We start from the raw sequence: 118,971 nt of genomic DNA on the forward strand, positions 1-118,971 counted from the left end.
TTCCAAAGAAGTAGAATTAATTAAAAAGTGCACCAGTCCAAGCCTTGCATCTATTATACTAGATCCACTTAAATCCTTAAGATTCCATCTGGCTTGCATTTTTTGACATTATTTTGCTTTTTTTCCACAGAAGCTTAGTTCCAAATTTTATCTGGATGGCCATGCTTCCTCAACTGCTCATGGCGTAGTTTAAGTGCTTGAGAAGTTATCACATAATGCTGGATCATTGTTTTACTGCAAATCTCTTTGTAATGCTAATAATACCAGTCTTTTCCACCATATGTTCCCATCAGATGTGTAAAATTCAACTCTTAAGGATTCTCTTCCATGATCACACTGGCAAGTAGTTCTGAGAATTGAAGTCCATACAACTGAAGCACATCTAGATTGGTAAAAGTAACTTCAGAGCATAATTTGGTTTTCTGCAATGCTGCATCAGATGCTCACACATCCATCTTAAAGGCAGTGGGGCTTCCTCTTGTGTCATGAGATATACTGCTTCTAAAGATGGAGGTTTCATAAAATCATCATGACTTTAAATAGATCTGCCCTATATCTTGAAGGAACATGCATTCACTGACATTATCAATGCAATGGTGCTACTCAGACATGGACATACAATAATGAAATCTCAGGAACTCCTCATCAGCTAACTGGAGGAATGAATATTGTCCTAGCTAGGAACAAATCAAGAAGATATATATGAGTCATGAATTTTGCCTCTTATTTTAATCCAAGAGAATGTTGCACCTTAGGTTCCAAAACCTGGGTACCAAATCAAGAAAAATACCTAGATATTGACTTTTAGTGGTTCCTGAAAGCTATAGTGGCTTCTGGAACTTAAGGGTTGCCTCTGATAGGTACTTCGTTAATTCCTCTATTACTTTTACCCAGCACTGTCCCATAGAGAAAGATTTCCAATAAGGAATACTGCATCTTATGTTGCACTAACAATCTAAATTTTTAATCCTACAACAGGATTATAGTCAAGAAAAGAATCAACCCATTCAGTACTACAATATTGGGAAAACACATGGACCCCCCCAGTGGTACTGAACATCAACCTCCCACAACCTTGATTTATATGGCCCCGCTCACCAAATCAACACTGGGTGGCAAACAGAATTTAAAAAGAAAATAATATAAATAACTGAAAACATAATATATAATCAAAGAGAAAGAGAAATGACAGGCCTTCCTAGGTTCATGATCTTCATGGCTAGACAAATAGCCAAGTCTTAAGTGAAACCCAGCCAGCAGGGTTGGGGCCAATCTGATAAAATAAAATCTGAGCCCAAAGAAAGAATGTAATCTGAATAAGTGTATTAGAATTGGCCCTCCCTAGTTCTCTGGAACATAAAGGCAGAGAAGGGAGAGCAACATACAGACTTGCAAGACTATTACTGGAACCTTATAATAAAGTATGGTTTTGGTTTTGTATCTGGACTACCCGGAAGTGCTGACAAAAAGGCAGATTGAGAAATGTCCATAATTACACAGCATTGTGCAAGTTATCTACAAGATCTTAAGAACAAAAAATATCTCACACTTTAATATGGACAATAGCAGGGATAATTTGGTCCTTCCACAAAGAGGAAATAATGTGTTTTAATGCAAGTGAAGTGTTACGGTGAATGCTCCAACACTGGAAGTTTTTAAGAAGAGACTAGACAGCCATTTGTCTGAAATAGTATAGGGTTTCCTGCCTGAGCAGGGGGGTGGACTAGATGATCTCCAAGGTCCCTTCCAACTACTACTACTTATATTATTATTATTATTATTATTATTATTATTATTATTATTATTATTATTATTATTATTATTATTATTATTATTTTATTATTATTATTCATTGAATCAATTTAGCTTTCTTTTTACCTCTTGATGAATATTTATTAAACAAATGTGTATATTAATTTTCCTGAAGAAGTGAGGTGAGTTTTGATGGTATCTCCCATTTCACAGCTGCTCAGCTCACAAACAAATTGCAAAAACAACAGGAATCACTGTCTGCAGTACACGTTGGTAATCTCACAATTCTCTGACCAGCAATTTCAGCTGAAATGTCATCTCTACTTTTTTAGGGAAGTCTTCAGTTCACCATGTACTCGTTAGAAGCTAATAGGCATAATGTAGACTTTAAGAACTTAAGGTTTAGCCAATTCTCATTCCTTAATCACTTTGGAATTAATTTTTTTATTGCTCTTTAAATAATGAGAGCCTCCAGCAATGGCAAGCTTCATGGCATTCACTGGGTGAGTTTCCTTCTGTCGTTTGTGAAATAAATTTTAACTAAAAATTTAAGGGATTTTTTAGAATTAACAGTTAAAAGAGTAATCGAACGTTGATGTTGTTTATTGGACCCGTGCCCTTCCTGGCTGGCTTATGCAGCTAGGGAGAGGACACGAGGCTGGTTCCAGGCAGTTATATCTGCTTCTTTGGGTGAGGGTAATTTCCCCGCCGTCTTGAAGGAGGCGGTGGTGAGACCTCTCCTCAAGAAGCCTGCCTTGGACCCAGCTGTGTTAAACAACTTTCGTCCAGTCTCCAACCTTCGCTTTCTTGCGAAGGTTGTTGAGAGTGTGGTGGCGCATCAACTTCCTCTGGTTCTGGATGAAGCGGATTATCTCGACCCGTCCCAATTGGGCTTCAGGCCCGGGTACAGCACGGAGACGGCATTGGTCGCGCTGGTGAATGATCTCTGGAGGGCCCGGGACAGAGGACATTCCTCTGTCCTAGTCCTATTAGACCTCTCGGCGGCTTTCGATACCATCGACCATGGTATCCTGCTGCGGCGTCTCAGGGGATTGGGAGTGGGAGGCACAGTTTTTCAGTGGTTCTCCTCCTATCTCCTGGGACGCTCGCAGTCGGTGTTGGCAGGAGGACAGAGGTCGACCCCAAGGGCTCTCGCTTGTGGAGTTCCTCAGGGATCGGTCCTCTCGCCCCTCCTGTTTATCATCTACATGAAACCGCTGGGTGAGATCATTCGTGGTTTTGGAGTTGGGTATCATCAATATGCTGATGATACCCAACTTTTCATTTCTACCCCAAACCACCCCAGTGATGCCCTCACTGTGATGTCCCGTTGCCTGGAGGCGGTTCGGGTCTGGATGGGGAGGAACAGACTTCAGCTCAATCCTGACAAGACTGAGTGGCTGTGCATTCCGGCATCCCGGGACATTCAAAATGTTCCATCTCTTTCTATGGGGGGTGAGTTCTTACCCCCCGTGGATAGGGCTCGCAACTTGGGAGTCCTCCTAGACTCACGGCTTAATCTAGAAGATCATATAGTAGCCATGACTAGGGGGGCTTTCGCCCAGGTTCGCATGGTGCGTCAGTTGCGGCCCTATCTGGACCGGGATGCCCTGTGCACGGTCACTCATGCGCTCGTGACCTCTCGTCTGGACTACTGCAATGCTCTCTACATGGGGCTTCCCTTGAAGACCACTCGGAGGCTCCAACTGGTACAGAATGCGGCCGCAAGAGTTGTCTTGGGAGTTTCCCGGTACTCCCATGTTACACCTTTGCTCCGCGAGCTGCATTGGCTACCAGTTGTCTTCCGGGTGAGGTTCAAGGTTTTGGTGATGGTTTTTAAGTCCTTACATGGCATGGGTCCGGAATACCTCGGGGACCACCTGCTGCCGGTGTCGACTCCCCTCCGCCCTGTGCGTTCCCACAGAGAGGGCCTCCTCAGGGTGCCTCCGGTCAGAGAATGTCAGCTGGCGGCCCCCAGGGGGAGGGCCTTCTCTGTGGGCGCCCCGGCTTTATGGAACCAACTGCCGGTGGAGCTCCGGATGGCACCGGATCTCCGCTCCTTCCGGCGCGGGTTAAAGACCCATTTATTCGAACAAGCTGGCCTGGCCTGATGGGGGGAATGTCTGGGTTTTTATGGGTTTTTATATTTGACTGTTTTAATTGGGCAACTTATTTAATCTTTTTTTAACTTTTGTATCTCTATTTATATGCCCTGTTCACCGCCCTGAGTCCTTCGGGAGAAGGGCGGTATAAAAATCCAATAAATGAAATGAAATGAAAATGTCATAACGGTATAAACAGACTAAGGGACCAAATTGATTTTAATAAGATTCTGAAATTAAATATAAGATTTTAAAAACATGAATTATTCATGTTTTTGCATTCATAAGGACAACATGCTAACAGAAGCAAATAAAGATTATAATTAGAGGGGGAGAACACTTAATAATACAGAATGGAGTGAAATCTTTTAACAATGGATGCATTGAGAGATATTTGTGAACAATGGGCTCAGAAGTTAGTTTTAAATGTCTCTGCCATTATTGGCTAATGCTACGGAAGAGGAACAAGTACTGTATTTATTGGACAAGACTGAAGTTAACTCAAATGTGGATTTAAAAATGACAGACTACAAGAAGGATGTGGGAAAAGATGAAATATTGGATATACAAATGAAACCAGGGAATGATTTGATAACTAAAAAGAACATACAAATAATAAACCAGAAAAGTGTCTTGGATAACTTTTCTAAATTGGATTTACAAAAGGGATTTTTTGTCTTTTAAATTTATCTGATTAGGGTTAAAACAGTTATGTTGTTCAGTAAACTTTTATTGGATCTTTACTGATTAAATTTGAAGGATAATGTTAGGGAGATTTATTTAATGATAGAAAAGGAGATATAAATGTAAAAGGAAAGAAATCAAGTGGGTTTATAGGATGGCATTTTTAAACTATAGGTTATTTTTGGTAACCCTTAATGGATCTTTGCTGATTAAGTATTTATAAACAATGTGGTGACATATGGAATGAAGATTATTTGTTATATTTTAAGATATAGTGATCAGTTGTTAAAGTTGTTTATATTTGCTGGAACGAACAGGAAAACCCTTTCCTTTCCATTATACCTTGTATCAATTTTCTCTGTGCAATTAATGTTTAATAAAATATTATTATAAAAAGTTAGTTGTACTTCAGAAGGCAGTAAGAATTATGAACAATTAATTATGGAAAAGAATGTAAGGACCACTAATAATGAAGGACTAATCCTAAGAATGGAAAATACAGACAACAGATATATTCAAGAAACAAATATTAAGCAACAAATAATAATCTCTGAAGATCATTTCTTTTTCCACATGAAATATAACCTGGAAATCAGTTTAATCTCGAATGAAAATATAATTTTTGTCTAGCTTATAGTTTCAGAACATACACAAATCTCAATTTCACTTATTTCTGAGTTATGAGGTATTTGGGATACAGTACTCAAAAGGTCTCCTTGTTCTGGCTCCAGAAACCTCTCCCCCCATTGTTTTTGCCTTTTTTACTAGATTGAGTCATGCTTTAGTTCACTTGTAAAATTAATCACAAGTAAATTAAAATTAATGGGAACTAAAAAAAACTATACCAGCTCCCTAGATGGAAGTAATTTATATGCAAAAATGGGAGCTGTTCACACCATTTACAGAGACCAAATTAATCTCCAAAAGACAAGGCCTCACAATGAGAACAGATCATTCATCCAGGTTATTAGCATGAACTGCATTGTATTGAACAAAGCTGGATTGGGTGTTTCTTTTCTTGTCAGCAAGTACAGATGCTCATTTATTTAAGTCTGTTTCCCACATTACCAGATTGATAGCAAATGAGGCAGGGGCAGTAAAGGCCAAACCAAAGCTCTGGATTGTTTTGGTTAAGCTTCTGGTCTGAATCCAGCTGTTAAAGCACATCCTCTGGATTCCCTGTACAAGTCAGGAAGACATTCAGTAAAAAGCCTTGAAGGAAAGCCTTTTAATGCCTCCCTAAGTTTTAGATGGAGCAAAAATGTGTAAGGGTTGTAAAAGGGAACAACTACCAGGTAAGCAGAAAGCCCCTCTCCTCCTCCTAAGGAATATTTGGCTGGGGGTGATTTAGCCAGACTTTGTGGGAAGGTGCATTTGTTGGGAACAGCCATTTGCTTCAGCAAAGACTCCTCTGGGTCCCGTAAACCCTGCTTCACGGACTTCAGATTGTTTTTCAGCCTTGTGGACTTTGGATCATGCTTTGTGGACTCTGAAAATCATTTGTGGACTTCAGGCTTCCTCCTTGACTTGTGAGTTGGCACCTGTGATTGTTGGACCTAGTTTGTGGGACCAGGTTACACTGACTCTGGAGGATTGTCTTAGGGGAAAATTGGTACCGTTGGAAGGCTGTCTTGTCACAGTAACTGTGCAATAAACAGACTTTATTGACCCAGGTCAGAACATCCTTTGTAGATGCCCTTTTCTCCAAACTTTTCTAATACAACAGAAAATAATTCCATTTGGGTGTACAATATTCTCTGTTAGGCTCATTTCAGCAAATCAGCTTCTGCTTTCTGAACCAGAGGTTACAGCCCTCCTGTGGTCATGGGTTTCTTTTCTAGGGAATTAGCAAACTTCTTCTTGCTTCCATCTATAACTTTCAGTTCTGCTGTCTGATCAGATGTGGCCTTAGCTGGTAGCTGACTAGCTTCATAATAGAAAACAGACAACATTTTGAAGCACACACCCAATTTTGTGGCTGCATCTTTTCATCAATTGCATAGCAGGAATAGTATGGAACAGATGCACTAGGGAATGCCAACTGATTCTCATTTGACTGACTCATAGCTGTCAGGAACATGTGAGTGAACAAGACCTAGATTTTTAACTTTTTAATCATCGGCAAGAAACAGAGAAGCCAGAGTGTGCAACTTTTGTTTCTATGGCAACTAGACAAATAAGACTCATTTCAGATAAATGTTCTGTTTGCAAAGGGACAATGCTTACATCCCTAGAGATTAGCTAGCCCTGAGTTAGCCCCCCCTCCCCAATCTTATCTTTATTACTTTGCAATCAAAGTGAGTTGGGCCATTTTGATATAGTACAATTATTTTGCCAAAATGTATCAAAAAGTCTTGCTTTCAGATGTCCCTTTCTCATCAGATGCTTTTATTTAGGATGCTCCCTGACAAGAATCTCACATCTATTTAATTCACTTTTAGAAACTTAATTTTTAGATGCCAGACATTAAATTAGCAAATGCCATTTCTCTTATGGTTGACAATTTTACTTTAGGGAATCTCTTCTTGCTGTTGCAATACTGCTGACACATTGACTTGTGAACTGTGAGAAGAGTCATTAAAAAACTGAACAGATTAACGGTCAGATTGCTCCGCAAGAAACTTTTGTGCCCCAGGTGGACATCACAAAAACATTGGTCCTTATGCCTCCCATTTTCTCTCCAGTAGCAACCCTGTGAGGTGAGTTGGGCTGAGACAGACTGGCTGACCCAGGGTCACCCAGCCAGCTTTTCATGCCTAAGGCAGGACTAGAATGTACTGTACATCTCTTGGCTTCTAGGTCAGCATCTTAACCACTACACCAAACTGGGTTAGTTTAAGAATGCAGCAGCTAGGCAATTAAGGGCTAAAAGATACATTTTGGTTGTTGTCAATTTGCAGTCTTGATTTAAGGTACTGGTTTTAATGGCTAAAGATCAAGTGTCTCCCTACTCCAGTATGCACTTACCTGATTTTGCCAAGATAACAGTGATGAAGAAAAATCATTTTATTCTGTCCAAGCTCACCAGTCTTTTCATTCCTCCCCCTACTCTAGAGGGAGATTCTACCACAGCATGAGACATTTTAAAAAGAACCCTGATAATGGAAATTTGAAAACAAATAGTACTTATTTGGGAATACACTGAATATAACAGTCAAGTCTTCAATGATTTATAACATATCTGCAGATGTGTCTGGAGGAATTAGACTCTCCCTCCTCCATTGCAAGTTGGGGTTTGGACTGCAATGGCAGGAGCAAAACAATCTTGCAATGCTAATGATTGGTTTCATTGCTATAGTGTAAGGCAGGTGGAGAAAATAGAAGGCAGGCTAGTGATTATACTCAGTGCGGATTGGATTACTATGCTATAAAGAAGAGTTAATTACAGAGACTTGCAATAGAATCCATTGATAAACTTATTAGGCAACAGCAATGCTGAGATCAGTTTTAATTCCCAATAAAAGTCACTTGTCCCTTCCTGCCCCACTTAGCAAAGCAAATGGTCCTTAGATGTCCTCTTAGCCAAAATGAGCTGTAATTACTTGTATAAAGATTGATTGCATTTATAAGTCCCCAATCTCTCTCTCTCATTTTCATCACCATCACTGCCTCTCCCTAGGGCAGGGGTAGGCAACCTTGGCTCTTTTATGACTCTTGGACGTCAACTCCCAGAATTCCTGAGCCAGCAAGAATTGAAGTCCATGAGAGCCAAGTTTGCCTACCGCTGCCCTAGGCATATCTACCCTTCCGATCAGATCAGAAAGAATGGGCACGCTCCTAGTTCCTTCCCTTAAACATCGCCACCTCATAGGATCGATGCAGGTCAGCAGATCTCCATCTTTTTAGCCTTTTGAAAAGCATTTTAAGACCTGGCTTTTCCTCAGTCTCTAGAATATGTTGAAGTGGATCAGAGGATTTGATAAGAAAGTTGGAAGTTTAACTTCTGTGCCAGCTTATTAATGTTTATGGCTTTAATAGATTTATATTATGTTGTTTTTACTGATATTGTCTTAAACGATTGGGAGCTACCCAGAATTTGACCTATGATGGGCAACTATATAAATGTTTTAAATAAACTCACAAGCGTAGCAAAAATGTGAACCTTTTTTTTCTTGTGTTACACTTTTTCCACAGACACACCTTCACACAAATACATAGCTGTTAGGGAGATATACTGCAACTTTTTGTTTGTAAGGCTCCACTTCCTGCCTTCCATTTTAAGAAAGTGACTAAAGGCAGACTGTGTTTTTAGTATCAAGTCTTTCCTGTAACCCTCACTTGATGTTTTTTGTGTCTGTGGGTAGTTATCTTGACTTCCTGTGCAATTACATTTCCTAAGTCTTAATAGTAGAGACTTGCAGAGGCTAACACCAGACTGGAACTTAAAAAATGCCTTGCTGAGACAGCATATTTACTTTTGTTGAGTAACTAGGGGGTGCCACAAAGAAGAGGGAGTCAAGTTATTTCCCAAAGCACCTGAAGGCAGGATAAGAAGCAATGGACAGAAACTAATCAAAAAGAGAAGCAACCTGGAACTAAGGAAAAATGTCCTGACAGTTAGAACAATTAATCAGTGGAACAACCTACCACCAGAAGTTGTGAATGCTCCAACAATGGAAGCTTTTAAAAAGAGACCCGACAAACATTTGTCTGAAATGGTATAAGGTTTCCTGCCTGAGCAGGGGGTTAGACTAGAACACCTCCAAGGTCCCTTCCAACTACTACTACTACTACTATATTGTTACTACTACTACCACTACTACTATAGGGTTCTTGAAACATTGTAGTAATGGCTTTCCACAGCCTGACACCTTCCAGATACACTAGACTACAGTTCCCATAAATGCAACTGCAGAGTATCAGTTCTAAAATTTTCTTTTAAATTCTACTGAGCTACTAAATTCTACTGGGGGGACGGGTTTGGGATTTTATTGTTGTTTTTTAATATATATATTTACTGTTTTAGTTTGGGCATTGTATTTAATTCTTTTTTAACTTTTGTATTTTTGTATTTTTATATACTTGCCCTGTTCACCGCCCTGAGTCCTTCAGGAGAAGGGCGGTATATAAATAAAATTATTATTATTATCATTACTGGGGTCATTCAACATGTCAAATTTATAAAACCCTCATGGTTTTAGCCTCCAAGTAATTGAAAGGGGAGTGATCTTACTATTAACCAACATGTGGATGACATCTATTAGGAAGGTTCTGCTGCTTGTAGATATGACCTGCAGATTATCTTGGTAATGGCATTCCTTCTGAGTTGTATTGAAATACACAGGACCACTTATTAATACTTGAGCACTTTATATTTAATTTTAAATATAAATCTAGCCTTTTGAGTGTTTTATTTTTCCGTTTTTATTTGCATGCTGCCTTAGAGCTCTTCTGAAAAAAAAGTCAGCAAGTCTTAAAAATAAACTAACCAAATTAACTGTGCATCTGTTATTCTTTATAATTTCATCATTCATCTTTCAGCAGATTTTTCTATTCATGATAACCACCAGTGTATATGAATTTTTTCTATTTCTGCACCTGAGAGACACCGTGTGGCCACTAAGGTCATTACAATTTTGTGGAGCTAGTCTTGCTGTTCAGATAGGTATAAATTCCAGAGTTACTATATTACTTTGGTTATGCCTTTTACAAGAACTCTTAAAAATGATCCTGCTGTCATCCTTCCACATGAATAGGATTCTTAAAAAGCTCATGTGAACAGATTGATCATACCATTCATTTGTAAAAGTCTTCAGTATCTTTTTTGGGCCCATCCTCTCCCTGCCTCCAGGTTAATAGCTGGGATTTTAAGGACTTATTATTGTCCCTTCAGTCAATTTACCCTATTTACCCTGAATTTAAAAACATTTATTTTTAAATCAAGGAGCAAAGGGTTTACTGTTATTCATAGACACAAGAGATATTATAAAAGGATACATCTTTTTAAAAATATCTTGTCAAAAATACTCCAGCCTGTTCTACATAAGCTTCTGGAAAAACACAATATGTGAGTGGAATCCTTGATGCTTGCTAAGCTTGCTAAGCTTTTCTTGACAACTTTCATTACCACACTAGTTATTATCAGTGCAAGTAATAATCAGTGAAATGTCTACTGGCAAACAATGAAGCTCAGAGAGCACTAAGGACTCCATACTTCAACCCTGAGCTACTTATATTCTCTTCTATTGGTACAATACACAAGACCTGCTGAAAAGGAATTAGAGTAGCTTCTACCAAGAAAGCAATGAACATGAAGACTAAGTAGTAATTAAGTAGATGCTACAACATAAATGTAAAATTTCCCAATTCATGTGTTGAGACATGGATCACTGACTGCAAATGTGCTAGTTCTGCATGTAAATGGACCCATCCAGCCACTCAGCTTCCCACATGAATTTGGGAATGAGTAGTGATGTAACCAAATCATTGAAGGACACCTTTTTAAAAAGACAAAATCCAAAACTGACTTTGAAGAAAGAAACCTAGAATTGTAAGGTACAGGTTTACAAGAAAATTCAATTTTTACTTAAGCATTATGATACCTAGGGACAACTTTCAGTATTCAGGTGTTTTGGATTATTTGCATAAGGCTTTCATTAGCCTTAACACTAGGAGATGGGTATTTTAATTTAGGAAGATATTGGGTTTTTGCATTCATTTCAGCATTCTAGTGCTATGATTGCATAAAAAACAAATACATTGGCATATTCAATATACTGTTCAAAATACTACAATAGTCATAAAGGTAAAGGTTCCCCCGCACATGCGTGCTAGTCGTTTCCAACTCTAGGGGCCGGTGCTCATCTCCGTTTCAAAGCTGAAGACCCAGCGCTTGTCCGAGGATGTCTCCGTGGTCATGTGGCCGGTATGACTAGACACCAAAGGCACACGGAACGCTGTTACCATCCCACCGTACTGTAGTGGTCCCTATTTCTTACGTGCTTTCGAACTGCTAGGTTGGCAGAAGCTGGGACGAGTAACTCGGGATTCGACCCGCCAAACTGCCGACCATCTGATCGATAAGCTCAGCGTCCTAACCCACTGAGCCACCGTGTCCCTTATAGCATCTGATAAAAATAAAATTGTGAGAGCCAGCATTTCAGAATGCCAGCACTTAATTTGCTGTTTTTATATCTGCCACTAAATTTTATACAACTGATTGACTACTATAGAAAACAGGTACTAAACTAGGTAAGTTTCTTGAAAGGAATACCTCAGAGCTTTTCATACTTTTATAGGAAACAATACTTATATAGCTACAGTATAAAGTTAAAGCAGAAAGTGTAGGAAATGTTTGGCTTAGTGTAATTATTTGTTTCAAGCAATATTATCTCATTCTTCAACAAAATTATATATCCCAAGCAGTATCAGGTACTGGATCAACTAAACATAGGCATTGATCACATTCTTAAAGAGCAAATTGGAAATGACATTATTAACATTTGAACCACACTTACAATTCAATTGGAAACAAGAAGTCCAGAAAAAGAAAGTATAATGGTGGTGTAAGCAGGATTTTGAGTTTCTCTGGCAATAATAGCATTTCCAAAAATCTGCATCTTAAGAATGGATAGCAAGAATGCTATTACTACAGGCAGAAGCCATTTTCCTTTCCAATGTCTACGTATATAAGATGACTGCATCATACTGCTAAGATAAGCATCCCAATGTGTCCCCTGGTAGAATAAACAGCAGCAAACGAATTGGGTAAATTATGAAGTAGACAATTGAATCTTTAGTTAAATAGGTGCTTTAAAATTCTAAACCTTTGAATGAATTCAAAATTAAGATGAGTAAAATATAGGTTACTGACAAATAGAAACAAGTTATGGCAGGTGACAAATTTATTAGAAAACCTATAGCATCACCGGAAGGTTTGTATTGCAGAAGACCTTTAGCACAGAAATTATGAACATGGTAAAATCTCATTCAGCAAGTCTGCAGACTCTAAAGAATATATATTATCATCTTGAAACATCCTTTTTATTTCTCACGTTTGGCCTGGCTCTCTTCAGAACCATATAAAAACGGGCAATTTTTATGCATTAAAAAGTTCAATTAGCTTAAAAAAATTTAAACAGGAAAGATAACAGGACAGATGGCTACTCACCTGAAGTTTTAAATAATTGCCCTGAAATGTTATTTATTGCTTTGACAAAATGGAAAATCAGTACTTGCTACAGCCACTGTTGAACAATTGTTATATCTCTATACAGAATACTGTTCTTTTTTAAAAAAAAAAACAGAAGTCAGTCACTTTGTGCTGTACTACAGCAATGCAGGATTAATATAACATCTTTACAAAGTTTCACGGGAGAATTACACATAGATGAAAAATGTCTGAAACATTCAGTATTCTGTACTACCATTCTGGATTGAATTTATTTGGGTGCCTCCAAATGAAATATTATAATTCAATTCACTGCATTTTAAATGAAGTTTTTTGCTAGACCATATATCTAATACATGATAATTTAAGCTCCTGCCAAATTTGAATCAAAAGGCATTGATTCAGTCAGCAGAAAATATATCATCCTATGATTTGATTTAGAAAAATCATACCTAGTTTAGTAAGGACCAGCAGAGGAGATAGCAGTTTGAAAAAGGCAGATAGTTGCAGCAAATTCATGTAGAGTACACCCTAAAAATTGCTTCGTATCAGCAAGCCTTCTTAAAAAGTGTTTTAGTCATCATAATTACACTGAATGTCTGAAGCTTTGTCATAAGCTTAGAAAATAGAAGTTTAGATTAAAGGTCCAGGGACTGGATTTATGCATCCAGCATAACAACAAAGCCATTTACAAGATTTCCAAATGGAAATTATGATCTATCATGTCACTGGCAGGCAATCCTCTCCATCTCCACCTCCCCATCCTCCCCCCACTTCCGTTTTCCACAACTTTTTGTCTCTAAGGGCAGACTTTGCTATACAGTATTGATGTAATTAATGATAAAGGAAGACTGGACCAGCAACAAGGCTTTAAGGAAGTTTAAGCCTCTTAACAAAATCAAAACACCATAAGATAGACTTAGAATAGCTTTCCTCAATCCTCTATTCTCCCTAATATTTTTTTACCATTCCCATAATTCCCAGCCTGCATAACCAATTTTAAAATCTGGACAGCAAACAATTGTGAAAGACCAAGCAAAACATAAATCTTGACAGGACAGATCATACTTTCTCACTTTTATAAACTATCCTGATAGTGTTCTGTTTATGATTAACATTATCAATCATTGTACAATACCTACAAGAAAGTTAAATTACTGGAATTCAAGAATTCTCTCTCTTGATCATTTTTTGCTGATCCGGCCCAGTTATTTTGCCACAGGAATTTCTTTCACACTAGAAATGTCTGAATAGAAATGCATTATTATAAGGTAGCTTAAATGCAAAATTTCTATCAATTGTCCAGGCTGTTTCTATAGGATTTCATTACCAACAAGTTTTCCCTGCACCAGCCTCACTGAAATGAATGGGAGTTGAGAACAAACTTTTCAAGTAAAAATTTTAAAATTATAATGCGTGCTAGAAAAAAACAAAATGAGGATAAAATACTCAACCAGCTTAGCAAAGAAAAAAAAGAAACCTTGAAGCATTTCCCCCACAATTTTAATTATCATAATTAAGTAATTTAAACTGATTTCAGACTTAAATAATAATAAATAGAAGAAAAGAAAGAATGATTTGGGGGGAAAATTTAAATGTCATGAAAATTAATTTTTTAAAAAACAGGAATAACGTTCACACCCATAAACCCAAACCTTCATAATCTTAAACACAACAGTGAACTGTGAAACTTGTGTTTACCGATTACTTAGTATTTTTAAGGGCTTTCACCTTGGCCATTTCAATTTTAGCACCAAAATTAACCTGGAAGAGGTACTGGTACAGTTCTGATGCTATAAATGGTTTACATATAATACTTTTATATTATAATTGTACACACATACTGTACATTCACACATCCACACAACAGGAGGAATATCCAGATGTATACATGGTGTGTTTTAGATTGTTTGTCAAGACTCAAAAGCATTGGAAATAAAGCAGAAGGGAATATTTTACATAGGCAACTTTAATGCTGTAGTGCACTTATAAAAAAAGTCCAACTTCCCTCCCAGCTCAGCAGCTTGTCTGAACTGTTTTAATATCATGATCCAGAAGATGCAGAAGTTATTGCCCTAAGTATTCTATACATGACCATCGGTGTCCTCAAAAACAACAACAAAAAAACACCACTTGAATTTGCTACTTAATTTACAAACTTGATTGCTCTTCTCATTACAGCTTTAATTCATTGGCAATTTTGGAAGCAATGTTTTTAAAAGCTATGGATGTTCCCGAAATCCGTTTAAAGCGAACTCCATTCAGAGACAGTCTGGGTAGCTTACACACCTCCATCTCCCATTGCACGAGGTTTTCTGCATGGCCATCCCCATGGACACAGAAAAGCAAGAAACGTTCCCTCTGTTCATAGTCACAATTATTGGCATCCAGGACTTTGCGAATTTCCCTCATCATATCATTTGGATCCATTGAACTGGTAGTTTTCATACTCCAAGTAAATCGTAGTGAACGGGGTTTGGCTTCTTTGTTGTCATCCTTCTGATCAACAGCCACGTTACGACTGAAATGAAATCAAGTTTCAGTATTCACGGATGAACCTGGAAGTTGCTGTTAGTAAAAGCTATTGTCTTTTGAAGCATGCATTATTAAAAGCATTCTTCTATCAGTATTAAAAGCTTAGGTTAGTGTTTAGCAACACATGAATTAGACACAGGCCTATAAAGCTAAAAAAGGCCACAGTTACTTCCTCCTGAAAACAGATGTTATGGGGGTGGGGTGAGGGCTGCAAATGGAAGTGTGACTATAGTATTGCATATTACTTTGCTGCAACTTCTCTGCTCCAAATGTTTCTCCCTTATTGATCATATTCCTATCCTCACAGAATACCAAATAAATAGGCTTGCCTCTGCCAAATTTTACAGATATATTGAAGGAAATTTACAACATTGGCAATTGGGGGTTTTAAGGAACAACTTACACTACTAAGACTCTTTAGGGAAAGCACAATAAATTGGTGCTGCACTTCAAACAGGTGCAGAAGACCTATTAGAACAGACTGTTTAAACGATTATAATTGTTAGAAGATGACTTCAGACTTAAAATTTTCTATTTTCTTTAAAAAAATAAACAGATTATAATTTTTCATGTTTTACATTAATAATATGAGTTCACCAAATTCTTTTATAAATTGTCATTCATAATTTGTATGGGTGAAAAAATGTCATTTATGTTTTCCTCCAGGAAAAACAGCAAAATTAACATACTTATTCCAAAACTGTTATACTGTAAAGGTAAAGGTAAAGGTTCCCCCGCACATGCGTGCTAGTCGTTTCCGACTCTAGGGGCCGGTGCTTATCTCCATTTCAAAGCCGAAGAGCCAGCGCTTGTCCGAGGACGTCTCCGTGGTCATGTGGCTGGCATGACTAGACGCCAAAGGCATATATAGGTAAATTAGAATTAAAATTATAAACTGCAATCTGGTTCAATTTACACCAGTAGCTGTTAAGATTTTTGTTTATTGTTTATTGGATTACAGTCTTCTGGGTGAAAATTCAAATTCATTTGATTCTATATGACAAATGGGCCTCATTCCTTTCCCAACCCAATTTCCTTACTCTCTGGGGATAAGCTAAGAGAAAATGAGGTCACAGGAATTTTTAGAAGTTCATACTCTTCTGCTGCTTGATCCTGTGAAAACTGCCATGCCCTTCTGAAAAGCATTAATCACCTAAATTCTAAAAATTCATTTAATTTCCCAGCATGTGGTATTTTCTAACAGGATCCTAGAGATGGTGGTGGTTGGGGTTTTTTAGGCTAATAAAATCTAGGAATTTATGTAAAAAATATTAGCTCATCATTCAGACGTTACAGACATTTCTGTGATTAAGTCCTAGTCACATGAAACTGCTCCTAGGGTAGGATGTTTTCCCATCGTAGAATCTGAACTGGCAATTTCAGCATGTAGCTCCTTTATCTGGAAATGAAAGTAGCTTCCTTTCAAGACAATCTGAAGCTAAACAGAGAGCATTCTTTAGCAGCAAACTACCTGCTGGATCTCTCAGAGCTGATTTATTACACTGCAGCTGAGATCACAGATTTTTTATAAGGATATGGAAGTAGGTCTAGACCTGCATGAGAAATCAGAATCATGTACTTTGAATGACTTAATCACAGTTTCGCAGGTAGGAGGCATTTTGGGTTTGATATTGAAGTCACCAGCACCACACCACCAACACCCTTACATATTTTGAAGGAGGGGAGAACGAGACATACTAATCTAAGTTAAAATTTTAAGCAAAAAACATTTTTCCCTCACCTTGAGCCCTCATATCTCCCATTCCTCTCATATTCAGTCGGGAGCCTCAATGAAAACAATGCCGAAGCACAAAGAAAGCAGGAAAGAGAAGACAAATCTTACACTAGCACAAATAATGATGGCAGAACACTGCACACTGACATCTCATTCAATTTAATTGCAATTCACTGCTTGGGTTTAAACACATGAGTACATTCAGGATATCAAGCATGCCTTTTTCTATATCAAATATATAGGTATTTGCTATTTGAGATATTCTAGAGATATTAGAAAAAAATTGGTCGTGAAAGATTCAATTACTTGTAGAAGATGCTAGATAGGAAGGAAAAAAATTAAAGCAATAGAAATTCATTTCAGCTTAAGATAAAACTAATAGAAGCACCTTCTATTTGTGTTTTATTCTTCCCAGAATTTTGGAAGCATTTTTTTGATACATAAATTTCCTAATTTTATAGCCAAATTGATAATTGCTGTTCACAGTATCCACATTTTCAGTTAGAAATGTTATTATTCTGTAACTTCATGTACTTAGCATACTTCTACCTTACCTGTTAACAATAAATCTTTAAAGAAAATAGAAATAATACAAGACAAATATGTCTTAACTCTTTCAGGAAGAAATGAAAATAAAACTTGCATAAACTGTATGTGAAACAAGAATCTCAACTAGCCTTCTATATTTTCTAATTAATATATGGTTTTAAAAAGATATATATATATAAAAAACTCTCTTTAAAATAAATTTCTGCCTATGACAAAATTACTGTCAATGGATAGATAAATAGCTAATAGAGTAATAAGGAAGAAATCCTTTCTTGGCACTATATGTTCAGAGCTATCTATATTATTTTTAGAAGATTGAGATACTGAACTGAAATATGCTCTTATCCGAATCCCTAATTGCAGAATTGTCACAGTTTTGTGTGGAATTCTGTATCAGGGCTTTTCAACCAGTGGTACATTGACACCTGGCAGGTGGTACGCGACCATCCTAGAAAAGAGGTAGCGGGGGAGGGGAATGAGCTGAACCGGTGGCAGCACTGCACAAGCCTGGGCGAGAGATGGCTGGAGCTGCAGGGCTGTCAGGGCTCAGTGGAAGCGCATGGATCAGGGCCAGGCTCCAGCTGTAGCTCGGCACTGATCCTGGCGCTTCTGAGGCCAGAAGAAGCGCCGATCAGCTGGAATGTTGCAGCATCTCCAGGGTCTTGTGATTTACATTCAGATGCTTGGCAACTGATTCATATTTATGACGGTCACAGTGTCCCAGGGTCATGTGAAGTGACCAAAACCTTCTGCAACCATCCAGCAGACGGGGTGAATAAAAACCAAACACCCCACCCCCACCCCACCCCTGCTGCCAATCCTCAACACAAATGCTCACAACCATGAAAACCTTGGACAGGAGGAAGAGTGCTGCCAGGCGGGCAGGCAGGTGTCTTGCTCGGCTATGGCTTGGGGGGCACTTTTCAGTGCCATTGTAACTTCGAACAGTCACTAAGTGAACTGTTGTAAGTCAAGGACTCTGTACTTTATCACTTTTTTTTTGGTCAAGTTTTTGACACCTTGCTAGGCGACTGGTGGTATTTGGATGTTGCCATATCCTAAAAGTGGTACAATGGGTGAAAAGGTTGAAAAGCCCTGTTCTATATCACACTGATATAGAAAGTTTTACCTCAAAAGTCGAGATAAAATATAGTAACAATAAAAATGTATTTGATTGGCTCAACATATTCAGGTGAAATTCTACATCTATTCTGTACAGGAAACAAGGCAGTAAGGCAATGGCTAAATATATTCTAAAGAGGCTGGCTGGTTGCTGTATGAAAATGAAGCTGGTTTATATGAATGTCTGAATTATTTCACAAATTTGTGAAAACTAAACTTATTTCTTTTTGCAGTTCAGTGCACTTTGATTTAAATCTATTAAGGATTTATAATTATGTAATCTAGAGCTCCATACAAATGTGAAGTCCAATTCTGCAGAGCTATAAAATTTGACAGTAGCATTATACACAACAATTCAAATGCTAATTAATGTTATATTAGAAATACTGGTCTCTAACATAACATAAAAATATAATATAACTTCTGTTAATTTGCATTGTGACTTAGAAAAGCAAAATATAATGGAAGATAGCAAAAGATAAATAAGAAATGTAATCTTTGGCTATAATTTATTGTTTTGGCACTGTGTTATGCAAGGGAACTTGTACGGGTAAATTTTTTTAGTTTGTTAATAAAGTGCTGCAAGATATATGCTAAACATTATAAATCAAGCAGTTAACTCAGTTAAGCCGATAAGAAAAACCTAATAGGAATTTATAATTGGAATACTGGTGTATGGCTGCAACAAAACCAGATGGCTTTTATACTGTCAATTAAGCTGTAATTGACAACAATATAAGCAGAATGCGCTAAAATTAAAGTTATAAATATCAATACGGAATCAAAAGTGCTTTTTAGACAGTCTTCTCTTAGTGATTTCAGTGCCTGAATCGTTTCTACTGCTGTTCTGTTGCTTCTTTTAAAAATATGTTTTAATACATTTTTATATTTTAAATTACTTGATTGGCGGGGGGGGGGCTCGGACAAGAGTGTTAAAAAGTTATAAATAAACAAAACTAAAATAGTCACTGGTTTTATAACTCTATTAAGAAGTAAAATGTATTAGTTTTAACTCAAAACAAGGATACCTCTATTTGCTACTACCAGAAGAGCTGTATAAAACTACACAAAAAGCAAGACAAAGCTGCTATGATGCAAACACCACTGGGGAAATATATGGAAGACTACACATAACTGTATTTGAAATGGTTCTGTCACTGGGGAGAGGTTTTAAGTAATTTTACAGGAAGTAGTAGCAGTTTTTATGTGTAAGATTGTAACATAACATTTGTATATTTTTGTCTCAAAAACTGAAATGAAATGTCTCAAAGATTATATACTTTCATTCAAGATTATTCCGAAAATCCAGTGGCCTAATTAACCAAGGTGCTCTCATAGAAAAATAAAAGGAGGCAATGTCTACAGAAAACATGCTTTCATTTAATTTTGAATAGAACTGAAAATAGTGGGGAATAGTGTTCTTACTGAGGACTTGTGCATTTCATTTGTGTGAAATATGCTTCCTGGGATGCCCACTGACAACAGCTTTAATTATGTAAGCCTTACAACATATTTTGGCCTGCAAGAATCAACAGCTGAACTCAATCTATAGGTGGTCCTCAACTTATAACAATTGGGACCAGAAAATTTGTTGTTAAGTACGGTTGTTAAGTGAGGCATCATGTGATAGCACTCAATGTTACATTTTTTGCCAGTCATGAAGTGAATCACTGTGATCGTTAAATGAGACATTACATGACTGGCATGCAACCTTGCCACTGGCTTCCTTGTAGGTTTTGATTGTTGGAAGGTGGCTAGGAAGGTCGAAAATGGCAGCCGCTTGATCCGAGGACACCGCAACTGCCACAAATATGAGGTGGTTGTCAAGTGCTTGGATTGCTATCACTTGACTGCAGGGATGCTGTGATAGTTGTAAGTACGATGACCTGTTGTTAAGGTACTTTTTTTCAGCACCGTTGTAAACTTTGAATAGTCACTAAACTACCTCTATTTAGCTCAAAGCCATTGCAAGCTGACAACTATACATGCAAAATAGCTCTAACAGTCTTAACTATTATACTATCAAACGTTGAACAGTATTTGCCAATAGAACAGATTCTCCCTTCTTCCTACTCAGAACTGGGAAACTATCTAGCAGCCAGGAGACGGGAAATAAAGCAAAGGCAACTCCTATTGCATAAGAAAACTCTGCTTATAATGCATATGGACTGGATGCAGTCCATATGAAAGTGGAGAAGCTCTCTGTGGGAAGAAGATGAAGCCAAGTGTATGAAGAGAGGCTGAAGAGAATGAAGACAGTAACAAAAAATACAAGTACACACTAACTGATGACTAATTTTGCAAATAGCAAAGACAGTGACGCAACCAGCTCTAATTACACATATATGCAACAAGCTACATTCCACTTTTTCGTAAACCAAGGAGTATGAAAAATTCTTCTCAAACTTGCAGATTATTTAGGCAAGCTCCAACAAGCTCTTCCTGGCTGCAGACTGACAAGGGAGAAGTAGGAAGCAACGGCTTCTTTGTTTCTCCTTCTTTTCTGATTAACATATTCATCAATATCAAGCAAAAATACCACCTTCCATTTTTACCAACACACGCACACTTTCTGAAAAACTTGAAGATATTTAACACTCATCAATATTTTATAGTTTATTTGCAAAGCATAAATCACTTCTGAATGTATTATTAGTGGAAATTTACAAGGTACTGAAACTAAAATGTGAATGATAAAGCAAGTTCTGAGTTACTTACCTGTTTCGTGTACATTACTCGTTTAAATCAGTATCACCAAACATCAATCTCCAATCACAAGCATGCTAAGTGTATTAGTATAAAGAATAAAATTATTTTTGGTACTATTGTAGTAAGTAAAGCGCACAAGGCATGCTTTGCATCTCATTATTCAGGGGTCCACAGGGATTATCATTAGTTAATATGAAGTTTTTTATTTTACTTTCTTGGGTTCATGAAAAGTATTTAGTTCTCAGCAGAAGGTTTAGTGTTGTTTCATTTTAAAAAAGAAAAATCAAGGCTAGAAAGCCAAATTCAGTGTTAATTGCAAGAGCTGGTTCTTAAAATATGAATAAAATCCTACCTTTTGATAAACCTGAATGACATGTTTCTAAAAGAAATTAAAGTCAAAATAATAATTAACAAATGGGTTATTATGAAATAAACTGAAAAGCTATTCATTGTGTAAGACACAGATTAAGTCTAGCTGAGTGAAATATGAAAACACTTCAAATTCATTAATTAAATTAAAAATAGTTATTGAAAAGGATGGCCTTTCAGTATTAAAAGGAATTCAACATTTTTCTTCTCTGTGTGCTCCTAGTACTTATCAATACTTGATCTAGAACCTCTTCTGAGTAGCACAGAATCCTTTCATGTCACTTCTGCTTTCCACATTTTATCATTAACCAAAGACAGTTAAATTAGCACAGTGTATTACTGTACACTACTGTAATAGAGAGTAGACAGTATGCACATGTTGTTGAAGACAATTTGAAAACAAGGGATATCAGTCCTCAGAGGAGGCAGGTGGAAGATGACTTGCTTCGCCAACCCACAAATGCTCATTCTCTCTACAATATTATTACAATAGAAAATCTCACTAGGCATTCAAGAAAAAGGTCATCAAAAACTGGATGGAAAAAAAAATGACATGTAGTTTTGCCAGTTTCCTCTACATTCCCTGAGCATGAGAGAAATAATGAGGTGATTTAAATAGGAGTGATTGAATAATTTCTGCCTGCTTCTCCCTATAAGTGAATACCTACATTTAAAGAAGTATATTTTAAAGCACTGGGGACTTGAAAAAATGTACTTTTCCAATTTATTTCCTCATTATATGATCTAAATCTACTACTTTTTTCTATTTTCTAAGGACAGAATCACAAATATTTCAAATAAGATAAACACCCATATTTTGTTTAATGCTTTAAATGCCTAAAACAACATTGTTGTAGGATATAAATACACAAAGGATGATGGTTTGGCAAATATGTACGAATCATTCCAAACATAAAATTACTACATTTTGGAGTTAAAGTTAAATGTTTGGTCAGTTGTATACATAGCTCTGATCACTTGCAGAAATAATGCACATATTACATCCTTGGTAACAAGGTATGAAAAGTACTACTTTCTGAATGTACATATTTTAGGAATCTGTTCTGAATCTTATAAACAAGTTTCTACAAATATGATTAACTATTCAAAAGGACTTTGCTTAAAAAGTATGCCGATAAATTATAGAACTATTTATGTATGATTCAAGATTGTAGCTGTGGATTGAAAAACTGAACAGATAGGTAAGTACCATGCACATTTCAGGTTGTTTACAGACATTGTTTGAAAAATTCAGATACAATGGGAACTCACATTGTAAGTATTTGAATATTTTGGGCTAGGGATGTGCAATATTTGCCTACTCCGGAAGAAAATATTCCATTCCCAAATTGTTGAATTTTGCACATCCCAGTTTTGGACTAAAATGACTTTTAAAAAGTAAAAACTCTGTTATTCAGCAAAAGAATTAACTAGTTGGCCCAAAATATTCTCCACAGAGCTCTTAACCTTTGTTAACAGCACTTCCAATATTCTCCTTTATTCATACTTCATGTCCAAGTTCCCTGCTACCAAATGAATAGGAGGATTCTTTGCTTTTTCATCAGTCAAAAAATCTGTATTGGATACCCAATGCATCGGTACAGACAAGGATTAATATTGCATGTGTGGTTTACACCCTAATCAGGCATCATTAAAATGATCTAAGCAATGGTGGCACAGCAAAACTCTCTTATAGAAAACAGCTGAGCATTCAAGAGATTTTTCGGTGAAAAAAACAACACAAGAATTTCAGTTAACCAATATATACGAACTACCGCAAGCATCCAAATTTACATGGACATATTGAAGAGAGAACCTAGTATCTTCTGCTTGCAAAACATCTTCTACAACTAAGGAATGGACTTAATTAGTTGGGATCTCTGAAGTGGGATCTCTGAAGCATGGGAGTTTTGGATGTGCAGCTCCTAGTAATCAATATTTCCAAACAAAGATAAATGCCCACAAAAACCATCTTCTTTCTCACATTACTTGTAAAATTTGCAGCTGTAACATTAATTATTTGAAAGTAGGCAAAAAGGTGTAAAAGATGTGTTTGAAACTATTACATTCTCAAATTTTCATTGTGAGGCTATACTGTCCATCTACAAGTCTAAAGCATTGAACATTAACATGGTATGTCCTTTATGTGATACATTTTGAGAAAAGTTCTTATAAAGAATGCTTCCCCTTTTTCAGGATATGCAACAGAGCTGAATCACAATAAAACAGCAAAGAGGCAAGGTTCCAGAAATGTTAGCCAAAGAAAGGTTCTGTTGATAAGTTTTCCTAAGTTAAAACTTGGCCCAATATTTCCCCCGCCTGTCTGCCTCCCAGTCTTTCCAGGGATTCATTCCTTTCAGCCAATACAAATATCACCACTTGGTATGTCTCCCTGGCCTACCATCCCCCAATCTTCTCAGGACTTTCTCCTGCCTTCCTTTAGCGAACTGTATTCTCCTCATTCACTCTAAACAGTTCCATCCCGATGCATGAACCAAAGTATCGGAAACGTGCATGTTTCAGTTCAGTCAAAGCTAATCCTGAATCCAACTGATCCAGGCACATGGAACATTTCTTATGCTCCTGTTTATTACAATATGCTGCATTACAGCAGATGTTCTACATTATATTTCACACTTTTTAAGAGTCATTTTAATTGACTTCCACAACTACAAATCTTTTTGCAGGATGAAAACCTACTGTTTTATCCATTTTAGGGTAACATTTGATTGAGAGAAAATGCAGGCAGCTCATCAGGATGTAATGCTCCTGAACTTGATCTATAATTTCCACACTTTTATAAGTCAATATTTAACTTTTAAAATAGTTACAGAAAATAAATCACTGACACATAAAAGTGCAACACTTATATAGGTGTAGCTGCTCAGTGCTGCAAATTCCTGTAGTAATCACAACTTAGTTTGTGATTCTTTAAAAAATACGTACCTTCTAGTCAGCTTTGAAGTCAATTTACTGAACAAATTAGTGGAGCCCCTACTTCGTGTCTGTGAAAGTGGTGTTGCTTCATGAGATAAACTAGGTGATGCAGGGGGTCCATTATAGGTGGCAGTGCGCCTTTCTCTAAGCTGACCATGGAAAGTACTACGACTGGCAGTTCCTCTTGGGAATCGGATACGATCGGGTGTTGTTGCACTGCTGATACTGTGAGTTGAAGCAACTGGTGTCCTCTGATCAGGAATGGTACTAGAATAAAGCCAAAGGGACCTTAAACTTTTCAACTCTATAACCTCAACTGTTTACAAAGCTATCTTTACAAACAGCATGACATACGACTATAGCATATAGAAAAAGATTTGTGGATTACAATCTAGATTTTTTTCTATATTGTTCTATACTGTACATTTTACAACACAAACATATTGAAAAATGGTAATTAAGAATCTGTATATAGAGGAAAAAAGGTTTTGTATAGATTAAACTGTTTTCACACACAGAAAAAAGGTTAACGTTGACAATGACTTGTGATGTCACAGTCAAACATAGGGATATTGGAGCATTTCAATCAGCTTGTGAGAGCTGGATTCGGTGACAGCCAGAAAGAATACAATTAACTAGTGATAAACATGCAAGCTACTGAGCTTACCTAAGATTCCTACTATATTTTCCTTATAAAGACTTTCGATACATTTTCAGATTTTAACTAAATGTCCTACACTAACACTTGCTTCTCTAGTCCATTATTTAATATTTTTATTATTTATATTTCATATTTTTGCCCATATTAGATAGCGATACATAGCTAAAAGGCAGCAGATTTTTCTAGTATTACCAGCAGAAAAGAAAGGTTATTTAAAAGTTTTTTAAATATTAAGCAGGCTTATTATCAATGTGCAGAAAAATAACACAATTATAATCAGCAATAAATATTAGGGGAAAAAGTATATATTATGCTCCTCCAAAAACACATTATATACCCTTTTATTTATTATCTTTGCTTAAAAAAAACACATGCAATTTCCCAGAATATTCAATCTGTTTCTCTTGGAGATTCAATTTCTCCAAAGAGTGATTGCAAAAATCACAGAAAGAGATATTACATCAAACAAAAGGATCTTGCCCTGCCCTCCTGCTTTCTTATTCTTCCTGCCTAAATATGTTTGGTCATCATTCTAGACCAGGGATAGGCAACCTCGGCTCTTTTATGACTCGTGAACTTCAACTCCTAGAATTCCTGAGCCAGCCGAGGTTGCCTACCCCTGTTCTAGACAAGATGCTAAGAAAGGAAGAAAGGGGAGACTACTTGCTACCTGTTTTTACACTTTAGAATTTACAATCATATAAATATTAAAATGTTTCCTTATGTTCTAAATTTAAGTAGAGATCAAAAACAGTATGTTGTATCAATACATAACAGAATGTGAGCATACATAGAAAACAATTATCAAGTTTTGAAAGTTAAGAAGTGAGTGAAAACAAATATATGGTGGGATATAATATGCACGTTAGTCTTCAGAGAGAGACATTTTTGAACATATTTAAATTTTACTGTCCTATAATAATACTTCTTTTTAACTTATGTACAATAATACGATATCTTATTTTCCATGATGACAAATCAGCATATACTAAAGTATATAATCACAAAATTAAATAATTCAGCTATTGATTAATTTTATGCAAAACTGCATTCCAAGCACGAAATATTCTAAAGTTCTCAACAATATTTTGTTCTTCCCCTGGAATCGCCCAATCTGGCACATTCCAGGAGAAAAACAGAATGTTCTGGGAAACACCAGAACATTCCATGCCTAGGATAGAACTTTTCACATCTCTGTATTGTTTGCTTTTATCATGCTTATCTTCTTCACTAAAAAGCACCTTTTTACTGATATGCTTCCAATAATCCTGAAACAGGTGCCTAATCCTCCTTTCAGAAACTCTTACCTGCTTTCCTTGCCGTTTTGAATTACCGAGTGTCTGTCTGCAGCAGTTCGTTCACTACAAACATAAGTGTTTCGCCGTGTCATGGCTCCAGGTGTAGTGTTGCTCTGAGAAAAGAAAAACTACATTTATACTGATTACCTAAGGAAGGGATCATTGTAGAATATTAGTATAAAATGTAACTTAGATTAAAATACAAATATAATGTCTATTTTTAACAGCTGCAAAGAAAGTCTGGTTAAATAGAAAAGTAAGTAAAAACAGAAAGGATATAGGCAAAAATACTGGACAATACATTATGAAATATGGATACAAATTTACAGAATGAAAAAATAACCACAAGCCCATTTAAAATACCGTATATACTTGAGTATAAGCCGACTCGAGTATAAGCCGAGACCCCCAATTTCACCCCCAAAAACTGGAAAAAGTTATTGACTCGAGTATAAGCCGATCCGCCGTTCTGTAAGCCTCTGCCGCCGGCAGAGGCTCGATCCGCCATTTTGCAAGCCTGAATACACAGGAATACCCTGTGTGGCCGCGGCTCTCGGGGAAGCCCTGGCTGTCCGCTTCCTCGCTCCACGCTGCCATTCGGGGCCCGCGCGTTCCCCGGGCAAATCGCGGCGCCCAGCAGGCGAGGAAACACGCCCGCTCCAGTGGCCCCCCCTTCCCTCAGGAGACGCGAAGCAAGTGACCGCCCGGAGCTTACCGAGGACTTGCGCGCGGCCGAGGCTTCGGTGCTTCCAGGATCGCGCGCACCTCTCCCAAGCCGCCGCCGTCCGGAGACCTGCCGAAGTTTGGGGAGGTGCGCGCGCACCTCCCCAAACTTCGGCAGGTCTCCGGACGGCGGTGGCTTGGGAGAGGTGCGCGCGATCCTGGAAGCACCAAAGCCTCGGCCGCGCACAAGTCCTCGGTAAGTTTTTTGTTAACTGGAGTATAAGCCGAAGTGGAATTTTTCAGCCCAAAAAGTGGGCTGAAAAATTCGGCTTATACTCAAGTATATACGGTATTTTGTTTAGGGACAACAGTACAAAAACAAAAGTTAAATAATTATTTGCTTCTTACTTTCCAAAGAAACAATGCACCCAAGTCATGAATAGTTTTCCATCAATGAGCATGGAATTATCAGATATAAGACTGTTTAAAAAGAGATATGCAGCAAAAACAACAACAATGGGCTTATTTATCAGAAATCAACATGCACCTATTGGGACTTAATAAGAAACAATAGCTGGAAAGTTTTGATTTTTCTCCCTCTGAGTAATCCCATTATCTAAGAATGTGGGCCAGAAATGTCACATAATCATTCTATTATGATTACCTTTATCTGTTTAAATTTCAAGAAATTATGAGAAATTCTGAAGTCATAAATGCAATGGTTTGCAATGGCTGTTTTCACTAAGAATCTGCTTAAGCTATATACTAATTAATGTCTAGATATAATCTACTGTAGGACTTTTAACAGATTACAGAAACTGCAATTTTCATTCAACTGTGGGAGATTTTTTTTAATATTGTTGTTGAGACAAGGGAAATTAGCACATTAGAAGTACAATACAGCACACTGAAAGCATCTGTCTAGGTCTTTTTTATGAGATAGTGTAGGGGAGAGACTAGCCCAGTCAAGGGAAAGAGGTCAAATGGGGAATTGTCGGAATCCCTACATGGGCATAAGAGAAAAAAGTCAGACACCCCTCCCCCCAACTGCCCTTGAACTCAGGTAAGAGGCTTTAGCAATAAAGCAACTAACTGAACTCTTCAATTGTGGGCCTGGTTGTTTGTACCTGACAGATGGGTAGCTATGTAAATAGAATAAATTAAATTTTAGAACAGATTTTGTTTAAATAAGGAAGAACTTCAGGACAGTAAGATCTATAGTGTAAAACAAACTATTTATGGACTTCCTGAATTCTCCATCTCTGGAGGTTTTTAAGAAGAATTTGGACTACATGATCCTCTTCCAATTTCATAATTCTATGTTTGCCTAGTAGGCTTGGATAAGCTAAGCAGTGCAAAACACTGACACAATACTCAGTATCTTGCATTATGTATTATTTGAACAATATTACTACTGAATGAAATGAAAAATCTCAAGGCAGTTTATAACTGGACAAAGATGGAGAGAAAATGTCAGGGGTTGTAACAGACAGGTATTCTACATGGAACTGATGAAAGCTTACTAATTTAATGGATTTCATTTATTATTAGTATTTTTATATAGCCTTTCTATAAAAGTTACTAAAATGAATAGATAACAAAAGAAAATGCCATACTGACAACAACAAAATGATCATGATAGCAGAAGAAAACAAATGCATTTTAAAAGTACGTTAAAAAGATGGGTCTTAATTGCCATTTTATAATAGTGAGTGTTATAAATAACATTTTGTTTTGTTGTTTAGTTTGATTTTTATGTAAAATGATAATGTTACTCTGTATTTTTTCAGAAGCTTAGATACTATGTTCCAGCATTTTCAAGAATCACCCCAAGTAAAGTCAAGATGAAATAATCTAAATGCACACTAAATGAGCTTGAAGGATTGTTGATGACTACTTCTTGTTAATCAGGGAGAATTTAGATGTGGAAGATCCATACGTTAGGGATGTTTTGTGTTCTTAATTATTCTAATATTTATTGAAAAATAAAATCTGTAAAGCATGACCTTTCAAGAATTCTTGACTAATTTTGCTGACAACTTTCTCTTTCAGAAGGTGGAGGAAACTACAAGATCATCTATCCCTTACTGGATATTAATACATAGGACATTTTTTGTTGAGTACGGTAATATGAAAAGCAAGAATACTAGGGAAAAATGAGCATGCTAATTCTGTTGTTCTTGTTTTTAAGGGATATTCAAGCTGAATCATATCTAAATCTTGTAATTCAAAACAGTGGATTTTAATGAAAACATTATTCAAATATGTGCCATTTTTTTTAAAATGTACAGCTACTCACTGAAAATGGTAAAACATTAAGAATACAAAGAAAAGGCACAGCTACTCAATTCTTATTTTGACTTGGTTTCTTCAAATAAAATGGTATGCAACTCTCCAGGAGTGAAGCTTAAGAATGGATACACACACACACACACACGTCTGATTCTCAAGGAGTGCCTGGACAAGTCCCTGCAGTATTCTTAGCAGTATTTTTCAGAACTGGTTTCCCATTGCATCCTTTAGCTTTGTGCCTAAGGCAGCACTAGCCTAATATCTTAACCACTACAACAAACTGGTTCTCTTTATTAACTTTAAATGAGTTTACGTTAATGGGACTAAATGTACTGCATCTCAGAGTGGAAATTTGCTGATGGTCAGACTGATTATGTTCGAGAAAGCTGGGAGAACTGAGAAAAAAGATCAACTCAGAGACAGTGTAGATGATTTTGTGAGGAGATGACTAGGATGCCTTCACTGTCATAGATCAGCTCTCTGGATGATACTAAGTTGTGCAATTCTTTTTTCCATTTCTATTTCACTCACCTCCGATTGTTATCAAATCTGAAAGCTTACCTGACTCTAAAGCAACACATTTTATTACCAAAAGCATTTTCACTTTCCACAATCAAAATTTCAACAAACAAGGTAGTAATTTTCCAACTGTATTTTTGGAAAACTATTATCATGTTTCTAAAATGGGTCAATGTCCATTTGTTTTACAGAACTCCACACTAATAGCCAGTCCAAAAATAATTAAAAACATTTTGTCAGTACCATAACAATGACTTGGTTCACCATAAGCTCAAAGTTAACTCAGAAGGGAAAAAAACCCTAATCAACCGATTCTCACAATCTTACCCACATTCAGAATACAGTTCAGAATTAATAGGCTACTAAGCTAATTTATAGAATAATGATTACAGCACAGAATTTAAAAGGCCTGAGATACCATGCTAACGTGTTTTGCCCCAAATTGCTCCTATTACATAAGGTTGGTTGAAGAACAAGATAAGTCTTATAATTTAAAGAAATTCCACAACTTACATTGGGCGTAGCAGAACTTCTTTTACGCTCAGGTATATCAGCTTTATTTGGATTGCTTGCATTCCCAAGCATAGGGCTAGCAGGAGCAATTCCTTTTCCTCCAGCTGCATTGCTGCTGGACTTCCTTGATGGAATCCCTTCTTCTTTGAGGTCATTGTCAGTAGTACTTGTCTGGCTTCTTTTGGGATATGCTACTACTGGGGGAATAGATGGACCAGCTGAAAAACAGCAACACAGAATTGTTGTGTATTATGATTGCAAAGTATCCATGAAAATGTAATACCTAAGAAATAAGCACCTATATCTAAGCAATATTTAGTGAGGACATTACCAACAATACATCTACTTTTCTTAACTTTTCACTCTCTAAGGCAATTCTTTTGTTTTCTACTACTAGTGTAGCATTTCTCTCTGAAACCCAAGAGTAAAAAATTAGAGACATGTTCTAATTCTTGTAAGAATGAAGATAATTCAATTAAGAACATGCTTTCTTGAATGTGGAAGGGTGGGGGTTACCTCCTACTTTGGAAGAAGTATTACTATGTCCCTGCCCTATCTTAAGATGTTATCACTTGACTCCTCTGTTTTAGACAACTATCAGCCATTCTTCAACTTTTCCTTTTTAATAAGGTTGTTGCAGAGATGAAATGGATTTGCTGGACCTTTTCCAGCCAAGATTCAAGCCTAGGTGCTGAACAGAAACATCACTGTCATTCTTGTTAATGACCTCTAGTGGTGCCAGTATTGCAGTAGTGCTCCTGGTACCACTTGATCTTAAAAAATTATATTATTCAACTTTTAAACTGCTGCTTTTATTATATGCCTATTAATATGCAGTCACATATTAAACATGGACTTTTTTTGTTAATTTTCAAACATTCTTAAGACACCTGATTGCATTAGCTCTATTGGAGGAAAAAGAAGAAATTAAAATAGTAAGCCATGTTTATATTTTGCAACTCTTAGCAAGTGCATCAGAAGGAATTTAATAATTTATATATTTGTGAAATTTGTACCATTCCTTTTGTTCAAAAGCTCAAAGTAGCATATATAGTTTTCTCTTTTTTCCACAACAGTCCTTTGATGTAGGCTGGGAAAATGACTGTCCTACAGTACTTCTGTGGCTAAGAATAGATTAGAACCTGGGTCTTCCAATGTCAGTACAACTTCCTGCCTGAGGGAGGGATTGGACTAGAAGACCTCTAAGGCCACTTCCAGCTCTATTCTAATTCTAATTCTATTCTCTATTATATCACACAAAAAAGATGCAGCTACTTTCCATTTTGTATACAGAATAATAGTAGTAGTAGTAGTAGTAGTAGTAGTAGTAGTAGTAGTAGTAGTAAAGTTGGAAGGGACCTTGGAGGTCATCTAGTCCAACCCCCTGCAGGAAATACATTATAGATTTTTCTTTCTGTTGCAAATTAATCTGTTACAGAATCTGCAGCTATTTTCTTCTAAAACAATGAGGATTGATTTATTTATTTGTCAAATTTAAATTCCATTCATCAAATTGTCAGATGGAACAAAGTTAAAATGTTATACAGTTAAACATAATTTTGCTTTTATGCAGTCAGTAATAACAGTTATTATAAATTAATATGTCTCTCTCTCTGCATGTGTATGTGTGTGTGTGCACGTGTTAGTTGCGAGGTCTGCTAATTTAATCAAAAAGGTGAAACTTAAAGGTGAAAATCATAGAGAAATTTCCCTGCATAAGTATAATTTGTAACGACCTAAAAAAAATCACCCCCATGTTCAAAGAAACACACTATTTTGGCAACAAAAGAACATATGCCTTCCCATCTATTCTTTGCTTAGTTTAAAAACGTCAACATACCCTTGTGTTCAAAACAAAGTAACTGCTTTTGGAATAAAATCACAATGACCTCATCACCAAGACATACTTTACCATAGTACTAAGCAAAATAGTCTTGATCCATTTAAGATTTATTAGCTTTTCTAATGTGTTTTAAATTTATAGATATTTGGGCAGATGGTATATAGCCTCTAGAAAATTAATTCAAATACAACCTATTTTGCTTTGTAATAAATTGCACTGGTGTAAGAGGCTGGAGCTTTTAATTTTGTTCAGACAACTTTTAGAAACTGAGTAAAAGAAAAACAATCTTTTGCAGTTTGGGTTTAAGTCTTCAAATTCATGAAAAATAAGAAAATATCTGCTTTTATTACACCATACCCAGCAAATTTGATTGAGTCGTTGCTCTGTATAATTAAGTTAAAAAGGTAAAGGAATCCCTGTGGATTTTACTCCGCTAGTTATTGCCAATTACAGTGGGTGGCGCTCATCTCCGTGTCAAGGTCATTGAGCCAGCATTGTCTGAAGACATTTCTGCAGTCATGTGTCTAGCATTACGTCACAGAGTGCTCTTATCTTTCCATCAAAGTGGTACCTATTTATCTACTTGCATTTATATGTTTATGAACTGTTAGGTTGGTGGGAGCTGAGACAATGATGGGAGCTCACCCTGGCACGTGGCATTCGGGTCTTGAAGCTGGGTTGCCGGCTTTCCAGCCAACAAGTTCAGCATCTTAACCACTGAGCCACTGCGCTGCCCCATATATAATTAGAAACTTTGTGAAATAGATGACAAATTATCCACAGAATAAAAGGAAATGAGAGTAGGATTAAACACGAAGTTCCTAAAGAAAACAAAAACACAAATATGCATGCATACACATATACCATCACCCAGCAGAACTAGGAAGAAAAGGTGTTTTGTGGCAAGAAATCTTGAAATAAAATGTGCTCACTAACCAATCCATTTGGTAAGAATGCTATTTGATATAATTTTTTTCTTACTGATAAGATTTAAGTAAAACTATATATAGTATAAAAATACTATTTTAAAATTGTGCTATAGATAATGGAAATAGCAAGAGATATGTCAATATACTGTATCTAATAAACTCCTATTGGTATTTGGGTGTAAATATATAGAAATGTGTCTTAAATATGTATTTCATAATGAATAGCAATTCATCAAATATCCCTTTATTTTTAGAATTTATTTGGCTTGAACGTTTATCGCCTATTGTCTTGAATAATAGTTAAATCTGCAACAAGAGAAGCTATAGTACATAGTTGGCCTCCACCATTAAATTCAAAACTTTTTGATTAGCCATTTGCTAAACTCTTCATTGCTGGCACAATCTTTTTCTCTGGAGGCAGAGACTCAACCTCTACACCTATGTGTTGGTTTTCTACAGCAGAAGAGTTTTGAGACAATGAAAAGTCACTCACCATGGTCGCTGTACCTTCGCTGCTTCTGGCTAGAAGAGATACTTCTTTGAACTTTGTGATGTGGAGATTGTCCAGTGCTATTGTTGAGATCACTACTTGGCCTGACTTTAGCAAGAGAAAGGTTGCTACTAGAGCTTGAGTCACTGGCATCCAACTAAATATAAATAGATAGGACAAAGGTTAGGTCATTAGTAATGTGGATCTGCATTCAATAAGAATATAAAGAAAACTAAGTCTAGTTCTTTGTGGCTGACTTTACACATAATGCTAAATTATAATACATTGCGGGGAGGGAGGTTGGATAAGTGTGATGTATGAAGCTAGCCATTATAGCTTATTTCACCAAACATAGTTTTAAAATAATGCAATATGAACATTTTCTATCCCATCTTGAAAAGAATTTTCTCAAGCTTAATACCTCCTGAAAAAACAAGCGAACTAAAATTACTATTTTTGATGCTATTCCTAGGCTACTGGTTGGATGTGGTTGGGAAGATTAAAAATGGGGATAGGAGTATTTTGCCTGCCAGAATTTCCTGTTTCATTTCCTATCTTAAACCTGAAAAAAAAAGCTACTGCAAACAGGCCATTTTGGATTCTGATTACACAACTGCAGTGTAGTGGGAAGTTGCATGCAGCCTTCAGACATTCTACCATAAGCCATCCAGCTGAAATTAATTCAAACTGGCAAAGCCCAGAATTACCAGTTTTTTTCCAAAGCCATCCAGCATTTTAAGATCAGAATCATGGGATTCCCCGTGACATTCTAGAGAACTGAAAAGTTGGACTTTGGAGAAGAAGGATGGAAAGAATATTGATACTGCTGGAAAAGGCTCCTGAGAATCAAAGATTCATTGAATAAATCAAGCCAGTATTCTCACTTCAGGCACAAATGACCAGGCTCAAATTATCCTACTTTGGACACATTATACAAATATCTAGGTCTCTGGAGAATGCTCTGATATTAGGAAAGATAACAGGGGGTAGGGGAAAAGAACAGGATGACCACCCGCAAGGTGTATGGATTCAATTCCAAAGTGATGAGTGTATCACTGAAAGATGTGAAAAACCAGGTTAGAGACTGTTCCTCAAGAATAAAATCTATGTGGTTTCTAAAAGTCCACAATGATTTGATGGTGTATAAATCAATAATTTGAGTCAACATTTCCAGATGCTGGGGTTATTTTTTCTTTCCCTAATTCCAATTAGGAATGAGGGGGAAAAAGACAGATTTCACATTAAAATGTTGGCTGCTGTAGGAGAAATACTGTATTTTCTGGCGTATAAGACTACTTTTTAACCCATGAAAATCTTCTCAAAAGTCAGGGGTCGTCTTATACGCCGGAAAATACGGTATAAAATTCCCTAGTGCTTCCCTTACCATTGCATGTTTGGTATCAGTTGGCAACTGCCAATGAATATTCAGAACTTATAGTACTTCAGCATCAGTAAGATGAAGATATGCATCTGACATCTTGCATCTGCATCTCCCCTGATCACAGAGCAGGATATCAGTAATAAATATCTGGCAATTTCTTTCTAAAACTATTATCTTTACTGTATTAATACTAAAAATGCTTGTTTGTGTGTGTATGTTTGTGTGTGTGTGTGTGTGTCTAATTTCCTTTTTCTCCCATCTTATAAAGAGAAATTATATGTAAAATAACAGACGCATAGACAAAAAGTGTAATCTTGCTTAAGTGGAAGTACTGTTCCCTGATTTCTAGCCTTATGCCTTAACCCAGGCATGTCAAACTGCCGGCCCACGGGCCGGATGCGTCACACCAAAACTGCGCCTACTTTGACATGCCTACCTTAACCATAACACCAATCTGTCTCTCCTAAATGTACTAGGTAAAGGTAAAGGTTCCCCCGCACATGCGTGCTAGTCGTTTCCAACTCTAGGGGCCGGTGCTCATCTCCGTTTCAAAGCCAAAGAGCCAGCGCTTGTCCGAGGACGTCTTCGTGGTCATATGGCCGCCATGACTAGATGCCAAAGGTGCACAGAACGCTGTTACCTTCCCACCGTAGTGGTCCCTATTTTTCTACTTGCATTTTTACGTGCTTTCGAACTGCTAGGTTGGCAGAAGCTGGGACGAGTAACAGGCGCTCACTCTGTTGCGCGGCACTCGGGATTCGACCCACCAAACTGCCAACCATCTGATCAACAAGCTCAGCATCCTAACCTACTGAGCCACCGCGTCCCTTTTCCTTTACCTTTACCTAAATTTCCTTTACCTTTACCTAAATGTACTACTTTAAGTATATTAAGATGCTTGCTAAGCCAAAATATCATTTGTTTTTATATTCAAGGCTACAAGCCAATTCAGATATCTTACACCCTAGTTTATTAAGATGAGAACAAGCTGCTTCAAGCCTTAAATTCATGTGTCTATTTAAAAAGAATTGCTGCACAATTGATACGGGAATTAACTTGTACTGCTAAATACTGAACACACACACAGACCACACACAGTACTAATTTTAAAGAAAGAGTAATAAAACAATATGCTTTGTGATTATATTCAGCTTATGTTAGTTTGCAAAGTTTACTTACCTCTGATGATTTCCTCCCCAATAGTAAGTATGTAGCAGTGATTTCATCATATTTCATTTTACTGAGAGATTCCTGAATTTCTTCTTGAGAATATCCCATTCCAACCATAATATCTAAAAAATGAGTTTTTAGGTTTGATTGGCATATTATATAAATTATAGATTTGTAATAGAACATTGTAATAGAACAATTTACAGACATATTATGGCAAAGATGTTTCTCCTGTATAAATGAAGCAGTACCCCATATTACAATGTACATTATTTATTTTATTAATTATTGATGTTTTCTATCTCAATTCATTGGTTACCTATTCTCTTCTGGTCTGCAATGTCTAATTCTGGTTCCACAAAAGGTTTAAGTTCATCATCCTCGTGTCCTGCATTGATCCATCTGTCCTTCATTATTTGCTGCAAAGACATTTTTTATATTATTCCAACAGCAACAAACATCTCTAGTAAAGCTCACATCTTAATACTTTAAATAACTGAAGGCAAGTAAGCTTGCCTTATTTGAGAAATAAGCACTGGCACTTGCCTTTCCTTCCAATACTAACAACTGACTTCATCCTATATAGAGCAAAATAAATAGTGTATATTTTTAATCTGTGAATTATTTTTTTCAAATCTTACTTTCTTATTCTGCATACAATGTACCAGACATAAATTTTAAATTCTAGCAATGGAAAGCTGGAATGATAGCTAAAGAAAGTTCATATTAAGAACTAGTTCAGGCTATATTGAAATTATCATGATTCTGTGACCTAGCCTTCCTATTACAATCCATTACATAACCCTCACCCCATATGACTATAACTACTGAATCACCTTCTTTCAGAGACTTACTGAGGAAGGAAGGACAGTATGGGATGTTTCTGGTTTATAGGCTTACACTGATCCAACGAGAGAAAGAAGTGGTCCCCGCAAAGGAAATAGGGGGAAGTATGGTTATCTAAGCAATCTTTGATTTCTTCCTAGGAATAAGATGGGATGGATGCTTGCTGCTAAAACAGACAGACAAGTCTTAGTGGCTACAACTTCTGTGGTCACAATACCAAAGAAAGAGCCCTCTATCATTCTATAGTAGAGGCAGGGCTTTTTTGTCATAGAACGTTCAGAACGGAGTTCCGGCACCTTTTTGAATGGAACCTTGTAGGGTAGGCAAGGAGGGTTATTATTAATTCGGTTTATATACTGCCCTACTCCCAAAGGACTCAGGGCGGTTTACAAGGCAAAATTTAAAAACAATACAATATAAAATTAAAATTAAATTAAATTAAGTCTAGCCGCAAAAATTAAAATCACAATTTAAAAACATTAAACCCTTCAGTCCAGGGGTTGTATGACATGTGTAAGTTCCGGCACCTTTTTCTTTTACAAAAAAAGCACCGAGTAGAGGGTTAAAAGATTGGCTTCAATCAAAGCAAATCACTATAATTTCAGATATGCTACAGTCCTTTCCTTAAATATTTTCTATCTGTAACTTTTTCTCTTTTTACAATTTGCATAATGGCAAATTTGTATAAAAGAATAGGGACATTTCTCTCACAAGGAGTCTCAAAATAGTCTGCTGATTCACTGTAAGTATCATGTCAAGTATGTCTTTTTTCCATTGCTCTAAAACAGTAAAGGCTGTATTCAAGGGTACACTTTACCGGACATTGTTTTCACCAACAGCTTACCAATACGATAGTTTGTGGGGGAAATTATCTCGTTACATTTTTCTCCTTGATTCTTAAGATAGGATGGTACAGTGGTGTAGTGGAGTCAGGTTGTTCCAGCTCACAAGAGCCGATTGTTAAATTTTCTGGAATTTTGTTAGCTGCCTAGGAACAGAGTTAAGCTACTATGCCAAGCATGCAGATCAGCTGTACAGTGTGTAGCAATGGCAGCAATGGAACTAGCAGAGCCAGTTGTTAAACAATTTCAGTATATGACTTAATTGGTATTTAAGAATCCTTCACATACTATAACGAACATGAAGAATAGTATTTCGGCTGCAAAAATTCACACAACTGGATGGATGCACTAATGGAGTGGATATTTACTGGATTTCTACAACCCAGGTTCATTAGACCAAGGATAAGGCTAACAAAACATACTCATCAAGATGGGTACATATTATCTCTAACTTATCAGAACTAGTTGTTGAGAAAACCAAGGGAAAAGTTATGAGCCTTGTGTCCTCTTCTGGGTTTCTCATAGACAGACATTTTGATGTTTGATGGGAAAAGGGCTAACATGGACAAATCAGTATATAAATTATTTTTGCTTTCCTTTCTTCCAGAAAATAAAACAAATATATGCAGTTATTAAAATAATAATAAAATACATAATATACAATACATTAAACAAATATTTTAAAAATGTTCAGTATCAAACAATCATTTAAAAAGTGGGGAAAACATTTTTCCAGACTTCATAGATGGAACCCCTAAATGAATCTAACTTTTATTATTATAATATGATGATGATGATAAATAAATAAATAAATAAATAAATAAATAAATAAATAAATAAATAAATAAAAATACCTAATCCTAACCCTGCAAGCAAGAACTGGTGGGACCATAAAATAGAGAAAGTAGCAGAAAATGAAGAAGCTAAAATGCTCAGACAGGCACCTGCCACATAACATTCCAGACTTAACAATTGTTGATAAGAAAGGCAAAAACATGTGGATAGTGGACGTGACAGTACCTGCAGATAGCAGAAAAGAAGGAACTGGAGAAGATAACAAAATACAAAGACCTACAAATAGAAATAGAATGTGGCAATAGAAAGCAAAGATAGTACCAATAGTAATAGGTGCTTTGACAGGAACCCCAAAACAACTGGCGCACCAGTTGAACACTACTACTGGCATTGACAAATTCACCACCAGTCAATTGCAGAAGGCAGCTTTACTTGCAACCACCTACATCCTGCAATGGTACCTGTAGCACCATCAAACATCCACATCTGCCTATCTCAGGTTCTTGGGAAATCCAGTCTGATTATTGGCTGACTGTGCAACGAATCATAATAAAAGTCTGCCTATATTTCAGGTCCTGGGAAGGATTCAATAGGTGGATAAACATGACTAATTTAGTCTAGACATCTAGCTGGGTTAAGAGTAAGTTCCCATCTCTAACTCTGACTTTAACCTGATACTTACAAACCCACTGCTTATTACTAAAAATGGTGGATAGCGTCCTTCTTCCTTGAGTTGACAAAGCGCTGAAGACACATAATGCTTTCAGGAGCCACCACAAAGTGCTGAAAACATGCTATATATTAAAAATGAGCACCTTTGCCTTTCCTGAAAGGATTGTGTGGCTTCAGAGTTTTGTTGGCTCTAGAAAGAATGCCATCCACCAGTTTTAGTAATAGACAGTAAGTAATCTATTTAGTAATTGATGATCATTTAGTAATAATTACATATCACATGCCTAGCTATTCTCCAATAGTAGTACTCTGCTCATATCTTAAAAAGAAATGGTCCCATATTCTAGTTCTTGAAGACTGTTTTAAACCAACATTTTAAAATATCAACTTAACATTAAAAACCTCAATACAATTGTTGCCAATACTCTAATTTGTGGGGGGTGTATTGGTACAAAAATAAATCTAATGATCAGCCAGGATCAGATTGCTATAATTAAGTCATTCAGTTAGATTCAGACTCACAAAGAGCACTTCAGGTGGAACACAACAACTCTTTAAAATTCAGAAACTTAAAAACACCAAGGACAGAGTTCATTACTGACAATATGATGATTTCGGTCAACTGTATAGTGCCATGGTTAGCACAATATGCAATGTTTGTATAGCCAGCAACAAAGTGTGAGTTTCTCAAGTAATGGAGAGGGCAGTTAATTATATCTGGTATAAAATATGCTGTAGGCATTTTAAAATATCCAAGTATGTTTTCTCTTTCTGCAACTGAAAAACAACTGGGGAGATCTAGCAGATGAAAAGTTATTAAGGAATATATTCTATGCAAAAATAAATGTAAAAATTATTAAGTCTACTACTACTGTTACAGTAAAATAAAAGTTTATTCAGTATGCTATTACCTCAAGAGTGCCTCTTTTAGTTGGGTTTAGCACCAGGAAACGTTTTAGCAGGTTTTCACAATCTGTTGACATGTAGAAAGGAATCCTGTATTTTCCTCTTAACACTCTCTCTCTGAGTTCCTTAAATCAACAGCGATCAGAAAATTACAAAAAGCAGTCAATATGCTAATACAGCTGAGAAATGACACAAAAAGTATTTCCCATTCCTCATCTTTTAAATATAAATTAGCTACATACCTTCAGATTCTGCCCGTCAAAAGGGAGAGATCCACTCACAAGAGTATAAAGAATGACACCTAAGCTCCAAACGTCTACTTCAGGTCCATCATATTTCTTGCCTTGGAAGAGTTCTGGAGCAGCATAGGGAGGGCTGCCACAAAATGTGTCCAGTTTATTACCAACTGTAAACTCATTACTAAAACCAAAATCAGCTATTTTAATGTTCATGTCTGCATCAAGTAATAGATTTTCAGCCTATAGGGAAAGAAATAATTTGATAAGACTGGGGGGGGGTGTTTCTTGGCACAAAAAATAAACAGCTGGCCTTCAAGATGAGGTTTATATAATTGGCATAACAGTTAAAGATTTAACAGATAAACAGTTGAACATTATCTGGCAACTGAAAATAAAGAATGTAAAATATACCCAATTATTTATTATTACTTAATAAAGATTTATCATCTTTATGAAAAGATAGCAAAAAGCTGGGCGTTTTTTTTCCAAAAGCTGAAGCTTCATAATTAATTTTCAGAATATTGTTTAGAACTGAGTAAAAAAGGAAAGATAAGGTAGAAGCTTTTGGCAGTGAGAAATTAAAGTGAAACAGTTGAAGTTTTAAAGGTGGCCACTGAAGAAGGAAAGGAAAGCTAGAAAACAGGTTTAAAATCTTGGAACAACACATGAAGAACTGAGGAAATAAGGGAAATTAAGCAAAGATGCTGAAAGCCCAAACAAAGATGGAGTTATAAGGATATTATAGTACATGCAAGCTGGAATGTTGCTGCTGTTACAGTCTGGAAATAGACTATATCACACTAAGTAAGAACAACTTTTCATAGAGACAAGGAATGATGGAATAATAAACATAGACAGCTTAAAATAAGGAGTTAGATGTGTTGCTTCTACTTTTGCCTTTAAATCATCTTGTACTTGTGCAACAGAGCCCCTTTTAGTATAAAAAACATTTTAAAATACTTTTTTGTATGTTTTCCTAAAATAAGTTCAACTCTATTAAAATGCCAGCCAAATATTAGCCTTAACATGCCAAGCTAGTTCATCTTTGTCACAGAATATAATCCATTATTTTTTTCAGACTAAAGCAAAAGTTAAATGTAAGAGTAAAAAAATATGGACTAAAATTGTAAATTATTGCACATAAAATTCTTTATAATTCTCTTACCTTGAGATCTCTGTGAACAATATGCTTTTGGTGGCAATACTGCACTGCAGATACTATCTGTATAGAAAGGTTCGATGATAAAAATAGACATTGTTTATAGAATCAGATTCTGCAGTCACATATTCTAGCAACTGTGCTTAAAGTTAGGAAAAGTTATAGAGTTTATATAGGACATAATATGAGTGCGAAGGAGTGCAGCTCCAAACATATTTTTCAAAATTAGTAAGAATTATTCAAATAGTAGTATTTACTACAATACTGAAGGCAAGTCTATTATTCATATTGGCTGTTATTAATCTTCCATTAGCCGCCCACTTTTTAAAATTTTCTGAGTAATTCCCATGGGCCCTAAATGTGCCCATGCATATTTTTGAAATAAAATTAATGATGAAGGTGAGTCCTTTGCTATGTAGCATTTTAGTCCCCATATGCAAAAATATATTTTTTAAAAACTTATATTAAGATAGAAATCTGGGTTCTAAGAAGGTTATTTTAAAGATTGTAATGGTAATAACATAATTATACAAAAGTAATTCATTTAGAGTACAGAAAAAAAGCTTTCAATAACATGAAGAAGGATTATAATTAAAAAATCAATTCTAACAAGGAAAACAAATTTGCAAGACTGCATAAGAAGCCTACATGATTACAACAAAATGCTCAGTAAAAGATCTGAAAATTAAAACTGCACATATAAAAGATGCATATAGATGGAGGAAAGAGTAATGTACCACCAAGGAAGAGTACACAATTGCAAAGAGTCCATAATTGCAAAGTTGGTCTTACAGTGAGTAGAGATTGACAAAGAATATCAGGAACAATTAAAATAACTCATTCAGAAATGTTCAAAATAAATCAGTATCTTATCTGCATAATTAAGTCAGTTAAATACTAGCAGACAAAAAAAGAAAGAAAACAAAAAATAAATTACTCAATTCCAGCTTCTGCTCAATCTTCCTCAGTAAGATGGGATGTGTTCCTCTTGGCAATTACAAAGAGCAGAATGAAGGGGCAAGCCTAAAGCATGGGACTGAGGAAGTGTGATATGAGTAACTTGAACTCTCTAAGGCCAGATGCAAAGCAAGGGAGCTTATTGATAATCTGGTTGAACCTCTATGCATTCTGGACAGGTAATGAAGTATCAGATGAATGTAGAGAACAAATGTCCCTCAAAAGATTAAAAGAGGAGGATCCACAGAAACTCTTCCAGCTGAGTTTTAGGCTGGAATGCAGGACTGAAGTTGTTCACATTTGGGCCACTAAGAAACTGTTTTGGATTCTCTACTCTTTTAATATTTTTATTAATTATTTAACTAAGCAAGTGAACAAAATGGTTATCAAATCTGCAGATGACACATTGGATGGAACATTAATATCCCATTCATAAACCATTTTCACAACTTACAAAAATGAGCTAAAGATTAACAGATTGAAATATAATACATAAAAGTAAAATTCTTCACTTAGGAAAAAGAAATCAGTATAGGATGAGGAACAGCTGGTAACAGCACTTGTGAAAAATGTCTTCATAAACAAGTGGGTTGCAAACTGAGAATAAGCCAACAATGTGATTACTGCATGAACAGCAAATGAAATTTTAAACAGCAATAAAAACAAATTGAAATCACAATAGTTCCACTTCCTTCTAGGTTAATCACACTGCCTCTCAAAGCTTGTGCCCAGTTGTGGACATCAGAATATAAAAAGGAATTAGACAAACTGGAGCAGGTTCTGAGAACAGCAAACTGAATTATCAGGGAGCTAAAAATTGAATCCTATGATGAAATATTGAAAGAATGGAGATATTTAGCCTGAAAAGAGGGAATATGACAGCATTCTTTAAATATCTGCAAAGGTATCAGAAGATACCAAGACCTGTTCTCATCCTACAGGGCATCAAAATCAATTTAAGATAAAGAAAGCACATGCTAATTGAATATTAGGAAACATTCCACAATAATGTATTTTTGCTTCTCTTTACTTGACATACTAAAGCTGAAGAGAGACAAACTTAAGTTGTCAATCCTTTCGGTTCCTTTATAGAACTGAGATTAGATTTAATGGCCTAAAAGTCTTTTCCTGCTCTGATTGGATTCTTCTATTAAGAGTATTCTCCATTAACTCCTTGTAGAAACACTGTATTATGTAGGAGTTACCTTCCTTTAATTCTGTATCATATAACTTACAGCATCAACACTGGTGGACTGCTGTCACATTGTTGAAGTCAATTTTATCAGTATTATCCACCATGAACAAATGCCTCTATAAGGATGAGATCAATCATTAACAGAAAAAAATATTGAAATATTTTACATCAAATTATTTTTATACCTGTCTAAATTTCGCTCTTGCCTCTTTTTCCTTCATTCTTCCATGTGCAACTAGATAATCAAATACCTCCCCTGTAATTAAGGCATAAAAAAGAAAAACAGATCACTTAATGATCAAATAGTAAATTATTCTTCACTGTGACAATAAATGTATAATTAGAAACTAACAGGACATTCATGTGTAATCTTATAGATTTCAAGTTATATTTTGTTAAACGTCTTCAGAATTGTTATGTTGTTTCTACTTGTTTTGGGGTTTTTGTTTAATACTTTAGAACAGGGGTGTCAAACTGCCGGCACCATGGGCTGGAAGCGCCCTCCGGAAGCTGCGCCCATCCCATTGCCGGCAATGGCAAAACTGTCCCGATACATTGCGTGACGTCACATGACGTCGAGTTTGACATGTCTGCTTTAGAACAATCATTTTACATTAATATTAATTTTGAACTACTGTGAACGTTTTGAAACACTGGAGGATAAATGGGCTATAATTGTTTAGATAAGTAAGTCAAATAACTACAAGAAATGACAGCAGGAACAAAGCAGAAAGACTAACTCTTTCTCTTTCTCACTTTCCAACTTTCTCACCAATGTTGGAATTGGTATTCCAAAACATGCTTTTTCTAATCTTGGTGATGTAAGATAATCATGACAGCAATAATAAATAACACCGAATCTAATTTTGATCCAAAATGGTGATTCCTTTAGATTCAACTGCATATTGCATGAAAGAGATAATTTTGCCTGTGCTCAATCTCCTGTAATAAATGGCACTGGGTAATTAACTTTTAGTAACACAAGGAAGAAAAAAGTATTATTATTTATACCATATTATTTTATATTTTTTTTAGTTTTGCATATGATTTGTTATGTCCTGATCATGCTTCTTTTTCCCCCAAGCTGTAGTCTATGGGATAGTTCAAATATTGAGAATGTTTGCTGTCCATTATGTCAAATTCTTCCCCGCTTTCTGTATTAAATAAGGTCAAAATTATTGTTGCAGCAATATCACATAAAGTTAGATCACTAATGATGGGAAACTGAAGAAGTTTATAATGACTTGTACCTAGTGTTAGAATCAAGAGTAAATACATGAATATAATGTGAAGGGGGAAACTGCCTGAATCACTTTCTTATACTACCACAGATTCCTCTGTCCAGTTATTAGCAATTTTCCATCATCTATAGCCTCATATTTAGAGCCTCTAGCTCTCCTGAACTTTTACATACAACGATACGCAGATGACTTTGGGGAAACTATGTGAGCTGCTTTCCCATCCTATAACAAATATAGTGCACATATTTTAAGAGAATTGGAAAGAATTTCAGGATAACATATCTTGCATTCCTTTAAAGCTCCCCCATAATGTATATGTAAGAAATTACTTCTGCAGTTAGGGAAGCAGGGACTGTGGTTACTATGCTTCTATACTTGAGAGAGTTGCATGACTTCAACGAAGATCCCTATAAATGGAGTTTGCAAGGAAAACATATGCCAAAGCAACAATCCCTCACCTTGGAAAATATGTGAAAGCTCTTCACAACCCCATTTTTTCAGGGTCTAGAACAGAGTGGTTTAACTTCCAAACTATTTAGGCCCAACAGGAAAAAAAAATCTCCATACTAATTTGCAAATTATGATTGGTCACTAGGTTCAAAGTTATAATGGACTCTTGAAAAGCTAGTCATCACCCAGTTTCAAAGTTATGGCCACTGCAGCAGCCCTGCAATCACATGAACAAAATTTGGGTGGATTTTCCCTTATGATTGACAGCAGCGATGCTGTAGTAGCCTCCTGCCCATTTCTCTCAAAATCCTGCTCCACAGGCCTTCAGCCTGCTTTCATACTCCATTGAGTCCCAGACCCTCCTCCCCAACCCGTCACTGATTGCTCGCTTGTCTTCTGTAGAGCTCCAGAGCTTGAGTTGGAGACAAAAAGCAAGCTGCTCCATTCCTTGGCATCCCTAGGCTGCACAACTCTGTCCCGGAAGCAGATACCATTTTTGGAGTGGCCACAATATAGATATTCGATATTGCCATGAAGCTAACAGGGATGCCCAGTGGCAAAACAGCCTACTCTCCTTCACCAATGCAAACTCTGGAGCTCTGGAATTCCACAGAACGTAAGCTAGTGATTGGTGACAAGGGGTAGGGAGGAGAATGTGGGACCTGGTGGGGAAGGAAAGCAGGCCCAAACCTTGTGGAGATCCCAAGGGGCAGGAAGGGTACCTGGGGGGGGGGACCCTGGAAGACCAAGAACAAGTGGATGTGGGCCTATGCTAGGCTTCCCCTACCTGAGGCACCTGTAACAGCCATATCAATAATCAGCCAGCAACCACTTATACAAATAATCTGTCAACGCTGCTAACATTGGATGTTTTTCCACTGGCAACAGATGGAGATGCAACCGTTTTCTTCTTTTTCTTTTTAGAGTTAGATGATGCTGGGGGAAGGAATGTGGATGAGAGTCTAGCTAGACATAATAATACTGAACCTAGTGTGAGAACCAAGGTTATTGAAATAAGAGATGATAAAGAATTGGCGGGCTGGAGAGCTGGAGGGGAAGCCCGCATTTCAAACTAATCGGGCAATGTGATTTATGACTGTTAATTGGAAGGGGGGAATTGTGCTTTGATACTATGTGCTCTGGGGAGGGGAACTCAGTTTTTGGCTTCAATTATGTTAGTGCTGGTGCTATGCTACTCAAATAAAGATTCCTTAGGTAAACAATACCTCAAAGTTCTTCGAAGAGTGTCATCTTTCAGAATCATGACATTTAAGCCCAAAACTCCAACTTTTGGCTTAAACTATCTTGGGGTCCCGAGCCCCAGTCACTGTCCCTAGAATCAAGGGATAAGCCGACAAAGATTCAGGGAAGATATCAGCATGGAGAGAGAACACCTGAAACCAGCACCCTGGCAGTGGCTGCTACCCGGGGGGGGGGCGGAGCGACAGCCAGCGCGCCAATAGAGAAGGAACTTTTTCAGGCTTCCCAGCTGGGGGCAAAGCCCATGTTGCTGATCTGGTTGTCAGAACAGGCCCAGTCCAGCAGAGACTCCAGACGCCTCAAGATGGCCTTGACACATTCTAGTGCTTCAAAGGCAGACGAGGTTGAGCTACGATGAAAAGATTCCCACATGTCACGTTCCCCAGACCGGTGGAGAGCTACAAAATTGTCTGTCGCTAAGGACTTGGGTGAGTGGAAGTACCTGACCACAGCTCGTAGTCAGTCAGTGGAGAAGTTGGTGGAGAGGTTCGAGGAGCTAGAGATGAGAAGCAAAGAGCAACCCTCCCATTCCCCATACACCAGCGATCAGGATGATCGACAAGACAGCCACCAACTCCTGACAAGGGGAACCCCCAGCCCCTCCTGTACAGATCAGACAGCCTCCCTGTCCTCGAAGCCCCCTACCAGAGCCTCCAGCCCCGCAGAGAGAGATAGCTCCAGCTGTCACCCCTTCAAAAGCCCAGATTGCTGCCGAGATAAGAGCCCGAATCATTGACGGGACAACCAATCCCCGGATCGACATGCTTATCGATCATCCAGCCCGGGGCCCCCACAGAATTTTTTTTTAATTCCATTTATATCCCGCCCTTCTCCGAAGACTCAGGGCGGCTTACAAACTTAGCAGTAGCCTTCATTCTATGTATATGCCTACTTATTAGGGCTTTCACACACACCCCAAGCGGCATTATTACAAAGTCAGCTTAATTGCCCCCAACAATCTGGGTCCTCATTTTACCTACCTCGGAAGGATGGAAGGCTGAGTCAACCTTGAGCCTGGTGGGATGCGAACCTTCACTAATTGCAGGCAGCTGGTGTTACTTAAGGAGGCATTAGCCCACTGCTCCACCAAGGCTCTGGGGGATGCCGCAGCCCCCACAGATGGTAGCCCAGCAATCTCTGCTAGTGCAGCAGCCAAGCTGAGGGTGGTCGCAGCCCCCAAACTTGCAGCAGCTGATTGGGGACTTTCAACAACTTGGGGTGATGCAGCCACCAGATCAGTAACAGATGGGAGTACAGCAGCAAGAGTGAGGATGGCCGCTGACTCCGAATGTACAGCTATTGCTGAGGGGCCTGCAAGCGATGGGGATCCAGCAACAACTCCCTCAGGGGCCACAGGGGGGCCTACAGCAACTGGGAATAGCCCCCCACAGGCCAGCAGCAGGGGGGCTGGCAGCAGCCCCCATCCAGGCAACCATTGTGAGACCTACGGCAACTAGGGATGCCACAACCACAGGCAATGCAGCAACAGCTGTGGTGGTGGCAACAGCCCCCAAACGTGCAGCAACTGTAGGGAGGCTTGCAGCCACTAGAGGTGCAGCAGCTGCCATGGGGGGGCAGCAACAGCTGGGGGCGCAACAGCCACAGTGGGAAGGTTAGCAACCATTGATGGCACCACCCCCTCAGAGCAACCTTCGATGGGGACCCAGAGAAGCTGAATTTTTTTCTTCAACCAAGTGCGCTCTCACTGGAGCTGCTGTGCCTATCTCTATCCGAACCCAGCCGCTATGGTCGACATGATTGTGTCCAGTTTAGAAGGAGAAGCATTTGAGTGCCTGAACAATTTATATAACGAGCAGGCACCTAAATTGGAGGACCCCCATCTCTTCCTCCTAGGACTGAGAGCAAGGTTCAAGGACCCATCCATTGCCCTCAAAGCGGAAGAACAAGTCCACAAGATAAAGCAAGCCGGCAGGCCTGCACTGGAATACGTATGAGTTTCACAAGATAGCCAGTTGGATAGAGAGGTGGCCCGAGCAATCCCTAGTCCAGGGGTCGGCAACCTTAAACACTCAAAGAGCCATTTGTACCTGTTTCCCACAGAAAACAAAACAATGGGAGCCACAGAACCCTTTTGACATCTAAAATGAAGATAACACTGCATATATTGTTTTTTTTACCTTTATGCTATGTATAAAAAAACTAGTGTGTTGCATTTATGAAATCAATTAACTGCTACAAAGAAAACAAATTTTTATTTCTGCATGCAACCAAAACATTTTGAACTCCAAAAAAAAAAAAGATGCCGGGTCGAAGGTTACTTTCAAATAAAATACTCAATGTCTATTTGAGTCCTCCTCGTATTTATGAAATAAAAAGCCGGTGCAAACTATAAAAACTACAAATAGAAAAATAGGAAACAAAAATGGGGGAAAAAAAGGACAGGAGAAAGAGGGGAAAAAACCCTTTCTCCTTCATCCCAACAGGTAAAAAAATTTTAGTAGCTTATCTACCATCTTTAAATGTAGCATAATTATCCCCATACCTCATCTCTTAGTTAAAAAAAAATCAAAGTATTTCATTAAGGACAACCACATATATTCCCATTCTCTCTCCCTCCCTCCCTCCCTCTCTCCCTCCCTTCCCTCTCCCTTTCTACCCATTCATTCATTAGTCCGAATGCCCACATGTGCCCACACACATGCGTGCACCCACACACAACTTTTTCTATCTTGCTTTCGTGGGGTTAGAGAGGAGGAGGAACCGGCCCAAACAGAATGGGACAAATGACGGCTGTCGTAAGACGCCCACTGCATCTCAGGTACCACCATGGCTGACACACCACAGACGTTCTTATTCCGCTGGCTCTACACACACACACACACACACACACACAGACAGACACAAAGAGTTTCATCTGTCGGAACCAAAAAACTACAACCAGCAAACTTGTAGTTAAGGATAGGTAATAGGAAAGATGAGGAGTATCATAGTAACACAGCTTTACTAATTATTTTGACAGTGTTGTAGGAATTAGTTGTTAAGCAGAGTGACGGCATGGGAAAAAACTGTCTTTATGTCTAGTCATTCTGGTGTGCAATGCCTTGTAGCGTTGTCTTGAGGAACGAAGTTGAAATAGTTTATGTCCAGGATGTGAGGGGTCTGTAGATAATTTTCACAGCCCTCTTTCTTGCTTGTGATGTATACAGGCCCTCAATGGAAAGCAGGCTGGTAGCAATTGTTTTTTCTGTTTTTTTCTAACTATTCGATGAAGTCTGTGTCTGCCTTGTTTGGTTGCAGTTCCAAACCAGACAGTTATAGAGGTGCAAAGGACAGACTCAATAATTCCTTTGTAAAACTGTATCAGTAGCTCCTTGGGCAGTGTGAGTTTTCTGAGTTGGCGCAGGAAGAACATTCTTTGTTGTGCTTTTTTATGACATTTCTGATGTTAGGTGTCCATTTTAAATCTTGAGATATAGAACCTAGAAACTTGAAGGTCTCTACTGTTGATACTGTGTTGTCTAGTATTGTAAGAGGTTGTAGAATAGTACAGTTTCTCCTTAAGTCTACTGTCATTTCTACAGTTTTGAATGTGTTCAGTTCAAGATTGTTCCAGCTGCACCACAAGGCTAGTTGTTTAATCTCCCATCTGTATGCTGATTTGTTGTTGTCTCGAATGAGGCCAATCACTGTTGTATCATCTGCAAACTTCAGTACTTTAACAGAGGGATCTTTCGAGATGCAGTCATTGGGATATAGAGAGAAGTGGAGAGAGTACACAGTCCTGGAGGGCCCCCGTGCTAATTGTACACGTATCTAATGTGATTTTGTCTAGCTTCACTTGCTGCTTTCTGTCTGTTAGAAAGCTTATGATCCACTTACAGGTGTGGTCAGTCACGGCTAGCTGATTTAGTTTAGTGAAAAGAATTATCTGGAATGATGGTATCGAATGTTGAGCTAAAATCTACAAAAAGGACCCTTGCATAGGTCTTTAGAGATTCAAGATGTGGTAGGATGTAGTGCAGAGCCATATTAACAGTATCATCTGCTGATCTATTTGCTCGGTAGGCAAATTGCAAGGGGTCTAAAAGCAATTTCTGTGATAGTTTTTGGGTGGGCCAGCACTAACCTTTCAAAGGTTTTCATAACTACAGATGTGAGAGGAATCCATTTGCAGTCATTCAGTTCTTCAATGGAGGGCTTCTTTGGCACTGGGATGATAGTAGAGCATTTGAAGCAAGAAGGAACATAGCACATCTCAAGTGATTTATTAAAGATTCGGGTGAAGATGGGGGCCAATTGATCAGCACAAGCTTTCAAGCAAGGAGTTATCTTGTCTGGGCCAGGTGCTTTTCCAGGCTTTTGTCTGTGAAATAGACCTTCCACATCATTTTCTGTCATCACCAGAGCTGGGGAACCCAAGGGAATGGGGTCAGTTGTAGGAAGTATGGCTGTTATTGGTGTATCTGAGATGGAGATGGTGCAGAACATCTATCCAGAGGGGAAGACTAGCTGGAGAGGCCCTGTTAAAGAAACTCCTGAATTCAAAGACTAGATAGAAAGGGAAGTGCTTGGAGAGTGATGAATCCATTAGCTACTTTGTGTGGTCAAAGGTTTTAAACAACAACAACAACCACAAAAACAATAATAAGTGGTGATGGGAAAAGCTATAGATTTTCCAGGCATTAAAATATTCCTCAATGTTGACATCATCAACAAAATATGGGCCTTCATGTACCTGTCCATCTTATCCCTAGTAAGCCTCTGAAACCATTTTTAATGCTGTGCAGGTTAATGGACTCAAATTGATCTTGGATAATCTAGCCCAAGACCATTAAGTGCTTTAACAATCATTAACTATACTTTATATTGAACCCAGAAACAACAGAAAATCAATAGAGTTGGTAGATAATCACAGCTCCAAGTTGACTGTTGGGACTTAGCCAACCAATGGTCTAGAAAAGGATTAATTTTGCCTTATTTAGATGGTAGTACAGAGGAAATTATTTGTATGTTTTTGTTTAAAAAAGGAAGACTTGATATAGCTTTCAGCTTGTAGCTATTACTGAAATATGTCTTTTCCTACCTGCAAGACAAACTGCATGAAAATTAAACACCTCATTTTCAGAAGTCAATTTAACATCAAATATTGGGACTGTCCAGAATATTAATAAAAATTAAATTAAAAACCAAAAGCATGACTAAGCCAAGATAGGGAAAATCCTGAAGTAGAAACTAATCAATCATAATAAAACCACAAGGGATTAAATGTTATTTGAAGCCCAATATGAAGACCATCCTGACCAGATTTAGTTCCTTTATAACTTTTAGAATAAATAAGTAAATAAAACTAAATATGAAATGTAAAACACAAAATTATTTAAAAAGTATCTGAGGATTTGGAGAAGCTAACTGTTCTAAAATAATCAGAAACAACTGTAAGCACTGATTCCTCAGGAGATAAAAGTATCAAAGTATTGCTAAAATTTAAGTTCTGATGCTTTGAAAAATATTTAAAATTTCTTTTATATTGTATTAAATATGACTATAAACTGTTCCCACAGATAATCTTTAATCACCAGTTAATCTAATCAGTGTTCCTTATCACTGAGAAGGAAGCTATTCTATGAAAATAAAAAAAAATCTGTTCAACCATTTCTTACAGTATATTTACATGCTAAATATAAATAAATTGTTCTGTATATGAACAATGAGATCTCTTTTGTAACTCTTAGTGACCAAGATTTCATTTTGTTTTCAAAAATGCAAAATAAAGAGGAAGTAATGAAGATAAAATTATCTTGTTTGTGGACAATTCTTAGGCTTAACCCCAAACATTTTGATAGCTAATCATAACAGTCTACGTATAAAATGTTTTATTGTGTACAAATAAAACAGAAAGTGATATACTGTGCTGTGCAAGTGATATACTGTACTGTGTACAAAGGACAAACCAGTGTAAAAATGTTTATTTGCAAATTAACATGTTATTTAGAAAATATATAAAGCACCAAGGACATAAAAGAAAGAATTGAGGGGAAAATACACATTTCACGAATTACACTTTTTATTTTCCCAACTGGATGGAAACGGAGTTTATTAATATAACAAATACAATTATTTAAACAGGGCAAATAAATTAACAAGTACAAGTGTTTTTTGAAAGAACAAACATCTAAAGTTCTGGAATCCTATGCTAGATAACTTTTGAGTCCTTGCTTAATAACAAGGGAAAAGTAATCACTGAAAATAATTAAGTATTCTTATATTTACAAGGAAAGTAAAGTGGTGATTCTTAAATTTCTTATTCAAAAATAAAATTTTATATAAATAGAAGCTAGATAAATGTTTTGCATGCAAGTGCTTGAACTTACCTCCACTTGCATATTCCATGATTAAGTAGAGTGTTTTTTCAGTCTCAATTACTTCAAATAATTTAACTGGAACAATAACAACCAAAAAAAAAAGGAAGAGAAAGAACCAATTTAGAGATGCTATCAGTTATACGCATTTACTTCTACAATATTTGTGTATTTCATTCTCCTACCTGATATTCCAGTGAATGATATCACATACAAAATACATATTTTGATCAAATTTTCCTTGGAATACAAGAACAGCAAAGAATTGCTAAGCACATTAGAAACCTGGCTCCTTTTGCAAATTGCCATCTCAATTTTCTACTTAATGTCCTTTGGCTAGAAATGCTAACAACTGACTCTACATAGTATGTTGTTTTCACTGAGTCATAGCCTCTCCTTAAGCTGAACTGCATATTCTATAATTAAAATCACAGGGGAATCTCAAAAGCAGTTTACAGGCAGAGATGAGTATTCACAGAAAAATGTCAAAAGCCTTGCTAAACATCAGCTGAAAGAAAGCTCTCTGCATTGCAACAATAGCATTTTTTCTCTATTAGGGGATGCAGTACTAAAACCAATTAAGTTCAGACCTCTATGTAGTTTCAGGAAGCACCCATTGATTATATTTTAGGAAGTTAACTCCACCCTCCCTCCCCAGAACAAATCAAAGGCTAATGCAGTAACATTTAAGTGAGCCCATCCTGTTATTTCACTGTCACATTCAGGAGATTTAAAATACTATATACGTAAACATTTATTACTGTAATATATAATACAGCTAAATTTATTTAAATAAGCAAGCTAAAGCAATGGAAACAAAATAACAAAACATTACCTATTAACAATCATACAAGAATACATAATTATAACCTAGTTCTCCATTATATCCATCACAATTCTCATTCGAAATCAACACAAAACTTGCTTTTGATATCTTCTCAAGACAGCATAAGAATTCATTAATGGTAACAATTTTATTTTAAAATCTGAAAACTAACCTTTACCATTATTACTCTTTTTCTTAAGAAAGTCAGAAAAAATGTGTTCTATTTAGTTGACTAGGATTTGAATAGAAAGTTTTATTAAGAAAAAGTAAAATGCTGAATGATACTGATCTTGGTTCCGAACCAAACATATGGGAATTGTACTCCTCCATTCAGAGGTGCTTCATTATTTGAGGTTTTACTGGGTTAGTAAATGATCAGCAAGCAACAGGTGAGGCAAATATTTTGTACAGTTACATTTTGTGCACCTATTTCAGCCATTCCTGGATAAGGGGTCTCAAAATTACTGATGCCTTACTGACCACCCATTTACATTATGATACATGGTGTTGCCCTTGGAAAATATTTAGAAGCTACTGCATGGAGCTTCTTCTTCAAAAGCATATTACTATCATTTCAAAGAAATCAAAATGGCCTTTGAAGTAAACCAGGAAAAAACGTTATTACTCAAGTTTTCTAATAGCAATAGCACTTAAGACTTATATACCACTTCACAGTGCTTTACAGCCCTCTCTAAGTGGTTTACAGAGTCAACATATTGCCCCCAACAATCTGGGTCCTCATTTTACCAACCTCAGAAGGATGGAAGGATGAGTCAACCTTGAGCCAGTTAGAATCGAACTGCCTGGCAATTGGCAGAATTAGCTTGCAATTCAGCATTCTAACCACTACGCCACATTAAATAATATATACATATAATACTGTGTATGAACATAATATCATTTAATTATTCATTCTAGTATACTATGTATGTTCAGATCAGGGGCTTTTTCAAACTTGGCCCTTTTATGACTTGTGGACTTCAACTCCCAGAATTACTCAGCCAGCATGCCTGGCTGAGGAATTCTGGGAGTTGAAGTCCACAAGTCATAAAAGGGCAAGTTTGAAGACCTTTGGTTTAGATAGTGAAATGATATTTTCAGATTAATATGAATAGAGATGTGCATATGGTTACTGGAAGAAATTTATAGAAATAAGGCAGACTTCAGTATTAAAACATCAATTTTTCATAATTATAATCTTTATATTACATTTGGTTAATTAAGGTTTTTGCCTCAAGCTAAGAATACAATATTTATTCAATTTCTGGTGAACTTATAACTATCAAAGATCAAGTCTTCCTACATATCTGATAATTATAAAAGTACTAATTGAGAACTAAACATTGCTAATGAATTATACTGATTAGAGACACACAAGATTCAAAATATTCCTTTCAAATAATTATTCAAATCAATATTCACAGCTCGATCATATACTCAGATAACATCACAAATATAATCTAAGTTTTTCTCAAATTAGCCTTTCTTAAATTAGAATCACATGAACACAGTTGTTACTTAATGTGTGTGTTTTTAACTAGGCGTTCTTTAGCATTACCATGCCAAAAAATACTGTATTGTAGTTATACATCTTAAGAAAAAAGATGTTAATTTAAAAAGGGGAAAAAAGAGAAAAGCATTTTTTTCCTGATAGGTTCATAACAACAAAGCCCCGAGATATAAGTTGTTGTTGTTGTTAGTTGCAAAGTTGTGTCCGACCCATCGCGACCCTATGGACAACGTTCCTCCAGGCCTTCCTGTCCTCTACCATCTTCTGGAGTCCATTTAAGCTGACGCCTACTGCTTCAGTGACTCCATCCAGCCACCTCATTCTCTGTCGTCCCCTTCTTCTCTTGCCCTCAATCTTTCCTAGCATTAGGCTCTTCTCCAGTGAGTCCTTCCTTCTAATTAGATGGCCAAAGTATTTGAGTTTTAGCTTCAGGATCTGGCCTTCTAAAGAGCAGTCAGGATTGATCTCCTCTAGGACTGACCGGTTTGAACAAATTGCAGTCCAAGGGACTCGCAGGAGTCTTCTCCAGCACCATAGTTCAAAGGCCTCAATTCTTTGGAACTCAGCCTTTCTTATGGTCCAACTTTCACAGCCATACACTGCAACTGGGAAAACCATGGCCTTGACTATACTACAAGTAATCAGTGTTAATTGGACCTCAGAATTTAATCCAAAAGTAATAGTCTCTTAGCAGCTACAAACTAGTTACTGCTTTATTCTCTTCATTATTCAAATTACAAAAATGCTAACTTCACAAAAATTACTTTCAGTAATAACTAATTTCAATACCTGTGTTTACTTTTAAATGCCAATTAAGCTGATATAATTCAATCTCATTTGAAAATAAATGTGTACTTGGGTTATAAATTCAGCATGTGCAACCCTCTGCTGAATGCTGCAAAGCTGCAACAGATCCAAATATTTTAAGGACAAAGTCTCCTGAAGCTGGGGAGAAGTTTACAATGAGACAAATTATTTTATGGATAGTACTTAGCAATAGCACTTAGACCTATATACGGCTCCACAGTACTTTACAGCACTCTCTAGGTGATTTATAAAGTCAGCATATTGCCCCCAACAATTTGGGGCCTCATTTTACTGACTTTGGAAGGATGGAAGGCTGAGTCTACCTTGAGCCGGTTAGGATTGAACTCCTGGCAGTGGGAAGATTTAGCCTGCAATACTGCATTCTAACCACTGTACCACCACGGCTATTTCCAGTACTTCAGCAGCAGAAGAGATCAAAGGCAAACACTTTTTGAGACGCACCATTCCATTTATTAAGGCTATTAGATCTGAGCTGCAAAAATGTTTTACTGCATGCAATTCAGTGGTCATCTTCATAATTTTTTTCTGTCCAGATTTGGAAGCCTATTTTCTTGCCATCCATTCATATTCCCCTCATCCTTTTCTCTAGCAATGTTTCTAATTATTTTCTTTCTCCCCAGTGTCTTATTCTCTTCACCTCCTTGCTTTATACTCTATTGTTCCCACTCCTTTTTCCTGTGTGCTCTCCCTTTCCTGTTAGCCTGAAGGTCCTCAACATATGTTACCCAGGTGGATGAGGGCTTGTTGAAGGTGGAGGAAACGGAAGGTGAGCTGAGTGTTTGCTCAGAGCAGCTCAAGCCTTTCCAGAAAGAATTAATGTAATAGAGCATGTCTGAGCACTTATAAAGAATAGTGCCCAAGATAATGAGACAGCCTTACAAAAGACAAAGCCAGGGCAGAATGAAACACAGAAAGAAGACTTTTCAATTTTTATCTAATCCACTTATTTCCATATCTCAACAATTAATATTATTTAATGTGCTTCAGAAGAAATTTGGATTATCAGCTGTAATGGATATATATACTGTACAATTACCTCCTCTGAAAGGGATCAAACCGCAAGCAAAAGTATTCATTTACATCCAGAAGGCTTCTGACTTTGAAAACTGCCCTCCCCTGCAGAATGCAGCAACTACTTGAGTTATGATGAGCCAATGTTATTTGTGATACCTGCTCACAATATACCACAGAATGTTTGGTGATATTATGACGAATCCATTAATTCTGCCTTGCAGCAAATAATTAAGGGAGTGGGATACCCAGCAGAAAGATTTCACATATAGGAGATAACTATGAGATCAATCTGCATACTGAGACTTTAGATTTTTAAATTTGAGTATAGCTGAATGAAACTGTGGAAATATAGGAAGATATTGAATGCAGTAGAATGATTGATGTGCTTAAAAAAATCATATGTATTATGAGGAAGTTAAATGTACATATATTTTATTTGAATGGATAAACAGCTATGCAAGAAAAGAATATTTAAATCATACTCTACCTATATTGGGATGATTTAAAATCTTCATTATCCTTACTTCCCTAAACAGCTAAAAAAAGAAAATTAAAAAGTTAGTATTATATAGCTTGCGACCGTGAGAACATGTGCATGTAAGAATGTTACAACTGTAACCATATTTGAAGAGTCTGGAAAATTATAAGTATACCAGAAAAAACTTAAAAGATGTAAGTGCTTTCCCTCTCTCCATATATAAGCAAGCGTACTTTGAAGACCAAGTTTTAAAAATTTCAGAAAAACATTCCATCTTCTTTCAGGTGTTCTTAAGATGATTAGATTAGAACTTTAGAGAGTCACTTTGGTCTAGCGCAGTAGTGGCGAACCTATGGCACGGGTGCTAGAGGTGGCACTCAGAGCTCTCCATGTGGGCACCCACACCATGCCTCGGAGGTGGCAACTGTCCCTCTTCAACCAGCCACCCCGCACAGGTGTCCCTCCCCATGGGCGACATTGAGGTGACCACACCCACCTTGGCCACACCCATCCAAACCTCCATGACCACTACAGCCACACCCACCCAGTAGGCCACACCCACCTGGCACCCAGCGATAAATAAGTGGGTTTTGGGTTGCAGTTTGGGCACTCGGTCTCTAAAAGGTTCGCCATCTTTATACACTTATGATTGTGTATCATCTAACCCATCCACTGTGATAATCAAGTTCACAGATGATACAACTGTGGTGGGTCTTATTACAGGTGGGGATGAGACAGCATATAGGGCGGAGGTACAAAAACTATCCATATGGTGTAGTAACAACAACTTGCACCTAAACATCGGCAAGACGAAAGAGATGGTGTTAGACTTCCGGAGAAAAAAGGAGGAACCTGCCCCACTTTACATCGGGGAGGACTGTGTAGAGAGAGTTTCCTCCTTTAAATTTCTGGGAGTCTACCTCTGTGAAGATCTGACCTGGAAAGTTAACACAACCCAGGTGACTAGAAAGGCCCAACAGAGGCTTCACTTTCTTAGGGTCTTGCGGAAGAACAGGGTAGAACAACAGCTAATGACCCTCTTTTACCGGTCTACTATAGAGAGCGTCCTCTCGTATGGTATTGTGGTTTGGTATGCTGGTCTGACAGCCGCGGACAGGAAAGTATTACAGAGGGTAATGAGCACAGCACAAGACATTGTGGGCTGTTCCCTGACACCACTGGATGACATCGCCAGGGCTCATTGCCTTGGAAGAGTGAGGAAGATTCTCAGGGATGACTCACACCCTGGACGGTATCTCTTTACTCTCCTACCATCCGGTAGGAGATATAGGAATATAGCCAGCCATACCAACAGGTTGAAAAATAGCTTTTATCCGTGGGCTATTAGGCTTTTAAATGAGACATAATCTTATGCAGAATTGACTTGGGAGGCCGGTGTGTGGTGTAGTTGGTTCACATGGTGTGGTAGGATGGAGGGTTTGTTGTCACTGTGTGTTGGGGGGGAGAGCACGGGGGGAGGCTCAGCTAATCTCAATGTACACATGTTGAACTTTGACAATAAAGGTTTATTATTATTATCATCACTGGTCTAGCGCAACAGTGGTGAACCTATGGCACGCATGACAGAGGTGGCACTTGGAGCCCTCTCTGTGGGCATGGGCGCTGTCACCCCAGCCCACCCCCCCAGCTCCCTTCTCACCAGCAGCCCCCCTGGAGGAGAGTCGCCCCAGAGCATGACCCACGTGGAGCAGCGCAGCCAAGGACATGGCAGCTGGGCAGTGGGGACAAGACTGCTCTCGTGCCCCATCACAGGCAGATGATGCTGCGGGGTGTGGCCACCATGGCGCTGCTGGGCTGCCTGGGTAATTTGCTGCGGTGGGCAGTGGAGGTGGTGGGTGGCCCTGTGGGCGGGCAGGGGGTGGTTTTTGGGCACTCGGTCACTAAAAGGTTCGCCATCACTGGTCTAGGGGTTAAGGCACTAGCCTAGATACCAAGAGACTATGAGTTCTAGTCCCATTTGAGGCATGAAAGCTGACTGGGTGATTTGGACTAGTCATTCTCTCTCAGGCCAACTCACCTCATAGGCTTGCTGTTGGGAGGAGGAGGTGGTGGTATTAGATATGTTCATTGCCTTGGGTAATTTATAAAAATAATAAATGTGGGAAAAATTATAAATAAAACTTCACACCTTTAATTCTTCAAGTGCCAAAGCTAAAGCGTTCTAAAATAATTTTACAGTTTGATGGGTGATTGGAATCTGTCCAGTTCTAAATAAATAACCTAACCCTGCGGAGTTACCAGATGAATTCCTATCTGAGGACTTGCAGGAAGTTGAGGTGAGCTAGTTGGAAATCAACAAGATTGCCTGCTATTGGTTTCAGAAGATGAGGCTCTCAGCTGTTGCCTCCACTCAGTGAAATAGTTCACCAAATGGAGAAGAGTGGAGCAAAGGGACTCTGCAAAGCTCCCTGCAAGAGAGGACCCACACCCAGTGGCATAGTGTGGGGGGTGCAGGGGGGGCCAGCCGCACCGGACGCAACATCTGGGGGGGCGCGCTCGCACTCGCAGCTCTCTGCCCCTGCCTGGGTCACTCACTCTCTCTCACTGCAGTCCGATCCGAGCTGCCGGGTCGCCGCCCACTGTGGAGGGGGGGGGTGCCAGGCATGCGGTGCGGTGCGGAAAGAGAGCGAGGGACTATCTGGGGGAGGGACAGTGCAGCGGCATTTTACTTTAATTACATCAGTATTTTCATAACAAACAATACATGTGCTTAGGGGGTAAGGGTTTCTTTAACTAATCTAGTGGAAGAGACTTGAGTGCTAAAATCCACGGGTTAGGGGGTGCAAATTACTTGCCTTGCCCCGGGTGCTGACAACCCACGCTACGCCACTGCCCACACCTTCCCATAATGAGCAACAATAACACTGTGTCTACTTACAGTAGATAGGTAGCAACCCCAGGGACAATTGTTCACTAATTCATACTCCATGTTCCTGGAATCTTAACTTTTGAATCCTATGATTCTAACTTTGAATCACAGACTGACAAATCTTCTATGGCTCTTTGACCCTCAGATTTCTCTGACAATTCTTTTGCCTGCTGCTTTGAAGATGGAAACTTTGGGATTCTAATAAGGTGACTTCCTTGACTTTGGGAATTTCTTCTTCACTTATTTAATTTAATTTAATAATTTAATTTGTATACCGCCCTTCTCCCGAAGGACTCAGGGTGGTGAACAGGGCAATACATAATAAAAAACAGAATACAAAAATTAAAAAGTGATTAAACCATTATGCCCGTAATAATTAATACATATTAAAAATTAAAACTAATTATAAAAACCCAACCCCATCCCGTCAGGGACTCTTATGTGTACATGTTCATTTGTGCTCAAGCTTCCTCTCCCAATTTCTCATTTTTTAAATGCAGAAATTCAGAATTCAATGAGACAAGGAGCCTGATGAGTGGCAAAGGAAGTCCCCTAGATATATTGGTACTCTTAGCCACCACATTGGGAAGTCTGTTTGTAGACTATAAATTATATCCAATAACAGTTATTCAAATATTGGAAAATTCCCTCAACTAGACAAAGATGTTGAATATTCTTGGCCATTCTTTTCTCCCTGCAATCCATTATACATGCCCACATCAATTCCACAGATATGTACTGTGCTGCAGGAATTAAATGATTACTAATAGTCGCCTCTCCATTCCATTGGCAGACATTTTTAATCACTGGAAGGACTACCACTAAAGGTTCATAATAACTCAACAATACTTAAGTTTTTCCTCCTTATATAATTTGATTTCATATATTTAATAAGGAATATGACATCAGAAAGTTTTAAAATTGCATTTGTATTTGCATGTCACTATTGAAGCACTTGCTCCGTTTTGGACATTTAGGTATTTTTTTAAAAAAAGGCAATTATGCCTTTTTTATACTTTCCTATAATATATAAGATTCTATTTAAATATATAACTAGATTGTTCTAAACTGAATATACACCTATTAGAGCACAGTCATTATCTGGGAAAATGAACTGTATGCTAAATTATTTTCAACTTGAAGTAAGATATTTTCATCAAGGTTGTTAATAAAGTAAATAAAATATTCACTTGACAGCTGGGATTTTCAGTTGGGAAGATTCCAAAAGCAAAGACTGATTCCTAAGAACTGCATGATCTGCACAATGGTTTTCTTTTTCTGCTTTTGAAGTAACCAAGGTTTCAAGTTGACACTCCAAACATTTGCTTTGTTATTTTCTGCTCTTAATAGAGAAAGGAGCACAGCAATCAAATGGTTTTATTTTAAATCAGCCACCGCCTCAGAGCTAATGCTACCAAAATATCATTTCATTGTTGATAGAACAGAGTTTTAGCAAAATATCATGAGAAATTAGCATTCAAACACTCATCAAACAGCTATAAAATTTACTGAATAAATAACTGCATCAATCATAGTTTGGAAATATACTGTACATTCAACACAAAATCCATCTCACTGCTGGAAACCTAAAAATGCAGCAGAGAATGTTCAACAGTGAAACAATGGGCAAGACTGAATGCTTAATCCTCCCTACACTTCCTCCTACATCTCCCCCTCCTCCAGATGCTGTTCTACAGAGGAGATTCCTGATATGAATTTGCTATGTAACTCAAGGAAACATTTTGGGTGACGGGAAGTTATAGGCATGGCTTTTATCTCCTCCACTGCTGATTCCCAATTGGTTTCTAATCTGGACCCCTAATTTCAATCCATATAGTTCTAGCCTGAAAAAGTGATCTGTGAAGATGCTGTATTTATAATTTTTTTCCACTAATCGAAATGGCAGACACAATTCAGTTTATACTACAGATTTGGGTATGAGAATATAGATATAATACTTATTTCACATTTTGGATAAAAATTTTGAGCTCAGATCAAAACTAATTTTATTAGATTACATGATTCCTTCCTTTCTATCCATTAGAAGAGAAAGATACGATTAAAATGAAATCATATTGAATATGCTATTCTTAAAATAATACACAATGTTTAAAAATGGAAAAACAGAAGTGCCAGAAAGGAATATTCTAAACAAAGTAGTATACCTAAAAGATGGAACAACTAATAAACTTACCTTTTGTAGACTAGTTGGATTCAATTGAGTTTTGTCAATTATTTTTATTGCAACCTAGAAAAAATACAATTGTTTGATTTCTGTTAACTGTAGCAGTATTGCAAAGCAGAAATATTTGATTGTTAATAGTATATTACCGAATGAGCAACCAGCGCACAAAAATCAATTCAATGTCAATAGTAATAATAGTAATAACGATATAATATATACAGCACCCAGCTTCCAGTAATTCTGTGCACTTTACAAATTGTTTAAAACATTAAAGACAATACAAATAACGGGAGACAAAAATGAAGAATAAAGATGACAAAGATGACAAAACTGGGTTGGAAAAAAGGAAAACAGCCCATAGAATCTAAAGGAAGTTTTAACAGAATCTTTCTTCAAATCCCATTTCTAAATACAGTCCACAATCAATATTTACATTATTTCTTCTGCAGTGAAGACAGGTGTTTGTTACTAATAATGGACAGTTAATGTCAGGGCCCACTTCAGTACTTCATCCCAAGAGCAGAACTCATGGAAATGGATTCTTCCAAAAGGAACTTTTATTAGGAGAAGCTGATAGCAGGCATACTAGACAAGATCTAAGGGTTTCCTGCTCAAATTGATAGGTAAAAAGTGTCCCAAGCAAAACTCCACCCATAGTTCATCTGGTCAGTTCAAATGGCCCAATTCCCAGGTGTTAGGATCCTCATGGGAACAGGGAGATAACATCAGGCCGTCTCCGGTTGTAGCTGCAATGTTTAGGCAGAGATAAACCAGTTGCTACAGGTTACATTCCTTTCTTTCCCTCCCTCTGCTAGCTGACATTAAGGGATGGGAAAGTTCACATAGAAACAATGCAGGAAAGCAAAGTGTTACTTTGTAGTGATAGAGGAAACCGAAGCAATAACCCTCCAGCTCTTCCCCCTCCCCTATAGGATTATGGCAGAACCCAGAGTGAGAAGAGAATGATATTTGGGTCAGGATGAAAGAGGAGGAAAAAGGGAAAGAGAAGGAAGAGAGGCAGGAGGACAGAAAGGGCAACCTATTGCTATGGGTTCTGACAGTTAAGTTGTTACCTAGAACATAGAAAGTGGTCTCCTGAATCTCTCTCTCTCTACATATACACACATACATACACACACGTGTGTGGGTGTCTATAATTTACTGAATCTAGAATTCTGATAAGTAGAAATGTATTTATATACTTCTTCAACATTATGAATACTCTGCAATCATGACTTTCATTGTGCCAAACAGAAACATTATAAATGGTCAAATTAAATAACAGTGGACCTCAAATTTATAAATTCCATGTTTTTCTTGTCTGTTTAGGTTGCTGTTAAGAGTCAATCAACCAGCTTTAACACAAAACATAGTTCAAACTCCTCTTCATATAAGCCTCATTCCCGATTCAACTTTATATCCAACACAGGTATCCAGAACTGTTGGAAATTGGGCAGCATATAAGTTTAATAATGAAATAAAAATAAAATATATGTGGATAATACATTACTAGTTTGAACTAGGTGTTTATAATATCCCTATTGAATACAGCTTTATTGTCTTCAGACTGAATTCACTCTAAAATAATTCACTGGGGGGGGGGTGTAACAGAACTGCTTGGAAATATCAGCTGATATAATAGACAGCTGTTTGTTTGCAAATACTGTTTTCTTCTTGAAAGCAGTGTTACTATATTTCTACAGTAATTAGCAGCAAAAAGGTGATATTTATTTTGATTTAAAGTTTACCTGATTTGTCATATGATTTGTATTATCTTTCCTGTTTTCTATAATTCCCTTCTACTTAATCTCCTTCCATTGTAATTTTCTGCCAAAAATCTCAAAAGTTTAATCCTTTAATTAATAAAACGCAAATAGATCAGCTAGGTGTATTTAATCTATTACCTCAACATTATGTTCTACTTGAAGACATAAGATACGGTGAGTAAAGAGACTGCCTCTAAAAACGTGTTTAAGGGAAACTGTCCTTCCAAATGGTATCAGAAAAATAGTAAATGTTATCAAAAGTCAGCCATTAAAGGTGGGCGACTCTAAACCTACAAATGAAAGAGCAGAAAGAAATTTTGAAGGGTGCATATCTGTCTGTTTCTAGTGTTTTTCTTATAATTATGTTTAAGATGTTTTTAAAATGTACATATTCTCATGAAACTCAAGATAAATTGCTTCATAACTGGTGACTAATAAAAGACTATTAAATCATGAGGGGTCCTTGGGGGTCTCTGAGTTTGCTTTTCTTGCAGACTTTTCATTACCCAAACTAGGTAACATCATCACTAGCATTTATGATGTTACCTAGTTTGGGTAATGAAACATCTGCAAGAAAACAACCTAGCTCAGAGACCACCAAGGACCCCTCATGTCAACCCTGAACTACAAATATTCTCCTTTATTAGTACTATTAAATCATTTTAAATTCAGGCTGAAAAGGCTCAATACTTAATTAGCCAATAAAATGTAGTAGATATGTGTTGGATTTGGGTCTGACGTAGGAAAAATTCTTCAGGTTCAGCATTGGCATACCTGTGCTATACTATGTACCACTGGCTCTTGGGGAAAAAAACCTAAGCTTTTCCTAGTCTTACACAGCAGCCAAGCAGAATTTGTATGAAAAAGTATCAAAATGACTTGGTATTTTATTATACGAGGAGAAATAAATACAGAATCTAGTATCACTATAAAAACAGCAGTACAATACAATGTGGGCAATAGATTCTACAGCCGGGGTCCCAAACCCCTGAGGCTGCAACCCATTACTGGACCTTGAACCATTCAGAATGAGGCCACAGAAGTAGCAGGCTAGTGCACGCACTTGTGCATTTCCACTTGTGCCAGCAGCCCGCTGCTCCCACAAAAGGAGCTGTGCGCATGCGCACTTGCCCACCGCTTGGGCAGAACCATCCCCTCTCCCGCCCCCCCCCCCAGTACACAAAGCCGGAAAGGTTGGAGAATTCTATTCTACAGTATCTGTATCACATGGACATAGTCAAGCAGCATACGGAATTTTTTTGTATCTGCCTTCCAAAATGACTAACGGAAGAGCATTAAATTGAGCCAGTAAAGACCCTTCTCAGCTTAGATACTATAATATGGTTCAAGTATCTCACCAGTCTGAACAGATAAGATTGGCTACTCAGGAAAACATTCTACTCTTGTTGTTTGTTGAGATAAGAGAGAAGACAAATGAACCTAAAGCATCAATCTTTGCATATGTATAACACATCTGTATCTAACTGGTTGCAGCACCAAGATATTCTACAGCTGCAGAAAGAAGCTGAAAAAGGCAACCAACATGAATTGGAGTCATCTGTTTATGAAAAATGATTACAACCACTGACAGATGATTTTAGAAAAAGATTGTACAAGTACATAGGGAATCTGGTCATTAATGGATAGCAGCTACTATCACATTGTCCACTACATATGCACCACTAGTATTCTACAATTGCTGGGAAACAGTTGCAGAGGGGGCTCATTCTTTTGATCCTTTGGTATCTAGTTGGCCAAAATAAAAAAGAGAATATTTGAATAATTGATCATGTCCTAATGCAGAAGTACTCTTGCATTCTTAACTGAGCAACAGAATCCAAATTTATTTATTCATTTTAATGGCAGATTTTTAAAGCATAAATAAAGATGCTATACATAAATACTGTCAAGAAGATATATGAAATAAAGAATTCTATGTGTCAGGCCAATATTTCTATAAATATATATATTTAGCTTCTTGTAATGAATACAATTTACTGGGATTTCCAAGAACATTAATTCTTAATAATTTAATTTTACTTTAATTTACTTTAGTTAAATTTTAATTTAATTAACCATTCCCCTTCATGGTTCACTGCCTTGTTATGGCGAAGGAGTTTGTGCAGCTCAGTGAAGCTATGAGCTATATTGTGAAGGGCCACCCAAGATGGATAGGTCATAGTGGAGAGTTCTGACAAAATATGGTCCACTAGAGAAGGAAATGGCAACCCACTCCAATATCCTTGCCAGAAAAACCCAAGGAGTGTATCAAAAGGTTAAAAGATATGATGCCAGAAGATGAGTCCTTCAGGTTGGAAGTTGTCCAATATACTACTGGGGAAGAGTGGACGCTAATTACAAGTAGCTCCAGAAAGAGTGAAGCAGCTGGACCAAAGCCAAAAGGATGCTCATTGTGGATGTATCTGATGGTGAACGGAAAGCCTGACACTATAAAGAACAATATTGCATAGGAACCTTGAATGTAAGATCTATGAATTAAGATAAACTGAATGGGATCAAACAAGCAATGGCAAGATTGGTCGACAACTTGGGAATCAGTGAACTAAGGATGGGTGGGAATGGACAAATTTAATTCAGATGACCATTATCTACTATTGTAGGAAACAATCTCTTAGAAGAAATGGAGTAGCCCATTGGAAAAGAGTGGAAAAAGTAGTACTGGAGTACAAGCTCAAAAATGACAGAATGATCTTGGTTTGAATCCAAGGCAAACCATTCAACATCACAGTAATCCAAGTCTATCCCTGACCAATGATGCTGAAGAGGCTGAGGTTGACTGGCTCTATGAAGACCTACCACACTGTCTAGAACTAACACCACAAAAGATGTCCTTTTCATAATAGGATATTGGAAAGCTAAAGTAGGAGGTACATTTTCAAAGGTAACTGGAATAACAGGCAAGTTTGGTCTTGGAGTACAAAGTGAAACAAGGCAAAGGCTAGCAAAGGTTTGTGAGTTTTGTCAAGAGAACATGCTGGTCATAGCAAACACTCTTTTCCAACAACCCAAGAGCTGATACTGCACGTGGACATTGCCAGAAATCAGATTGATTATGTACTTTGCAGCCAAAGATGGTGAAGGTCTATACAATCAGTAAAAACAAGACCTGGGGCTGACTGTGGCTCACATCATGAGTTTATTGCAAAATTTAGGCTTAAATTGAAGAAAGTAGGGAAAATCATTAGGCCATTCAGATATGACATAAATCATACCCCTTATGAATATACAGTGGAAGTGATGAATAGATTTAAGGGACTAGATCTGGTAGAAAGAGTGTCTGAAGAACTAGAAACAGAGGTTTGTAACACTGTATAAGATGCAGCAACTAAAACCATCACAAAGAAAAAGAAATGCAAGACAGTGAAGTGGCTGTCTGATGAGGCTTTACAAATAGCTGACAAAAGAAGGAAAGCAAAAGGCAAGGGAGAAAGGGAAAGACATACCCAACTGAACACAGATTTCCAGAGAATAGCAAGGAGAAATAAGAAAGCCTTCTCGTGAACAATGCAAAGAAATGGAGGAAAAAAAATAGAAAGGGAAAGACAAGGGATCCCTTCGAGAAAATTGGAGATATCAAAGGAACATTTTGTGCAAAGATGAGTAGAGAAGCAGAGAGATTAAGAGGAGGTGGCCAGAATAGACAGAATAATTATATAAGAAAGATCTTAATGCCCGATACCCACGATGGTGTGTGATATCAGTCCAACCTACCAAAACCAGTGCCATAAAAAACAGAATAGAAACACAAGTTAAGATAGGCAAGAAAATGGTAAGTGAGCACCTGTCCAGCCTAGACGAGTTCAAATCACCAGGACCAGATGGATTACACCCCAAGGTTCTCAAGGAACTGGCAGACGTGATCTCAGAACCACTGAACTATATTTTTCAAAGATCCTGGAGCACTGGGGAACTACCAGATGACTGGAAGAGGGCTGATGTCGTTCCCATATTCAAAAAAGGGAAAAAATAGATCCAGGAAACTACAGACCTATCAGCCTGACCTCAATACCTGGGAAGATTCTGGAAAAGATAATCAAACAACAAATCAGCGAACACCTTGATGCAAACAAAGTTATCACTAAAAGCCAACATGGGTTTGTCAAAAACAGATCGTGCCAGACAAACCTTATTGCATTCTTTGACCAAGTGACAAAACTAGTGGACCAGAGGAATGCTGTAGATTTAATTTACTTGGATTTCAGTAAGGCATTTGATAAAGTAGATCACAACCTACTACTTAATAAGATAGAAAAATGTGGGTTAGATAGCATCACCACCAGATGGATTCGTAGCTGGCTGACAGGCCATACTCAGCGTGTGCTCCTCAATGGAACTGCATCTACATGGAAGGAAGTGTGTAGTGGGGTGCCCCAGGGCTCTGTTCTGGGCCCAGTGCTCTTCAACATCTTTATCAACGATTTGGATGAGGGGATAGATGGGGAACTCATCAAATTTGCAGATGACACCAAGCTGGCAGGAATAGCCAATACTCCAGAAGATAGGCTTAAGATACAGGAGGATCTGGACAGACTCGAACACTGGGCACTATCTAACAAAATGAAATTCAATGGTGAAAAAAGTAAGGTTCTGCATTAATGCAGGAAAAATCAAATGCACAGGTATAGTATAGGTGGTACCTTGCTCGATAGTAGTAACTGTGAGAGGGATCTCGGAGTCCTAGTGGACAATCACTTAAATATGAGCCAGCAGTGTGTTGCAGCTGCCAAAAAAGCCAACACAGTGCTAGGCTGCATTAACAGAGGAATAGAATCAAGATCACGTGAAGTACTAATACTTTACAATGCCTTGGTAAGGCCACACCTGGAATACTGCATCCAGTTTTGGTCACCACGATGTAAAAAAGATGTCGAGACTATAGAAAGAGTACAGAGAAGAGCAACAAAGATGATTGGGGGACTGGAGGCTAAAACATATAGGGAACGGTTGCTGGAATTGGGTATGTGTAGTTTAATGAAGAGAAGGGTGAGGGGTGACATGATAGCAGTGTTCCAATATCTCAGGGGCCGCCACAAAGAAGAGGGAGCCAAGCTATTCTCCAAAGCACCTGAAAGCAGGACAAGAAGCAACGGATGGAAACTAGTCAAGGAGAGAAGCAACCTAGAACTAAGGAGAAACTTCCTGACAGTTAGAACAACTAACCAGTGGAACAACCTGCCTCCAGAAGTGGTGAATGCTCCAACACTGGAAGTTCTTAAGAAGAAACTGGACAGCCATTTTTCTGAAATGGTATAGGTTTTCCTGCCTTAGCAGGGGGTTGGACTAGATGACCTCCAAGGTCCCTTCCAACTTCTTCTTCTTCTTCTTCTTCTTCTTCTTCTTCTTCTTCTTATTATTATTATTATTATTATTATTATTATTATTATTATCATCATCATCATCATCATCATCATCATCATCATCATCATCATACCTCAAATCAGACATCCTGGAGTATGAAGTTAAGTGGGCCTTAGGAAGCATTACCAACAATGAATACTGGAGTTGATGGTATTTCAACTGAGGTATTTAAAAACCTAAAAGATGCTGTTAAAGTGCAGCACTCAATATGCCAGCAAATTTGGAAAACTCAACAGTAGCTATAGAATTAGAAAAGGTATAGAATTAGAAAAGGTCAATTTACTTTCCAATCCCAAAAAAGAGCAATGCCAAAAAATGCTCAAACTACCGTACAATTGGGCTCATTTCATACTCCTACAAGCTAGGCTTCAGCAATATGTGAACCTAGAACTACCAGAAATACAAGCTGGGTTTCGAAGAGGCAGTGAAACTAGAGATAAAACTGCCAACATTTGCTGGATTATGGAAAAAGCAAGGGAATTCCAGAAACACATCTACTTCTGTTTTATTGACTATGATAAAACTTTTGATTGTGTGGATAACAACAAATTGTATTAAGTTCTTAAAGCTATGGGAATTCCAGATCACCTTACCTGTCTCCTGAGAAACCTGTATGCGGGTCAAGAAGCAACAGTTAGAACTGGACTGATTCAAAATAGAGAAAGGAGTGCGACAACACTATATATTGTTACCCTGCTTATATAACTTATATGCAGAGTACATCTTGTGAAATGCAGGGCTAGATGAATCACAAGCTGGAATTAAGATCGCCAGGAGAAATATCAACAACCTCAGATATGCAGACGATATCACTCTAATAGCAGACAGTGAAGAGGAACCAAAGAGCCTCTTGATGAGGGTGAAAGAGAAGAGTGCAAAAGTTGGCTTTAAACTCAACATTAAAAAAATGAAGATCATGGCATCCGGTCCTATCACTTCCTGGCAAACAGAAGGTGAAGGAATGAAATCAATGACAAATTTTATTTTCTTGGTTGCAGATGGCACTGCAGATGGCAACCACAGCCATGAAATTAAGACACTTGCTCCTTGGGAGGAAAGCTATGGCAAACCTAAACAGCTTATTAAAAAGCAGAGACATCACCTTGCCAGTAAAGGTCTGTACAGTCAAAGCTATTGTTTTCCCAGTAGTAATGTATAGCTGAGACAGTTGGACTATAATGCTGAGTGCTGAACAATTGATACTTTTGAATTGTGGTGTTGGAGAAGACTCTTGAGAGTCCCTTGGACTGCCAGGAGATCAAATCAGTCAATCCTAAAGAAAATCAACCCTTACTGTCCTTTGGGAAGACAGATAATGAAGCTGAAGCTCAAATACTTTGGCCATCTAATGAGAAGAGAGGATTCACTGGAAAAGACCCTCATGTTGGGAAAGACTGAAGGCAAAGGGGGAAGGGGATGGCAGAGGAGAAGGTGGTCAGATAGTGTCACTGATGCAATGAACATGAATTTGGACAAACTCCAGGAGATAGTGAAGGATGTCTACGGGGTCATAAAGAGTGAGACATGACTTAGCAACTGAAAACAACCACAGTTTAATTTGGCAACGTTTAATCAACCTTTTAGTTGTACTTTTTAGGCCAAAACATTTTGTTAGTATTGATTGTAGAGAAAAAAACACATCCTGTTAACTTTACACGATTCTATGTAAAGATCACATTATTAAAAAATATTATATTAAGAAATTTATTCTGCAAAATCTAAAAAAAAATGCTAGCACAACACTTTACCTCTCTGCCAGTAAGGATGTGTCTGGCCAGTTTCACTTTTGCAAAATTTCCCTTTCCAATTGTCTTAAGGAGTCTGTAATTCCCAATATGTGGCTGCTCATCTGCACAGGAAGCTATGGAATTCCTACAGCGAGCCCCAGACCGACTAGTTCGGGAGGAAATTTCCTGTCGTCCTTCACCATGAGAGGTATGCTATAATAAAAATAGAAAAAATTAGGATACACTGTAACATAATAGACTAGAACACATAAATAAGTTGATATCAGATTAGGAGAAACAGAAAAAAATATTGTTTTGTAGTAAGTTCAACCATTACAGCTTTTGTTAACAGCTGGTGATAGCCACCAATTCAGGTAACTTTAAAACAGTTCATGTATATAAGTTGTGATAATCAAATTAAAACTTTGATATTTAAACAAAAACTATTTCTGCTAATAGTTTTTGGAAAAGCCATCAAGCAAACAGCTGATTTTTTAATAACTTTTGCAGTCTGTCTATTGAAGAATCTCAGTAACTATTTGGAACAAAATGGATTACATGGATCTCATATTTTGATTTCTAAAAATTTCGTTTAAATGCAGTATAAAGTATGGTATTTTTACTGAACAGACACTCTTGTTGAATAATTTAAATCATTAATGCAAATATAAGACATTTCTTGCAATGCTCTGGAGATTCAGTTTCTACCATATTTCACATTTTAGTATGATGTAATGTCAATATTCTGCATAATTATTTAAAATCTATAGCACAAAAAGAAAAAAAAGACAATCATGTGCCCAACCTCTTTTTAAATTAAACTTGGAGACAGTATTAAGTAATTATATTTATGAATCATTTTCTACTTTTTTTTAAGGATTGGGTATGCAAACTTCATGATTTCCAAAAAAAAGCCAACTCCTCCCTTCTTTCCCACAACCATTTTTAAATAAAACTTTGCTTAATGAAGAAATTTAGAAATCCTGAGACATTTTTGGTCCCAATATATCTCCTGTATGACTCTGGATTTTGGAATATATTCACTTTAGATATAAATATTTTTTCCAGCTTTTTAATAAAATATTTATTTATTTTAATAACTTATCATTTATTTATTGTATGCATAAACTGGCCATTGCAATATCATACACAAAACAAGTTTTTGGACTTTACAATTTTGATTCTGTTATTGGAATTATAATAAAGTAACACTGCCATATATCCTATATTACTGTATTTTTCGGACCATAAGACACACTTTTTTCCCCAAAAGTGGGGGGGAAAACGAGGGTGAATCTTATGGTCCGAAGGTGATCCGTATGGCCAGCCCCAACCTCCGCAAGTGGAAAGCAAGGGAGATTGCCAGGAGCACGAATCGGCACGTGCTGAGAAACGCCGATCTCACGCTCCTGCACTCTCCCTCGCTAGGTTTCAGCTTCCCTTGCTACAAGAGAAAGCAGGCTGAAACGGAGTGAGGGAGATTGCCAGGAATGCGAATCGGCTAATCTTGCGCTGCTGCAATCTGCCTCGTTTCAGCCTGCTTTCTCTTGTAGCAAGGGAAGCTGAAACCGAACGAGGGAGTTTGCAGGAGCGCAAGATCGGCCGATTCGCATTTCTGGCAATCTCCCTCACTCCGTTTCAGCTTGCTTTCTGCAAGAGAAAGCCGGGCTGCAGGGCCGCCTCCGCGGGTACTGCTCTAATGCAGAGAGGGAAGGACAAAGAGGGAGAGAAGGAAGGAAGGAAGAAAGGAAGGGACAATGGGAGAGGGAGGGAGAGAAAGAGAGAGAGAGAGAAAGAGAGGGAGAGAGAGAGAAGGAGAAAGAATTTTTTTTCTTGTTTTTCTGCTCTAAAAACTGGGTGCGTCTTATGGTCCGGTGTGCGTCTTATGGTCCGAAAAATACAGTAGTTTTACAATAATATTTTAGCTTCATTGTTTCTTTATATATACTTCCTTATGTTTACATTTAGTGTTGCCTTTGTATTTTTATTTATTTAAAACATTTGTAGAGCTGCCCATCTTCTAACCAATTCTGGGTGGCTCCCAATCAAAAGTTAAAACAACATATAAAATCATAGCAAAACTATAAAACTAAACACATTAAAACATTAACAACAAAAACCTGGTAACAAGTCAAACTTCTATATGTGCAGTCATAATCTTATCCCAGCACTTGGGAAAAATATTTATTATATCTTTCCAATTCTTTTTTAGCCATCATTTTTTAAACTGATGCAGTAATTCACCTATACATTAATTTCACTATTGTTCTTTCTACAAAATAATGAACAATACTGTAATGTAAGTCTAAAAGCAAGATAATAGATTTAAATCTATTGACGTCTCTAAATGTTCTGCAACAGTTTGATCAGGTTTTGTACTTTTTGTTGTCTAATAACAGCAATACTTAAATGAATTCACTCTTCCCAAATTTAATTACTTTAGATCAGAGAAATACTGGCGATGGGTAGACAAAGAGTAAATTTTTCATGAATATCATTTTAGCCTTAGTACTGATAAAAATCTGATTTCTTTATTGGAATGTGTGTTTAGAAATATTAATATATATTGTTGCATGCCCGAGTAAGTATTCTGCAACTGGCTTCAGAAAGCAGCCTTTGGGGTTATATTAAAAAACAAGATCCTGCAAGTTTCAAATTAGTTCATCCCAATATAATGACTGCTACAAAATCATCAACCTTCATTCAGTGATTGAAGCTTAAATCTCTTGTTTTTTGAATGCATTTACAAATGTCAACATATCACAAACTACTGAAGAAGCTATCCTTGAACACTTCTTGCATAGTGTTCCTTTCCTTGAAGTGCTCTATTAGACGTAATTAAATAGCCCAGGATTTATCCTTTAACACTTTACGCTATATTACTTACTTATAAAATTTATACAGTTGCCCATCTTATAACCAACTCTGGGCAGTTCTCAATCAAAAATTAAAACAACATACAGTGGTACCTTGATACTCAACTGCTTCAAAACTCATAGAATTTGGTACTCGACGCATTTTGATGTGAAAACTTTGTCCCGGCACTTATCTGTTTTTGGGTAGTTGACGTGTTGTAATAGGAAAAGGGGGATGGTCGTGGAGAATGGACAGGAAGTCGGCCATGCTGGGAAGGTTGCTGGCATAAGAAAAAGGACAGACAGGAAGTCCTTCCCAGACAAAACAAAGGATTATGTGTAAGTGATGTGGTCTGTTTGGCACTTGTTTTTATACTTGTCCCACCTCCGGGAACCAATTAACAATGAGTACCAAGTTACCACTGTACAAAAATATTAAAATGATAAAACCAAATACATTAAAACGTTAAAAAGAACAAAACCCTGGTCTCAAGTCAAACTTCTAATGTGCAATCATTTAATCCTATCCCAGTATTTGGGGGAAAAGCCAGGTCTTCTAAAGCTTTATGGAAAGCTAGGAGGATAGAAACTTGCCAAAAGCCAGGGCACAGTGTTCCATAAGGTAGAGGCTGCCACAAAAAAGGCCCCAACATCACTAGTCTGGCTAGGGGTGGAGATGTGTATCTCTAATTGGATATCAGTGGCATACTGATGATACTGAATCCTGTACCAATGGATGACCTCCCTTAGTGGTTTCTTAAAAAGGAGCTATGAAAGGCTGTAGCCCTGGGGCAATTCACATTCAAGGGACTTAGGACTCAACCATTCCTTCCATAGCAACACCAACTGAGGCCAGCCATGAAGGAAGAAGAGAACCACCACAACACAGTGTCTCATATTCCCAACGCCCAAAGCCAATCCAGAAAGATACCAAGACTGATGATACTGAAAGTCGCTACAAGGTCCAGGAGGGCCAGAAGGGTCATACCAACTCCATCCCAAACCCTCCAAAGGTCATCAACAAATGTCACTTATCCATTTCAGTGCTGTGCTCCGGACTGAACCCAGACTGAAAAGGTCCAAATAATTCACTTCGTTAAGGGCTCTTTATAGTTGTGCACCAACAACCTTCCCTAAAAAAAGGAAGATAGGAGACTGGACAAAAGTTGTTCAATATTATAGGCTGCAAAGATGGCTTTTTGAGAAGGGGGTGCACCACCACGTCCTTCAGGACAGCTGTAAGGCCTTAATAAACTAGGAGGGGCATGGATTCAGAATATAGGTAGCAGAACTAATAGTTCCAAGGACCCTTTAGGATAGAATAGAGCTGGAAGGGACCGTGGAGGTCTTCTAGTCCAGCCCCCTGCTCAAGCAGGGGAACCTAAGAACAACTGGCTTGAATTTCTCCCAGATAACAAGATTCAGACACATCTTCATCACCTTAAAGGGGTCTTATTAACTTTCAAATAAGTAAACATTATTCAACATTTTTCCGCGGGTAACAAAATATTTTGAGCACTTCTAAGTCAAAATGCAAAGAAAGCAAGATGCAGGATAGAAAACTGACATTAAAAGTAATATTCTAACAATCATTTTTTAAAGAAAATATATATGTAGAGTATGACTTAAACATACATTGAGAAATCAGCAATGTATAGAGAAGAATAAGTAGCAGAGATAAAAAGTGACACTCCCTTAGAAAGAATCCAAAGTAAAGAATTCTAGATAAATTACATAATCCTAGGTAAATAAGAATTGTAAATTTTATAATTATTTCACTATTCTATTTCAAAACATCCAAGCCTACAAAGTATTCATGGAAAGAACTAGTGATTTTACTAAATACTCCCTTCTTAGAAACTATGATACAATTTTATTTTCTGGTGATCTACAATAAAATCAGCAAACTAAGAACAGAGAAATAAGTTTGATAGCTAATATATTCAGAAGACAGAAATAAGCCTTTTTTTGGACAAAAAATATAACCCACCTTTTCACAAAAGCTTTCCCCTACAGATGTCCCAGCATCCTTTTTCATTAAGAAATAGGCATAGTGAAAGCAAGAAGAGAAAAATAAATATAAATAAACTTGTCAAAAGGGGCATTTAAATTTTATTAGAGGGATAGCTGTATATTCTTTTTATTTAAACATATTTCAAGACATAACGATTAAAAGAGGACATTAACATGCATGATAAACTCCTGGCTATTCTACAGAAATATTAAGAGATCAACAGTTAAAACATGTTTGGTTATCCATTTGCTAGAAGAAAAATATATTTTATCATAGAATGGTTAGGAAATGTAACTGTATTGTATTTCTATAGGAATGTTTATTTATTGTCCAGCTTTAAAAATTTACTCATATTTATAAAAGGCACTTACCTATCATAAATTGCTGGACAGAAAAAATCCATATATTCAGACTATGAAGTATTATTCTAATCATACAGGTATAACAATAATCAAATTGAATATATGATCAATCTCCAGAGGTCAAGTTCATTATTACTTCAAAATACGGTAATAATTATTACACTATGAATTAATATACCTATACTGAGAATGGATTGTTCTTACGTGCCTCCATACTCTGCCTAGGCAGATGAAAACCATATTTGCCCTCCAAATATTCTGCTTACTTAACTGTATACTCAGTCTTTCCTGCAGACAGGTTTACTAACATGAAAGAGTGGAAAATGACATTTCTGGGAAAAATCTGTTGTCCTCAAATTTGTCCTCAAAATATTCAACTAGATATTCCTTTCTTTTGCATTGTAACTCCTTAGCAAGTACAGATAGTCCTCACGTAACAAGTATTCATTCATCGATCATATGAAATTGCTGAATGAAGATTTGGTCCTTGAAATTTCTGCCACTGCAGCATTCATATGATCAAAATTCACATGAATGCTTGGCAGCTTCCCTGCACTTATGATGCTTTAACTTCCCCAACACATCTCTTCCATCCCACCATCTCTTCCTTGGGCTAACCTTATGTGAGCAGCTGCTAGTCATGCCATTTAGTTAATGATGGCAACAGGGACTGCCAGAATTGCCATCTCTAAGAAATGCAATCATGAGACATTGCACTTTATCGCTAGTGCAAACCACTCCCCTATCAACACTGGCAAAGCAAGCTACTTTATATAAACAGGGAGCAAACCCCACATTCAATAGCACTGAATGAAACATCATCTGTAAGTTCAGAGAACACCAAGGACTCTAAAGTTCAACATATATATATCAGAACAAGAAATCAAAACACTGGGATAAGGTAGAAAACTAAAACAGTTTTATTAAAAATCAACCTTTCGTTGGCTAATTACCAACGTCATCAGGATGAAATCATCGGAGTGGGGAGACTGCATTTATATCATCAGTGTTTCGGTGCTCCCCCGGGCCTTGTGTTTGACATGTCTGCTATAGTCATTGCTCTTGTCATTGCCCGTGTTTTCATGTCGGAGGCTCTAAATAGTTGTTCTTCCTCTTTTTTACATTCGGCGGTTGGGGGGTGATTGTGTAATTATGCAATTCTGGTCTTGGTTTGACGGAGCGCTCTGAGAGTGCTTGCGTTGTCTGCATTCTCGTCGTGCACGCCGCTTCTCTTCCCAACCCCTGAGGGCTTGATACACAGGGGGGAGATCAATATGCCGACTGATCGAGGAGTGGTCAGAGAACCAAGCTTCCTTGAATAATCATCCGCCCTTGGTGTTATCACAGGCGATCGCCTCAGCCCCCGCCAGATTGAAGGTGTGATTGTGTGTGGCCATGTGTGCCCACACGTGTGAGTGTTGTTTTTGTCTTTTAATGGCGAGCTCGTGTTCGTGTACCCTGGTCCTCAGTCATTTTGCAGTCTCCCCAATATAATTACAATGCAGTTTTCACATGCCATCCTGTATATGACTGAGGACTTGTCTTCACTGGGGAGTGGATCTTTAGGGCACATGATACCAGCCCGCAAGGTCTGATCAGATCTGTGGGCAACTCCAACTTGTAGGGGACCAATATGCGCGTCGTGGCCTCGGATACACCGTGAATGTAAGGCAGTGTTATCCGTGCCATTGAGGTGTTTTCATGCTGGTGATGGGCAGGTTCACCTGGTCTACTGTATTGCCTGATAAAATTTGGTGGATATCCATTGCTCCTGCAGACACAATAGAGGCAGCGCCTTTCTTCCTTTTTTGCCTTGCTCGTGCTGCAGTGCACGTCCACACGCTTAAAAAGCGTTCTAATACAGCTGACCTTGTGAGTCATGGGGTGACTGCTCTTGTAATGGAGTATCCTGTCCGTATGAGTGGATTTACGGTAAACAGATGTGTGGAGGGAGCCGTCAGATTGGCAGTTGACCAGCATGTCTAGAAAGGCCAGAGCACCATTAAATATGCCCGGGATTCGTATTTTTAGTTTGATTAAGGAGTGTGTGTGTATGTGTTTCATAAATTTAAAAACTGGAATTCCAGGTGTTGACATTTGAAATCAGTAAAAATAAAAACGATGAACTCCGAGATATAAGAAAAAAGCCTTCTTTATTGCTGAGCTTGCGTCAACTAGCTGTTGACATCATCAGAGCAACTTGACCATCATAACTACCATATAAGTGTATGTATTGGCTCCCTTATCATTCAGCCCTTGCTCTGATGATGTCAACAGCTAGTTGACAAAAGCTCAGTAATATATATATATATATTCCATTGTAATCAAAAATATTGAAAAGGTAACCAAAACTGATTTAGACTTTTTTCTTAATTATACTATAGATAAAGAAAAGTTATTATATCAATAAAACAATAATCACTAAGTGATGTCTGTTACTTACAGCAAGTAACTTCGAATACAAAGGAGGATCTGGTCTTGTTAGCTGCATATGACTTTATCTACTTTCTCCTATTCTGACCTTTTGATATCAAAGACTTTTTTTAAAAAAAATGGATAATTACTGATTTTATTCTATAGATGTTTTAAAATAAAATGAATATATCTGAATATGCAGCAATTTCTAAACTATTTTTCTGCTGAAAAATATAATTAAATGACAGAAGACATTTTATCTACTTTTTTCTGAAAACATACAACACTATCTTTAAGTAATATGTGAGGAGTCAATTTTCTTTGATGACAGGTTCTTTTTATACCAAGATAAGGAATGCAGTAGAAACTTTTCCCTATTTACAACATGATATTTGAATAGTGATTATTAGTTCTATTCATAATTTATCACATATTTCCAATATTCATCAGCAAATCCTTATTTGTTACCAATCTTCTCACAATATATTTTTAGGACTTTTGTCTTTAAAACAGAGGCAGGCAAACATTCAGTAGCCAGGTGCCACACTTTTTAAAATTACTGGTTTTAAAAGGAACATAATAGAAGATATATTTTAATGCCTCCTATCCTGCATCATTTTGAGAATTTCCCCTCTTTTAATGCCCTAAATATCAGAGATGATAGGTTGGTTATAAAATCACAATGAAATTAATTTTATATGCTCTACAGGACATGTAATCACCCTGAATTTCTATTTCTTGCTTACCAAGATTTGGTATGGGTAGATTTCAATCTTTGGAGATCAGGCTATTTTGTTAGACCCCAAAGTTATTATTTTGAGATAGATTCTGGAATGATTTTGGATCCACAAATATTGACTTTATAGAGATTATGAAAAATGGAGAGGATATCTTTTTCACACTGAAGGCATGTAAACATTTGGAAGATAATTTCCAAAGTAATAAAAATGCTTGTCCAAACTTGCTGCTTAAAGACAGCATATCCTCTCAGAGGTTTCCCATGGCTGCTTCAAGGATCTCCCATATTGTGTAAGCCTACTTCAGGAGCAAACTCAGTGAGAGTGACCTCAATAAACTACATCAAGCTTTTGAACCATGCATACAAACATTTCAAACATAGGTTCAAAGGAGTAGTTTGGTTGCTTCATGAAGCATCCCTCAAAATACATACCACAACCCAGAACAATTGGGAATAAGAAGTCACTGTCCACATACTGCAAATCATTCAGCAATCTATCAATATTTTCCTGTTCTATAGATTAATACAAGCAGAAGGTGAGATTGATTTAAACTGTGGATTAAGCCTGGGATACTTTTAACATCATAACATCACACGTTGCCAATTTTATATTAGTATAGGTTCACACCTGATCAATCCAGAGTACTCACTTGAGGCACAAATAGCCAGGCTTAACCTATTTGAACATTATATGAAGTCTTAGCTTTCTGGAGAAAGCTCTAATGCAGATGTCAAACTCATGTTGTCACGTGACGCCGCACAACGTATCGGGATGGTTTTGCCATGGAGTGGGTGCGGCTTCCGGATGACGTGTCCGGCCCACGGGCCAGCAGTTTGACATCCCTGCTCTAATGCTAAGAAAGATGGAAGCAAATCAGAGAAGAACTCAACCAATAGCAAGGTGGATAGAGTCAGTTACAATGGTGATGGTTGCATGATTGAAAGACTTGAAGGACCAGTTAGGGACAGATCATTATGGAGAAAATTCATGTGATTGCTAATCAAATGATGGCACATCATCATCTTTACCCTGAACTCCACAATGTCATCCTACCAGAATCATGTTAGTAATATGATAATCTTTAGCAATAATCTATGCAACCTTTGAATTTATATGCATTCAATTATCTTTCTCTAATCTGGTGCTCTTCAGTCACGTTTAGACTAAAATACTGCATTGGCTTGTTTCTGCTGAACAGTTGAATTGCTTACTTAACTTTTTCCCATGTGCAAATCTATCCTTTGGATAAAAATAAAGTTTATTTTGTAAATAAAATGATCTCTCAAGGGAATATGCTATATTGGACCACTACTCTCAGTTGCTTGAGATGAGAAGCTATAGAGACTGAATACACCTTAGTGAGAAAACAAAGCAAAATAAGAGAGATATGAAATAGCCATAGTGAATTAGAACATTATAACCAGAAGCCATGCTACATTTTAACAATGCAACAGTGTCCAGTACAATATAACCTCTGTTCTCTGGACCCACTTTGTCTTCTGTACAATTACATAGCTACAGTATTAAACGCTGTTAAATTAATTGACAAGATTCAGTAGATGATATTTACCAAAGGATCATCTCTTTACTATAAACACCTCAATCTTCTGAATACATATTTTAATATTTTTCTATATTCAAATGTTAACATTATTTCCAACATATTTAAACCTGACTGGAAACTATTACACTACCCACCCACCCCACCCACCCTAAAAATACAAGAGGAATAGCACATTCAGCAACCACTAGAGAGCTAGCAATATTGATCAATGAAAATAAGCAGCTGACTGAGCAAGATGGAATTCTCCTTCCTATCATCTCTCAGTGTACTTTATTTCACATGAAGTTTAACAGTATAGGTCAAAGACAAAATATTAAATAGTATCTGTAGCCAATTACCAAACAGAACAAGAATGACAAAGCTGGACATCACTATGCCAAAGACAAAGAACTGGGAATAATTCGTTAAATCTTTGCATTATGTATCTCCTTATGCATGATCCAGGGACTCCTATGGCCCTTAAATTCATCTTTTAGGAGGTACTTTTCTCAGCTTTTGTTTAGTTGCATCAATGTATTTATTCATTAAATTTACATGCTGCCCATTTTTCTATTAAGTGACTCTAGGTGGCTTATGACAACTAAGAAGCAATTTTAATTTTGGTCATTGGTTTACTATAATGTCATGATAAATAATATATAATAATTAGGTACTATTACTCGCAAAGCACTCATATTTCAAACTTAAATTATGTCAGTATTTCTGGGTTACCTGAATAAATGAGTTAAGAATTAGCAACCATTTTGAGGTAGGAGGTGTATTTGGAAATTTGAGCACGTACCATGGCCAATCTCAGAGTGGTTAATGGCTACTGTAATGGACATGACCAGTTATATAGTACCAATTTACTAGAAGGCAAGCTGATGAATGCGCTCCTTGAAATCCCTTCCAGAGTCACAGAACATTCTGGACCACCCTATTACTTTTCACTTTTTCTATGGAAGTGTGGCCAAGAATCACTCTTCAAGACACAATTCAGTAGAATGTCACCCATAACCAGCACGATTTCTGCAATACTCCTCAAGTATGCAGGCCCTGCATCTTAAGAATAATATAAAAAATACCATTAAAAGTGGTTGAACTCTCAAGAGGCTTTTACATTCTTACATAAAAATATAATACTCCTATGGGATCTCATCACTGAAATCTTGGGAAATTTTTGTAATTTTTATTTTCAGTTTTACATATTTGGATGACTGCCCCATTTCACAAAATCGCATGAATGCTGGAAACTACTAATATTCAAACACATCTCAATGCTGGAAAAGGGTGCCAATCATGAGAAGGTATTACTGGACACTGGCACACTGCATTATAGCATGGCAATCTCACAATATTATTTTTCTAATTAAAAACAACAACAAATGAAACTTGGTAGATGCCAAGAATTATGTCCATGGGCATTCTTGTGCTCAAAATGCACCATATTTCCCATGATATGGATACTTGGAAACAAAGAATAGCTTTGGATTTATCACAAAACAATGTGTTAGTTAGGGACCAAGGGGATTACCTGTACAAAATAAATAATACTGAATTATAAATAATAATGAATTATATTGCATAGAACATTACAGCTTCATTGTTACTTTCAGGAGAGAACAAAATTGCTGCTTTTTTCACAATCTACTATACCAGAGGTCTTCAAACTCGGCCCTTTTATGACTCATGGACTTCAACTCCCAGAATTTCTCAGCCAGGCATGCTGAGTCCATGAGGCATGCTGGCTGAGGAATTCTGGGAGTTGAAGGCCATGAGTCATAAAAGGGCCGAGTTTGAAGACCCCTGTACTATACTGTCCCAATCATGCCAAGTCTGTTTACTAATCAGACTATGTTCTTACTGTTATCAGCACTTAAATGTAAATATAGCAATTTAAGAGTAAGACAGAGGCAAGCCCAATTCATCAATAAAATTGTCAACCTAGGCCACTTCTTATTCAGCTATTGTTAGTAATTATGGAACCATACTAACATCCAACAGGGAAAGATCTGTGATTTGTATTAGAAAATCTCTTTTTAGATTTCAATTTTATTATGCAACATAAAGCTATTTTAAGAAGTCATTTTTGCCCCAAAAATTCTCTTAGAAATAAAATCCCGGAGATATGTTAAGTTGGGAATTCAGGAATGTAAATGTCAAATGTCAACCCTAAATTTTTATTTAGTTATACAAGTGTGTGTGTGTGTGTGTGTGTGAGAGAGAGAGAGAGAGACTGTCATTATTTAACTGCTTTTAAAAAAACCCAAAAACAAATGCTGTGAAACTTCCATATTCCAATATACATATTGTATAATGTGAATATAATTGATAAATATCTCCAAGATGATAAATATAAAATAAATATAATTATTCTTGATTTTCACTCCCAAAACAACTCCATTAATACTTATACAAGAGTTAAGTCCATCTCTAATAACCCCTTTTTTTTTCTTCACTTCTATTATGTCAGATTCTGAAACTGCCTGGACAAGTCCCTGAACTTTCTTGGCAAGGCTTTTCAGAAGTGGTTTGCTACTGTCTCCTTCCTAAGGTTGAGAAAGTGACTGACCCAAGGTCACCCAGCTGGCTTTGTGCCTAAGGAAGGGCTAGAACTGATGATCTCCATGTTTCTAGCATAATGCATCAATCACTAGACCAAATTGGCTCTCCAGTGAAATTGCTTCCAAGTAAAAAGCCATTAACATTGCCATCATGAAAATAAATTGTATGTGATTATATATTGGTTTTGACTGCTTTTTTATGAAAAGAGTAGCCTTGACTGAAGCAGTTTACAAATTCATAAATAAAGATGCCTCAGCAAATACACTTGATTCACATTCCACAGCTATGTCCTAACCTCTACTATATAATGGTTCATTTAAAACAGGGGTGTCAAACTGCCGGCCCACGGGCCGGATGCGTCACAATGAAACCGTGCCCACCCCATTGCCGGCAATGGGGGAAAAGCTCCGATACGTCACACGACGTCACGTGATGTCGCGAGTTTGACATGCCTGATTTAAAACAAGTCACTTAGCATAGGCAGTTTGATTTATGAATTAACAGTACATAATTCACTATGAACTCCATGGACTATTGAGAAAGACTGCATGGCAAATGCACCACACTGGAATACTGCATGAACATTTTCAAAAAATGATACTGGTAAATCACCTTAAATGTATTATTTCTAATTTAAACACAGTAGCTGATCTTTGGCACATTTTATGGTGCCATAGCAAAGTCTGATTTCATCCATTTATTTCATGCTACAAATGGGTCTTTTAATAATTCTGTAAGATGTGTTGTTAGCTCACAGTGCTTATAAAATGCAATTCAAACACATGCCTTATAACGGGTAGGCAACCTTGGCTCTTTTATGACTCGTGGACTTCAACTCCCAGAATTCCTGAGCCAGCATAGCTGAAGTTGAAGTTCACGAGTCATAAAAGAGCCAAGGCTGCCTACCCCTGCCTTATAAGAACAATATTTTCAAATTTACCACAATTCAGTTTTACTCAACATGGGGTTCTCCAGACTACAACTCTGCTTACATTCAACCAGCTTAGATAGCTATTGGTTGTGCTAACTTTGCATACCTTCATCCCGGGTTCATTCGGATATTCCACCTCTAGCTATGGGGGGTGAATTATTACCCCCCGTAGATAGGGCTCGCAACTTGGGGGTCCTCCTAGATTCACGGCTCACCTTGGAAGATCATATAGGAGCCGTGACTAGGGGGGCCTTCGCACAGGTTCGCCTGGTGCGTCAGTTGCGGCCCTATCTTAGCCGGGATGATCTATGCACGGTCACTCATGCGCTCGTGTCCTCTCGTCTGGACTACTGCAACGCTCTCTACATGGGGCTGCCCTTGAGGACCACTCGGAAGCTCCAACTGGTACAGAATGCAGCCGCGAGAGTGGTGTTGGGAGTCTCCCGATACTCCCACGTTACACCTCTGCTCCGTGAGCTGCATTGGTTGCCAGTTGTCTTCCGGGTGAGATTCAAGGTACTGGTAACGGTATTCAAAGCACTCCATGGCATGGGGCCGGAGTACCTCAGGGAACATCTGCGGCCGGCATCAAGCTCCCTGCGCCCTGTGCGTTCCCACAGAGAGGGCCTCCTCAGGGTGCCACCGATCAGAGAATGTCGATTGGTGGCCCCCAGGGGGAGATCCTTCTCTGTGGGCGCTCCGGAGCTGTGGAATCAGCTACCGGTAGAGCTCCGGACGGCGCCCGATCTTCGCTCCTTTCGCCGCGATCTCAAGACATTTCTGTTTGTACAAGCCGGCCTAGCCTGAGGGGGAGTGTTGGGGTTGTTTTATCTTTCGTTTTTTAATTTTTCTGGGGGTTTTTAGCGTTGTATTTATATTGTTTTTAACTAGGGCAATTGTTTAATCTTTTTTTTAATGTTTGTATTTGCTATTTTATTCTGCCCTGTGAACCGCCCTGAGTCCTCAGGGAGAAGGGCGGTATATAAATGTTATTAAATTAAATTAAATTAAATTAACTAGGCTGGATAGCAGTTGTGGTGCAATACATCTGCAACTATCAGACTAGGGAAACCAGGCACAAGGCACTGCAAGGATATAGTCTAGAAGAAACTCAGTAACAAACTAAAATTGTGTCTTGAATGCCTGGCAACAGCCTGTAGTTTTTTGGCAACAATTTAAGAAGTAGCTTGCCAGTTCCTTCTTCCTAAGAGAGAATGATTGGCCCAAAGTCACCCAGCTGGCCTTATGCTTATGGTGGGAACAATTTCTTAGTTTCTAGCCTGATGCTTTAACCACACTAAACTGACTCTCAATCTAAAATAAATTAGGTTTATTTTAGGAACTGTGCAAAGACAATGGGGTATACAGATGTGTGATAAATATCCTTAAGAATATTGTGTAAAACAGTTATTCCAATGTACAATCAAATGAATCTTTGATTAATACACTATTTATGTAAAGGACCTCCATCTTTCTCAAATGTCCATTAGATATTATTTTATCATAATGATGCAAATGACATTTAAATAAACGTAATGAAGGTCCTCTATTTTTAAAAATGCCTTGTGTAGCCTACTTTGGATACAATAGTCATGTCAAATATTTTCTGAGGATGTTTCCGGTAGTATCAAAAATGTATTAAACTGGAAGAGGGATTGCCCATTAAATGTAGGTTTCTTTATACATCCCCCCATGTTTGACAGTTGTGGCTTGCAAAGAAAATATGAAATGTGAAAGCCACCCCCAGGATGGATGTTGTAAGTGGAAAAAAAAATTGCTAGAATACAAATGAGCATTTATTCATGTTAAAATATGAATGAAAGCATTGTATATAGAATTTCACAATCAAAGCCAAATTCACTTGTAGTGTTAAGCAATATTTGTTTTAGTCTTGGTGTGATGTGCAAGCCTACTCATTATAGTATCATGCTATTTCTAAATCAGACTACAAAGACTGGTTCAACACAACTAAAAATCCTATACTCACAGTATGTGTGAATGAAACCAGAAACAGAAACTCAAGAGCTTAGACTTGTAAGCATAGTGAAATAATTCCAGAAAGTCAGGTCAAAAATTACAGATTCAGAATAAGCCATCTGATTTCAGAATACTAAAACCTGAAATTGTTTATAGAAATTATGGCCAGCGGTTTTAAGAAAGTGATCTGCTACACTAATATATACAATTTCACTTTAAAAATTACTTACCAGTATTGCACTACAAGAAGCAGAGATAATTTTTATTCAGCATTTTTCTAGAAATCAACATGAAACTATTCTTTTCTAGTAGATGCTGCAGAATACTATCTTGGAAAATGCCACCCAGGCTCCATCGGATAGCTTCTGTATCATCAGGGATGACAAACTTTGAAATAACAAAGTACTGAATTCATAACAACTTGACAAGGTGGTTTTCATTTTAAATCCATTTCACTTAAAACTTCTCCACTACAATTGCCACATTTGCAATGAGGAAGTATTTCAACATTAGGAATTTAAAAAAGGACAAGTTTATATGCAATTGAAATTGAAATTACAGATACACATTCTGAAATTTAAAATGTTTAGAAGAATTGTGTATTCTATTCATGTTTGATCAAAGACAGGGTAAAATGATATTAGCCACATTCATACAGCAAGCCAGATTTGCTTACTGCTTCTTATACAGGCCACAATGCAATTACAAATAATATACTCAGAAACAAAGAAGCACGGAAAATTTGACCCCCAATTTTCTAAACCCCCATGTTTTTTCTCAAGGTACATGCCTACTTCAGACTGACAAATATTCCATGGTGTTCTTTGTTGAATAACAATGATACATTAATTAGCTATTTAAATATTCATATACTCTGCAACTTTATTGATGGTATTAGAGTACAGCATAAGGACAATCTTCACACATTACTTTTAAATTACATTAAGTGATTGATGTAAACACTAAAAGATCTAAGGAAAGTGCATTATGAATAATCCTACTAAATTCTCAGAGTAACCATGATTTACAGAAATACCTAATTCTGAACAATTTTATCTAAAATCAAACTTTGAAAGCTTGAACTGAAGTCCAAAATGTTCTATAGCTGAATTTCTGCATTTAACTTTTGCTAAACACAAATGTGCAGGTTGTATCAAGAGCTAAAGTAAACAAAGGAGAAAAGTTTTATCAACGATAGTGAATACAAAACCCTGATAATACAATTGTTCTAAACATATTTTCCTCCTGTCTAAACTTGTGTCAATCACATTCAACTGATTAATAAGCAGAATTGATTAAAAAGCCATTATAAAACATTGTTATATTTCTCATTCCTGTATTTAAAATCCTAATGGAACTTAACATTTTCCTTTCTTGGAACCTAATAAGCTTCTAGTTTACTATTAACCTGCAATCAAACCAAATACAGATAGTTATTTCTTATGACTTAAGATCTCTATCAATCAACATGTTTTTTTCTACAGTACAGGATTTCTTTTGATTATCTTTTTAAAGTGACCGACCAAGATAAATGCTAGGGGTTCAACATACAGTCTGCTTTTCATTTCCACAAAACATCTGTATCTAAGCTGTTTGACAGTTAAAAATACCCGATAAAAACAGTTTTTTTCAATATGCATGAAATTAGCAAATATGCTATTTAAGGATGGATAATTCCTCTCCAGTACCACCCAAAAATGAAGCTCTCTTATTACACAACTGAATATCAGTATCGAAGTTTAAACAGTTAAAGGAAATACAAATTAGATATGAAAGAGGTAATACTGTTCATTATCTGTCAGAACAAATGACCCATTCTTTCTTACAATATATGTATTCGTGATCCCTTTTTAGCAATATATTTTATGTCTAAGAATGTATGTTCATTTCAATTCTCCATTGTCTTCTGAAAACATATTTTTAAGCATGAGGCTTATTTTGAGAAAGAGATGAGATAAAAAGCAGGATTCTAAACACAATAAGGTTATTACAACAAGCAGGCCTCATAGAAGTTTTCTTGCAATTGACATTTTGCAACAACCAACCTGTAAAAAATAACCATTATCAGATTTTCAGCTTCCATAAAACCTGCAGTAGATTTCCCTATGTAATATTAAGCTATATTTTAAATGAATATAGACTATTTCTCTATATTGATTTTTTTCACTGAAAACAGCAAGATTTTTTCATTAATCTAAGAATCTGCATTATCACTTATACTCTACGACATTATTAAAATGGTATTCAGTTACTACGAAACTACACATTACACCAATGAAGAATCCTTAAGCGCACTCACGTTTTCAGTGTCCCGTTCATTCACCGTGGGCAATGGAGTTCTAGTAGACATTTTCATTCACTTAGCTGGAAGCACCGTTTGCAATGGCAAAATCCAACTGTTTATTATATAAAAATAAAAAAAAATCCTAACACCTCCCTCCCTCCGAACACATATACATATATATTTACAAAAAAAATGTGATTTTACAGCATGGCAGCAGTTCTCAAGTGCCACCATCAAGAAAAAGGTAGTATGGGGAAAGAAATTTGAGTTATTTCCTCCACCACCGCTACCCCTCTTTCTCATCTATCTTCCAGTCTGATAATGGAGCATGATATCCCTTTGGGAATTTTCAGGAATCATCTTATAGACAGCTTACGGTCTTTAGAAGGTGGGGACGACAGATTAGGAGAAGATTGTCCCGGAGCACCAAAAGAAAAATGGGCCAAAAATTGTCCGGTGCCGTTAAGAGGAAGAAACAGCGGGGAGCGAGAAGAGATGGAGCGGCAGCGAGAGTGCAGGGCGCTGCAGCAAGCAATACGGTACAGCCCAACTTGCAGGCTGCTGAGGAAGGAAAGTGGAAAACCAGCAGTCGCTTTCCGCGCAACCACGGTCGGCTGCGAAAAGAACAAGGAACCACCCAGAGCTGGTCAAAGGAGCGGGCCAAGCCCTCCGCGTTTTCTCTCTCTACAAGGATCGCTTCACCGGGCCTCGGCTCTCATGTTTTAATTGCGCCCCCTCCTCTTCCTTCTTCTCCGGGACAACTCCCAACTCCTTGGCTCCCTACCCCTATCCCAAAGGGGAAGAAGGCTCAGAGCCGAGGAGAAAAGACCCTTCCGTCACAGCTTGGAGGGTTTGCCGGGTGGAATGCTGTAGAAGCGAACACCTCTGCCGCCGCCAAACGAGTCGCCTTTGCTCTCTTCTCAAAGCAGTAGCAACAGCGGCAGCGGCAACAACGCCGCCGCTCCCGGATGATCCAAGATGGCCGCCCGGCTTCCTCTGTTCCTACATGAACCGGAAGAGACCGCCCCTTGCACAGGGACAGGCCATGGGGGGGGGGAGAGAGGCCGAGGGCGCAAGCGCAGGCGTGCGTGCACGGTTCGCCTCTTGTTGCTAAGGTGTTTTGGCGGGGTGGCGGCGGCGTTGGACGAGCGCTTTTCGTGTGGAGGAAAGGAGAAGCCTTGTGTTTCAAAGGTGCTGAAGAAGTTTCTTGGATGAGAAGCGAAACGTCTTCAAAGAAAAACAAGGCAGTCCAGTTGCCTCTTAAAAAAAACACCTTTCAGACAACCATCATCCAGGTCATAGTTATCCCAAACGTGCTTTTTCACGAGGCAACTGGACTTTCTTGTTTTTTTTTTCCTTGAAGACGTTTCGCTTTTCATCCAAGAAGGTTCTTCAGCTCTTGAGAGCAACCATGATCTGGATGACTGAGAATCTCCATAGACGGGAAGCCTTGTGCTCCTCTCTTGACAGACTGAGGGCTTGCGCAGTTACCCGCACAACTTACTTCCCTTTAAAGGTTTTGATCATTTTTATTGCCAAACTTGGGTTAGGGTTAGGCTTTTTGCGAATGGTTGGAAAATTGAACATGGAAAAAAACCTAGCTGTCGGAATCCATTTATATCACATTCATAAATGTATGTTTAATATATTATCATCCCCCCCCCATGGATTCTGCCATCTCCTGAGGAAGGAGGAGCCTACATTAGGTCTTATCTCGCTGCGATAAGGGAGGCGAGGTCTAACCACTTCGCCACCCTTATCGCGTCCGCAGATAATCGCCCGGCTGCCCTGTTTAGGGTGATTCGCTCCCTCCTAAATCAGGAGGTGAGGGAGGATCCCTTGCAGGGTTGTGCCGAGGAGTTTAACCAACATCTGTCGGACAAAATCGCTCGGATTCGGACCGGTCTGGACTCTGACTGGTTAGAGTCTGACGATCAGGACACTGGCGGTCTTGTCGATATCATCTGGGAGGAGTTTGATTCTGTGACTCCGGAGGAAGTGGACAGGATCATGGGGAGGCTGAGCACCACCACGTGTTTATTGGACCCGTGCCCTTCCTGGCTGGTTTATGCAGCCCGGGAGAGGACACGCAGCTGGTTCCAGGCAGTTATATCGGCTTCTCTGAGTGAGGGTAGCTTCCCTGCCGTCTTGAAAGAGGCGGTGGTGAGGCCCCTCCTCAAGAAGCCTGCCTTGGACCCAGCTGTATTAAACAACTTTCGTCCTGTCTCCAACCTTCGCTTTCTTGCGAAGGTTGTTGAGAGTGTGGTGGCGCATCAGCTCCCTCTGGTCCTGGATGAAGCGGATTATCTAGACCCATACCAATCGGGTTTCAGGCCCGGGCACAGCACGGAGACGGCATTGGTCGCGCTGGTGAATGATCTCTGGAGGGCTCGGGACAGGGGATATTCCTCTGTCCTAGTCCTATTAGACCTCTCGGCGGCTTTCGATACCATCGACCATGGTATCTTGCTGCGGCGTCTCAGGGGATTGGGAGTGGGAGGCACAGTTTTACAGTGGTTCTCCTCCTATCTCCAGGGACGTTCGCAGTCGGTGTTGGCAGGAGGACAGAGGTCGACCGCGAGGTCTCTCATTTGTGGAGTTCCTTAGGGGTCGGTCCTCTCGCCTCTCCTGTTCAACATCTACATGAAACCGCTGGGTGAGATCATTCGTGGCTTTGGAGTTGGGTATCATCAGTATGCTGATGATACCCAACTTTTCCTTTCGACCCCAAACCACCCCAGTGATGCCCTCAACGTGATGTCCCGGTGCCTGGAGGCGGTTCGGGTCTGGATGGGGAGGAACAGACTCCAGCTCAACCCCGACAAGACTGAGTGGCTTTGCATACCTTCATCCCGGGTTTATTCGGATGTTCCACCTCTGGCTATGGGGGGTGAATTATTACCCCCCGTAGATAGGGCTCGCAACTTGGGAGTCCTCCTAGATTCACGGCTCACTTTGGAAGACCATATAGGAGCTGTGACTAGGGGGGCCTTCGCCCAGGTTCGCCTGGTGCGCCAGTTGCGGCCCTATCTTAGCCGGGATGATTTATGCACGGTCACTCATGCGCTCGTGTCCTCTCGTCTGGACTACTGCAACGCTCTCTACATGGGGCTGCCCTTGAGGACCACCCGGAAGCTCCAACTGGTACAGAATGCAGCCGCGAGAATTGTGTTGGGAGTCTCCCGATACTCCCACGTTACACCGCTGCTCCGTGAGCTGCATTGGTTGCCAGTTGTCTTCCGGGTGAGATTCAAGGTACTGGTAACAGTGTTTAAAGCCCTTCATGGCATGGGGCCGGAGTACCTTAGGGAACATCTGCTGCCGGCATCAAGCTCCCTGCGCCCTGTGCGTTCCCACAGAGAGGGCCTCCTCAGGGTGCCACCGATCAGAGAATGTCGATTGGTGGCCCCCAGGGGGAGATCCTTCTCTGTGGGCGCTCCGGAGTTGTGGAACCAGCTACCGGTAGAGCTCCGGATGGCGCCCGATCTTCGCTCCTTTCGTCGCGATCTCAAGACGTTTCTGTTTGTTCAAGCCGGCCTAGCCTGATGGGGATTGGTGGGGTTTTTTAATTTTGTGCTTTAATTTTAACTAGGTGTTTTAGAATTTTATTCCAACTGTTTTAATATGGGCAATTATTTAATCTTGTTTTAATGTTTGTATTTAGTATTTTATTCTGCCCTGTGAACCGCCCTGAGTCCTCAGGGAGAAGGGCGGTATATAAATATTATTAAATTAAATTAAATTAAATGTGGATTCAGCCTGCCTTAGGTTATTTCAAAGACCAAGGGAAACCTTTTGAACTGGGGGAACAAAGGGGGGGGTTAGGGAAGAAGGCATCTGGCCTGTGTCTCCATTTGAATCTGTAAAGGAAGAAGGCAATAACCATAAAGATTCAAAGTTCCCTTTTTCCCACAAAAGGGATGACACGAAATAAAATGATGGGGGGCTGAGCAAATGGGGTTGAGGGAAGGGGGTTTCAACCGGGAACTCTTTATAAAGTTTCAATTTGTAAAACAATACCAAGTCCTGTCTTGTAATTCCACAACCCAGCATGTCCTAGTAAAAATTCCTTTTGGACTAGAATTGACTCCAAGAGTTTTTGTTTTCCTAAGACGTGGATTGGGATGGATCCTGACAGTAGACAGGACTTGCACTGAAAGTCAACCTGGCAGGGAGAAACCTTATCGGGGGACTTTGCAATAAATACTATGTCTGGCAATGAAGCAAGAGAGGAGGGAAGCCCCATGGAGAGGGAGTCTTCCCCCCCCGAATGGAATCCCAGAGACTATGGGAAGCTGAAGCGGCATATTTCCCGGGGAAGAAGCAGTGGAGCAGCATGACCAAAAACCCCAGTGGTTGATGGGCGTTGGAAGGAAAAATGAGTGGGAAAAGTCATCGGGAGAAGTAACCCTGAGACGGAGCGACCACCAACCGGAATGGAGGCAAGAGATGGAGAGCTCCCTGCACACCAGTGAGGAGGAGCAGATCCTGGAAAAAGCTATTGACCTGATAAAAGCAACCCTGAGCTCACTAAGGGAGGAGAGAGCTGAAAATCGCAACCGAGGCAGCACCTGGGGCCGCAACTGGAGAGGTAACAGAGGGGATCCAGCACCTGAAAACCCAGGGCCGTCCAACAGAACAGGAGTCACTGCCTCAGCAGTACCACCCCCAGAACCACAGACGGGGAGCAGGATGAGGAGCGATACCGTCAGCGGCGCAGACAACGCTCCAGTCAAAGACTCCCGCCCCTGAAAACAAAATTCAAGGGGGAGCCATCACAATTGGGGGTTTTCTTAACCCAAGTCCTTAGCTATATGGAAGAATACGGATGGGACATCCCCAGTGACAAAACCCGCATCCAAATTGTGCAGTCCGCCCTGGATGGACTGGCTGCAGACTGGGTGGTGAACCTACATGACTCCAATGCCCCAGAACTCAACGATTTCAACTGGTTCATGGCATCCTTGAGGCAGCATTTTGAAGATCCCTTGGCTGATCGCAAAGCCCGGGAGAGAATCAAAACAGTCAGGCAGGGCAGATAGCCAGTGGCTGAATACACCCAAGAATTCCGAGCCATTGCCAGCAAGCTGAACTGGCCAGAAGACATCCTTCTTAGCCATTTCAAAGACGGGCTAAACTATGACCTGTATGATGCTTGCCTGCCTCGAGGAGACCCACACCATCTCGACGACTGGTATGTCCTGGCAGAGGAGGGGGAGATAGACCTATTGAAGAGACACTGTCAGGGGAAACCATGGGGCCGCCTGCCAACCAAGCAAACACGCAAGAGGAAGAACCCACCACTCACAGCTAAAAAATCAACAGGCTGTTTCAAATGCGGGAGAGAGGGTCACCGCGTCGCAGAATGCCGCTCAAAAACCCCCCAGCGTAAAACAGTCATCACCCTCCAAGAAACTAGGGAAACCCCAAGGCAACCCAAAAGAATCTTCCATGAAGGGGACAGGGGCTATAGAGTCCACAATTCCTGCCAGGAACTGGGATTGGACTCTGGCCTATACTGCAGGGGCGGTGGACACCTCAGAAGACAGCTCAGAGGGAGAACCATTGGTAAGTGGACCCCTTCCACCTATACTTAAGACAGTGACTATATTAGCTTCCTCTATGCCTAAAGCCTTCGAAATAAAAGCTCTGATAGACTCTGGTTGCATCCGCTGCCTCATCAGCCCAACGCTGGTGGAGAGATTGAGCATCCCAGTGAGGAGACTAAAACAACCAGTCTCCTTTAGTCAATTAGATGGATCAATAGCAGGGGGGGAGCAGCTACCCTAGCCACTTTACCAATTCACCTGTCCCTGGGGTCTCTTGAGGAAGACATAACGTTTATAGTGGCCCCAGGCATGGAATGCCCAATGATTTTAGGACTGGAATGGCTGAAGAAATGGAATCCCGGGATAAACTGGAGGGCAGCAGAACTCAACTTCCCAAAAGGGGAGCAGGAAAACGTAATCCCCAAAGCACCCCCCAACCCGAAGGGAGGAGACAGCAGCAGTGGGGAAAGAGAAGGGGTTACCAGAGATACCGGAGGAATACAGGGACCTTGCTGAGGTTTTCAGTGAGGAGCGGGCAGATGAGCTTTCCCCCACCGCCCCACAGACTACGCCATAGAATTCAAACCCGGGGCAAAACTCCCAAAACCCAGGATGTATGCCATGAGCCCAAGGGAAATGGCAGAAATGGAAAGATTCATAAAGAAAAACTTAGAAAGAGGGTTCATCGAGCCTGCCAAACCCAAAGTGGCAGCCCCAGTCCTGTTCAGGGAGAAGAAAGATGGTTCTTTCCGTTTGTGTGTGGATTACAGAAATCTGAACACAATTAGTGAATGAAATCTGTACCCTCTACCCCTAATGAAGGATATGCTATCCCACCTATTGAAAGGAAGGATTTTTACTAAACTAGATCTGAGGGAAGCATATTACCGTATTAGGATTAAGGAAGGAGATGAATGGAAGACTGCATTCAACTGCCCAATGGGATGCTACCAATTCAAAGTATTGCCATTTGGACTGCAAGGGGCCCCCGTAGTCTTTATGCAATTAATTAATGACGCGCTAAGGGAGCACCTATATAAGGGGGTCCTGGTTTACCTGGGTGACATTCTTATCTTCACTGAGACCAAAGAGGAACATATCAAACTAGTCAGAGCAGTCCTGAAAAAGTTGCGAGCTGCCCACTTATATGCTAAATTATCGAAGTGTGAATTCCATCAGTGGTATGGTGAAACCTGTTGAGGACTTTTGGAACCTATCAAAGGAGATGGCAGATGTACAAATAAGTATTACATTTACTACCTATGTTAAAAGTATTTTTCATATTGTATAATGTGCTTTCTTTGCCTTCTCTGAGAAATTCACTCGTTTATTAGTAGTTCTTGAAATAGTGACAATTTTGTGGGAGGAAAAATAAAGTAGAGACACATTAGCCTTTAAAAAGTATACTCTGAACTTAACTCTAATGCTTTTATGTAAAGTCATTTTTGATGACTCCTAGGATAGTTCCATGCAAGGCATTTGCTACTTTGAAAGCTATTTCAGTTCGATCCTATTTAATTGAAAGTAGCTGATCTGATTTATTTAAAGCACATCTGCAGAATATTTCAAACTGTAGTTATATGAAGCTTTGCTTTAAAATGCTGGAGCTTCTGGAATGGTCCATCTCCCCTTTCCCCTCCAAATTATACTTTATTGTGCTTCCCGGCTTCTCACCTTAATTGACCTTTTAAAATAAAATAAGTCATAACATGTTGAGCATGAAAGACACCATCCTACCTATGAAAAGGAACTCTGAGGTCAAGCCCACAAGAAGGCAATGGCAAATCACTTCTATATCTTTGCCAAGAATATTGTAAAAAACTGGCTGTAACATTTTGTTTGCATTTGGATGCCAGATGATAAGACATCCTCCAGTAGGAAAGTGTCCTTGTAAGTGGTGGTGGAACAGTGAAGTAAAGTGGCCTTTGAAGTGGTGGGGGAGTTTAAAGATCTGGAGGGAATAAAATATATTAAACCACAAAGAAATTAGGCAACTCAGGATATCAGTATTGAAAAGGTAGTTTTTTTTTACAAGTACACAATAGGAACATGGAATATGAGAAGCATAAACTAAGGAAATAATGTGTCAAAGCAAAAGCTAAGCATTCTAAAATTGATATTTTAAGAATAATTTAGATAAACTGAAACAGGCCAGTTTAATTTAGATGAGTACTGTAGAGTAGACTATTCAGAACTGGCAGCTGCATTAGGTAACCCAGATCAAGAGATCAACTCCATAGGAAGAATAGAACTACCTTCATTGAGACAGGTTATAACAATAGAATCTAGCAAGTCTGCTTATGATATATTTCCCTCACTTCTTAATGATCCTTATGAATCAGAGATGTCTGCCTGATCTATTTTTGAATATTATTTTGTTTCTGGGGTTTAAAAAGCATTTTAACCCCTTTGCCTAGGTAATGATTCTTGCATATTTACCTCATGATCACTGTCATTATCTACATAGCATGAGTCCTATCTTTATAGTCTCCCAAATAGACAGGAAACACAACAAGATGAACTAATCCTACTTTTTGTAAGGCTAAATTAACAGAATCTTACAAGTCTGAAAGTACAAATCTCCCACCTTTCTTTTTATCACCTGATTATTTAAGGTGGATTCTTTCTATCTTTCTTTGTTATTCAGTTGCAGGTTTATCCTTTTATCTCATCATTCTATAGGCAATATCTCTTCACCATCCCAGCCCTGTCTTCCAAGGTCATTCTCATATTCCACTACAGTATGAAAGAATAACATGAGAATATTACTCAGAAAAGATTTTATAAGGTACTGTATGTGTTGGCAATAAACAAAAATCTACTGCAGTTAAAATATATACTATATTATTGTATATATCTACTGTCAAATAGAAGAGAACCAGTTGAAATGTCTATAGCTCTAGAGCAGGGCTTTTCAACCTTTTTACCGACTGTACCACTTTTAGGATATGGCAACATCCAAGTACCACCAGTCGCCTAGCAAGGTGTCCAAAACTTGATGACCAAAAAAAAAAGGAAAAAAGTGATAAAGTACAGAGTCCTTGACTTACAACAGTTTACTTAGTGACTGTTCGAAGTTACAATGGCACTGAAAAAGTGCCCCCCCAAGCCACAGCCGAGCAAGACACCTGCCTGCCCGCCTGGCAGCACTCTTCCACCTGTCCAAGGTTTTCATGGTTGTGAGCATTTGTGTTGGCAGTGGGGGTGGGGTGAGGAGGGTGTTTGGTTTTTATTCACCCTGTCTGCTGGATGGTTGCAGAAGGTTTTGGTCACTTCACATGACCCTGGGACACTGTGACCATCATAAATATGAATCAGTTGCCAAGCATCTAAATGTAAGTCACAAGACCCTGGAGATGCTGCAACATTCCAGCTGATCGGCGCTTCTTCTGGGCTCAGTGCTGAGCTACAGCTGGAGCCTGGCGCTGATCCTGGCGCTTCCACTGAGCCCTGACAGCCTCGAACAAGTGCTGATCCTGCCGCTTCCACTGAACCCTGACAGCCCTGCAGCTCCAGCCATCTCTTGCTCAGGCTTGTGCAGTGCTGCCACCAGTTCAGCTCATTCCCCTCCCCTGCTACCACTTTTCTAGGATGGTCACGTACCACCTGCCAGGTGTCAATGTACCACAGGTGGTACCCGCACCACTGGTTGAAAAGCCCTGCTCTAGAGGAGGGAGTTAAAGTATTAACAACTCTGTGTCAACAAATAGAAAATATGATTGGCTTTGAGAGTGGAAAAGATTGGTACACCTATCTGTACAAAAGAAGAGGGATACAAGACAGTGTGCAAATAGTAAACCAGAGGAAAATAAGCTATTGCATGAATTGTTGGTAATGGAGTGAAACAAAAATGATATTTTATTTAATGTATACAATTGACAGGATTGCAAGAGAAGGTGGCTGGAATAAATTTAGCCTAGAAAAAATAAAGAATGACCTTTCAAAAAGTAGAAACTTAAATATCTTGGGCATGTGATAGAAGCAGATGAAGGCCTAGAACAGGGGTGTCAAACTGCCAGCCCACGGGCCGGATGCATCATAGCGAACCGAACCCACCCCCTTGCCGGCAATGGCAAAAAAGTCGCAATACGTCGCGGAAGATCACGTGACGTCGTGAGTTTGACACCCCTGGCCTAGAAAAACTAATTAATATGCTTGTCAGGGTTGAGGGAAATACTGTAGATGGAGAAGAGAATGGAGAAAGCAGATGAATGGGATCAAAGAGATACTACGCTTTCCATGGAGAAGCTATGAATTAAAACCAGTGATAGTTTAGGAACGCAGGTCTCTGTCCATCCAGTCAGTGGCTTCTACTGGTAGCTACTGTTCTATCTTTTGAGGTCAGCAAATTTGAAGATCATAAATCCCCTTCATACTGCTTTTGAAAAATTGGAGAACAGAAACAAAGGTGAGATAAAATATATAACATTTTCTGTTTTCAATCCCATATTTTGAATTATCCCTATAACTTTATTAAATGTGCTTCATAAATGCAAGTTCCAAACATCATTCTTCTCTGGCTGTTTGTTGTAGCTTTTGATTTCATGTGCAGCATTTTTTTTAAAAAAGGACCAAATGATGCATTTGTATAAATGCATAAGTGTTTCTAGCATCTGAAATATCTGTTTAAACACCTTTCACCTTAACATTGTATAATGGTGGCAATTAATAGTGCTGACATTTGTATAGTGTCCTGTCTGATCTTTCGTATCTTTAATAGTTTGGTAGTTTAATATGTCCACTGGTGCTGAAGAGGATGAAATTGACCGGTTCTATGAAGCCCTACAGCACCTTATAGAATTAACACCAAAAATTGATGTCCCTATCATCATGGGGGATTGGAATGCTAAAGTGGGAAGCCAAAAGGTAACCAGAATAACAGGCAAGTTTGGCCTTGGAGTACAAAATGAAGCAGGGCACAGGCTGATAGAATTTTGTCAAGAGAATATGATGGTCATAGCAAACACTCTTTTCCAACAACCCAAGAGACGGCTCTACATATGGACATCACCAGACGGCCAACACAGAAATCAGATTGACTATGCAGCCAAAGATGGAGAAGCTCTATACAGTCAGTAAAAACAAGACCAGGAGCTGACTGTGGCTCAGATCATGAGCTTCTCGTTGCAAAATTTAGGCTTAAATTGAAGAAAGTAGGGAAAAGCACTAGGCCATTCAGATATGAACTAAATCATATCCCTGATGAATACACAGTAGAGGTGACAAATAGATTTAAGTAATTAGATCTGATAGATAGAGTGTCTGAAGAATTATGGATGGAGGTTTGCAACATTGTACAAGAGATAGCAACTAAAACCATCCCAAAGAAAAAGAAATGCAAGAAAGCAAAATGGCTGTCTGAGGAAGCTTTGCAAATAGCTGAGGAAAGAAGGGAAGTGAAAGGCAAGCAAGAAAGAGAAAGATACACCCAACTGAATGCAGAATTCCAGAGAATAGCTAGAAGAGATAAGAATGCCTTCTTAAATGAACAGTGCAAAGAAATAGAAGAAGGGAACGTTTCATGCAAAGAAGGGCATGATAAGGGACCAAAATGGCAGGGACCTAACAGAGGCAGAAGAGATTAAGAAGAGGTGGCAAAACTACACAGAAGAACTACCGGTATACAAGAATGACCTTAACATCCCAGATAACCACGATTGGGTGGTCACTGACCCTGAGCCAGACATCCTAGAATGTGAAGTGAAATGGGACTTACGAAATCTAAGCAACTTCAAAGCTAGTGGAAGTGACAGTGTTCCAGCTGAGCTATTCAAAATCTTAAAAGATGATGCAGTAAAAGTGCTACACTCAATTTGCCAGCAAATTTGGAAAACTCAACAGTGGCCACAGGATTGGAAAAGATCATTTTACATTCCAATTCCAAAGAAAGGCAATGCCAAAGAATGTTCAAACTATCGCACCATTGCACTCATTGCACATGATAGTAAAGTTATGCTTAAAATCCTACAAGCTAGACTCCAGCAGTATGTGGATCAAGAAGTACTAGAAATTCAGGCAGGATTTCGAGGAGGCAGAGGAACTAGAGATCAAATTGCCAACATATGCTGGATCATGGAAAAAGCTAGGGAGTTCCAAAAAAACATCTACTTCTGCTTCATTGACTATGCTAAAGACTTTGATTGTGTGGATCACAACAAACTGTGGCAAGTTCTTAAAGAGATGGGTGTACCAGACCATCTTATTTGTCTCTTGACAAACTTCTATGCAGGTCAAGAAGCAACAGTGAGAACTGGAGACAGAACCACTGATTGGTTCAAAATTCGGAAAGGAGTCTGGCAAGGCTGTATACTGTAACCCTGCCTATTTAACTTATATGCAAAGCACATCATGAGAAAGGCAGGGCTAGATGAATCAAAAGTTGGAATTAAGATTGCTGGGAGAAATATCAACAACCTAAGATATGCAGATGATACCACTCTAATGGCAGAAAGTGAAGAGGAACTAAAGAGCCTCTTGATGCGGGTGAAGAAGGAGAGTACAAAAGTGGGCTTGAAACTCAACATTAGGAAAACCAAGATCATGGCATCTGGCCCTCTCAATTCCTGGCAAATAGTTGGGGAAGAAATGGAGGTAGTGACAGATTTTATTTTCCTGGGCTCCAAGATCACCGCAAATGGAGACTGTAGCCAAGAAATTAAAAGACGCTTGCTCCTGGGGAGGAAAGCCATGGCAAATCTAGACAGCACACTAAAAAACAGAGACATCACCCTGTCAACAAAAGTGTGTATAGTCAAGGCTATGGTCTTCCCAGTTGCAATGTATGGCAGTGAAATTTGGACCATAAGAAAGGCTGAGCGCCAAAGAATTGAAGCCTTTGAACTATGGTGCTGGAGAAGACTCCTGCGAGTCCCTTGGACTGCAAGGCGATCAAACCGGTCAGTCCTAGAGGAGATCAACCCTGACTGCTCTTTAGAAGGCCAGATCCTGAAGCTAAAACTCAAATACTTTGGCCACCTAATGAGAAGGAAGGACTCACTGGAGAAGAGCCTAATGCTGGGAGAGATCGAGGGCAATAGAAGAATGGGATGACAGAGAATGAGGTGGCTGGATGGAGTCACTGAAGCAGTAGGTGTGAGCCTAAATGGACTCCAGAAGATGGTAGAGGACAGGAAGGCCTGGAGGAACGTTGTCCATGGGGTCGCGAATGGTCTGACACAACATCGCAACTAACAACAACAATACGTTTAATATGTATACTTATTAGTAGAATACTTAATATCCCATCTGCTCAGATTGCAGCATTGGGTTTTCATAGTCTAAGAATAGCTAGTGAAGGAGAAAGGTTACTGAAATTGTTCTTGCCTGAATATGTAATTTTACAAAAGAGGAAAAAAGCAAATATAATTGCAATTTTGTTGTTCTTATAACGAAGTTCTCTTAAAGTACTGTAACAAGTAATCATTTACTCAACTCAAAGTATGTTAAGCCACAACTAGTCATCTGCACAGTGGGCCTCTGGTCCCCCCCCAAGGGATCTCTACCATATTGACCCTGCTAAGTATTTATTTTCCTCTTCTTGCTCAGTAGTGAGCAATCCATGACTGGAGATAGGTTTGTAAAAAAGATTTGCTGGGCAGTGAGCTGGCCAAGGTTCCTGATTATGCAAAGTTATGTCTGAGTGATTTAGAGCCCATAATGATTTCTCCAAAATGCAGGAGAGAGTGTTAAAAAGAATGTTGCCATTTAGCATAAGCATGGGTATATTATAGGCAATGAGTAAAGAGGAAACATATCTTGTGCTTGCCTTGAGTAGTGCAGTTAAAACTGAACTGTGGCTGCTATGAAAAAGGTAAAGATCATACTGGAAATCTTAAGAGAAAAATAGAACAGCTGTCCCCAAGCTAGTGCATTCCAGATTTATGGGACTTGTCTAGCTGTAGGCTATGTTGGTTGAGGATTGTGGGAACTGAAGTCTCACACATTTGGAGAACACCAAATAGAGGAAAATGGGTAACAAAAGAGAATAATTTGATACAAATCTGTGCTACCAGCTCTCTTGAAATACTATATGCATTTCTCTTAGAAATCATTGTAGAAAATAGGCCAATAGTTCATACCAGACAGGTCCCAATTATCCTTTCTAAATAAAACAAATCAAACAAAAAATTAATGAAAATATTGGCTATATACATGCTAACTTGGACCTTACTCTTAACTAAACAATACTAATCAAATTTCCTTGGATTGTACAGAAGGGGGCTGATTTCTTCCTATGTATATATAACTGTGCGGAAAATATGTCATTGATAGCATTATTAGTTAGCAGCCCTGATAATATTTATGATACATTAATTCTTTTCATACTGAAATAATTATTTCAATTGAAGAAGCTTAATATTGCTCTGTTAAGTTCCCATAATGTATGTAGAGGATACTCAAGCTGTGTAAATTAAATGCTGTTAAGAGCAATGGGTTAAATTTTTCCTAATGTTTTTCTTTTGAAGATGACGAAATCATGCCAATAATTCTGTCTAATGTGTTCTAAAACCAACAAACTTGTTTTACAGAAGTGTTCTATTCATATCACAGCATGTCCTCTTTGGCGAGTCACCCTCTTTGGATGCTCTGCCTTCTGAGTCAGGCAAGTTATTGCACCAAAACTGTATTTCCTATGTGGTTAATATGGACTAAAAGATTCCATTCATGATAGGAAGAAAGGCATGATTTCAGTCTATATAAGAGTTTTAAGTACAAATTAATTATTGATAAGCTTGAACATTAGCAGAAAGGAACTTATGGTATTCTGTAGCAATGAAATATGCAACCTTTGCATTAAAAGTAGGAGGAGGAGAAGGAGCAGTAACAGTAAGTGTAATAATTTGACAATGGTCAATGGAAACTGAAAATGTAATTTTTCTACCGGATGGAACTAGTAATAAAACATGAGAATGATGTTTTTTTCTCTTCCCGTTTGCATTATTCTAAACTACCTGATAAAAGGAAATATAAATATATACAACAATATTAAAGAACTGTGGTTTAAAAATAATTATAATAAAAGTATGGATTACAAAAACAGTTGATGCTCTTGGGTATTGCTTTAGTTTAAAGTGTTCTTTCTTGTTAGTTTGTTTTAAATATGAGCAAATTTTCATTTGTACAGTTTTGCATTTAACACCTTAAAAAGCATTTACAGAGCTTATAAAAGTTTACAATTCAATTTTGGATTTAAACTCAAAGATCTAATAATGATAGCTATAATGGCAGGACTTTTACGTGTCCAATTCAGTGTGTTTAATGCTTCTACATTTCATCAACTACCAGAAATTGGTTGCAGCCCCATTCTTAGTTTTGTTTTATAGTTTATATAATTCAAAACCCTAATATAGAATTAGGGGTAGGCAATTAATTTGGAAAACCTCAAGCTTTTTCAAATTATTTGATGTAAGATCCAAGAATCTGCACCATATAAGTATCAGTAGTATTAATGATTGATAGATGCACATTTTGATAGCAATATTTAGAGGCACTATTTTAGGCTGAGGCAGCCTGACTGATTAAGTTGCTGATATTGGCTGTAGCAGTTATCTTCTCCTCTTGAACAATTGAGCCAAGATATTTAAATAATTCAACTTGCTCAAGATCAACTGGTCAAGCCATCTGTATAAGCAGAAGATTTTACAGTGAGTAGGATGTCATAAACATCTCTTTCAGTGTCTGCAAAAATCACACTGTCATTGGCAAACATTAATCTGTGATGAATTCATCTTGTTCAAATTTGACACCACATTAACTGGCAATGATTTTCTGTAAGAATGCATCAGTCACAATGTTGAGCAGCAAAGGAAATACAGTGTAGATTTGCCTTAGACCAGTAAATCTTTGGATATTTTGCCATTAATGCAAATAGAATTTCATGATCTCTCAAAAAGCTGCTGTAGGAAGAATAGTGTTTTAGTTCTCCAGTGTGTGCTTGATGGACATTATCAAAGTGTTGGTTGATGGGCATTATCAAAGGCTCCTGCAATTGATTAACATAATTATGAGCTCCTTTCCACTTCTGGTCTGTTCTTTGAGCAATTATTGTAATACAAAATTTGGACACAGCATCTTCTTGACAGAAGCTCTTGACTTGTTCTCTTCAGAAGGCATTTTTGGAATGCTCTCATAAATACCTTGCCTATGACTGACAACAGAATAATTCTGTGGTAATTCTTTAACTGATTGTGAACTTTCTTTAAATTGGCACTATTATTGCCTTAGGAAATTTGATATTTCCTAAGATTCCCAGATTGGTGCAGTGGCACAGTGATTTAGTCAATTATTATGTATGCAGTTAAAGGAGAAACAAAGGAAAAACTACTCATTCCCTAAAGAAATTGAAAGCTATAATGTAATACAAGTATATAGTCCAACCATCCTATATATTCAATAAATCTGAAAATGAAACTTTTTAATCACATATCTCTCCTAAAGTTAGGATTGTTGGCATCTTAATAAGTAGCCAAACTTCCAAAGCAGAAATATCAGACTATTCTTGTTTCATTTTATGGTGGGTCTTCAGTAGGAACTCCGTACCCTAGGTAGAGAAATACTGACTTTAGCCTCTTAAATCTACCACTTTATGGTTATTATGAACTAATTTTCCTTAGTTCGTAAACAATCACATTTCCATGTTTAAAAGAACAAAAAGGACAGAACTATATACAAACAGTATGTTCTAGACAAGAGGAGGGACAATTTAAGATGAGATGGCTGTGTAGAATCTAGAGCAGGGGTGTCAAACTGCCGGCCTGCGGGCCGGACGCGTCATGCGGAAGCCCCGCCCACCCCATTGCCGGCAATGGCAAAACAGTCCCAATACATTACGCGACATCACATGACGTCGCAAGTTTGATATGTCTGATCTAGAGCATCTACATTATTTTTATGATTTGAATCCCAAGGAACAAATTCCTTTTAAATAAATACATCCATTCTTAATTTTTATTTTGAATGTTTAGGATTAATTTAATTATATCTCCTGGACTTTTTAGTTTATAGATTCCTTATTTTAATTATGATGTAATAATTGATTATATTACTATATGAATAAAGCTACTACTACTACAAATTCGAAGAACCAATATAGAAATATCTTCCTACCTACCTCTTAATTTGTACACTTATCTCTCCATCTGTCATAGAACCACAGAGTTGGAAAAGGCCATTTAGGCTACTATGTTTACATCTTCTTTAGTGCAGGTGACCAGCCCATGAAGGGTAGCAACTTAGCTTCTTCTTCAATATATCCAAGGAAGGAGAGTCCACTACATTACTCAGCAAAGTAATTCCTATCTTCCTGCTGTTCAAATGACTACAAAGGGGATATATGAGGAAGATATATGCTCAGCCATAGAAAAAAATAAGCTGTGCAGACTAAGGTAGGAATGTTTGTCATGTTACCATAATTCTTATTTTTGAGGCAATGTACAAAATGATTTATATTAAATTTTTATGAGTGCTAGAAAGCTGTTATGCATATGAAACCTAATATTTATTGAATCACATAAGCAAAGATAATTGGAAACAAAAGGTAAGACTTAGGAAAGTTATCTCACTGAAATACTTGCCACGATGTAATAATAGTCACTTCTAATACAGTGTTAAGAATGCGCAGGGTATTATATATAGCAATTCTGACTCAATAATGTTTTAGTCTTTTAAATGTTTAGTCTATTATTTTATAATATGTAAATGGAGAAAGAAATTAATCCTTTTTATATATTCTAGTTTTTCCTAAAATTATATATGATCAAACTGTTTTAGCTGCAGTTAAATCTATGAAAACAGAGAAAATCATGATCTACTGGTCCTATGCTATATCTATGGAATTCTGTGTCCCAATATCATTTGAGGTCTAAGAGGATGACTTTTTAAATACTATAAAGTTTTTCTAACTTTCTACAATAATGCTTGTGTAACTGATGAAGACTAATAAGGTTCCTGTTGACAGTGCGAATTATCACCCAATTTCACTGTAAAATGATGTCAAAATATTGACCGCAACCATGGCATATAGGTGATAATTGCTTTTATTATTAATCCAGTACAATGTGGTTTTACAAAACTTTGCCAAGCATCAAATAACAGTACACTACTAATTCATATTCTTAACATACAATCTGAAAAATTGAAATCTGCAGTGATTTGTCTTATCAGAAATACTTATTGAGGAAATGTCAAGAGTTGTTAAAAAGTCACCCAAATACAAAGCTCCAGGAATAGATGGGTTACCAACAGAAATAATTCAAGCAGCAGGGGAAAGCAGCATCAGATGCCTACATAGAATCCTTAACGGAGCATGAACACAACTAACTGCACCTACTGATTGGTAACAAACAATAACAATAATACCACTATGGAAAAACAAAGGAAGCAATGAGAATGCAGTATTGGGGCATCTTACTCTTAAGTCATGTAGGTGTAGTGTATGCTGGGCTGGCATACACGTGTAGCAGCCGCATCAGGAGGTGCGGAGCTGGACAGCTCCGTGCAGGAGCTGCGTTTGGCGGGAAAGCCGGATTTAAAGGGATTGGCTGCCTAACCGGTGGGAAACCAGGGTTCAAACCTATTAGTCAGACATTCACCTGGGCAGGTATAAAGCATGCCCAAGTATCTGTTGTCTGACTGGTTTTCAGGCCACGCTACCAGCAATAAAGATGCACACACCAACACCTGCGTCTCTTCAATCCGTGAACCCGACATAACAGTGGCGACGAGGGTGGGATCCTGCTTCCATCAGCGGTAAGACACCTGCAGTCAGCTGCAGCCGCCAGGTATCTCACCTGAAGTCGAAGTAGGATCAGTCGGATTGGACACAATGGCCCGTTTTTAACATCACTCAGCCTGAAGAGTGGGAGGCATTCATGAGGCAGCTGGAGTTCTTCATGAAGGTGAACAGCATTACTGAGGATGGCATGAAAGTTGCTGCACTGCTCAGTACTTGCGGAAAGGACATTTACAACCTGGCAGTGGGGTTGTGCTCACCGACGGCCATCAGTGCTGTGACCTACGGCAACCTCATTGCCAAACTGAACCAACACTTCAACCCGCACATGTCAGAGGTAGCGTGGAGGTTCCAGTTCGTGAAAAGAGACCAGCAGCCAGGCGAATTGGCAGCCGCCTTCATAGCCGCAGTCCGGCAGGCGGCTCGTTTATGCAACTTTGAAAACCTAGAGAACAGGCTGCGCGATCAAATCGTTTTTGGACTCAGGGACCGGAGGTTGCGGCATTTACCTCCTTCTTTCAGACTGATGTCAGGTAAAAGTTGTTCAAGCGGCTTCCCTCCAATGAAATAAAGATTTGGAAGAAAAGAAGAAGAATCGAGAAGCCCAGCCAGGATCAAACAAGGAAAAAAGATGAAGAGCAATCAAAGACTTTGACCATACAGAAATAGAAAGCAGAAACTTAAAAAGATAAAGCTTTCCTTTTGTAAAATAAAAATCTCACCCCATTCATTGAAGAGACATGCAAACCCCAATCAACTGCCAAGTTACCAATGATTTTGTGTTTGTTGAATCTGGATCAGTCTGGTAACTGGTGGTTCAAAAGAAGAACCTGTGATAATTGTACTTTAAAGCAATTAAAAATCTAGAGAAACAAACCTCCAACATGAGAAATGAAAAGCTCCTGGCAAGGAAATGTAGCAAATTACATGAACCTGTAATTTCATTTCTATCCTACTCACCCCCCTTGCATGCATGTTAGGACAGGCAATCTTTTAATAGCCAGGGAACACTTTTATTTTGAGATGGCCAAAAGCTGCAGTGGACATATTAATGAAACAATGAAGTCATATTGATGGGATATGGGGAGAGATTCTTAAAGGACTGTTGGGGTAAAGTTGGATGTGTAGGGGGTTTTTTTGTTCAAAATTTAAAAAACTATGCACCCTTTTTAAAGAGCCACATTCTCTCAAGGCTGGGGTCCATTTGATGGATGGGTCTGAAGCTAGAGCCACAAATGGCAAGAGCCTTGGTGGAGCAGTGGGCTAATGCCTCCTTAAGTAACACCAGCTGCCTGCAATTAGTGCAGGTTCGAGTCCCACCAGGCTCAAGGTTGACTCAGCCTTCCATCCTTCCGAGGTAGGTAAAATGAGGACCCAGATTGTTGGGGGCAATTAAGCTGACTTTGTAATAATGCCGCTTGGGGTGTGTGTGAAAGCCCTAATAGGCAGGCATATACATAGAATGAAGGCTACTGCTAAGCTTGTAAGCCGCCCTGAGTCTTCGGAGAAGGGCGGGATATAAATGGAATAAAAATAAAAATAAAATAAAATAAATAAATAACAAAATGAAATTCCATGGTGAAAAAAGTAAGGTTCTACATTTAGGCAAGAAAAACCAAATGTACAGGTATAGTATAGGGGGTACCTTGCTCAATAGTAGTAACTGTGAGAGGGATCTCGGAGTCCTAGTGGACAATCACTTAAATATGAGCCAGCAGTGTGCTGCAGCTGCCAAAAAAGCCAACACAGTGCTAGGCTGCATTAACAGAGGGATAGAATCAAGATCACATGAAGTATTAATACCACTTTACAATGCCTTGGTAAGACCACACTTGGAATACTGCATCCAGTTTTGGTCACCATGGTGTAAAAAAGATGTTGAGACTCTAGAAAGAATACAGAGAAGAGCAACAAAGATGATTAGGGGACTAGAGGCTAAAACATATAAGGAACGGCTGCTGGAATTGGGTATGTCTAGTTTAATAAAGAAAAAGACTAGGGATGACATGATAGCAGTGTTCCAAAATCTCATGGGCTGCTACAAAGAAGAGGGAGTCAAGCTATTCTCCAAACCACCCGAAGGCAGGACAAGAAGCAATGGATGGAAACTAATCAAGGAGAGAAGCAACCTAGAACTAAGGAGAAACTTCCTGACAGAACAATTAACCAGTGGAACAACCTGTCTCCAGAAGTTGTGAATGCTCCTACACTGGACGTTTTTAAGAAGAGACTGGACAGCCATTTGTCTGACATGGTATAGGGTTTCCTGCCTGAGCAGGGGGGTTGGACTAGATGACTTCCAAGGTCCCTTCCAACTTTACTATTATGATTATGATTAAATAGGGAGGGACTACCAATTCTTTGTCATTTCCTTCATATAATTTCTGTTCTTCTCATGAGAGATGTGAAATTAGGACAAAAGCTGCATATGATTCCCATCAGTGAGATTTATCTAAGTAATAAGACAGAATATAACCAGCCAATTTATGAAAGAGATAATCAGCTTTTTTGCACAAGCCACACAGTGTAACATGGGAGAGCAATCTGCAACCCTCCAACTTCCTCTTTTTAAGGCCTTTGTTGTTCCCCAAGATCACATTGCTAAAACTAAGTGGCAGATCAGCAACAGTTGTATGTATGAATATATGCACCCACACACATGTACACATGCACATATGCTTCAAACAACATGTCCTCCAAGCCAAAATAAGAATAGATTCAAAAAGCTCGGGCTGCATCCCTACCTCCCTGTATCCACACCATGCTATCTAAGAGCTTAGAGGACAAAAATGAATTGATGCATTTCTCATACATTATAAAGATTAACCTCCCATATGTATTGCTAATTCTAATAAGGAATTATAAGATATACAGATCTTTTCACTACCTTTTTCAACTATTTTGCTTTTACTGTGTTCATAAATATAAACATAATCTTGTCCCAAACTAAAATAGTTGCCTCTGTGAAAATGAAGGTTGAAACAATCCCCAGAGCTGTAAGAATGATCTGATATCCATGATGCTTAAACAACATCAATTATTTATTTATGGGGGAAAAATGGGCAACTCAGTCTGACAGGCTGCTGCCTTGGATGGTATTGTGCTTTTGCCCCAAAAGCTGCTTTTGCTGAAGGAATCTGTTAAACCTGAGCTTCTGGTCAGCATCTTTCATATCAGAACTGAGAACAAATGCATTGTTACCTGAATATGTGAGTCAGAAAACCTGATTTAGAAATGAAACTTGGAGACCATCCAAATCATTTTTTTGATGGGACATGTATATACTTGCCCACCAAATTCTGAGCCGATTCTGGTGCTATAAACAGTTGTACATAGATGCCAAACAATCTTCAGGGGCTTGTAGAATAATGAAATGCAGTGGAATTGCATCTTGTTTGATAGAGTTCGAACATACAGATTAAGCTGCTGGTGCTAGTCAGCTCCAGTTCTGAAATGTTTAGCATTTGCTAGCAAATAGATTTGACAAACAGTCCAGCAGTCTGCTAATAAGGCAGGAAATGATCAAGTGTACTTTATACAGTCATTGCTGATTCATCAATAATTCATCAGTATTTTGCTTAAGATAGGTTATTTTTAAATCTCTATGTTTGCAATGTTTCACTTCACATGTAGCTTTTAATAATGTTTATTTTTAGTCTTGAGTTCGTGGTCTGAAAAAGATTCCACAGGAAATTCTGTACCAGTGGAATATATTAAAAAACAGGGATTTTCCCTGCTTATGTTACATATATTAACAGAGATATGATCTAGAAGCTTACTCTTTAAAAACAACACAAAGACTATAAATACTTGCCCCAGCTGTACCAATATCCCACATCCATCTTTTTCTTGAAGGCACCTGTTGACATGAATGCCCCAAGTTAAGATTAGCAGCACAGTATGGAATGGGAAGGCACTAAATTTGTAGGCACTTTTAGCTGCCAACAAGACAATATAAGTTTAGACAGACACCCAGCTGCTCCATTCCAGAAAATCACATTGGTGGTGAGAAGGAGAATATCCAAGAATACAAGCTGTAGTATTGCAGGGGGGTTCCCTAGTGTAAAGTGCAATAACAGTATGACTTCTTTTAATTGAATTCCCACTAAAATTGGTGGAAACGTGCTTCTATTTCATGGCTTGCTAACAAATTTCAGTAGTGTGTTGTGATGAAAGGGAGAGCTCTGAAATTTGCAAAAAAATGGTCTAGGGATTGCAAAAAACATGAAGACCATAGATTGCCTTGCCCTGTGGTACTGGAGCTCCCCTGGAAAAACAGTGGTTTCAGTCTAGATAAATTTTAAGCACTTCCTGATTCATCTGAAGAAGAATCACACATGAGTCTTTTGGAGAAAAATTGAACACCTTGGTCGTTTACAGATAGTCTTTATTTACAACCAGTCACTTAGTGACCATTCAAAGGTATAACCTACTTGAAAAGGGGGACATATGACCCAGATTCAAAGTTCTAACAGTTACTGCTATAGTCATATGACCCGCACTTCACAGGTTCAGCAACATGGCTGTATTTATGGCCATTTACAGCATCCCGTAGTCACATGTTTTTAACAACAGTTTTGCTGAAAACAGGCACGTCTGGTTTTTGGCAAAACCACTCCCATAGTAAACATTAGATTTGCACTTATGACCACCATGTTTGCTTAGCAGCCACCATGAAATAGTTGTAAAATCTTTTGGTATGATTTTTACAACCATTATGAGAGGCCCATTACAATTGTAATTTGAGGACTAACTATATCACATAACCAAAAAGAGTTGTGATTGAGCCATGTCTGCCCCAATTTTCAAATCCTGCTACAAAATCCCTTTCTAATGTATACTAGAAACCAATTGCTTTCTGTACTGCTACCACAATCTAACATTTTTAAAGAAATGTTTCCTTCCTTCCCTCCTGCATCATGATGGATGTGCAAGTTGAGTACTTTAATGATTGTGCTGTTGTGGCTATTGAAATATGAAGCTGATGTTCGTGAGATATATGCATGTGTGATTCAACATTCTTCACAAACATGATAGCTATCCTGGGATTAACCTTTATTTCTCTGAGACATCAAGTTGCCCCACCCTATTTCCACATCACTGTAGTGATTGTTGGATGTTTCTTTACCGCCTGGTGATGACTGAGGTGGGTGAGCCTAAAAAATCATTGAATTAAACTAATAGCTTTACTTCATATGTCCTGCACATGCATGATCAGGACATAACTATTTGGCAGTGAGTCGTAACCAAACAATACAAGTAAGACAGATATTAGTGTAGACAGGAAATTTCATGTCAGTATAGTTTGTGCCAGCTGAAATATGGATGGATAGCAATCAGCAAAGGAGAAAGGCCCTGTATTTTTCAGTGACCCAGATGTTATGTAGTGAGGTCTTGCAGGCAGTAAGCGAGAAGAGAGGTTGCAAACAGGAACATTGCTTTATTGAGGCAAACAGGAACAGAACTGAAACAGAGGCTTCTGCGCAGCTACTTATACAGTTGGCCACTAGGCAGTGGCCAATAGGTTTAAAGGAACCCATTCCCGCCCCAAATCATCCAATGATCTTGGAGACAGCAAGTCTGGCTAGTCAGCAACCGTTACACAGACACACCAATTGAGCAACCTTAAGCGGCATTCAAACAGATACGTGAAACAGTTCAAGTAAAATCCCAATACATTACACCAGCTTCTGCCTCTATTCACATTGGGGAAACTGAGAGAGTGAGCACTGGCTCACAAATCACCACAATAGATGCTTCTCTGTTGCTGCCATAATAGAGTACTGAACCAAATGATTCCTTCTCCTTTTTGTCATGTCCCTGGGAAATAGTGTGGCTGTCATTTGGCTTAGAGATGGATCTGCTTCTGCTGTAGAATTGCAGACAGCAGTTGAATATTCAAATGGTTTCCTAGCTGCTTTCTTCTCTGAAAGCAGAGGAGGAGCAACTGACTCAGAAATTGCTGTAGCCTCTCTCTGCTTCTGTACGGATGGTAAAGCTGTGGGGTTCAACTGTAGAGAGAAATAGGGAGAGACAGGACTGTATGGGTTTGGCCAGGGCATAAGTGATGCCCCTTCACCATCAGGGCAGAGTATGAGGAAAAGTTTAAGTGAACAATTTTCATAAGAAAAAGAATAAATTTTGTGGGGACCCAATAGTGCCAGCCCTACTACGTAGACCACACTAGAAAATCAATTAGAATTTTACTTTACTGAGATATGCCATAATGACAAAATCTTGTAAATCTCATTGTATAATAAATAATAATAATAATAATAATAATAATAATAATAATAATAATAATAATAATAGTAATAGTAATAATAATAATAATAATAATAATAATAATAATAATAATAATAAGAAGAAGAAGAAGAAGAAGAAGAAGAAGAAGAAGAAGTTGGAAGGGACCTTGGAGGTCATCTAGTCCAACCCCCTGCTAAGGCAGGAAACCCTATACCATTTCAGACAAATGGCTGTCCAGTCTCTTCTTAAAAACTTCCAGTGTTGGAGCATTCACCATTTCTGGAGGCAGGTTGTTCCACTGGTTAGTTGTTCTAACTGTCAGGAAGTTTCTCCTTAGTTCTAGGTTGCTTCTCTTCTTGACTAGTTTCCATCCATTGCTTCTTGTCCTGCTTTCAGGTGCTTTGGAGAATAGCTTGACTCCCTCTTCTTTGTGGCAGCCCCTGAGATATTGGAACACTGCTATCATCTCACCCCTCACCCTTCTCTTCATTAAACTACACATACCCAATTCCAGCCCCTGGGGCACCCCACTACACACTTCCCTCCATGTAGATGCGGTTCCATTGAGGACCACATGCTGAGTACGGCCTGTCAGCTAGCTACGAATCCATCTGGTGGTGATGCTATCTAATCCACATTTTTCTATCTTATCAAGTAGTAGGTTGTGATCTACTTTATCAAATGCCTTACTGAAGTCCAAGTAAATTATATCTACAGCATTCCTCTGGTCCACTAGTTTTGTCACTTGGTCAAAGAATGCAATAAGATTTGTCTGGCATGATCTGTTTTTGACAAACCCATGTTGGCTTTTAGTGATAACTTTGTTCGCATCAAGGTGTTCGCTGATTTGTTGTTTGATTATCTTTTCCAGAATCTTCCCAGGTATTGAGGTCAGGCTGACAGGTCTGTAGTTTCCTGGATCTATTTTCTTCTCTTTTTTGAATATGGGAACGACATCAGCCCTCTTCCAGTCATCTGGTAGTTCCCCAGTGCTCCAGGATCTTTGAAAAATATAGTTCAGTGGTTCTGAGATCATGTCTGCCAGTTCCTTGAGAACCTTGGGGTGTAATCCATCTGGTCCTGGTGATTTGAACTCGTCTAGGCTGGACAGGTGCTCACTTACCATTTTCTTGCCTATCTTAACTTGCGTTTCTATTCTGTTTTTTATGGCACTGGTTTTGGTAGGTTGGACTGTTTTTTCTCTTTGTGTAAAGACAGATGCAAAAAACGAGTTAAATTGTTCTGCTTTCTCCCTGTTGCTTGTCACCTTCTTGCCACTTTCCCCCACTAATGGACCAATCATTTCCTTAACTTTTTTCTTGTTTCTTATATGTTGAAAGAAGCTTTTTTTTATTTTTGACTTTGGTCGCAAGCCTTAGTTCATTTTGAGCCTTAGCTTCCCTCACTTCATCTTTGCAGGCACGGGCTGTTTGCTGATATTCTGCCTTAGTTATGTGCCCCTCTTTCCACTTCTTATACTTGTCCTTTTTATCTTTCAGTTTATCAGAGAGTTCTTTATGCAGCCATGCTGGTTTCTTTTGAAAGCTGTTATTTTTCTTCTTTGTTGGTATTGTGCTAGACTTGGCCTTTATTATCTCACTTTTCAAAATTTCCCAAGCTTCTTGAGTTGTTTTCCCCTTTAGGATTCTCATCCATGGAATTCTTCCCAAGGTTTCTCTAAGTTTATTGAAATTAGCTCTTTTAAAGTCCAAGACTCTAGTTTGGCTGTATTCTATTGCTTGTGCTTCCATAATGTTGAATTCCAATATTGCATGATCACTTCCCCCCAAGGTTCCTGTGTCTTTGACACTTTCTATCATTTCATCTTTGTTAGTGAGAATTAAATCCAATATGGCTAATCCCCTAGTTCCCTTCTCTACTTTTTGGGAGAGAAAGTTGTCTGCTAGGTTTGTCAGGAATCTGTTAGATCTTCCACTTGGTGCAGAGTTTGTCTCCCAGTTGATATCAGGGTAATTAAAGTCCCCCATTACTATTGTGATGCGCTTCCTACATACCTTAGTTAACTGACTAGCAAAAAGTTCATCTATTTCCTCTGTTTGGTTGGGCGGCCTATAGTATACACCTATGGCAATGTCATTTTTCCCCCTTTTATATTGACCCAAATATATTCAAGTTTACAGTTTTCATCATTGTTGTGCTCTATTTCTGTAGAGATAAAGTTATTTCTTATATATAGAGCAACTCCACCTCCTCTTTTGTTTAGTCTATTTCTTTTAAATAATTTAAATCCCTCTAGCTGTGTGTTCCATTTGTGGGTTTCGTCCCACCATGTTTCTGTAATGGCAACAATATCATATCCGCCCTCATTTACCTGAATTTCTAGTTCACCCTGCTTACTGTTCATACTCTGCGCATTGGTGTACAGACATTTGAGTCCTTTATGACTGACCCTGTGTTTATCTGCTACATAACTTGTGTGGTGCCTAAGTTCCCCTATTTTCTTAGATTGCCGGGGACAGTGATGTTCTGTATCAATTAACTCACTGTCCCCCTTGTTTAGTTTAAATATTCCTTCAGAAAAGCTGTGAATTTGTTGCCAAGTAACTCAGTCCCTTTCTTGGATGGATGCAGACCATCTCTTCTGTACATTTTTTCATTGGACCAGCTACAGACATCATGACTAATATAACCAAAGCCTTCTCCTTTACACCACTCCTTTAGCCACATATTAAATTCTGCTATACGCTGGCCTCTTCCATTTTGCTCCTTATACACTGGTAAGACCTCTGAAAAAGTGAGCCTACAGCCTATTCTGCTGAGTTCCTGCCCCAAGCTCTGGAAATCATTGTGCACAAAGAGTACATCGTTTTGGGACAGATCGTTAGTGCCAAGATGTACAATGGCATCCACATCACAGTCTTTGCTGGCATTGTTGACTATTTTGAAAATACGTTTCTTGTCCCTACTGGCAGTAGCACCTGGAAGACACCTGACCTCTTTTGAAACCTCTGTATCCTTTCCTAAATTAACATGCCTTATAATTGAGTCACCAACCAGAAGGTGGCTTCTCTTTTTGGGTACCTTTCTTTTCTTGCATGATTGATGTGTAATACCTGATTCGTACTTCTCCCTGTCAGAAACAAGTTCATCTCGGACCATAGTCCCCTGCTTATTTGAGTTATCATCACAATTACCTTGACCTGTTTCCTTAATGTCCCTGTTAAGGTCAGCAAGGGCACTGTATCTGTTATGCAGGGACACAGCTAAAGCTTTGGGTTTATGGTTCACAGCTCTCACCCTGCCAGATCCCACAGTTGTCCACACTGCCCTTCTCCTGCAGGATCTTTGGGGTAGAGGGGGCTGATAGCGTGGAGGCTCAGTAGAGTAGGAGGGCTGAACTGAACAACTGTACCTCCCTTTCTTCTTCTACCTCAAGGAGGCATTTGTCTGTGTTGCTTCTGAATATTACCTTGTTTCCAAGAACTTAAAGAATGCTTCAGTTTTCTTTGCCTAGATAATGGCTCTTGCATATTTCAGTTAAAGTCACCTCCCTTATTCTCTAACTAAAGCCAGTTGGATTCTTCACTTTGATCAGTATTTTCCCCCCTGAAATAATTGATGAAGAAAGCACCATATTTTTATGAATTGAAATACATTATATTTTAAAAAACTTGCTTAAGAGTGAAAATTAAAACTTCTTTCAAAATTAAGATTAAATTATTTTTACTTTGATCATGACAAGTGTCCCAAAAATGTGTGAAAACGACTTGCACCAACTAGTGTTTTGTCCTGAAATGAAAGATTTTCTTGTCTACAAGTTTCTGTATGTGCCATATTTTTTTTTATTTTGTAGATTGGATTTGTGCCTGGTGCTCATTCAGTCCTCTTGTATTACTTATATAGACGAAACTTGGATGTCATCACAGCATATAGAGGTTTATTCTGATAACATTTTGCATTGCTCCAAGGAGCAGAATGTCCTTTTGCTGACAACTGATACTGGACTTCTAATCTTGGTTGCATTTTTAAACATGCTGAAACTACCTGTACAGGGAGCATTACATGTCTTCTGAAAAACACATTTTGCAATAAAATTGTTTATAAGGAATCTGAGATGGTGAGTGGTATGATTAAAAAACCTGTTGGTTGTTTCAAACTTTTCTGGCTAGTAAAAATCAAAAAGGATTACCTATCATTCCAAGCTCTTGTCCCAAACTGGTAAACAGCATCAAAATGGCAAATGCAGTTCAGTATAAGAAGGTGCAGATTGATGTACATGAGAGTACAAAATGCATATTTCATGTGTACATTTGAGATGGATGTGACCAATCAGGAAAAGGATTTTGAAATAGTGCTGAAAGCCATCCCATCAAGTTGCAGCATTTTTTTTAGCACAATCCACAGCGCAATTTAGCACAATTCGAATGAAAAACCTTCTCAGGCATGGAGGAGACAAAGATACTGCTGCTGAAACAGAGGTGGAGGTTTGCCATTAGCTGCTCAGCATCATCTGCTAAAAGGATACATTGCTGATTAGGACATGAATTCAGGGCTATAAGCAGTGTATCCTTGAAAAGGAGAAAAAAACTACTTCTGGCAGCAGGAACTGAACCTTGTAAGTTAAAAAGTGTGCAATTATTGTACGATACCAAAATGGCATAGTGAAAACATTTCTTACTAGACAGGGGAAGAAAAGGAACAACTAATTTACATTAGTAATATTGGTAAAAATGGTTTGAACCTATATGTATTGTGCTGGTTAAGTTATTGGACCAGGACTGTCTGTCGTTTTCTTTCTCTCTCCCTGCTCTATCTCACAGGTATGGGGATTAGGCAGCCTTTTGAATATTGTTCTGAATGTTCCCTCCAAGGAACAAAACCCAATATTGCAGTTGAGCAGCTGCTGTAAGAAGAATCCTTTTTGTGGACTCAAAGATTGACAGTAGTGGCT

The 118,971-nt window shown here is 38.4% G+C and overlaps 1 protein-coding gene across 9 annotated transcripts; it reads right to left on the bottom strand.

Annotated features, from left to right (window-relative positions):
- Positions 1 to 14,794: 14,794 nt before the first annotated feature.
- On the bottom strand, positions 14,795 to 90,516 carry MARK3 (microtubule affinity regulating kinase 3). 9 transcript variants are annotated; one of them, XM_083360025.1, is made up of 19 exons: positions 89,550 to 90,516; positions 76,694 to 76,732; positions 71,870 to 72,061; positions 62,986 to 63,039; positions 57,911 to 57,959; positions 53,258 to 53,323; positions 44,160 to 44,230; positions 41,829 to 41,885; positions 40,667 to 40,903; positions 40,430 to 40,549; positions 36,683 to 36,782; positions 36,373 to 36,485; positions 33,816 to 33,969; positions 30,551 to 30,768; positions 26,573 to 26,676; positions 24,614 to 24,871; positions 21,651 to 21,677; positions 16,925 to 16,969; positions 14,795 to 15,169 (listed from the first exon to the last, which is right to left on the bottom strand). In XM_083360025.1, exons 1-19 carry the CDS (start codon positions 89,604 to 89,606, stop codon positions 14,824 to 14,826), a joined length of 2,307 nt encoding a protein of 768 aa, XP_083216151.1. In that variant the 5' UTR covers positions 89,607 to 90,516; the 3' UTR covers positions 14,795 to 14,823. The 9 variants fall into 9 exon arrangements, with proteins under 9 accessions (XP_083216151.1, XP_083216153.1, XP_083216152.1 ...); XM_083360027.1 differs by lacking the exon at positions 76,694 to 76,732; XM_083360026.1 differs by lacking the exon at positions 21,651 to 21,677.
- Between the last annotated feature and the right edge of the window lie 28,455 nt (positions 90,517 to 118,971).

The sequence above is a fragment of the Vipera ursinii genome (assembly GCF_947247035.1).
Source record: "Vipera ursinii genome assembly, chromosome: 1".
Classification (NCBI taxonomy): Eukaryota; Metazoa; Chordata; class Lepidosauria; order Squamata; family Viperidae; genus Vipera; species Vipera ursinii.

What these genes read in the sequence shown, in the direction of transcription:
- MARK3 (XM_083360025.1), bottom strand. Translation starts at nt 89,606, where the DNA reads ATGAAAATGTCTACTAGAACTCCATTGCCCACGGTGAATGAACGGGAC. An exon ending in TGCAGACCAGAAGAGAATAG is followed by an intron (nt 36,486 to 36,682) that starts GTAACCAATGAA and finishes CTCATTTTTTAG; the next exon opens with ATATTATGGTTGGAATGGGA. An exon ending in GCGAAGGTACAGCGACCATG is followed by an intron (nt 30,769 to 33,815) that starts GTGAGTGACTTT and finishes GCTGTTTTTCAG; the next exon opens with CTGGTCCATCTATTCCCCCA.